This window comes from Cololabis saira, chromosome 10 (assembly GCF_033807715.1).
Source record: "Cololabis saira isolate AMF1-May2022 chromosome 10, fColSai1.1, whole genome shotgun sequence".
In the NCBI taxonomy this organism is placed as follows: domain Eukaryota; kingdom Metazoa; phylum Chordata; class Actinopteri; order Beloniformes; family Belonidae; genus Cololabis; species Cololabis saira.
In genome coordinates, this window is record NC_084596.1 from 32370574 (window position 1) to 32513442 (window position 142869).

The 142869-nt window shown below is 42.4% G+C and overlaps 9 protein-coding genes and 1 pseudogene across 9 annotated transcripts in view; 5 read left to right on the forward strand and 5 right to left on the reverse strand.

Moving 5' to 3' along the window:
• Positions 1–6814: 6814 nt before the first annotated feature.
• On the reverse strand, positions 6815–13919 carry and2 (actinodin2). Its single transcript, XM_061731191.1, has 6 exons — positions 13789–13919; positions 13210–13301; positions 11110–11154; positions 9263–9426; positions 7825–8718; positions 6815–7634 (listed from the first exon to the last, which is right to left on the reverse strand). The coding sequence occupies exons 2-6, from the start codon at positions 13280–13282 to the stop codon at positions 7236–7238; spliced, it is 1575 nt and encodes a 524-aa protein (XP_061587175.1). The 5' UTR covers positions 13283–13301; positions 13789–13919; the 3' UTR covers positions 6815–7235.
• Positions 13920–25849: 11930 nt separating this feature from the next.
• Positions 25850–28036, reverse strand: apoda.1 (apolipoprotein Da, duplicate 1). The gene is made up of 5 exons (XM_061731193.1): positions 27940–28036; positions 27689–27824; positions 26675–26796; positions 26489–26574; positions 25850–26355 (listed from the first exon to the last, which is right to left on the reverse strand). The coding sequence occupies exons 2-5, from the start codon at positions 27803–27805 to the stop codon at positions 26120–26122; spliced, it is 561 nt and encodes a 186-aa protein (XP_061587177.1). The 5' UTR covers positions 27806–27824; positions 27940–28036; the 3' UTR covers positions 25850–26119.
• A 6093-nt stretch (positions 28037–34129) lies between these two features.
• On the forward strand, positions 34130–35670 carry apoda.2 (apolipoprotein Da, duplicate 2). Its single transcript, XM_061731192.1, has 5 exons — positions 34130–34222; positions 34317–34450; positions 34557–34678; positions 35111–35196; positions 35297–35670. The coding sequence occupies exons 1-5, from the start codon at positions 34156–34158 to the stop codon at positions 35536–35538; spliced, it is 651 nt and encodes a 216-aa protein (XP_061587176.1). The 5' UTR covers positions 34130–34155; the 3' UTR covers positions 35539–35670.
• Positions 35671–36574: 904 nt separating this feature from the next.
• On the reverse strand, positions 36575–52369 carry LOC133452229 (apolipoprotein D-like). Its single transcript, XM_061731447.1, has 5 exons — positions 52251–52369; positions 37512–37644; positions 37221–37342; positions 36996–37081; positions 36575–36887 (listed from the first exon to the last, which is right to left on the reverse strand). Exons 2-5 carry the CDS (start codon positions 37629–37631, stop codon positions 36643–36645), a joined length of 573 nt encoding a protein of 190 aa, XP_061587431.1. The 5' UTR covers positions 37632–37644; positions 52251–52369; the 3' UTR covers positions 36575–36642.
• samd7 (sterile alpha motif domain containing 7) lies at positions 45409–55465 on the forward strand. The gene is made up of 9 exons (XM_061731194.1): positions 45409–45693; positions 49503–49630; positions 49841–49964; positions 50154–50278; positions 52015–52096; positions 52202–52878; positions 52965–53080; positions 53168–53278; positions 54829–55465. The coding sequence occupies exons 2-9, from the start codon at positions 49528–49530 to the stop codon at positions 55063–55065; spliced, it is 1575 nt and encodes a 524-aa protein (XP_061587178.1). The 5' UTR covers positions 45409–45693; positions 49503–49527; the 3' UTR covers positions 55066–55465.
• Positions 55466–58404: 2939 nt separating this feature from the next.
• On the forward strand, positions 58405–58653 carry LOC133452230 (anaphase-promoting complex subunit CDC26-like). Its single transcript, XM_061731449.1, has one exon. The coding sequence runs from the start codon at positions 58405–58407 to the stop codon at positions 58651–58653; it is 249 nt and encodes an 82-aa protein (XP_061587433.1).
• A 5357-nt stretch (positions 58654–64010) lies between these two features.
• LOC133452009 (V-type proton ATPase subunit d 1-like) lies at positions 64011–71587 on the forward strand (annotated as a pseudogene).
• A 1149-nt stretch (positions 71588–72736) lies between these two features.
• LOC133452231 (uncharacterized) lies at positions 72737–97851 on the reverse strand. The gene is made up of 28 exons (XM_061731450.1): positions 97673–97851; positions 96638–96754; positions 96393–96566; positions 96103–96307; positions 93267–93421; positions 93060–93172; positions 92866–92947; positions 92601–92738; positions 92252–92414; positions 91796–91911; positions 91131–91277; positions 90092–90205; positions 89874–89990; positions 89623–89781; positions 89326–89487; positions 87419–87581; positions 86760–86941; positions 82137–82229; positions 81809–82013; positions 80820–81010; positions 80439–80536; positions 78364–78548; positions 75908–76107; positions 74353–74521; positions 74152–74261; positions 73909–74034; positions 72993–73119; positions 72737–72853 (listed from the first exon to the last, which is right to left on the reverse strand). Exons 1-28 carry the CDS (start codon positions 97745–97747, stop codon positions 72843–72845), a joined length of 3897 nt encoding a protein of 1298 aa, XP_061587434.1. The 5' UTR covers positions 97748–97851; the 3' UTR covers positions 72737–72842.
• A 7478-nt stretch (positions 97852–105329) lies between these two features.
• Positions 105330–113074, reverse strand: LOC133452232 (uncharacterized). The gene is made up of 13 exons (XM_061731451.1): positions 112802–113074; positions 111026–111214; positions 110767–110909; positions 110520–110679; positions 110331–110414; positions 109741–109878; positions 109500–109616; positions 109330–109422; positions 109042–109259; positions 107120–107313; positions 105841–106080; positions 105494–105723; positions 105330–105401 (listed from the first exon to the last, which is right to left on the reverse strand). The coding sequence occupies exons 1-13, from the start codon at positions 113072–113074 to the stop codon at positions 105330–105332; spliced, it is 2151 nt and encodes a 716-aa protein (XP_061587435.1).
• Positions 113075–138340: 25266 nt separating this feature from the next.
• zgc:153115 (uncharacterized protein LOC768186 homolog) overlaps positions 138341–142869 on the forward strand; it is a 7647-nt gene continuing 3118 nt past the window's right edge. The window contains exons 1-2 of the mRNA XM_061732578.1: positions 138341–139094; positions 141174–142869. The exon at positions 141174–142869 is cut by the window's right edge and continues 3118 nt beyond it. Coding sequence (XP_061588562.1) covers positions 138626–139094; positions 141174–141403 — 699 coding nt within the window. The 5' untranslated portion in view covers positions 138341–138625 and the 3' untranslated portion in view covers positions 141404–142869. The remainder of the gene's footprint in view (positions 139095–141173) is intronic.

Consider the following 142869-nt stretch of genomic DNA (forward strand, 5'->3'; position numbering starts at 1 on the left):
CCTAGCATACAACATGCTTTAAAGTTAGTAATGAACCTCAGTGCTCCATGATAGATAGGAGCCAGCAATTGTAAGCTTTTTGAAGATGCATTCATGTACAAAACATCCCCATAATCCAATACAGACATATATGTGCTGAAAGAAAGTCTATTTTTGGCTTTGAAAGCCAGACAAGACTTGATTGTGAAGTAAAAACCCAATTTTAACGTCAGTTTATTTTTATTTTTTTGAGTTGTTGAATGCCAGTCATAAAAGAGAAGCATCAATAATAAAGATATTTGTATTGTGATACAAACTCAATCTCATGACCCTGAAAAGTTATAATGGATGGAAGGTTGAAAGACTTTGAAAACAACATAAATTATTTTTGTCAGCATTCAGAATATGTTTAATTTCTAAATAAGTTGTACAGTGTTCGCTTGTTGAAGCTGACAGTGTCAGGTTTGGTGCAGACACTGAGCAGCTTATCACTATGACATCACTGTAAACGTGAACATTTGTTCTGATCATTCTGATCAAGACTATACAGTAAGTAAATCGAAGCACTGTGCACAGGAGAAGCAGAGTTAGAGCTACCCAGCAAACATGCTCTCATGGGCCCAGATAGTTCCATTGTGGGAAAACCTGCTGTGGGCCCTTATACGCTCATGAAACTTGGGGCACACGTGGGCCCTGTAGTGTGGGGCCAACACAGGGCAGCTGTGGGACAGCCCTCGGTGTGGGTTAAAGGTGGGCAGCCCACAATAATCAGAATGAGGGCCAAGGTGGGGCCCCGGCCCCCGATGAGCCCAGAGCATCCTCACTGGGCTAGATATGAGTAGCCCACTTGGGCCCCACATTTCACACCAGGAGGTGAACCCACATGGGCTGCCCATAAATGCCCCCAGTGAGCCCCTGCATTGGGCCCATATGGATGATTTAAAATCCTGAACCCCAAACTGGTATAGGATTTATAGATACGCCCACGTTAAACGCTTTTGCAATAGATTTTCCTACTTTTCTTGGTGCTTGGTGATATGAATGGTAATTGATACTTGTTTATTAAAGGAGCATGAGGCAGGATTTATGAAAAAAATTTGTATACGTTTTAAGTTTTCTAGTAATAATGTCAGATGAAGCGTTCCAAATCAAAAAAAATGAGCCCTCTAGTGTATCTCTCCGTTGCCTTGAACAGGCTGTGTGCTGCAAAATGTGCTGCAATTCCAGGCCGGAAATTCCCGCGCTGTCCTGCGGATGTCACGTCAAATGACGCTGCATGCGCGTTCTCGGCGGCGCATGAGTAAACGTTGGATACGCGTTTGAGTCATGGAGGCAGCTTCAACTTGAATTGGGACTGAAAACAGATGCTGACATGGCTCATTTCCTACTGACCAGGTAAGATAACATTGTAAGTCATATTTAGAGCTTGATTTGAAAATCACATGAGATTACACACACGCTCCCGTGCCGGCTTCGCTGTTGGCTGCAGGAACCCCGACGGTCGTCTTGGCGCTAATGAGTCTCATTTCTTATTCTTGCCTCATGCTCCTTTAAATTACCCATTACAATATTTGCATTCAGTTTTGTTTCTTTTCTATGGTTTAATTTAGTTCTACTACATTTTCATTTTGTGTGGGCTCTTAAGGTCAGGAGTGTGGTAACCCAGTTTGGGCCATTGCTAATGCTTTTGGGTCAAGCCCCTCAGTGCCCACAGAAAACTTCCATGGGGGCCTTGAAGAGCAAAGCTGCAGTTGGCCCCACCTAGCCAACCCATATAGGGCTTTGGTGGGTGTTTTGGGCATGGCCCACTGTGGGATGGATGTGGGTTTGTCCTGCCCACATTAACCAACATTAAATCCACACTCACCCTTGGTGGGGCATGTTTGCTGGGTAGCAGCCATGCTAAGCTAGCAGATTTTAGAAATACCAAAACAGAAGTTCTGTACGTGTCAAAACACCCAAAGGAACTAAGAAATCGGGTGTTAGAGCAGAATAAAATGGGATACAGAATATTTAAATGTAAAAATATGCAAATGTCAGCAGAGTAGGCCTCATTGCATCATATACATTCCTGTTATCATCAAAGTTGCTGTGTTTAGCTATTGGCTGCAATGAGGATGGTGCCTATTTTGTTTTTGTTTGTTTGTTTTCCCCTTTTTCCTAGAAGGAAGGAGAATTAAAGGTAATACTATACAGGAAGGACACATACTGCACGTCTGCAAGTCTGTACCCGTCATCAAATCCAGCAAGTCAGGCCATGTTCCAGGAGGCAGACAGCTGAGGCCTGGTAGAAAACTAGATATTACTTTGACGATGGATTCTTCCACACTGCAGAAACTGCTGCTGCGCTCTTCTGGTAGGATTTCATAAACCCAACCAGAAAAATGTCTAGCTAAAGCAAATGCCAACACCTACGGTAACTGTAAACATATGCTCAGTTCCAGGTCATCAAATACTGCTGTTTTGCAAAAGCCAGATGTGTTACACCAGTCAAAGCAACTTTGAACACAAAGAAATGCTCTGGTGCTGGTTCAGCTAGAGTAAATGTGAAATAACCTTCAAACAAGAATATATCTTTTCATGTTGCTGGACCTAAATTGTGTTTTGTTTTTGTTTGCTTGTTTGTTTGTTTTTTTAATTTCACTACCCAGCATGACTTTAATGCTCGTCTACTGCCTATTTTCTTTGTTTTGCAACATGATTGTGACTCAGCAGCCAGTCAGCTAGATTTTTTTTTCAACTGTTATTGTGCTGAAGCAAGACATGATGTTCTCATGACCCCAACAATGTGACTTTAAATTGGGACATATTATTAAAAGTTGTCTACTTGTACAGATATATTTGAATTTCTGAAGTGACTAACAAATAACAATTCATTAAAAATCCAACATAAAACATCTCTTTCTTTTTTTCTAAGGCCACCTTGGTTTTAAGACATATCAGTCAGAGTGCAGTTCATATTTAAATAATATTGGGATATCAAAGATCTAGATTAGAGAAAATTGTCCAGGTTCCCCATCTTTAGCGCCTCTACACGTCATCCTGCATTTGCAAAACTGGGTAGTGTGAAACTGCAACTGCATCCTGGGATACTCTGCTGTCTGAAGTCTAATGGTGCTTTTCCACTAGTACTTACGGTACTCAGCCCGACTCGGCTCGTCACGCCTCTACCCGTTTTGTCCCCGTTTTTTTTTCCACAGCCAGGGGAGAAGTGGGCAGGTTGGGGTGAAGTTGCTGTGACGTACTCGATTGCGCAACCGCTTTGTTCATGTTGGCGCTGATCAGAAATCAGCTGGAGCCGTGAGCGGCTGAGAGTAAAACAGCCCGTCTACATCCCTTTTTTAATTCTCTCCTCAGCCACCAGGTTTATGAACATCTGCACCTCAAAGTTGGATCACCAAACAGACGTTTTGCGCTTTATAATACAATCGCTGCGAGCCGCGAGTCCCCTCGCGCTGACTCCCGCTTCCTGATTCAAACGTCTGACGGCCCCGCCCCCCGACCAATTAGTGGTGCGGAGGGTGGTGACGTCGGAAATAGTCCCGGCTCAGCCCGGATAGAACCTCGCTAGAATGGTTACAGAAATAGTATCGGCTTGGAGCGGCTCTACCCGTCTCAGCCCTAGTGCAAAAGCGCAAAACGGGGCCGTGGCGGGTAGAACCGAGGTGAAGCGGGACTAGTGCAAAAGGGCCATAAACAGGTCTTCGCTAGAGTCATCGAAAAAATGAGTGTTGTAAGATCACATCCTGGGACCTGGACCGTACTCTGGAACAGTTCTTCTACAACTGATGATGTTTCACGAGTGCAGACAAGGATGCCTGATGAGAAACAGCCCGAGCTTGGATTCTGTGTGAAACCCCTGTACAGATGGTCACCTGGTTACCTGACAGTCATACACTTGACAGTTATGTTCTCATCTGTTGCTTCAGAAATAGTTACAGTTCAAACAGTCTTGTCAATACAGCTTTTTAAAATATCTGTCCATCTGTTAATAGTGCAGATAGATTGATTTTGTTAACTTTGCACAGAGTCAAGCTAATTCTTCCCTCTCCACTAGCTAAGTTAACCAGCCGCCGGCTAAAGCTCTGGGCTATATGAAATACACAGATGTGAGAGGTTATATCTCAGTTACATCATCTATCTCTCAGAGAGAAAGCTGATATGTGCATTTCCTAAAATGTCAAACTATTCCTGGCAGTCCTGTTATTTATGGAGCTCTTGGATGTGGCTCCACAGTGGGAAGGCTAACGTACGAAACTCAATTCACAAAGCCAGCAGATCTTTCACAGAGCTTACCCTAAATCTGATCAGACTGCAGTCAGCATTTATGCACCAAAGCTATGGAGACAGGCAACCTTTAGAAATATTTATTTAGTTTAAAGGTATTTTATGAGATATATAGCTCAGTCATCAGTCTATCCATCCATCCATCTATCTTATGATGTAAAATCACATACAGAGCAGTGGTGAAAATGTGTTACAGGACTGAAAAGTTCATAATTTGTTGCATAATTAACAGAAAACAGGCAGCTGTGATAAACCAGAAGACTAAATGCCTTCTGCTGCAACAGCCTGAAAGGAACTTATCTTATCATAATGCTTAAAACCCACGGTAATCATTCTTCACAGAGGCGTGAAATTGATTCCAAACATTTTCTTTTTCTCTGCCTCCCACTGTTTGATCTTTGCTCTCCCGAGACGACCTTTAATTACATTCAGTTTTGAACAATGACAGCTTCTACACACCTCACCTGAAGATCACAGTTTCATCTTTGGTCAATTTTTTACAAGCAGCACACTTTACAAATAGTTTCTGCTTGTACAAGTGATGAGGAATTTGGCTGATGTAAACAACACTGAGTAAATGTATCAATCAAGACGGAGACCTGTTCTCGGCTGAGAATTCTCAATTAAACCAGATGTGACAATCAGTGTGTGATGGAGGAAGATTTATTCATAGAGCAGGTACACCTGAAAGGACACGATCTGAAAGATCGGCTCCACCTACTGGAAGCTGCCTGCAAGCTTTATGAGTCCTGCTCCAAAATGAAATGCTACAAATGTTTGTCAAACTACTGCAAGAAACCTATGCCATTTCCAAAGTTTTGTTGGTATTTTTTTCGTTTAAAAAATGCAAATGAACTCTTTGGACTGAGGTCTGTTTTCTGTATAGACCCATGCAGAAATCTCAGAAAATGTCTGCAGTCAAAAATATATGTAAAAATATAAACTATTTTTGACTCATGAAGTGAATTATTTTTTTTTTTTTACTGGGCCAAACTTGTTAACTAAGGTTACTGTAGCCAGAATGTTTACACTAAAAAGCACACACACTTTTGGTTGCCAACTCATCATAGTTTACTGACCTCCATGAGATTCAGACTCACGAGCTTCGAGCGTTGGACCAGCATCAGTTTTATTCTTTCTGTCAGTCCAGCGGTGTACCGGGCCTTGTTTATAAAACAGTCCTTTGTTGGTATGTGGAAATGTTGGTAAAGTCCATTTATTGGCTCTATGGTTGGCCCAGAAAACCAAACTGCATCTATAGCATCATCAACCAACTTACCTTCACAACTTAAACAAAAAAAAGTCTTTGGAGACATCTTGGAAACAAATCATTAAGAAGTACCAGCAGATGCATCAGAATGAAAAATGTACTTGATCCTTGCTGTGTAGTATTCTTATATTTCATGAATGACCAGTAAGACCCTTCCTCTTGTGGATTCATGGTTGGAGATTATGACCATGCAAGGTAAGTCTGTTTCCTCTGATGCCATAGAGAGCCATAGGGAGTGTTGCTCAGCACCCTGAACACTGAGTATTTAATAAAATATATTTTTTTAAACATCAATTAAGGCGTAAAAAATATATAAAAGACCATACATAAAAACAATATATTTATGTGGAGTGCATGAATGGCTCAATAACAAAAATGTGTATTAGTTTTTCATAGAGTGTGGGATTTGTCTTTGAAAAAACCTTAAAACTGCACCACAAGAGGCCTTTCCTCTGTTAACAGGGGCTGCTGAATGTTTTTTCACTGAAAAGGAAAAAAGATCCACAGCCGAAGCTTTGGTGAGGAAAATAGAACAATTTGACTTAAATGTGTATTTAAGATCAGACTTATTCCTCAACCAAATTTAATTTGTGGTTTCTTTTTTTCTTAGTTACGTTAGTGTCCCTATATGCAGTAATACATTTTGCCAACCTCCACCAGTTGCATATGTAGCCTACTTGACCTGCTACTGCTGCACCTGAGTGGTTTTACCCCATGTTTCCACCCTCATGTGCTTCCTGCTGCTGCTCACTGTGGCTGTGCTCTGACTCCGTCGTTTAAACAACTCCAGGAAGCTCTTCAACTGGAGAGATTTATGAATATTTAATAATGTACTTTCGGGTCAGGTTTTTGTCACCCCCGTCAACAACCTCTTTACTTGATGGCGAGCTACACACTGTGGTAGGAGATGTGTCTGTGTCTATATCTGGTCGCTAACGAAGTAGTTCTGGCAGTCACTTCCGCTCAAGCCCTAATGCCTTACACATATCATGAAGAAATTGTGCCTGCAACTAAAACAGGGATCACTATCTGCTGTTTTTGGATGAACTATAAAGGACATAGTGTAAAACATGCTTCAATGGTCATTCAGTGTAATTTGTATCAAAAGTTTTGTTTGCAAGGTATCTCAAAACTGTAGGGTGGATTTTAAATAAAATCCTACTTGAAAGAAGGATGGATTTGCAGTTATTTCCATCTTTAGCTTTAAAGCAAAGATTTCTGTGTCGATCTTAGTGTGAATATGATAAGGAATACAACTCAATAGATCTTTTTTTAAGTTGTTTTTTTATTACGAACTTCATAAAAACTAAACAGATAAAGCATTGAGAAGGTTAGAGTCACAAAAGGTTTGGGAAATCAACATTAAATACAGTTTGGATGAACAGAATGTACAACAGAGAAAACATCTTGCCTGCTAACAGTTTCAAACTAACACTATACTATCAAACATCTATACATGAGTCTTCTCTACAAACATTAAGTATTTAATGCATGTTTTACATAATCTGACCATATATGTTGCTGTTTAGACCAAAACCAAAAAAACCTTCAGATGGCTTTACTGTTCAGAAGCTGCTTTGTTCATGTTTAATTTGATATATTTTTTAGGCCTTAATGGTACTGTGTGAGTTTTGCTTTATGAAGTCCAAAAGCATTAAAATGACCTCTATTTTACCACTTTGGTTTCTCTGAAAGTTATTTATTTGTGCTGGTTTACAACTCCTCTGAGGAAATCTTCAAAGCGCGGGACACCGGACTGTGAGACCGGAGCCACCTTGGCAGGTTCATCTGCAGCCTCTCCTTCGTCAGCCAGGGGCTCATCAGCGGAGGCGGCCGGCTCCGCACGGCGCAGGCGGCAGTTGTAGTCGTATTCGGGGTCGCAGTCGGCATCGGGAAGGATTATACCGTTGTCACTGGCCTTTGGAGCCTCAAGGCTGGAAGGTGAAGCAAACTTGTAGCAGTTGGGATCGTACGGATGGCAGAAGGGTGTCCCCGGAGCCTCGGAGCCAGACTTGACGGGGGTGCAGTCTTTGTCATAGTGCACATAACAGTCGTGTCCCTCCTTGGTCTTGCCGCGCACACCGAGCTTGTAGCGGACCTGGTTGATTGATTCATTTGTTTTTTTTTTTGGTTCAAAACAGATCGAAGATCAAATAAAAAAACATTATTCAACACCCATTTCATTTTACCACATTTAATAAATGACATGTTAGGAATAAAAACTAGATTACACTGGATTAGTCAAAAAGAAATGATTCAAATCTACTAACAGGACTTCGGATTCAGACCTGATGCTCAGGGAGCTGCGGAGGGGGGTGACGCAGAGCAGCGGCAGCGGCCAGTATGCAGTACGGGTTCTGGCGAGGATCGCAGGTCAGATGAGCAGCGAGATGTGCAGGCTCCCCCTTTGGGGGATACTCCAGGACGGGCTTGCTAAGGCTTGACAACCTGGTGGCGATGAGGGGGTTGCAGCCGGCATCGTAGAGAGGGTTGCAGTGCTGCTCTTTAGGGGCATCGCCAGCAGCCAGGGGGGCAGGCGGCGCAACGCCGCTCACACAGAAAGGATCCACGGCTGGGTCACAGCTGGGGTAGAGCAGGTGGTAAAAGCCAGTGGGGGACTTCTGGACAAGGTGGGGCTTGCAGTACGGGTCTTTGGGGTCACATTTAAGGGCAGCATAGGATGGAGCTGGACCGTGGACCGGGCGGTAGCCGTATGCTGCTCTCAGATGGTACTGCAGACACTCCACATCGTCAGGGTGACAGATCCTCAGCAGCTCAGTCCTCTGCTCAGCGCTCAGGAAGGGCTCCAGGACGGGAGCGTAGTAGTAATAACCCGCGGCGCCCTTCTGGGCCATGGGGAGAACTGGGGCTAGGATGGGGGCCGGGACCTTGGCTGCTAGCTCATGCTCTGGAGCAGCAGCTTTAGGGTGAAGGGGGTACATGCAGAAAGGGTCAACATATGGGTTGCACATCCTGACGGCAGCAGACTTGTAGGGGGCAGGCATCACCACCTTGGCCTTCGGCTTGCTGGTTGACTCAGCAATGCACTCTGGGTCATCAGAATCTGCACAGGCTTTGTATATTTCACTAAGGTGCTGGAGGTAGTGGTTATAGGTGGGGCCCTCCTCGGTCCTGTGCTTGTTCTGCAGGTAGGCCAGGTACAGACGGTCCAGATCCTCCACCTGAACAATAGGATGGGAAGAAGACTGAAATTAAGAAAACTGCAGTGATCCAAAAGATTTATATATATATATATATATATATATATATATATATATATATATATATATATATATATATATATATATATATATATATATATATATATATATATATATATATACATACAATAAGTGTGTGTGTGTGTGTGCTTTTTTTCTCCTTTTTTTCTGCCTTTGAAGCATTGAAGTCTGACTTACACAGCAGGGAACAGTATCGTTCAAAAAAACCTAACACTATATTTATTTATATGAGTATAACTGGACCAATAAATCATTCATTGTTGCTTTGTGCAAAACTGAAATAAGGAACCTGCAAAACCAAAGAAAGAAAGTTTATAAATTGATACATATTTGATTAAAAAAAGACATATCAAAAGAAAAGTCTTCCCAAACACAAACCAGTGGTGCAAACTTGCAGACTCAATTTTGCGAGGCATAACAAGCATCATTTTATATTCTGAACTGACAGAAATTGAATAATTAATGTGAAAGAAGCTCCACTCACTCCCTCCTGGTTGTGGCTGTCCATGAAGTACTTGTACCATCCCCAGAAGTCCGGCACACGTTTGAACTTGGGCAGAGCCAAGACGGGGACGTTTCTTCTGTTGCGAACAAGCTTTTTCAAGTTGGCCATGGCCTCAGCTTTCACATCTTCAGACACTGCAGCCACTGAAGGGAGAGAAAGTTGACTGAATTCAGTTTGCCGGCGCCAGCATTTAAACGTTTTCTTGAAGCGAACCCTCAGACTCCGCAAAATCTGTTTAAGGCACAGTGCCCACAAATTATGACATTTGAGAGAAATGCCAAATAATTATCAAAAGAGAACTTGAATTTATAACTTAGATGTATCTCTCTTTCCCAGACTTTAATAATTAAATGAACCTCACTCCCGTCTGTCATTTTGAGTTACAGAGCTAAAGCTAGCAAGATTTTAAATTAGCGCAGGACTACAAGCAAAGAAGACTGGCCTAAATAGGTCCATATTTGTCAAAATTATTCAGCCAACACCTCTAAACTTTATCTGTACATTGTCTTCAATCGATAAAAAAGTAAGCTAAAAAAACACAGCACATATATTGCTGGTTTCATACATGATTTTTTGTCGTTTCAAGTCCTTTTTTCCTTCAGTTCCAGAAATGTCAAGCTATATTGAGATCAAATTCAAACTGTATCAGCTGAGCTTGTTTATGTTCAGTAGAGATGCCAAGTTTATCCTTTTCTCTGTGCGTTTATGGAATCTGTCTTGTTTATGTCTAAGATGTACAAAAGGCCTGCAACAGCCTTTCATATTTCTTTTAGAAAGAAAGATCTGATTTTGTCAAAACAACAAGAAGTTGTTTTATTTTTTTCTAACTGAAAAGTTTTGATATAAACTTTGTATTGCACCAAGTTTAAATCTCTTTGTTGAAAGTTTTACCAGAAATACTGTTAAATTCAGTCAATATCTACTTCATGATAATGAGACCAAAATGATTGACCTTAAGAACAGTACACATGTTGGCCTCTTTATTTACTGTGCTATGCTCTGCAGCCATATTCAACTTAGTCAAAGTACTGTCGAAAATAGTTTTATTGCTGAACAATTCAATACTGCAAAAATGTTTTAGAAAGCCTCACCTATGGGAGCCCCAGTCACAGAAAAATACTACTAGTAGCAGAAGTATTTGACATCCTCGTTTTGAAAATTACACCTGACTGACGGCGATACTAACTACTAGCAGTGTAGTTTGTGATTTTTAAAATGGTCTATGCTTAAAATATGACCAATCCATGAAGGCTTCAGGTTTGAATACTGGCTAGGCCTGTCTGTTTGGAGTTTGCATGTTTTTCTCTGTGCTTGTGTGTGTTTTCTCTGAGTACCCTTGTGCATTTTTACAAATATCCAAGGGTAGCTGGTTATTCTATATTGATCATATGAATGCATGTGTGGTTTTTTCTGTATATGCATCCCTGTGATAGACTGGTGACTTGTACACTGACTTTTGCCGGTCAACGCTGGGATAGGCTTCAGCATACACTTGTGAACCTGAATAGGATCTAGTGGTATAGATCATGGATGTTTTCTCTGGAGGAGAATGACTCTTTGGTATGAAATATTTTTGGAAATCATATTGATATACATCAACATAGAGACTAAAGGAAGGGGAGAAACCCAAAAAGCTTAACCTCTCTCAACAAGTTGAAACAACTTTGAGAATGCCTTTTTTTTAGACTGAACTCTTGTTTTTTAAGGTGAACCAAGATTAATTTGTACGTATTGCTTGCTGTCCAAGAATAATTCATGTATCTTCTTTTGAATGCAAGTATTTGACATGTATGAAGCTTTTGAGTTGCCACGTTGCACATCTTTACCTTCCTCTTGCCTGTGCTGTTCCACTGGAACGGCACCCAGAAAGTCTGTAAAAAAAAAACAAAAAAAAACCAAGAAGCAGCCAAATTAGCAACAACATTCGCTGACTTGAAACAGATGTTGAGCTTTCCCTCAACATTAGAGAAAACGCTGACCCACTAATGAGCCTCTGGGTAAAACACGGCAGGTGCTGGAGCTCTGGCGCCCCGACCCAGGCAACATCCTGCAGATAAAACGCCCCTTTACCCCCCCCTCTCCTCCTCCTCCTCTTCCTCCTCCTCCAAGCCTCCGCCCCAGCTTCAAGTATGTTGTACAGTTTAGCTTTGAACTTGACCTGTGGAGTTTATGTCACTACTGGGGCCCTCCTCAAAGTAAACCTGTAAAACTACAAAGCGTAGGGCCCCACGCAAACTAATTACCAAGACACTGTAACAGCGGCCGCTGGGAGAGAGAGGACGTGTCTGAGTGTCTTCAGCTCTGCTGGGGGTTTTTTAAGCGGAGGTTTATGACTGTTAAATAAGCAGCCAAGTCAGCTGATTATTACAGAAACCTCTGGTCCTTCTCGTTGTGGAAAACCCATCAAAGCAGCAATTAATCTCTCTTAATGACTCCAGCGCGGTTTTGTGGCCCTCAAGAGCATCATCGTTATATGCTATTTTACTGGTTAAACAGACAAAAGTAATGCTCTCTTTATAGCTCTGACATCGTTATAATACCTCTGTCCAGGCCTGGACCGTTATCAGGTCGACTAGCCAACTACAAACCATTTAATTAAGTTACAATACTGGGAGGGAGCTTTAATGCTTTAAAGAATTATCAGCAAAATGAATTGAACTTTTCTTTTTGATAGTTTTTGTGTCAGCCAGAGATGTCTTCTGGCTGAATGTTGACCAGTGTTATCACTCCCAACGCTTCAGAGTTCAGGTTCCCAGCTCAAACAACCCCGGCTCGCCAAGATTCCCACCAACAGACAAATTTAAAAAGTTTTCATTAAGTAGATGACCTGCGTGCTCCTACTTAATTCTTCAGATGTTCAGTGTGTAGAGTATCACTTTCATCAACTTTGGCAATGAACATTGTACTTATCAGAAATGTAATTTTGTATTAATGCAGTGCAGTGTTCCCTGTAACTACTATAACTCAATCAATGATAAACCTAAAGCAGTTTTTGGCACAGCTCTATCAGCCCAAATAGTTGCTGAGTATGCTGGAACTGCATAAATACATCAAATAAAAAGAATACTTTGTGGGACTTTTTTCTTTATTACTGTGCCAAATTGCATTATTTCATGGGCTTTTTTTATACATCTATATAGTACTTTTTCTGTATCAAAGCATTTAATTTCAATACAAATCTGTACATAGCACCTGCTGACCAACCATAACATTATGCCTGATATTGCAAGGGCCCACCTTTTTGCTGCAAAAACAGCTCTCTCTAGCCAGGATTTAGACAAAGAACATCTGAGGATATCAAAGAGGATGTGTCTCGCACCGAAACACCAGCAATAGATCCTTTAGATCCCGTGGATTCTGGGTAAGGTCTTTTGTAGACTGGACTTTGGGCTCGCCGTCAAAGCCTGCTACTGTTGGGAATGACTCTTGGGAAGTGTCAGCGATCAACAGCATGATTGATATCGGTGGTAAGTGTCAATAATGACTTCCATATGAAGATGCAGGTTTCCCAACAGGATATCTCATTGCAACATGATAAGCAGCTTTGTCGTTTTGAATAACACAATAACCACAATTCAATAAAATCTATATATTTCTTTCATGTGTTTAAGTTTTGAAAAGTGATCTTTGGCAAGATCTTTGATTTGTTTTGAGACATCCCCAAACAAAGGATTATTGGTATTGATCCAAATGTTGTTGCAAAGTCATCTCAGCACTGTCACAGATATTAAAGTTTATAAGAGAAATGTTATTATTAGAAAAAAGATTATGAAAAATAGATTTGAATAAAGGCACTATTGCTGTGTAGATGAATAAAATGAGCTTTTCCCCAGCTCTCTACCAAATCTTCTCCCATATTAAGTTTAGTCCACAGGACGTTAAATGAGACGGTGTCTAAAATCCCAAATGAATGTAAAAGCTGTTACCTGGTAATAAAACAACTGCTAACAAGAAGGCTGTTTGGATCAGGGAAAGGGATGGTCGTCCGGCCCGGGCCATTTTCTGTTTTATGTGCTTTCTGGAGGAACAAAGAGGAAACAATATTCAGTGTGTTTGCAGGACAAACATTAGGAAATACATCACGACATCACAGCAGACTTATTATTTTGTGTATTTGTGTATCTTCATTGCTGAAAGAGTTTTAGCCATTTGTAATATATGGAAATCTTTGTAACAGGAATGCTTCTGGATCAAAGAGACAGCTTTTATCTAACTTTTATTTAAACAGCTGATGCCGAGACAACAGAGAGGATTGAGGACATGCTGTAATCGAGCTTTTCCGGGATTACTGAAGGAACCAAGGCTTTGAATATGAATACCAGAAAGTCAAATACTACAAATGAACTCAATATTCATACAGCCAAAAGCCTGATCTTTTCCTTTATGCTGCGGCATGGGTAGCTGGTAAATGACAGTTTCACACTGGCTTTGAAAGTTAAGCAATTAAAATGTCATGCAGTCGTTTTTAAAATTCATGAACTTCAGGTGGTGTCCTCTGTCCTTACCTGCAAAGATGCTGAGGTTGTGGCCTCCTGAGATCACCTGTGGATCCAGCAGCTCTCCTGGGATGGAGGGAGGGGGGGGTTGCTGCACAATCGTTGTCTGAGCTACCTAAACCCTTTAGCTCCTGGCTCCCCTGTATGGCACAGACACGCAGGGAAACATTTTTAAGGAGCCCCCTTGATCATTAAAAGCAAAAAAGGCATGTCATGTAGCGCTGGCATGCTGTTAGGCGCTCGGGGATTGGCTCCTGCTCTGCTGAACGTCCAACCAATCCTGGTCCTGTAATTAGGAAAGGTGAGTTTGAGATTTGGAATAAACAGGATTTTTTTGTGGGTGTGAACGTAAAATGTGTAAATTGTCACATTCGCACAGCTTTAGTGTCTGTGGCAACAAACAGTCGCGTCGCTGGTAAAACTGAAGAGAACAGGGAACATGAGGTATTTCTGGTATTCACGGCACGTTCCTAAAGATACACCAGTAGCAGTGAAACATAATAACATTTCCAGCTACTGTTGTGGACTGCTCACTGCTGTTTGTGTCTTTTGCTTTCTGTCCCTACACCCAGTCTCAGAATGAAAACTATTACTAATAAATAAATACATTTAAGAAATAACTTCTTCTTCTAAAAAAAAAAAAAAAAAAAAAACACTGGGTTTGTATGTGTATATTTATGTATGTGTATGCATATGTATGCGTATATAGTATATGTATATATAGCCTATTAAATATAGTAATACTGCACATATATATGCCTTTGGTTTTTACCTGCATGGTATCAATCATTAATATGTGTGCAGACAAGGTAAAAAAAAAAAAAAAAAGAAAGAACTTCTACTTGTTGATACATGTATGAGAAATATTTTCCGCGATGTCAAGGACATTATCTTTTACCACATTCCCGTCTCTATTGAACCTACATTTTTGACAATTTATGAAAACTTGTGTCAAGAGTCTGCAGCCAGTCTCTGCATCGCTCTGCTCTCGCAGTGGAGATGAAAGGTAGCGCTGGAGTCTGTTCTTCGAAATCTGTAGAAAACACTAACAGAAGAACAGCTATATTATGATTTTACTGTCATTTGTTGGAGTTATTTGGGAATTTAGTCTGTTTTCTGTTTTGTTTGTTGTAGTTTTTGTTTAGTTTTTTCTAAATCCACCTTGTGGGCTTTTTATATATGAGAGCAAGGTTTCTTACACAGAGCCACTAATGAAGCAATCTGCTGCTGCAGTAGAAAAGACAGGGCCATCAGGACCGGCATGCTAACAACTCGTGCCACGTAGCCTGAAGCCTGTGTCAGTGGAACATGCAGAAGGCTGTGGGAGCTTCGGAAACTGCAAAACACGAGCTGGAAAAGATCAAACAGCAAAGGCAGCCTTTGAGGGGCACAACAGCCTTTAAAGACATTCCAACACAAGCACACATTTTTGGAGGGTGGTCCCAACAATTTTCACCACCGTTTAGCGACCTACTTCAGCGATTCATTCATAAAACAAAAGGTTGACGACGACTATGCAACTGTTATCTAAGCCAATCGTGTCTATTCAACTCCAGCATCTTGGTGAATTTCCAGCACATCAGAAGTGGGAAGTCAAAAGCCCTTTTGCTCTTTTCCGTCCTAACAGTAAATTCTCCTCAGCAGTTATAGAATTGACTAATAATGACCTACAAGGAATCTTATTTCTTGTTGGTCTTTTTCCAAATCAAAAATTGTATTTTTTTGCATAATGATTGATGATCAACACCAACAATGTTAAAACCTTAAAGCAGTAGCTACTGGGAAATTTCTTCACCTCAAATTTGGTATTTCATCGACCGTTATTGGGGTGAATTGGACCCCTGTGACTGAGACGGTACGTCTGCTTGCCAGAGGATGTAACTTTGTGGTCACTCTGACAAGAACGTGTATCATGTTAGAGTGAGGAGTCACACACACCATCAACACTTTTCAGCTGGCCAGAAGGTACAGTAGCCTCCGTTCTTTCCCCAATATGTTCATCATGGCAAATGTGCCAAAAAATGTGAAATAATGGACTGGTTTATACTTGTTTCTATCAACTACAGAAAGAAACTAGCTGCAAGGTGGACACCTTGCTCACCATCTTCACCATCTGGAAAATATCTTATCTGTAGCTACTTTGCTGAGACTTGTCGCTGTGGTTTTTGAGGTTCCAATAAAGTTATCTCCTCTGTAATTTTGTCTTTACCAGTTTTTTTTCTACCCTTACACATTTAGCTGCATTGAGCCGAGACTAATGTCTGCACTGATGCCTGACCGCAATGTGTTCTACTGAAATTAACATTTTCTGTGTTGCATGGATTAAAGTTCTCTGTGAATACAGATTTCCATCGGTTGATTCCCAGAAAGGCTGTGCTTGAAACAGATACGGATCAAATGTGTGTAAAAAGTGTTGTTTATAGCATATTGACTATGGAAGTAGTATACATTTTTTTGATGCAACAGAAGACACAGGACATACAGTATAAATGCAAACATCAAGAATGCATTTGACCATCACTCACTGTCATAGAAATAATTTGAGCTATTTTAGCAGACCGTCATTTATCATATGCCATCTGCAGAGTGTCTCCGCGTGACAGTATATGGAGCCTCTGCACAGTATATGTATGGTATAATTATACTCCTAACAGGTGCTCTCCAGGACACTGGAACCTGCAATCCAGTGCAGCACGATACAAGCTCATAATTTTAACATCTCTCACATCACCGTATCTCTGGGGTTTTAAGAATTTCACAACATCTGGAGAGGAAAATGTTTTAGTGTGATAAAAATAAATAAATATATGGAGAGAAAAAAAACCTGAAGCCTGGACAACTGTGGAGGAAATTATATGTCTTTAAACAGTTGATGGCTGGTTTGCTGCACACAAAAAATATAGAGGAGCAAAATACGGTGCACATCATCCATCACTGTCATGTGAATGGGTTTCTGTCATGGGATGCAACTGTCATGAAGCATAGCCTAAAAAAAATATGGAAAATTCAATATCAATACATTCAATCTAAAAAAAATGCATAAATGAATAAAACAATGTCAATCATTTCTGCCACCTTTTATTTTTTCCACAAAACAGTCATGCCGGTGGGTCAAAGTGGTGCAGTGTGATTAAAAACTGGACATGCAAGTGGAATTGAGAAGGTTGCAGAGCAGGCTTCCTGTGGGCATGACGGGTTCTAAGGTCAAAGTTTAGCAACAGGAGTGTATGAACATGCACAAGAATATGTGCAACATCCTCTGTTTCTGCAGGTAGTCGCCATCTAACACTCGTTAAAATCCAGCTCCGAGGTAAATAAGCTGTCATCTTTGAGTTAATGGCATTTTGTTCACTGGGTGTTGCAACTCCTGTGCAGAGGATCGTTTCCTGCACAACACTACAAGTGCTGCAAGTTTGACACTTTATTCATTTATTTGGCAGTTGAATGTTTATAAAAACTGCAGTATATTGAACTTGTCCTAATGTTTATTCCACTCCATAAACATGAACTATAAGTAAATATAAGTAAAGATAAAGAATCAAACCTCCTCACAACATCAGCAAAAAGTCTATTTTGTAAAATTAGATTTGGAATTAAATTGCCTTTTTCTGCATCAGCTATTCTGTATAGATGTATGTGTTGATGATTAGTAGTTATTCATCTTTTCCTGAATTGTATCCTGTTAAAACTAAAAATAATCACAATAATTTAAGTGAATGTGTTTATGTTTTTTGCTTTTCCAATCTGTTATGTTTCATCTATAAAACCCCAGAAAACGCGTAAAAATAATCACAAAGTCCAAAAAGACCTAACAGACCTAAAACATACAAAGATTACATTGTGTTCTTTCAAGGCAAAACTCATGTGTGTTTAAGTTCCTGTATTTGTGCGATCTATGTTTGAACACTGCAGACTACACACCTCTACTATTTGTGCTCAGCGTGTTATTCTCATCATGTTAGTTCACACACTAAACAGAAATCTTGCACGGCGCATGACAGAAAACAGTATTTTGAGCCTAATCATAGCCTCCAAAAAGGAGACTAAACAAGCTGGAGACAGCAGTTACTAACATGCTCAACAATATAAGAAATAAACACGTAGCTGTACTTGTTGCAGTGTCCTGCTTGTAACATGACTGTTTCAGTATCTGCAGTCAGAGCCACGAGTGTTTGGACAATTATACCTTCTTTAGGTAATTTCCTCTGACCGTAAGTAATGAAGATGTCATTGCAGTAACCTACAGAACATCTTTTATCTTATTCTGTCTTGCAGGTCAGAGTTTTGCTGGCCTGAGAGGAAAAATAAAGAAAGCTATTTGTTGGAATGCAACTATACAAGTAACCATAGTGAGAGGATATAAAAGTAATTATGATTTAAAATCGGATCTGCTTTGTTAGATGCAAAGCAGAAAACAATACAATACATGACCCCTGTGTCGCACCACTCCCCAGCCACCAGACCAGTTTCTGCCGCGATGCAAAAGCTACATCGGACCTTTGAAGCTGACTCATATGGGAAAGTTCTCCTCAAGATTTACAGCTGGCCCACTGTAAATTTCTACCCATACCATTTGCTGTCTAATGACCAAGAGGGCAAGACTGTAAATATAAGGATGGCCTGAAATGTCCTGGAAGCTGGCCATTTCCAACCTGGACTGGCCAGTCACCTTGAAATGGAGTCTTAAGACTAAAAGTCTTAAGGCCGTATCAAGCCTGTGACTGATAACACTTGTGCCAAACAAGTTGGGTTGAGGGCGATGGGCTAATATGAGGATTAAATCATACACATTTATTCACCTACTTACTTTCTTACCTACTTGGTTACAGGAACAGGGCTCTAGTGAGGAATCGTCGGTGTGTTGTGTCATCAAAAGTTAAGTATAGTTCAACTTATCAGGTTTAAACGCACACATCAGCTGATAAAACTGCAACCATACAGCCTAGCTGCCAGAAGTTATTGTTCTGCAGAACTCCTGGAGTCTGGATCTTTCTTTACATGAATGAAGACTACGTGTCAAGCTCCAGTGGGTTATATGATAGTTATGATATGCATGTATACATGCATGTATATATACAGTATAAGAGAATGAAACAGCTGCCCTAACCGGGCCTCATACAAACCACATCCACAAATCTCCTGCTGAGGGGTCTGCATGGAATCTGTGACACACATGGCACAAAGTTTTTTTTTTGTGCCTGTTTGATGGAAAAGGGCCCAGAGCCAGAGATCACACTCCAGCATGAAACAGTTTGTAAAAGGGAGGCGGGGGACACACGATGTTGCAAGGCCTGTAAAAAGGTTTCCTGCTGCGGGATGAGGAGCGCTCTGAAGCTCAGGAGCTAATCATCATACGATAATAGATTCAGTCTGTCCTGACTGACAGATTTCTATCTGGAGATGACAGAATCCTCCACAGCACTCTTCCAATTACCCAACTGTAAAAAAAAAAAATGAATAAGTTAGATTTGACTCATATTGAAGATAGTTATTAACATCTGAAAGTGTTGTAAAGTTCAGTCACGGAGTGCAAAGACGGATTAGATTCAGTCCTAGCCCGGCGGCCATCTTAATACCTGTTTAACCGCTTTTACATTGGCGAATACCCCGTGTTTAACGCGTGGATCTCACGTGTCATGTGCCCTTTTAACATTGACAGATATGCTGCCCCACGAATAACTCGCTGTGGGTCAGGTCCAATGTAAACAGAACTAACGTGGGGTGGCGGGTCGTATGAGGCATTTGTTGATCCTGCAACCTCAGTACAGCCCACCAGGGAAGCTTTTTAAAATGTATTTATTTTATTTTACAAAATAAGCCTTGAAAAAGGTCTATGACCGAGGGTTCTTCTTGACTTTGATTTCCTATGGACGCAGAAGAAACTGCCTCCCGATGGAACCAAACAGGCACGAACTAAAGAAACAAGGCATGTGACAGGACTAGCGACAACCAAACTCGTATCCACAAAAGACCTCCAATATGGCTGCATTGGAGTAGGAACGCTGGTAAATGACGTTATCATCAAATCTGCAGCTATCTTTGTTGTTTTGATTCGTGGCTCATTGATAGTTTTGTATGAGTCAGCATATAAAGCTCACCCAAGCCTTGTTGCAATAAGTTTGGTAAGTTCTGTACCAGTGAAAATGTGAATGGGAGGGGCACGCCCGCCGATAGGGGGGGACAAACGGGTCTGTTGTCCCAGGCCCAGGGTAGGAGGGGGGGCCCAGAACTGAAAAAAAAAAAAAAAAAGATTTTTTTTTTTTTAATTATTCTCATTAAATTATGGAATCATTTTTCAAAAATTTTCAAAATATGCCTATTTTTGGAAAAAATATGTAGTATTTGAGTTACATAAAAGCTTGTTATTTGTTTTCTTCCTAATTGTCCTTGTGGTCAAGAACCCCCAACACAAAAATGGTTTGGCCGCTGATCAAAATTTGATGTTATCATTTAATTCAACCATAAGAATGGTCAAAATGTCCGGTCAGCACAAGTCCGGTGCTCAGAAAAGAAGAGAAAAGAGAAGAAGAGAAGAAGAAAATAGAGACCTCAGAGATTCTCTACACAAATATTTTAAAAGGGGTGGTGACAGTGAAGCTGGAATTAATAAAGTCAGCGTAGAGCAAGGTAAGAAACAGCGCAGCCAACGTTTACCAACCTTGTAACTTAACCTAACTGGCTATCTCTAATGTTAACGTCCATTAGCTTGTATAAAAACCTGAAGAGCAGAAGGAAAGGAGAGGAAGAGGGAGAAGGAGAGATCCGGGCACAGGGGGGCCCATCTTAGATTATTTTGTCCGGGGCCCCGGCAGGACTGTCAGCTGGCCTGGGGAGGGGTACCGGGACCATCTGACAATGAAAGTTCATGGTGTTAATCAGTGTCGTTGGCTAGGCTACTGACGTCCAAAGTAAAGCTCATAGTTATCAATTCAAGATCTGGTCTAAATTCTGGGATAGATTTAAGAGACCGTGGTCTTGTTACGTGTGGAGGTTTGTGTATTTGTGTATTGTGGCCTTCCTCAGTTCTTGCCACGTTTCTCTCTCAAACTTCATACAGATGATCTTCTTCCACCTGAGCAGCGTGGAGAGCATGAAGCAGCTACTGGTTGGTACGGACTCTGCTCTTACGGCAGCAGTAACTGGAGCCACGCTTTTTATTTACCAGCTGAGAAGTGCTGACACACAGCACTGACGCTGCCTAGTGTTTCACTAGATTTAGAACAACTGTGTTTCATTCTGGTTGCTGTTTGGCTTCAGGAAATATTAACTTTTGATTTACTGCCCCCATAAAAGCATCATACACTCCCACCGTCACCCATGACATCGATTAAGACTGATTATCTTCAGCAGGGAATTAGACCGAGACTTCTGTTCATTAGTTTGTGTTTCCTTTTATGTCTTTAACTAGTATGGAAAAATAATTTTAGTTTTTTCGGTTTTTCATTATTCCCGTTTCCTCTCTGGAACTGCCCTGTACTCGAAGGCACTTTGTTAGTACAATTAAAACAGATAACGATTTCTCTTTACTATGAATGATTCACAAAGCATGTTGACATTTGATATGTTAGTTGATTTGATCAACTGTAGACTTACAACACAGTGTTTTTATTTCTTTATGTCTTTATTTATTTGTGTTTTTGCACTTAAACATTATGTGAAGGAACATCAGGTGTTTCAAATATTGATATTGATCAGTATGTATTGCTGGGAGTTGAAGGCTTTAAAATAGCTTACTTATAATAGTCATGATGACACATAAATAGAATAAAGGAGCTCAAAGTATTTCAAAAATATTTATACAATGAAACTGATTGTAATACATCAGGTTTTTGAGTAGTTTTACTTTGAAAGCGAATGCAGCAGTATTCTATCTGTGTAGCAGCCTTAACTGATGGAGAGCTGTGAATGAGGTGTCTGTGGTGGCGGTCTGGTTCATCAGCAGTCCTGTGCTTCCCCCAGCCTGCCAGACAGCAAACATGCAGCTCACAGACACAAACCTGACCACAGAAAGCCAGTCAGCAGCTTACTGGCAGCTTACTGGCAGCTCAGCCACAAAAACTGACAGATTTTAAGCTACAAAACACTTGTAGAAAAAAAAAATGTCTCGAGCTCCTGGTTCATATCAGTCCACCTTTCCACGGATGAAAAAAAGAAAAATGTGAATATTATCAAAAAATACCAGGATTTCTGCATTCAAAGAGATCAAGACACATTTTTGTTTTAATTTTTTACTGGTGACAGAATGGTAACAGTACAAACCGCAAAGTAATGAGTAGATAAAACCTTAGAAATTAATTCAGACTCAGTTTATGGAATATTTTCACAAATCAGTCAAATATCCATGAATTTGCAACAAGAGTTAAGTACATACTTTCCTGCTAAGGGGCGACACTATGAAACAATACAAATGCAGAAGTGCAGTTCGTTCAATGACCACTGGGGGGTGGCTGAAAAAAGTGAGTCAGTATCCACTGATGGCCTTTTAAAAATGTCCAGCTTCACAGCAGGGGGTGGGGACATACTTATAGCCTTGTACTAGCAAAGGGTAATAAGAATATAAAGAATAAGATCTTGATTTGCCATTTGTACACAAACACTCAAGGTCACGTAGGAACTCTTGTGCGTTACTCAGGAGTCAGAACAGGAGTCACTATAAAATGGATACACACTATCAAATTAAATAAACAAACAGTACAGTCAATAGACAAATAAAATAGATTAACAATACACTCTATTGACCTTATGCACTCAAGTTACATATTGCACTTGGAGAGACACTTATTATTACACAGAGCCTCAGTGAGGTAGTTGGTGTGAAGAGTCCCCGTTGTTTCTAAAAATGTGCCGTCAGGCTGACGGTGGCAGGAAGAAGCTGCTTCTAGGGTGAGTTATGATGCTGTCTGCTCTGCAGCGTCTCAGAGTCTATGGTGTGTTTGTGTTTGAAGGTGGAGTGTGTTGGATGGCTTGTGTCCTTGTACATGTTCGGAGCCGTCTTTCTGCAGCATGTTTTGTAAATAGCATCCATGGATGGAAGTTCAACTCTGATTATATTCTCTGCCATTTTGACTGATCTTTGGAGACCTTTCTTCTCTGCCTGGATGATGTTTCCGAACCAGACAGTGATGCTGCCGTTGGAGAGGGTCTCCACGAGCCCTCTGCAGGCTTGTGAGAGGGGCCGCTGCCTCCCCCCAGCTTTCCTGAGCAGTCGGCTGAAGTAGATTCTTTTCTTTTCTGAGCCTTTTTCACTGTCATGATGAATTCACTGAACTCGACCTCCAAGCTGTACAATGATACCGAACAGAGTACGGCTTGTTGTGCTGGTAATTGTACTAACAGACCATCATGACTGGTTCTGGGTTGACCTGGAATGGTTTGTGGATAAACCAGAACAGATTTTTCCATGAGCTTAGCTTAGTTAAAGGAGCTTGAGGCAGGATTTATGTATATGTTTTAAGTTTTCTAGTAATAATGTCAGATGAAGCGTTCCAAACCAAAAAGAATGAGCCCTCTAGTGTATCTCTCCGTTGCCTTGAACAGGCTGTGTGCTGCAAAATGCGCTGCAATTCCGGGCCCGAATTTCCCGCGCTGTCCTGCGGATGTGACGTCAAATGATGCTGCATGCGCGTTCTCCCCGTTCTCCCGTGCCGGCTCCACTGTTGGCTACAGTACCCCCGACGGTCGTTGTGGTGCTAATGAATCTCATTTCTTATTCTTGCCTCAAGCTCCTTTAATGTTAACCTGCTAACAGGGCTGTTAAAAAGCTCCGCTGAATGACAGGTGAACAAGCCAGTTAGATTGCTGCACTGCCAGCAGCTCAGGTTTGTTGCCTAGAGTTCACATCTCCAGCGCTGGAGACATGAGATGCAGCTACTGGTTGATCTGTGGTATCAGGGCCGCCACAAGGGGTGTGCGAACCGTGCGACCCCAAGGGGCCTCGCGCTATGGGCCGTTTTTGAAAAAAAAAAAAAATTTAATTTTTTTTTTTTTTTTCGTTTTTTTTTTCAGTTTTTCCCTTATAAATATAAACAGTCACGTCCCATTACAGACCTAAATGTGTACTAGTCTGTGCATATCAATAAATATATGTGCAATGATGCGCGTGTCTGTTGTTCAATACAACTGCGTCAGACCAAGCGCAGACACAAGCTGCTCTGATCCAGACGGGTGGAATGTATCACAAACTGTCACACAATGTCGAGAGAACGAGAAAGATTCAGGAAATTTCCATCAGGGGATGAAAAAAGAAAAAAAACTAAAGAAAATTGAAGAGTTTAATGCCTCTCTGAAAGGCTCGTTTGAGAAATTTGTTAGAAAAATCACCAATCCGACCGGGTCTCAAGCAGCCATGGAGCCCCGCGTCAAGGCAAGTCAAATGATGATGTGGCAGGGGAAGGTATCCAGTATTTTGCTAATTGGAGAGTTAAAATTGCGCATATAGACACCTGATCCGACCCGAAAAACCCAAAAATGTCCCGCCCGAAAAACCCAAAAATGTCCCGCCCCCTGGCCATTTCGCACAGGGCCTCGCAAATCTCCCAGACGGCTCTGTGTGGTATTATAAAGTCTTTGGCATTATATGTGCATTTGTTTGGCCTAGGGGTAAGTCTATTGTTAGGTATATTCAAACAAATAATCAAATTTCCACTTCGCATAGTAATTTGCTTTTGTATAAATTAAAGACGTTTTCTAAAAGCCACATTATTAGTGTTGCCACTGTTGCTAAACTGTAATACATGAGGCTCATAAGGCCCTCCGGTGGGCAAAATGTCAATCTAAAAGTCTCAATCATGTGGCCCTGCGCTTCTCAACCTTTCCCCGACCCTGCACCTAACCTGGGGCTTGCTGATCGGGCTGGAGCTTCGGGAGCTCCGTGCTGGCCTGCGGTCCCCACCCCTGGTCATCCCGTTGCTGCTTCCACCTGCCTGCTGTGCTGTTGACGTCCCCGACCCCCAGTCTGGCCCTCGGCAGGAGGGTCCCCCCTTACGAGCCTGGTCCTGCTCCAGGTTTCCTCCCTCCTAAAGGGGAGTTTTTCCTGCCACTGTTTGGCTTAAGGCTTTTCTCCCACTAGGGGAGTTTTTACCTGCCATTGTTTATGTAATAACTGCTCGGGGGGTCATGTTCTGGGTCTCTGGAAAGTGTCTAGAGACAACTTTTGTTGTATTAGACGCTATATAAATAAAATTGAATTGAATTGAATTGAATTGAATTGAATTGAATTGAATTGAATTGAATTGAATTGAATTGAATTGAATTGGTTGGAACTAGTTATTCTATAAACTGCACGGTGTAATAAGTTGATATGGTTTAGTGATAATGTTGTTTAGAAAAGATAATATATTCTTATTGCTATAAACTTTTAAATTCTGTATTTGTATTACAGAAACCACACAATTAAGTTATTTGTATCCTGACCGTAGCGCTTCAACCCAAACTGTTAGGAATTGATACGGATTAAGCTGGCATAGTTCTTATATAAGCTTAGGATACAGTTGTGTTGGTGCAGTTGTAGAGATGGTGAGACTAGTTGAGGTCCAGGAGGACTCATGCATTCCTTTCTTGTTGTAAATGTAACACAAGCTGCTAGAGGATGCTGTAAACTCAGGTTTTTGGTGAACCACATCTGCATATAAAATAGAAATGACAGACTCAAGGATGACACCAAAGGGGAAAAACTGCAAACATCTGAGATACTTTAAGGTACTAATTAGTAACCTCCAGTTTCATTAAATTCACTGGGGCAGTTCATTAAATTAAAGTTTATTAAATCAGTTTCTGGCTATAAATTTGTGCTTTAAGGGTTTCTGTAGTGCTGAGTGCTGTTTTCATTTAAAAATGCTTCTGGACCAACACAAATCACATGTTTTCACTGAATTTTATTAAGATTAATGAGATCCTCTATGTTTCCAGTTTGTGGAATAAATATTAAGATTCTTCATTTCCATGTGATGAGAATTTTACTTTAGTTTTTTTTCTTTTAATTAAAACATTTCTAATTACAGCAAAAATAGCAGTTAAAAGGAAGTATTCTGATTGTACATTTAGTGTTTTGCTATATAGGGGCGATGTGAACTTTGATTTAGAAATGATTTATGCTCATGTGCATAAAATATCATCACATCACATTATTTATGTTAATGTGCAGGCAAACAGTTACTATGCTATAAACAGATATTTAGTTCTTCTCGTGCATAAACAAACAGAGAAACTCATCTGGGTTTGACCTTCAGGTCACCACAACTATAACATTTCAAATGTAAGATCTTTTTGGAACAAAATCAGCAAGCATTCCTCCTCTCTCTGTCAAACACGGCGCCATCTTTCGTCGTATTTCCACTGCTGCTCAGAGAGTCTTGACACAGCCCTGCTGCCTGCTGGGAATCATCCTGGTCACGTCGATGTTGTTGGTGGCAAACGTGTCCCTGGCTTTCTCGATGGTGGCGTCAGGCAGGCTCCGGTTTCGGCCCAGAATCCAGGCAAAGTCTACGTGGAAGAGCCTGAGGACGTCCGTGCAGGAATACACCAGGGCAAAGTTCACATAGTCAGTGGACACGATCCAGTAAGGAGAGTAGGGAAGGACTGTGTCCAACAGAGAGACGGAGAGAGAGGATGTAAAAACAATCCCAGAGCAGGCATCACAAACTAAATCAGGTCTCTAATATTTAATGTCTACACAGGACTGACAAATCTTCCAACATATTGTCCCGCTTACCGTAGGAATAAGTTATTCCAAGTTTGGCTGGATTCTTCATATCTTCTATGACTCCGGTCCCTTCGATTTTCCTCACCTCTCCTTTTCTGTTTCATTCCACACACACATACATTTCTTGTTGAAACTGTGCACATATTACCCCTCAACCTCTACATTCGCGCAGATGAAATGCACATCGGGACTCACAGTATTTCAGAGCTGGCCACTCGAATGGAGTTGTCTGTCCTCAGGGTGAAATTGGTTTCGATGCAGCGGCCTTTCTCAAACTGGGCTGGGAGTTTGGCAATTTCAAACCACCTCCCCATGAACTGTGAGGGCACGAACAAAGAGACTATTAGGAATGTGAAACGAGAGTGTGAATAACTCCACATACAGTAGTGGTGGCAATTAAAAACTTAGGTGGCCTTCACAGACATTTCTTTAAGCTCCAAATTCTTATACATGCAGTTTTAACCTTCTTATCTTTTTCCTATCCTTTGGTGTCTTATTTACTGAACTATTTTCTATATTGTTTTGTTTTTCTTCTTTATTCTGTGGAAAACAGAGAAGTCAGTTATATATTGCCCCACTTTCAACTCGAATGTAAGATCGTGACATACTGTAGCTTTTATTTCTGAGAAGAAGAAATAACGTCTAATGTCTTGTTATTTATGATTTCATAGTTATACATTCTTACTTTTTTCTCTTTAAATGATTATTTTTTTCTGTTAACACGTCTCCACAGGCAGATTCCCCCTCAAGGGACAAACAGATAATAGTCATTATGAACTATATATCTTTCATCAACTGCACAGAAATACAGACTGTACATGGTCAAGAAAAGTATTTCTTTATAGGTTTGGATCCTTTGACATTCTTTATAGACCATTAGTACCTTTCTTTTTTAATATTGTCAAAAATAATACAGAGACAGACAAGATCATTCTGCAGTGACATTTCCATGACAACATGTTATGTATGTGTGTTGTTAACATTTTCTGACTGCAAAATAAGAATCAAATACATTTACATACCTGTATATTAAGGCCTGAAAATGGCTGATTGAATAAAAGCCAGATGAAATTTGAGTTTACATGACACAGACGAATAATGTAGGGAAGAGTTATCCCTAAAAGCGGCTTTGTTATCTTTTCTTCTCTTTTTAATTGGTTAGGAGGAAGTTTGCAGCCAGTTTAATCACTATATTGGGCTGTTAGTTACCTGTTTGAGGCTGAAGGCGGGCTGGACTCCGGGTTCTGGACACGGGCCCCAGTGGGGAACCTGAGCTCGGATGAGCGGGAGGACGAGTCCAAAGACCAGAACAAAATATAACTTCATTGTTGAGACGCCCTGTTACCTGCAGAAAGATACACAGTCAGAGTCAACGATCTCACCTCATCATTGAAGAATCACACCTTTAAATAGGAAAATGACTTCTTCACACAAAAACGTTCTGATAGTAATCCTTTTACCTGCTTGTCCTGCAGGGTGGATATCTGCTTCCTCGCTAGATCCTGGTGTTTGACTGGAAGATGTGGTTCTCTGCAAGGTTTTGCCGTTCTGCAGCTCCGTGTCATCAATGGGAGTCTTTGTGTTGAGCCATCTTTATTTCAGACATGAAGTAAACTATTAGCAAATTGGAGTCAGGGGGGACATACCAGTGGAAATGCTATAAAACAATCAGGAAGTTCTTCTGCATGAGGTCGGCAGGAGTTAAATTATTTTGTCTGGCTTTGTTTACGTTGTCGTTGTCACTTCTTTTTCATTACTGCATTTGTTTGCCTGCATGATGTTTTTGTGCCGTAGACAAACCGTATCCTAAAAATGCGTAAAAGCATTTCAAAGTAGAGGAAAACAATTATGATTGCATTTGAAAGGGCTTGATTTGGGCATCGTCACAGAAAGCACTGTCCATCTGGAAATCCTTGTTACAGAAAATAAATTTTTATTAAAAACGGATGCCATTTCCCCCCAAGGACCAGGTTCTTATGCCATATCAGCCCTCTTTGAATTTATTTTATGTTGTTTTGTTGCTTGAGTTCATTTGTATTTTGTTTGTACTTCAGCGCCTTCATGATTGCAGCAGTAAAACAAAAGACTTTAATTACTTATGAACAAATGCCAAAACAAAGGCAATGCTGATGAAGTGAATCCAAAAACCGAAATCCAAGCAAACAAGAAAGGCAAACAAAGAGTCTAACTGTGACAAGGATCTTGACATGAAAATAAAAGTACATAAAAAAAGAGCACAAATACTCAGGGGGATAGCTACAAATGCTGATACAACTGACATCTGGTGTGGAATGAGAACAGAAAGCAAAACTTTCCATATAAAGATAATTAAATTACAAGACAAAAATAAAACCAATTTCAAACTGTGGTGAAGAAGAAAACACAACCAAACCCTAGGTCGTCCATGGTGACGGGAGCTGCCAGGACAAAGATGTCATGAACTGGTGGCAATGTAACTTATTTTTTTGTACTGTAAGCTTTTAAACTGATTTGTTTATTGACAACTAAAGTAAATAACTTAGGGCTGGACATCTGATGCATGTACTGAACAAAAATAAAGTATAAGCCAGTAGTTGCTGATACCCAGAGATCACACAATAATTGACCAATTACAGTCAATTCAATTAAATTAAATTCATTTTTATTTATACAGCGTCTATTATAATACAAATTGTCTCTTGGCGCTTTCCTGAGACCTAGAACATGACCCCCTAGCAATTATTACATAGACAATGGCAAGGAAAAACTCTCCTTTAGGAGCAGGACCTGGCTCATAAGGGGGGACCCTCCTGCCGAAGGACAACCGGGAAAAGGGAGATCAGAAAGAGAGGATGAAGAACAGAGAAAAGAGACGCACGGATATATTGTCAATGATACAAAAGACAAGATATATTAGTATAAAATATGTGTTAACTGGAGAACTAAGAGCTCTATGTACATATTACTGATACATGGTGAGATGGTGTACTACAGGGAGCAGGCACTGAGGTGGTCAGAGGACCGGACTGCAGGTCAGCATGCAGCCCTGGAAGTGCAAACATGTACAGAAGAGGAAAAGATGGGGCAGTCCAGCACAACAAACTACCAGAACAATGGAGAACAATTATGGTTATGAGATACTTCGATTAATAACTGTGGATGATTGAGCTGAAGAAAGGAAAGAGAAGAGGAAGAGAAGAAGAAAAAGGGGAGGGCTGCCGGATGGGGATGGGCTTCTAAGCAAGTTGCTTCAGCCAAATCCTTTTTTGATTGAAAGCGAAACAATTAAATTATGTATTATTTCTGAATAAACAAAATAAACTTAATTCATTCATTCATCATGTCGTGGTCCCCCCCCCCCCTCCCTGGGGTAGATCTATAGCAGCATATCTGCAACGATATGCTGCATCCCCCGTGTAGAGTCCAGCATCACAGGGGTCCCTGATTAGTCCCCTTGTAAATAATTAGTCTAGTTTGTTTGTTTTATTACATTTTTAACACTTTTCTGTCCATCTACAGCTGGAGAGAGAGGACTCAGTCCAAGATCGATTGCATTATTGTTGATGCACAAATCAAGACAGACAGGCATTTGTCCAGCAAATGCTGATAACTTTACTCTCAAGGTTATTATTACCTCCTTGTTCAAAATATCAGTTTTAATTTCAGCCGATGGCAAACTTGATTACTTTAAGGAAGTGTTGTCCTGCTCTCAAGGTTCTTGTTACATTTATTGATTAAAACCAGCAAAGTAACACCGAGATTCAGTCTCAGCCGTCTCTAGTGCCAAATGTGAATGGCTTTACAGAAGTATGTCACACATTAACAAGAATGAAACTAGGACTTGCAGTGGCATCAAAAAAGTATATTCATAGTTCAAATGTGCCAAATTGGAGAACAAAACCAAAGTTGTAAAAGTTGCTTGTCAGTTAATATTCACTTCATAGAATAGTGACACCTAATTATCTACAATGTCCTGTTACAGAAACGCTCAAACCAAACACTGTCAATTACATGCTGTACTGTGACGTGCTGTCTGATTCCAGACAAAGCCCTTTGGCTTCACACAAGTTTGAATTACAGAAGAAAAAGATCAAAAGGCACAATTTTCAGCTAATACACATCAGAGAGCTATGACTTGTTAGCTGCAGCCAAACACATCAAAGCCCGGTTAAAGCTGACGCCCAGTTTCTCCCTGGATGGAGGCGATGCGCTCAAATGGTCAGAAGATCAAGGAAGGTTTTGAGCACACAGCTGAGCGAACTTGCTCATTAGATAAAGGGAAAATATCAAAGGAGGGAATAACATTAAAGATGCACAATGTAAAGACTGTGGAGATGGATTTTTGAGGACACTTTGGGCTCGGATGCTTGTAAGCCATGATTGTAATATGACTCTTTTACTGTAATGATACTGTAAGGATTCTTTAATTAATACTCTTGTCTTCTGTTTTTTTTTTTTTCAGTTTTGACAGATTCAATCATATATGTCGATGTCTTATCCAGTTTATGGTCATTTGCCTTTGATATTTATGTTATGAATTTGCTTTTGAAAGGTCACGTGTGGCCCTCAGGTTTGTAACTGTCATTCAGTATTTAAATGATCCATTCGCTCACTCTGCACTTTCTCCCTCGCCAGCTCTCTTCCTCTTTCTGCTGCATCTATGTTATTATTTCTGCAGAAAGATGAGCTCAAATTGACAATATGATTGCAATAGAAGCTTTCATTATTGTGAAGAAAAGTAGGAGGCTCTCTGTAATTGATGTTGCCGTGGTGAATTGCAATAATGGAGCATAAGTGATGTCTCTGTCTCTCTATTGTTGTAGGCTATCTGGTGTCGCTGCATGTGGAGCATGCTCTTAACTCAGAGTCAACAAACTCATAGTTGACAGAACCAACTTTAAAGTCCCAAATATTAAACTCTGACTTTCTCCTCTCATGGTTTGTTGACTTTGAGTTAATACTTAAATTGAGTGTTTGTTGAACTGCCTACAGTATCTGAAATAAATCCAACTTTTTTATTTTTGTGTTCACATTTGTGAATGACGAGAGATTTATGACTGTGACGAAGAGTAATCTGGGTTAGAAATCTCGTAGAATCCCCTATCCTGCCTTCAACAGCCAACCAGTCCACTATGTTCCCCAGTAATAATCATCAGTGTTGTGCAATGAATCTTGGGATATGCTGAGCTGTGAACGATCCATCCACTGTAGCTGTCTTAGCCTGGAAAAAATGACACATTTCTGGATTTTATTTGGAGCTAAACCAAAGGAATTATGATGGAAGTAGTACAAGAAACGGAGGGGAGAAACTCAACCAACAGAAAAACAATGGTCCAGCAGGTGAGGGAAGAAAGACAGTACAATATTCAATTGAAAGAAAATATTTAAAGACAAAAGAATCGGTGAGACATCTAGGTAGCTAGAAAATAAATTATATAAAGGCCACCTGCAATGCACTTGTTCTCATATAAAAAGAAATAACATTTCTAAACTGAATAGTCAACCCTCAGATTAATGATTAGAAAAGAAAGAATGAGGTGGCTTGTGAGGGAAACCGTCAGCTTCTCTCTAACAGATGTTTCAGTGACAAACTTATCTGATGGTGTTACGTGACAGCAACGGTAAAGACTCACATGTCACTGCACATGCTGCTACACCTGCACGCTTACAACTGTGATACACACACACACACACTGCAGGTTAAACTTGTGTAAGAGTAAATGGTTAAAAGTGTGCTGTAATACATGCACACAGAGCTCGAGAGCTGTATTTTTTTTTTATTTTTTTTTTGCTGCGGTGATGCTGGTGTGCATGATTTTTTTTCTTTTTTTAATCAAGAAAAATTCATGAAAAATCAGAGACGCCACCGTCTCCAGCAGAATGTGGTTTAGAGCTGGGACGAGTTCATGACATCTGCCCATTGGGACACGGCAGATGTAAACGTGGTACAATTCATACGGCAACTTATAGCCACTTATAGCAGGAGCAACAAAAGTCCCCTGCTTGATGGCTGTGGAAACACCCATCTGCACAAAGCACATGAAAAATAAGAAAAACTGAAGAAAAAAACAGTGTCAAATATTGTTCAAACTGAAAAGCGATTGTTGTTATCAGTTCAGTGTCATTTGAGAATGGGGAGTGTTTGGTTAAACTGATAGAGCGTGAGGCGCTCCATCAACAGTGAAGCTTTTATGGTCATGGAAGCTGAATGAAGAACTAAAGGAAAGCTACTGTGAGGGCAAAGTATACTTTTACCAAACAGAAAAATACATAATTTTTCAACCATTTGGGGCTGTGTGGCAGTAGAAATGAACAATTTATGCACTACTTTGTAGTTGAAATGAAAACAACTTTCATCCAATATCCCCAAAAGATGAGACAAAATTTCATTCATTCATTTCGTGGGCAATATACACACATTTTCATATAATGACATTGTTGCTTTACATTACCAAACCAAAAAAGTAATAAAAAAGTAGCTAAGAGTCGACAAATAAAAAGATAAGAAACTGAGTTTCCAGCTTCAAGCTGTGCGCCACATAAAAAGACATCATGCCAGATAAATGTGTTACGATACCTTTCATCATTAGAATCAGAGCTCTTATTCCAATATAAAGAGAATTTAAGTAAATCTACAGCTGCAGTGGTGAAAAAAAGGGAGTAGTTTTGGGAGAAATTGCAGAGCAAGTGTATAATTTAAATAATGACTATGCTACTGTATATAATGTAATGCCATATTTTTGGCTTGTGGAGGATTGTAGGTGTATTATACCTGAGACTGACTTTTCGTGGTGGTGAACAAAATAAAACAAAACATGCAAGCAGGTGAAGGTGGTGTGTAAAAGTGTACGTAATATTAATTTATATATATATATATATATATATATATATGTATATATATATATATATTCCACTTTAGTTATCCATCTTACTTAAAACAATATCTGATTCCATATACATCCTCATATTCTCTTAGAAACACTCAGCAGCCCTTCTTTTTCGTTCCTTTAACCTTTAAAGAAATATTTCATATTTCTATTCACGAAAGAGTTTATGCAAGTATATTGAAGCAAAAAGAAAAAATATCCCTTCACATCATAGTTAAGTAAAACCACACCCCCAAAAACAACACATGATACATTTTGGCAATATATATATATATATATATATATATATATATATATATATATATATATATATATATATATATATATATATATATATATATATATATATATATATATATATATATATATATATATATAATATGAAATATTCACAAGATGGAATTAGGAAGTTTCTCATTTTGAATTAAAAAAGGAAGCACAAAACACAAGGGGAAATGTGATCTTTCAAGTCTGCTCTGATCCTAAGGCCTTCTGACAGTCTGGGAAATCAAGATGTTTCGATGTTCTTTTATGTAACTTTAGATCCTTCTCGCTGACATGAAGTGGATATTTTAATGTCATGTTTGGTCAAAATCACTTAGATGAATGAATGAAATGGACACATGTTACATCACTAGCTTATCTTTTGCAGGTGAGTTAGTTACTGATGTTACACCTTTGTGTAAGCGTGTTAATAAATGCACTGTTTAAATAGTGCATTTATTTGAACAGGTGCCCACTCTCACACTCACTCCCCTTCCTCATCACACACAGAGGGGAGGACTCAGGAATGTAATCAATAACAAAGCAATGGGTGATAGGGTATTTAAAAGGCCCTTTGGAACTGAATGTTGTGCACGTAGCTGCTTACATACAGGTAACGCAGCTGCCTTTCCGTTTGTGTCTCGTACTCTTTCTCTTATAAGCCGACACTCAAAGATGAACTCTGGTTCCTGTTTTACTCTCTGCAGGTCTAAGTAAGAAGATGAAGGTCATGCAGGGGATCTCCTTGACTCTGCTGCTTGTTATTGCAGCCAGCGCTCAGGTCTTGAAGTCTGGCAGATGTCCCAAGCCAGCAGTTCAGGCCAACTTTGATGCTTCCAGGGTGAATACAGTTCTTATTTTTCCTTTGTCTGCTTGAGAACAAAAAGTAAATCGTAAGTATACATGGTGTTTTATATTCAGTTTATATAAAAATGCTTCCTCCGCAGTATCTTGGTAAGTGGTATGAGATCCAGAAGCTGCCAACAGCCTTCCAGAAAGGTCAGTGCACCACCGCTAACTACAGCCCGATGGGTCCTGGACAAATCAAGGTCCTTAACAGTGAGCTGCTGTGAGTAAACACCAGAACACCAAAAAAAAAATTAAAAAAAACTGTATTTTAAAATGCTTGAACTTATTCTTAAGATATATACAAGTTCCTTTTTCTTTCTTTTTTAATTACAATCAGGCATTGCTTATTCTTGCTTGCTCTTCAAATGATTTTGTGGAAAAAAATAAGTCTATATCATCTTAAATGTTATTCATGTTAGGTATAGATTATATATCTTACAGATAATGTAAATTGAATATCTTTAGCTTTAAAATCTTTTGCCTCATGGGCTCTGTATCAACGACTGCTTTTTTATTCTTCATCAAAATTATGAATGTAAATATGAAGTTGTCGACTAAAATCATAAAACTAATATTATGACAGGAAACATGAGTGAATTAATTTGGCTTGCATGTTTTGTTTAGTTTTTTCTCCTTTTTTTTCTTTTTAAAGTGATGATGGAACCGTTAACTCTCTCACTGGTTCTGCCAAAGTGAAGGACCCCAGTGAGCCTGCCAAGCTGGTGGTCTCCTTTAACAGTAAAACATTTCAACTCATTGCATTTATATTTTAACATTCGAATACAGGTGTGTCAAAAAATTCCAGCAGCTTTAACTCTACAACTCGTCTCTCCTGCAGACTCTCCCCCTGGTCCTTACTGGGTTTTGTCCACCGACTACGACGGTCACTCTCTGGTCTACGGATGCACCGACTTCGGCCTGTTCCACATGGAGCTGTCCTGGATCCTGAGCCGGGAGCCCACCCTGCCGGAGGCCACCGTCGAGCAGCTGAGCAGCATCCTGTCCTCCATCGGAGTCAGCGTGGATCAGATGGTTCCCACCAACCAGGACGAGAGCTACTGCAGCGCCATGAATAACTAAACACATTTTTCTCTTTCAGTTCTGAGGACTTTGAGATGAAAAGGATGTTTTGAATTGAAAACATAATTTGATGAAATGTGTGGAGCTTTTAGCTCCAGCAGTAATCAATGCATTAAACATTTCATGAAGAAATGCATTTTGGGTTTTTACATCAGTATTCTGTTCTGTTAGACTTAGATTTCTCTTGAACTTTCTAATTTAGATTTACAGGTCGGAATTTTCATATTGCAACCATTAAACACACACACACACACACACACACACACACACACACACACACACACACACACACACACACACACACATTTGCATTCATAGTTCCTGGTCAATTATAAGTCTTTTAAAACAAGCTGTCGGACATACTGAGTTTTGATGCATCTAAAGTGATGGTTTAGAAATATTACTGATACTCTAACTCCGATTTCTTCAATGTTTCAAAGCAAAAACAGAATTTAAACTGACTACAAGCAAGAACATAAGAGAGCACCAAGATCTGGGGAGTTTAGAGGTCGTAATGAGTTTTGAAATTTTGTATAAAGCCAAATCAAACATTATACCAAAAAAACACTAAAAACTAAAAACATGTCAAGTTAGTCAGAGGTCGGGAGGGAGGATATTTACTGAATATCAGGAAAGAAAACAAAAAAACTATCCTTGCTGAGGTGCAAAATACATACGAAACAAAACAAAAAAAATATGATTGCAAACCGAGCTTGTTAAAAAAGTTCAACTTTAGGTTTACGTTAAAATGTTAGGTCATGTGGTTCCACTGGATTACTGGACTTCACTGAGTCTAAGTGAATCCAGGAGGGACCTTAGATAGAGATAAATGGGTATAAATAAAGGATGGATGGATGGATGGATGGATGGATGGATGGATGGATGGATGGATGGATGGATGGATGGATGGATGTACGGACGGACGGACGGAGCCCTTTTAGCAGCATATTTCAGCAGTTAATCAGTCATGTATTACATCAGATTACCACAACAAATACCACCAACACCAGTGTCTTTCTTTTAATCTTTCTGTTTTATTAAATAGTTATTTCATGGAAAACACTTAGTGAGGTTTACAAATAAAAAATTGCAGATCTAATTGCGCTATTTGCTTTTGTCAAAGCCGCAGTAAGCTGCATCCTGGTTGGTGGTGATCAGCTTGTCCACATTGACTCCGATGGAGACTAGGATGCTGTGCAGATAGTCTAAGATGTGTTGAGGGAGACTAGCATGCCTGCTCAGGATCCAGGCTAAGTCCAGGTGGAACGCACCGTAGTTAGAGCAACTGTAGACCAGGGCATAGTTGTCGTAGTCGGTGCTCAGAACCCAGTACGGATGAGAACGAGTGTCTGGAAATGACGGAGTCGGAGGACAATGAAAGAAAGTTATATTAATATATAATATTTGTCTTCTACTTATGTAGTATTTTTAGAGACACAGGGAATGAGGGTCCTTACTCTCATAGAATTTGACCTGTAGTTTGGCAGGCTCAACGCGACTGGACACGGCACTGCCATAGATTTCTTTAGTGGCACCACTGGGACTAAAAACAGACCGATAATAAAAGTGACAAAAAAATCCACATATATTAAACTATTATAGGCTCTATAGACATTTTCCATTTCATTTCTACTTAAGTAATAGAGTTTTTAAAAGCAATACGGGTAATGAATGTGACTCACAGCAGCTCTCTGTTGAAGACACCAACCACTCCAGGGCTGATCAGGCTGTAGGTGGCAGTACCGCACTGGCCTAGCTCGAAGAAATTTGGCAATTTCTGGATTTCATACCATTTGCCAAGATACTGCAAAAAGAAATGCACACAAGGTCAAGTTTAGTTTTGATACAGTAGCATGCCACAAAATCACGTGGTGTTCAGATGTGTTTAATGGGACAAATGGTCACCATGAAAGTTATATTTTATTTCAAGGTCCAAAAGTCTGAACAGGCTTGGTTTCTCAGAGTAGACAGACCTTGGTGATGTCAAACTCTGGATGAACAGCAACATTCGGACATCTTCCCGGAGCAATGACCGTAGCGTGGGCTGCCAGGGCAGACAGCAGCGTGAGGGAAAACACCCCGATCGTATTCATTTTTCTCCACAACCTGAAAGAAAGCAAACAAAAAGACTTTTCAGTTATTATATTTCCCGAAACAAATTTTTCTTTTACATTTTCCCAACAGAGATCCAGTATATCAATACAAATAAGAGTAAATAATGGCTGTTTTGAGTGTGTCTTACCAGGTGGCAGTGAGGTTTAGTGTTTTGATCTCATATTTATAGCGGAGGCGTGTGGTAGCTCTTCTTCCCTATCTGCGTATCAGTATTTCAGAAAGCTGTGTGAGATATTTGGCGTCTGCTCACATTCATATTTACTTTAAACACAAAAAACAGGGCCTCTCAAAGAAAGAGATTAACAGGATAGTGTGGTCCTCTGGCCTTGGCTGATGAGTAAATATTTTCATCAGTTATAGTAATATAACCTCAGATAGCTGGCAGGATGTTACACATAACAACAAACTGTGGCTCAGAGCACAGCAGAGTTTGTGTTGTGTCATTGACAATTTGACTGCTTCTCTTGTTTTATCCATTGTTGTGACATTGAAAAGGTCAATAGGCTTATATACATTTAATGGAATGCATTCCGCAGTTCTGTACTAACAGATTGGAAATTATGTTATATAAAGGTATGATAAAGTATTATCTGCTTTCTGCCCGTTTTTAAATTGGCCATGTTTCTGTTTTGGTAGGTAGTTTTTGTTTGTACCCAAGAACATCTATACTTCAGCTGGACATCTGAGTCTGTCTCGACTGCACCTCCAGTTTCTTATCTTCAAAGAGCAGCGATGACTTCCTGATTACGAAACAGGCGGTCATGTACACAACTCATCGAAACTCAGCTCAGCTCATGGTCATGAAAACCAGGACATCAGAACAATGATAGTAGTATCTTGTGTTCAAGCCATCTTGACGGCCAACTTCTCCGTGGGATCGCTGGTATCTCAGACTGCGAGTCAGTAGGAGGATGATACCTCCTACAGCTGCTGCTGCTGCTGCTGATGATGATCATGATGATGATGATGATGATGATGATGATCATTTAAAGGAGCATGAGGCAAGAATAAGAAATGAAACTCATTAGCGCCACGACAACCGTCGGGGGTACTGCAGCCAACAGCGAAGCCGGCACGGGAGAACGGGGAGAACGTGCATGCAGCGTCATGTGACGTCACATCCGCAGGACAGCGCGGGAAATTCAGACTCCGAATTGCAGCACATTTTGCAGCACACAGCCTGTTCAAGGCAACGGAGAGATACACTAGAGGGCTCATTCGTTTTGGTTTGGAACGCTTCATCTGACATTACTAGAAAACTTAAAACGTATACGAATCTTTTTCATAAATCCTGCCTCAATCCTGCCTCAAGCTCCTTTAATCTGACATTATTTTTTTATTTTTTTTTTAATATATTTTTATCCCGGTTTTTTCCCATTTTTACCACCCCGTGCTCCTACCTAAGTGACAGTCCAGGGGCCTCATCTATAAAGCTTGCTTGCGCAGAAAAAGCGCCTGAAAGTTGCGGAAGCCGCCTTCTACGCAAAGTCTCGGATCTAAAAAGAAAAAACTAACCGAAAAATCTGCGTATCTTTACGGCAACTCGGACCCTCCCGTAAGAATTTACTTAAGACACGGGGAACTGGCGACGCAGGCTGTGAGGTGGTGAAATGAAGCCAGATTCATGTCATACTCTTAGTAATGTCATCACATATCACAACATATATATGACTTATAATAAAATAGTGCTGATAACGGAGCAGGCGGCGAGGGGGGGGGGGGGGGAGGGGGGGGCTGCCGCTCCGAGCCCACTACTCCACGCCGAAGAGGAAAAAAGAAAGTGTTCTGATTAAAATAAGGAAAGTTGGACTATATAACAATTGCGTTCATAAGGATAAAGTTTAAAAAAAAATAAAAATTAAAGAAATAGTCTCTTCTCCCCGTGTGTGTCTGCCTGTCATGCACGGGTACATGCGCTCATGTTGTTACAGCCGGAATTATGGTTCTGCGTCACACCAACGCAGAGCCCACGCCGTAGGGTCCGGCGTACGGTGCGCGTCGCCGCGTACCCTACGCCGTAGGCTCTGCGTTGGTGTGACGCGGAACCATAAATCAGCCTAGAGCAGCTCTGAGGGGAGACGGGAGGGAGGAGGGGGAGCGGGGGCTGCCGGGACGCCGTCCCGAGTGTCTGGATGATTTGCTGATCCTACCGTTAGTTTTTAAACTGTAAAAAGTGGGGGGGACAAATACATAATTTTGAAAAGACGGGGGGGACATGTCCCCCCTGTTGCGCCGGGGAACTCACGGCGTTTAGCGCAGCAACGGCGTGCTGCCACTCACTCGCTTTATTTTATTGTATAGCCTACTATTTATATACTTATTCTAACTTTTACTGTGACCACCAAATAATGTGGTTTTCCTGTCCTCCACATCATATCTAGGTCTCCGTGAAAGTCAGTGTCACGGTGGCTGCTACTTCTCATTCATTCTGACGCCAAACTATGGATCTGCGCCAAACAGGCTGCAGAAAGCCACTGCGCATGCTCAGCAGGCTCATCCATATGCATTTCTGGGCGTGATAGGAGGCGGATTCAGCTACGCAACCTTCCAGCTGGACTGCGTGGAAGTCTGCGTGCACATGGTTTTATTGATCCGGATTTTTTTTTGCGCACGGCATTTTCGGCTTTTGAGAGTACGTGCACTTTTAGTATGAATCCTACGCACTCCATTTTAAATGAGGCCCCTGGGCATTGCCATCCTCTACCAACCCCGGGAGGGCCCTGCACTGAGCTCAGGTCTCCTCCTTAACCTGAGGAGTGAGCAGGCCAAAATGATCTGACATTATTACTAGAAAACTTAAAACGTATAGGCATTTTTTTCATAAATCCTGCCTCATGCTCCTTTAAGGACCATTTAAGTTACTTGCAAAACGCAGCAGCTCCCATGACTCAACTGTTGCCATGTTGCAAACTAATAACTGTAACAGTTATGATTTTTACACATTTTCATGAAACTTCAAACTTAATTTTTCTCCAAACTGGAAGTACTGTATGTTTAAAATCCTGCTGGTAAACACGATTTTGTCAAATGTGTAACTTGATGAGATGAGAATATTACACGCTTTAATTTGACAGCATGTGAATACTGTCCTTGAAATTACCATTGTCATGTAAAAAAATAAAGTATAATTTATTTCAAATCACATTTTTTTTGTTTTGTTTGTTTTGTTTTCCCATATCAGGACACCACAAAACGTTTAGTTTAAAATTAAAGTGCATTACAAATTAAATGTAATGTTAATAAGTAAATTATTATTATCATTTATAAGTACGACCTCAAAGCTTCTTTAAGAATTAAAAAGAAAACAAATGAGCAGGTCCTTTCAATCATATAATTGAGTAGGCTATCAGCATGTGTAACGACCTCTGTAAAGAAAAGCATCCGTTTGTGTTACTACAATACCAAAAAGGAAAGACATCAGTGAAGATCTTAGAGAAAACCCTTTTTACCTCTCAGTTCTCCAGCTAATGAATAATGACTACTAATAATCTTATCTTTTGTACCTTTGACGTTGATGGGAGTCTCTCCTCTCTCTGTTCTTCATCCTCTCTTTCTGATCTCCTTTCTCCTGCTCTACCCGGATGGCATTCGGCCGGAGGGCCCCCATTTATGATCCAGGTCCTGCTCAAGGTTTCTTCTTCCTTGCCATGTTTGGCTTTAAGGTTTTTCCCCCACTAGGGGAGTTTTTACCTGCCATTGTTTATGTAATAATTGCTCGGGGGTCATGTTCTGGGTCTCCTAGAGGCGCCTAGAGACAACTTGTATTGTGATAGATGCTATATAAATAACATTTAATTGAATTGGGGTAGGTGGAGAGATAAGTATCTCGGAGTCTTGTTTACGAGTCAGGGAAAGATGAAGCGAGAGATTGACAGACGGATCGGTGCAGCATCCGCAGTTATGCGGTCTGTGTACCGGAGCGTTGTGGTGAAGAAGGAGCTGAGTCAAACGGCGAAGCTCTCGATTTACCGGTCAATCTGCGCTCGCACCCTCACTTATGAACTCTGTGTAATGACCATAGATCGCGGATACCAGCGGCCGAAATGAGTTTCCTCGGCCAAGTGCCTGGGCGGTCCTTAGAGGTCAGTCACTTGGGAGGAGCTCGGAGTGGAGCCACATTTACACATAATTCAAATATTCCTCTATTCTAAATATCACTCACACCGGAAAAGCTGTTGTCAATCTTCCCAGGAATGATGTTTCAAAATATTCCCCAAAAGAAGCAATCTATGTACTGCTCTGAAAGCTCTAGAAAGACTCTAGATATCTCAGTTAGCATGCTAGGTGTTCACATTTATGACAAACAATAATAAAAAGACTACTAAGTATGGCCTGTTTGGGTTGCCAGCAGAGAGCTTCCTTTTTTCTTAAAAGGACACTTAGGTCAACAAAGTTGCACCTGAACAAACACGAGACTTCTGTAGAAATGTGTTTTGGATAAGTGGAACCAAAGTTGAGGTTGTTTGGTTGTAATAAACATCGCTGAGTATGGTGAAAATCAACACAAACCAGGCATCTTGTTATTCATCTGAGGATTTATTTAACCAGTCTGAAAATCTGGAAAGCACTAGGTTATATTTTTATTATGTTCTCATAGGTAATATCATGGGAATAAAAGAGCAAGTTTTCTGCACAAATTGTTACTCTAGGGATTCTTGGGGATGATGGATCCATCTATCCAGGATATCACCGTTAATCAAGGTCTAAACAAGATTTAGTTCGGGCAGGAAAGACGTAATGCCTCTTTCTCAGAGGGATTACAGCTTAAGTTACATTCGTCAATTGACAGCAAAGGTACAGGAAACACAGCGATCCGGACAGCAGGTTGTTACTGTAATTAGAAGATGGATGGTGTCCGTGTCTCCATTGACCTGGTGAATTTATAGCCAGGCCTGTTTGTTAAGGTTAAACCTGCTCTGATCTCTTCGCCTCAAAGTGACTCCATAATGCTGGATGCAAACAACACGAACCAAAATCCCACGTAAAAAGCTTACACCTAGGAGATTCTTAAATTAGCGGTTTAGATTTCGTAAACCCTGTTCTCTTAAATCCTAAGTCATTCAATAAAAATTAGTTTGTTCCCTCATTTACAAACAAACAAGAGCACATAAGAAGCATGATACCCTGTGACTGGTAAATTAATATTTATATGAAACTTCAACTTTGGGTTACAAAGATTACAAAAATTGTATAATTAATAAAAAAATATATATGCTTTGTGCTCTAAATGAAGCGTGCACGTTTGACTTGACGTAAAGTTATTTGATTTGTTTAATCTGTGTCGCAGTCATGCTGGTGTTTCTGACCAAAAATGTTAAAGATATTATTTGAGCAGGTCTAACAGCATTTTGTTGCTGTTATATTCTGAATCATTTTTATTTGGTCTGAAATCTAATTTAGTCCGCATTTTGAATTCACCATGAGAATTTCAATATTTTCATGCTGATTTGGATGGATGCAACATGGATAATAGATTTAACAGTTTTTGATTCAATTTTGGACAAAAATTCTTGATTTAGATTTTGTTTTTCACAATAAAATGTTCAATATGCTACAATGTGTAAATATTCTGATCATTGTTGTGTTTATGATGTTATAACCTCCCACTTCAGTGCTACAGACAGCGCTACTTACGACTGCCACTTGAACAAGCCTCAGAGTACAATGATTTTCTTTTTAAGCATTTGAAGTTTTAGTCTCTCACACTTACAATCAACCTGATGGCACAAATGCAATCTAATATTCATAATTATTCTTCATTTTTGTGGAATGACCTAAAAATAAGAATCATGTTTTCAATTCTTTAGCATGAGCATTTTAGACTGTAAGTTGTCATATGTGGTTTTTTGCATGTTCAGAGGATCACACACACAGGGTTAAACTTGTCTCTTGACCTTCGAACAGCAGCCCTGCACATGAGCGTTGTAATCAGAATCATATCTTATTCTGGATAAAGTGGAAATATTTAATCAGTCTCAGGAGTCATTTTTGAGATAGTTTAGGCATCTGGCTAAGATGGGGGGAGAAGCATGTCCGACCAAGAGGAGACCCCAGGGCAGAGCCAGGCAGGCTATGCTGCAGAAATGACATCTATTTGCTGGCTGGGAAACACAATATTCTCCTATAAGGACTAGATGAGATGACTGAGGTCCCTTCAGATGGATGGATGGATGGATGGATGGATGGATGGATGGATGGATGGATGGATGGATGGATGGATGGATGGATGGATGGATGGATGGAGCAGCATTTGTGCCACGAGACACCTCATTTCCCAACTTACTTTGAAGTTTCATTGTTGATGTGTCGGTGTGTGTGATACAGAACACTTTTGTGTTGATGCTTCAAATCATTCATGCAGATTTTTGTACAGAGGATTCATTTTACTCCCAGTCATCGCACAGAAAAGTGCTTGACAAAGGAAATGTTGTTACTGTTCATCCTGATCCACATCCCAGTTAAGTAAGACATTATGATACTGATGAGTATAATGGAATATGAAGGCTTGAAAGGTGGATGAAGTAGTGGTGGGGAGTTGGTTTTGAAACAAAATATGGACTGATGCTCCTCTAATGCAGTGGTGGGCAACGTTTTTCTCATAGGACCATATTCTCACAGTTAAAGTTGGCAAAGGGCAAGACATCCCATGATTTGATTAAAAAATGGACTCAAGAGTCACTTTTGAGTTACTTTTGAGTCTGTTCTCTCCTCACCCCCTTTCCTCTCAGCATACAATCCTCTCTTTACCAATAAAGTCCATTAAGGCCACATAATAAAAAAAATGCTGCCAGTTAGCATCTTGTACTTGTTAAAAACATAGACTTAAAAAAAGAGAAGAAGAAAAAGCTCAAAGCAGGTTATAATCAAGCTTTCCTGTGCACCTGATTTACACTGATGAAGGTTCAGAGGAGCTGGGCATCTCAACAACTCGGCAGGCTAAGTTTATTTGCAATGCACACTTCATGGATTGAAGAGAGTTTAAAAACTAACCTGTGATGGAAAGGAATAATCCAGTCAAGTTTATATTCTAGTGGACAGATAAATACATTAAAACATTTATATACTAGGTTGCATTCAGTGGGCTTAAATGTCTGTAGAATGCAGTCTGTGTTGATTTAGTGGCCATCTAACAACATAAAACTGTACTGAATCCAGGTTTGTTCAGCTCCCCACCGACTCTTTGCTTTCCTGCACAGCTGAACAGGGATTCAGATGCATTCTTCACCTCTGTTGTTTGGTTACATCTCTTAGCATTCGTCTGAGCACACCTACCAGCACACCAGGCATAAAAAAAAACATTCAAAGAAGTGCAGGCCCACGCTGTAAGCTTGGTGAGCACAAACTGTCAGATTAAGAGGTCTGAGAGGATGATCCAGCCAACATTCAGTCGGATTTCTGGCAAATTACCACCAAGCACGTTTAGGTCAACCGTTTAGCACCCTGTGGAGTGCAATATTTCTGACACTCAAACTAGGCATCTGGAGAAGAAGAAAAAAATACTGATCTGTGGGATTGTTGAAGTCTATGACCAGCAGCTTGCCGCTTCTCTGCATGGTGCCCCAGAGCAACGAAGGAGGGGTTGACCATTTTGCCACTGGAAAAAGAAGCTAAGCATTTAGGTGTCTTAACTGTGGCCTAAAGTGCTAACAAGGGATTAGTGAGGTAAACGTTGAAAGAGGTTTAGCACTCCATGCTTAAGACCAGTGCTGCTTCAGTAATTACACATCAGTTGCAAGGTGCAGCAAGCGGTTGGATGGGAGATCATAGTGATGTCAGGGCAGGGAGGGCTTACCACAGGAGATAAGGCCAGCTAATGGAGATGAAATGAATCGGTATTTAAAAGGTCTTTTTTAGTTAAGGCACTTGTCTGGCAGCAGACCAGTTGGCAGGTCAGCGGGATGCTGTTTAGCTGGAAGTGAAGGAGGAACAGTCTTCACAGGTTCTGCTGGATTTCACAAAGCGTTGTATACTTCTCTTGTTCTTATCTGAACTGAGGAAAGAAGACAACTCCATCTTCTTCTCACCGGCGCAAACTCGAAGGTAAGTCAATTAAAATCTCCACTTTTGGTTTTTGGTGTTTATTTGTTTTGTTTACTGCTCTTTTTTTCGTCTCCTACTTTTTTTTTCATTGTAATCCTATGTTATTTGTGCCTGGTTTCGCTATGCTTTTGCTTGCTGCAAAAACTCACAAAATGATAACCTTTTATTTAAATGGGTGCATTTTATGTTTTTGCTTTAGATTTTTAATGCAACAACAAAAAAAATTGCTTTTTATTCATGTTTTAAAGTAAACAATGAAAAAACATATACTAATAAAAGTTACTGATGCATCCGGAAGTGATTAATCTGAAGGCTGGTGTGATTATAAGAGAAGATAAAAATCCTCATAATTAACTTAATAATTAGACCAGATTCTGCAAATAGTATGGCTAGTATATGTAGTATAATAACAATGATGGTGAAGAAAGGGCACATTTTCATACAACATTTGTCATGTGAGCTTGTGTGTACACGTGTTAAACTAATATTACCTTCTGCTTGCCACTAATTGCACAAGTCTCAAGAAATGTAATCTTCATGCAACTGGCCGAATTTGAATGGCTTTAGCTAGTGTGTGTTGTGTTAGGGATTAGGAAGGGCTAGACACTGCTTCTGTCTTGTCTGATATGACCTCCTAAGGGCTCCATCTAAGTTGTCAGCAATTTTTCCCTTTAATTCATTCTCATAATGAGATTAACCAGGCAACTGCAAATCCAAAGAGCCCAATCCCTGGATTTGGCAGCTGCGGTGTGGCCTCTGCTCGCTGACCAAATACAACAGGGGTTGGCTGTCGGCTAACCTTTGGTAACAGTTTCACTCACAATATGCCAGAGCTACTGAAAACACACATCTGATTCATAACTAGCAGGGAGAGGAGATGTTTGAACTGTGTTTTAGCAAAAAAAAACAAAAAAAGACGTCATCTACATTCAAAAGACTTAAAATTGTGAGCAGGCTGAAACAGGACTGAAACAAACTGCAAAAAGTTATCTTTTCAAAGATAAGGTGGAAGTTTGTGTCACTCAAGTTAGTTTATTGTCACTCAAATTGGCTAAAAAACTTTTGTATTTGTCGGGTACTGCAATGACATTTTTTATGCCTGAAATTATTTCTTAAATTGTGGTATAGCAGTCCTGACACAAATTGTATTGAAATTCAAAATTGAAAAACATCAGCAAATATTACACATGTTGACTCTGGAAATGTTTATATTTATGCATCTTTGTGTAAATTATGTTGCACAGAATTGAAGGGGATCATTTTTATACGGGCATAATTGTGACTTGCAATATTAGCATGCATTACAAAAAAAAGCGATTTCACATGGATGTTGCCAAAAAACAAAAGCAGAAGTCAAAAATACTATTTCATTTTCAACAGTTTGAAAATCTTTTTTCACATTTCATCTGAGAATATTTTACATGGAGATATGAAAAGACTTGCAATGATGGATGGATGGATGGATGGATGGATGGATGGATGGATGGATGGATGGATGGATGGATGGATGGATGGATGGATGGATGGATGGATGCAAAATGAGTCACTTACTTAGTTAGTTAGTTAGTTAGTTAGTTAGTTAGTTAGTTAGTTAGTTAGTTAGTTAGTTAGTTAGTTAGTTAGTTAGTTAGTTAGTTAGTTAGTTAGTTTATTTGTCCACAAGTGGAGATTTGTCTTTTGTCTCATAATACAAAAACAACAGTAACATGACACAGCAACAAACACTTAACATTTACACGCAAAACATCTTAGTGGCAAAAAAGGAGGAACAACAAAGGCATGTACATAAAAGACAGGTCTACCGAGACGTGCCCTCATTCAGTGCCTTAATGGCGTTGGGAATAAATGAGTTTATCTCTCTTGCCTTAAATAAAAGCTTTGAGAGCTTTTGTTTTTCTAATACCTGATGAGAACGACACTTCTGCTAACAAAAGCCATTGTTTACTCTTTAATTATTTGTCCGAACACATGCTGAGCACTCCTTTACTAAAGCACAGTTTGTAGATTTGGATCAAGATTATGTTACTCAGCTGACGTGTTGACTAATTTACTATAATGTGATGGAACTGTTAAATCTGTCAGCTGCTCAGCAACGGAAATTTTAAACCTATAAGACCTAATCATGTTGTGATTGTTCAAACTCCCACCTACACATGTATGTAAAGGGGATAAAGTTACAAGACCCAAGGGTCAAAGCTTAGTGACCTTTTGAGCATTAAAGTGATGAAAAACTTTGAAAAACATTCCTTGTCCTTCGCTGATGTTAGCTGTTGGGAGCCGAAGGGTGCATGTGTTTGCGGCACATAGCTCCACATAAACCGATTGCATCCCCAGATTTATTCCCAAGGTGTTTTTAGGACATCCTGGGAGCTAATGGAGACTAATAGGCTTAGCACTTAGAGGTGTATTGTCCGCGATGCTTACTGGCAAGGTTTGCTGAGGGTAAAACTCTAAACGTGCGGATTACTTCCAACACATCCCTTTAAAGTGCTGTATAGCCAGGACTTAGCTAATAGGATCCTGGGGGTAGTGGGGGCCTGAGAAGGTGGGGATGGTCGGGAAGGTCAGCAGATGTATGCAGCAGACTGTTGCAGGACTAACAGGAGGATTACACCCTTCAGATTACATGGGTCTCAGAAGGAACCTCAGGGGCAAGGCCTCGGGGCAAATCTCATGCCAGCATTTGTCTGGGAAAGGAGCGGCAGAAATTTTACAAAGTTTATCCCTGAACCCTACACTGTCAAACGTGCATCAATCAGATTCTGTTTCAATCTGCAAATACGATGATCCATACAAAGAGGAGGCTGGTGAAATTCTGTGTGGTTTGCATTCATATTTTTGCAGCCAGATGCATTTTGCAGGCTGGACTTGGATTAGCAGAATTGGATTATTGTTTCGTTTACAGTATCATATTTTGTAATGGGATTTCCGCAGAGTAGAAGGCTAATTGGAGCGGCCTAAGTCGGTTGTATTTCTGCACACAAGCTGTTGGCTCAGCAAAGAACAATGCAGCCATTTGAGTATTTTGTGCATGTATGTGTGTGTGCATGTACACAAGTGTGTTTTTATTGTACTTTTTTGCCCTTGCTTGTAAAGATTGAAAAATATGTGAGGGGAAAAAAAATAATCTGCAAGATTACTATTCAGCTGGTCTTTAGATGAGGGCAGGATTTGGATTTAAAGGTTTAGGTTTGTTTTTGATGACTGTCGAGGTTGCAGTAAAGGCAGGTTTAACATTGATAATGCTGCAGAGCTGAAAAAGATGAGAATGTCGGAGGCTGTATTTAGCTATCTATGTGCAAGAATTATCCACGGGGAGGTCCTTCCATAGTTTCAAAAGGCTATACTCTTCATCAATTAAAAACACCATCATTATCAAAAATCTGTATTGTTCTGCATACAGCTACAAAAATGACTATGTTGCTTTGTGAAAATACTTCCGTGTGTTTTTCTCCTGTATATTATCTATTATTATCTAGATAGTATACACATGCATGACGCAGATTAATCACCCCTCTCATGTCCTGTAACTTGCAGTTAAGGCCATCAGTTATGTTAAGTGCGATGGGTAACTGCTGCACCCTGGTGGTGAGAAGAAGAAATTACAAAAATCCCTACAGATTGCATTCCCTAGTCTTGATTTTCCCAACAACTCATGCTACACAGCATCTGCCATTTCTTATAGACTGTTATTTAATTGAAATTCACAGGAGCAACTTTCAAGAACTATTTGAACAATTGGCTGTCAAATGTTCCAGTTTGGGAGAATTCCCTTTATTGATCTGCCTTTCTGTACCATTCACATGAAGGTGAAAGGCAGTCTGTCTGTCTGTAATGACCCCACGGGAGCAGATGAGGAAGATGACGGCACTGGGAGAGCAGGGGACTCTGGATGAGAAACACTGGTATCGGCTGGTCAACGGCATGTCTGCTGGAGGTGAGGACGTTTAAAAATATAATTAGTTCAATGAATAGCTTTTGAAATAGATTTCTATGTAGTGTTGATGGCTGGATTAAGTTCAGCTCTGAAGCTCTGAACATTTTAAATAGACTGAAGGATTTCTTTGTAGAAGCTACATATTTCAGCTTTCATAGTCAGTCCGTGCTCCAGGATTCATATCTAAGCTGATCTGTTGTCCTCTTTCAGAGTTGAGGCAGAGACAGGAGCTGATGATGAGGAACCAAATGGCCATGGCTCCACAGATCCTCGCCCAGGGTCAGCAGAGGTTACAAGGGGTCCCGACACAGTTCGAACATCGATTCATGGAAAGGTCTGTACCTGAATTCTCTTTCAGATCTCAAGCAGAAACTGGAGGGGAAATATGGCGACAATCCTTTGCCCAATTAAAGTGTTTAAAGGCTTGGATTCGCCTAAGCAGTCAGCACCTCTGCACAGATTGAGGACACAAAGAGCTGCTTCACTGTCTCTGCTTTATTGACCTCTTGTTGTTTGTCACCAGGGAGCTGGTTCCTCCCAATGAGATGGTTGCTTCTGAGGCCAGACAGATTCACATGGGATCTCATCTTGGTCCACCGTTGACCCCTCATGCTAACGTCCTGCCTGGGAGAGCATTCCCTGGACCTGGTAAGTGCAAGAATCACATTTCAGAGAATTTCCTAGACCAGGGGTCGGCAACCCAAAATGTTGAAAGAGCCATATTGGACCAAAAACACAAAAATCTAATATGTCTGGAGCCGCAAAAAATGAAAAGTCTTAGAATGAAGGCAAATGGCAAAAGGGGAAATGTCGAGAAAGAAGTCGAAATGTCGAGAAAAAAGTCGAAATTTCGAGAAAAAAGTTGAAATGTCGAGATTAATGTTGAAGTACAATCTCAAGAAAAGTCGAAATGTCGAGAAAAAAGTCGAAATGTTGAGATTAGAAAGGAAAGGAAAAAGGAAGAAAAAAAGGCAAAAAATAAGAAAAAAGACAAAAAAAAACAAGAAAAGAAAAGAAAAAAGAGGAAAAAAAGAGAAAAAAAAGAAAATAAAGAGAAAAAAAGAAGAAAAAAGGAAAAAAAAAAGGTCAAACTTTTTTGAAAAAGCTCCAGGAGCCACTAGGGTGGTGCTAAAGAGCTGCATGCGGCTCTAGAGCCGCGGGTTGCCCACCCCTGTCCTAGACAGACTGTACCGTTTGCAGGTGTTAGGTTTAGCCTCAACCAGGCGCGTCATTTCCACCGGGGACGGTGGGGACGCGTCCCCACCACTTTGTCTGACGAGCAGATTTGTCCCCACCACTTAAAAAAAAATAAAAAATAAAAAAATTAAGTAAGACGCGATTTGTCCCGTATTTTCATTAACGCCCCATACACACGTCTGTCACACACACATCAACACTAAATGTATCAATAATGAACACAATAAAACACAGGAAACATTAAGGCCAGCAAAATCTTAGTGGCGGGACAACAGGACCTGCTGCGTCTGTGCCCAGATCTTTATATGTGTGTGACAGACATCGCTGCGGGGAGGACTGAGCTTCACCTCCAGGTAGGAGTTGGGAATTGGGAATTAAAAGTTGCGTTCTGCAGGCCCGGTTCTACGAGGGTGCATAAGCATGCATTGCACCCTCATTTTACGTGTCTTCATGCTCAGTTGAAAAGACGAAAAGTCTGAAAAAACTGACAAATGCACCTGATTCATGGTTCCGCGTTAAATCGACGGCGTAGCCTACGGCGTAGGTTACGCAGCGTCGCGTACCCTACGTTCGCATCCCTGCGTATCCTACGCCGTACGCTTTGCGTTGGTGCAACGCGGAACCATAAATCAGCCAGTGTCCGTCACTGATCTGCAAGACGCTGCTCTCTGCTGCTCCGTTAACACAAAGTAACCATGGATATTCCCAAGTGGTTCAGCACAACGACATAAACAAGTTTACAGGGTGTCTCAGAAAATTAGAATATTGTGATAAAGTCCTTTATTTTTCTGGAGTCCAAAAATGTCATACATTCTGGATTCATTACAAATCAACTGAAATATTGCAAACCTTATATTATTTTAATATTGCTGATTATGTCTTACAGTTTAAGATTAAGATTCCCAGAATATTCTAATTTTTTGAGATAGGATATTTGAGTTTTCTTTAACTGTAAGCCATGATCAGCAATATTAAAATAATAAAAGGCTTGCAATATGTATATGATGTTTCCGACGACCTAAATTAGACCGCGCAGATGGTAGTAGAAGTAATGGGCCTAGCTCATACCCAGCACTTTTCAAACCTTACTCAGGTTTATGGTAAATGTCCCCACCACTTCTGAAATCAAACTGACGCCCATGGCCTCAACAGCTTTTGATGCTGATTATTCCCTCTATTTTTTTCAGCTGGCTATGGCTTCTTGCCCTCAGAACCCATGGAAACAGTTGCCCGGCGACAGGAGCTCATACACAAGCAAAATATAGCCAGGTAGTGCAAGCAGACTGTAATAATCATCTCTGAAAATGATTATACATACACACAAATAAAAGTGAGATTTGGTTCAAATGTGTCTTTGTGTGTGCTCCTCTTCAGAATGGAGATGAATGCCATCCTGCATCAGAAAGAGCTGGAGAATGCTCACCAGAAAGGCCTGATGGGAATTGAGAATCCTATGTCCTACCCTTCCAACCCCTTGCTGTTCAGAGGGCGTCAGCGCATGCCGGACAGTCACGATGTCTTCGTCCACCGTCCTTCCCTTGATGAACTGCACTCCAATAGTATACTCATGTCTGCCAGTCCTTATCCACCAATCAGCACCCTGCACAGGGAGAGGGGCCGGAGGGCCGGGAGGAGGCCCACCATTCACAAGAGCACAGAGAGCCATGTGTCCAATATGAAAGGCCAAACCGAAGATAAAAATGTAGAGCAAAGCCCAGAGACCACTTCAGGGGAGGAGAAGGACATTGAGCCTAAGGGAGACATGGGAGAAGAGTGCACCACCAGTAAGACACACCATCAAACCAAAATAGACTCTGAACTCCCCACGGGAAGCAGAAAGAACTACAAAGAGGGGGAGGCAGGCCTACGCAAGGCCTGTACGACCACCCAGGATAGCTGCTCAGATGTGGCCAACGGCGGCGCAAATGACAAAGACATGTCCAGCCAATGTTCTGCTTTCCAGGAGAAATTCGTGTTTCCGTCCACTGGTGGAGCTCTGGCAGGGATGCCTTATATGTACCCCGTCCCTGGAAATGGTTTCCTGCCTCCTGGTCAGTTAGTGAAAATAAATGTAGGGTTGATCTCAAGGCTTACATTTGTGAAATGTTTCAACTTACATACTTTCATTGTTTTCAAGGTCCATCAAATATCTTTCTAAACGGCGAAGAGGCACCTGAAGATATAAGGAAGTGGACAGTGAATGACGTTTACAACTTTATCAACAGTATACCCACGTGTTCAGAATACGCTCAGGTTGGTGGCTGTGATGTTTAGTACCTGTCTTTTTCGGTATTCCCTCTGCTGTGGGATTGTTTCGCTCATGTGATATGTTTTCACCAGACGTTCAAGGACCATATGATTGATGGGGAGACGCTGCCGCTCTTGTCAGAGGAACACCTACTGGACACACTGGGGCTCAAACTGGGACCAGCTCTGAAGATCCGCTCACAGGTACACAAATACTACAACTACATAGCCTTTGGAAGGAGAAAAAATGCAAGGATGGTGTGAAGGGTGGAATATGTCAGTTCTCCATGAGTTTATAAACTGAATACCTGACTTTGTAAACGTCTCATAGTTGAGAGAAACCCCTTTCATATCAGAGTATATCTGAGGCATAAACCCTGATGAACTTGTTTGAAGTTGGATGTAGAAACAAGAAAATACATTTTATTGTCCAACAAAATCAGAAGACGATTATCAGCATCTGGGGTTTAAAGCAACACCCCCTGCTCTAGGTATTATTCATGTACAGGTACATGAGAAGATTTGGTATTGTGGTGGAATGCTGTGGTGATACACTGTTTTTTCAGATTTTCCAAAAAAAGGCATCATTTTATGAAAAATGCAGGTGTATCTAAAAATCTTAACAATAGATCTGTTGTGTTCACGCCACTCTATATCCCTGACTACAGCGGAGCATATAGATGTGCAGTGTTGGCAAAAGAATCACAGACAACACTGTGATGATGAGTAAAGATGGTCCAGCACATCATTTAAAGTCTGTGCACTCAGTACTCGAGTTGTAAAAAAAAGTCAGGGGGGATGGTGGATTTTATCATATGGGGACAGATAATTTGTGCTGATTACAAATAATATAATATATTACAAATAATAGCACTGACCAAAACACCTGGAGAAATACTGCAGGAATGACATAGCAGCAGTTAAATGCAGCCTTCTGTAAGCTTTAAATATCCACTGGGCTTACATCAAATACATCAAAACACAAAAATAAAAAACTGTTTTCTGAACTTATCAATATGATTCTGTCCTTCACAGGATAAGTAAAATGGATCACTGCAAAAACTCAAAATCTTAATCAAAATATTTGTCTTATTTCTAGTTAAAATGTCTCATTTTAGTAAAAGAAATATCATTAGACTTAAAACAAGACTTATCACTGGAAAAAACAACAATTTTCACTTGTTTCAAGTAGATTTTCACTTAAAATAAATAGAAAAATCTGCCAGTGGAACAAGATTTTTTTGCTTGTAATAAGAAGATAAATCTTGTCCCAATGGCAGATTTTTCTACTTATTTCAAGTGAAAATTTACTTGAAACAGGTGAAAATTGTCAAATAAGTAATTTTTCTGCTGTTATTTTTCTGGTGATGACTCTGAATGTTGAAAAAGCAGTAAAACCACATTCATTGATTAAATGATGGGATGGAAAGGAGGGATGGCAGTTTTACAGGGGGGATGATTTTGACCGTTTCTATTTCAGGAGGGATGCCATCCCCCCTCATCCCCCCTCAACTCCAGTACCGTGTGCACTCTGTTGTGTCTTATGAGCAGATGTATGAACGTTGTTGTGGTGAGCTGCCCCCATGTGGTCGGAAGTGGTATTGCTTAACTCATATGAATCACTCATCCGACCCTCACACAGTGACCTCTATAAAAAGAGGCCTGTGGAGGAAACTCACGTGGATTATGTTGCACTGCTGCATTATACATAATTGTGGCTGTAATATTTTTCTGTGCTCCCCACGCCTCCACAGGTGTCCAAGCGCCTGGGCAGCATGATGTACATGATGAACCTGCCGCTCTCCAACGCCACTCTGCAGGCCACTCCTGAGAAGCCTGGAGATCGCTCCCCAGAGATCGGCTCCCCAGTTAACTGCAACAGTGAGGACATGGCAGCGAGTCCAAGAGACCCTGATGTCCTCAAATCCATTGAGCACCTCCATGAGACAGAAAATAATTCACCCCCATCGGCCAGCAGTGAGACGGCCTGATGACTTAACAACATGGACAAAGAAAACTGAACTTCAAAAATGAACTCTTGCTGCTTTGGCAGTGAATATATTTATATTGTGATTCACTGGATTTAAGATGATTTTTTTTTTTTTATTACATAAATCCAACACAATGCCCAGATGTGGGCGAAATATTTGTATTAAGTACATATTTTTTAAGAACAGCTTTGGATTCAAACTAGTGTGAATTTTGACATATGACACATACAGTAGAAGGGCCTGTATCACTTTTCTTCATTTTCATCTTCTCTGATTGTAGCTTTCTTAGTTTTGAAACCATGAAGCATCATTTTTTTGACATGGACTGACATAAAGGCAATAGAAATCCTACTGAAAGCATTTAACAATCAAACAATGACATATTTATTTGTTCTCGGTTTGATATTTCGTATTTTTTGCTTTTCATGGATTATTAATAAAGTTTTTTCTACATAGAAACCTGCATCTTCTTCCCATGATATAGAATATATATGTCAAGATCAAGTTTAATATTTAAGTAAATGTATTGCTGAATCCCATGATTCTCTCTTTTGAGGTTTTGTTATGCAAATAATGTCCACAATGTGACCAGAAAAAAATAACCTGACATGTTTCAATTTTGATGACACGTGAAACGTAACTGCGTCACAGCAAAAACGTTCCTGCTTCAACTTCTACAGACCAAAAACGTGTCTGTCAGGTTAACGGGTGATTGTAAATTGTCTAAAGGAGTGAACGTGATTATATGTGGTCCTGTGATGTACTGGTGACCCTTGTAGGGCGTACCCCTACCCTTTGTCCAAAGAACAGCTAGAATAGACTCCAACAGACCCCAAAAACTCACAGAATAAGCAGGTTTAGTTAATGGTTGGGTGACATATGAATGACATAGTTTACAAATATTACAAATATTTTCTAGGACCAGTATCAGAAATGTGCATGACTTTTCTGCCTTATCACTAACTGGAAATTAATTTTTGGTTTTTCAACTGCTCTAAGGACAATACAGCTGTTCTTGTTGGGATCTGAAATGTATCTGCTTCCCATAATTTATATTACACCATCTATCCATCCATTTTCTATACCCGCTTTATCCTTTGCAGGGTTGCGGGGGTCTGCTGGAGCCTATCCCAGCTCATTACAGGCGAGAGGCAGAGGTTCACCCTGGACAGGTCTCCAATCCATCGCAGGGCCACATATATACAAACAACCAGACACACTCACACTCACACCTACGGGTAATTTAGAACCATCAATTAACCCACCATGCATGTTTTTGGACTGTGGGAGGAAGCCGGAGTACCTAGAGGGAACCCACGCAAGCATGAGGGGGCATGTAAACTCCACACAGAAAGACCGAAATAAATATTAACTAAATAATTAACTAACCCCCTCTGGGCCAGGGAGTCGAAACCGGGAACCTTCTTGCTGTGAAGCAACAGTGCTAATCACCAAGCCACCGTGCTTCCCTATATCACACCTTTATGGACCAATCAATTAATGTGCTTTTCTTCTTAGACAACAGCTTTTTAGTCAGTGATGAATATTCATTTCCTGCAGAGGCAGGTCTTTGTTTTAAAAGTAATATTAATCTCCGAAGGGAAATTCATTTAAAAAAAATTATAGGAAAAGTCCCTATTTTGTTTGTTTACATCAGTGTTTCCCAACCCTGGTCCTCGAGCCCCTCCCCTGTCCTGCATGTTTGAGATGCTACCCTGCCTCAGCTCACCGTGATACAAGTACCTGTGTCATTAACAGAGTTGTGCAGACCTTGGTTACAAGCAAATGAGGACCAAAAATTAGAATCAGGTGTGTTGGTGCAGGGTGTTATGTCCTGTCTAGGGCTGTCCAAGACACAACATGAAAGAGCCCATCTTCCTCAAGTCCCAAGCAGCCACCAATATTTTGAATATGAAGATGGATTTATTTACAGGAATTGAATTAAATGAGATAGAGCCTGCCTCTCACCTGAAAATAGCTGGGATAGGCTCCAGCAGACCCCCGTGACCCTGCAAAAGGATAAAGCGGGTATAGATAATGGATGGCTGGATGGGTGGATGGATGGATGGATGGATGGATGGATGGATGGAGATAGAGCTTGATCTGGCTTCAGGGTGGACCATGGCCAACATAAACAAAACAGATTTAACTGGGGAGTAATCAATCTAACCTAACCAAACAACAAACCTCCCTGACTAGACCATGGATGTATTATATAACTAGACATGGACTAGACATGAGAAAACAAGGTTAACCAAAATGGCAGTCCACCCCTAATTAGGTATGACAAAAGATAATGTGATTTCTATTAAGACCGGGATCTGAAGTGTGGCCAATTGAGAGAGGTGGGAGAATGCCTCTTCTGCCTGGGGCTCATCCAGGCCCTTTATGAAGCAGCAGGTAAGATGGCCAAGCTGGGAGCCAATCCCCCAATCACCTGCTGCTCCACACACACACACCTATTTACATATCATCACAAGTGGATAGACACACCTGACACAGATGTCCGCTCTGAAAAACACAAACATATTACATAGCTGTCAAGTTTTGGAATACGGGAAATTTTCCCGCCGCTGTACCACCAGCCCAACTGAGGTCCAGGGTCTTACATTTTAAGATAGATTTACGTGAAATCCAAAATATCTACTTGTCAAAAACAAAAACTTTTTTCACTTCAATCAAAAAAAAAATCACTTCAAATCGAAAAAAATATTTTCAATCCAAAAAAAAGTGTTCAAATGCAATTTTTTCGGTCTCAAATATTTTTTTGCATTCAAACACTTTTTCTTTGATTGAAAAAGTTTTTTTTTTATTGAAGTGATTTTTTTATTGAAAATATTTTTTTCTTTTTGAAGCAACGTCGTTTTTGATTAAATGATAAAGACACAAATGTCCTACCCATAATATGGCCAAAACACTACTTCAATCAAAAAAGTTGCTTCAAACTAAAAACTTCACTTCTATCAAAGAAAACATTTCCAATCAAAGAAAAACAGTGTTCAAATGTATTTTTTTGAGTCTCAAATCAATTGTTTTGCATTCAAACACTTTTTTTCTTTGATTGACTTTTTTTTTTGATTGAAGTGATTTTTTTTTTAATTGAAAATATATATTTTGATTGAAGCAATCTTTTTTGATTGAATAATTAAGACACAAATCTACCTCCATATTTTTCTGATTCTGAGTAGAACTCGAGTTACCGTCAGTGAGAAAAGGCGCGAGGCCGCGCAGCTCGTGCACAGTCAGGTGAGCTTCACCTGAACTACACCTGAGTGTCGGCTGTTGCGGAGCTGCGGCGACCCTGAACCAGGTGTACATCTGGAAATCATTGATCAAAACATGTTGAGGAGGAAACCAACGCGCTTGGAGCTGAAGATCGATGACATAGAGGAGTTTGAGAGTATGAAGAAGGAGCTGGAGGCCAGGAAGCGCCAGCGAGAGGAGTGTGAGTCCGGAGCGGGCAGCTCCATCCTCAGCCCTGGAGAATCAGTGCAGTCCTCCACCCCGCTGAGCAGGGCGGCCATCATCAATGAGCGTGTTGGGTACAAGCCCCACCCCGCACTGCCAACCCTCTTTGGAAATTGGTAATTTCAATACATTTTAAACAAAAAACAAATCGTGGGGTCTGCGTCGTGTTAAATCGACGCAGAGCCCACGCCGTAGGGTACGGCGGCGTCGCGCGACGTACGGTTCCCGTCGCCGCGTACCGTACGCCGTAGGTTCTGCGTCGATTTAATGCGGAACCATAAATCAGCATTAACTGCGTTGGAGTTGGAGGATCATGGCGCAGCGCAGGAGGCACAAGAAGCGGATCCAGGTAACACCACCTCCAGTGGCGTCAATTCAGTCGAAACTAAGGTATGGCAAGGTTACGAGTCACAGAACTTAACTAGAGTAGCCTATCAATCAACACGTCCAGCAAATACTCATCACACAAGTCTCCTATGTAGTTTATCTGTGTGGTCAAGAAAACTGGAACTTTTTCAAATGCAGTCTCGCTCACACTGCAAAAAACTCAAAATCTTACCAGGAATATTTGTCTTATTTCTAGTTAAAATGTCTCATTTTTAGTCATTTTTAGTCTCATTACACTTAAAACAAGAGTCATCGCCAGAAAAATAACTTGTTTGACCATTTTCACCTGTTTCAAGTAAATTTTCAATTGAAATAAGTAGAAAAATCTGCCAGTGGGACAAGATTTATCTTCTTATTACAAGCAAAAAAATGTTCTACTTATTTTAAGTGAAAATCTACTTGAAACAGGTGAAAATTGTTGTTTTTTGAGTCTTGTCTTAAATGTAGTGAGATTTTTTTGACTAAAAATTAGACATTTTAACTAGAAATAAGACAAATATTCTTGTTAAGGTTTTGAGTTTTTGCAGTGTAATAACTTGTGAACATTTGTAGTTATTTTATATGTATTAAATAATAGAATAATCAATACAAAAACATTTACATTTTCCCTTGAAGCCAAGGTGTGGCGGCTGCCATACCTTGCCATACCCAATTGACGTCCCTGACCACCTCCCCTATCAGGGCGCATTTCTGTCCGATTTAAAAATAGCAAACAGTAAATAAACAAATATGGCACTTATTGACATATATACAATTAAAGAACTGAAGGTGCAGCAGTATGAGGTAGAAAAATGACGGCTCTAAATAAAATAACATATATACACAGGGGTGCACACAAGCCGGGACTCGAGGGCCAGTCTACTGCACGTTTTAGATGTTTCCCTGCCTCAACACAACCCTGATAGACAAGGCTGTGTCACCAACAGAGTTGTGTAAACCTTGATGACATGTTGATGACGACCAGTGATTAGAATCAGGTGTGTTGAAGACAGGGAAACATCTAAAACATGCAGTAGACTAGCCCTCGAGTCCCGGCTTGTGTGCACCCCTGTATACACCATTTTTTTTAAAGTGAGAGGTGCAGCAGAATGAGGCAGACATGATTATTGCCGGAAGGTGCATTGTTACAGCATGTGATAGTTATTATAATTACTGCTATTATTGTTATTGCACGGTGATTGGTTTCTCTGAGACTATCAATTATGAGAGTTCATCAGAGCAACAGCTTGGAGGAAGAAACTGTCCTTGTGTCTGGAGGTTTTGGCTACAGAGCTCTGTAGCGCCGTCCAGAGGGGAGGAGTTCAAACAGACTGGCCTGGGTGTGAGGGGTCTGCAGAGATGCTACCTGCCTGTTTCCTAGTCCTGGACCGGTACAGGTCCTGGATAGATGGGAGGCTAATCCCAATTATCCTCTCTGCAGACTTGATTGTCCGTAGTATAGCATGTCTGATGAAGGGGATGTTACCCACTCCAACTAATCAAAAATGGTCCATGTCTAGAAACATGAAAGTTGAGGAAGCAAAGCAATTAATTGTAATCTTGAGAGAAATATCCAGTTTTTAACCCAAGTTTACATTATACATGAGTCCAAAAGAAAGAGAGACTCACTGAACCGGCTTCTCTGGCTGCTGATGAGTCCAAGATAGCCAGGCCAGGCGTTTGTGCACGGTTCTCCTCTCTGCCACTGTCTCCAGAGACTAAGGCCCTGTCCCAATACTACCACTACCCCTAGTTTTCAGCCCTACCCCTAAATTTTGCGCGTTCCCGTGAGGGTAATGGTGTCCCAATTTCTCTTTTCACCTAGGGGTAGTGAAGAAAACTAGTGTAGTGGCTATGAATCTGGCCCTACGGAGCGAGGGATTTCCAATGCTGACTAGCTGATCTAGGGCCAGAAAAATTTGCCAGAATGCTTTTCGTCGTCATTTGCGGACTGAATAAAAAATAAAAAAACATGGTGGACATTTCTTATTTTTTAGTGAATAAAATCTATATTTTGAGTTAGTTTCTGTATAAAAATGCGTTTTGAATACATTTCTAGCGAGAAATATATATTTTACTTTCATAATATTCACTCAGTGAATGTACATAATCACTCGTTTGCCCGTTGTTGCGAAGATCACGCCAAAATAAAGGCTGATATATGGTTCCGCGTTACACCAACGCAGATTCTACGGCGTAGGTTACGTACCCTACGCCGAAGCCTCTGCGTCGATTTAACGCGGACCCATAAATCAGCTCCGGAGCCGACAGGCAGAAATCTCGAACTTTTCGGAGCAAATTTTTTAACAGGCGTAGCTACAACTGTTAGATTTCATCTATTAAACCAACATTTATCTTCCTAAATGATTTATTTCAGCCAGCGGTAATTCTCAACAGAGCTACAGGTTTTCTTCCCCGGGACGACGACGCAGGGCGATCATGTCTGTACTCCGGCTGCTGCTCTGAGCCGGCAGCTCTTCTCATCTCCGAAAACACCGGGTCAAATTTCTTAACAGGCGTTATTTGGATAAACTGAGCCTAGGTTGAGGATCTTAACGGTTACTTTTACGCCTGGAAAAAATATTAAAACTTAATAAAGTGGCATATTAACAGTGCTACAGCTGAAATTAAAACAGCTTTTGGCTCTCAGCTTCCTGATTTTAGTGGTGGTGCTGAAAGTAGGGGGAGTGGGTGTATTGGGACAGGCCCCTGGGAAGATTTCAAGTGCCCTAAAATCTGTCCCTTCTTTTTTAAGGGTAGTGATAGTGAGGGAGGGCTAGTGGAAGAAAGTAGGGCTAGTGAAAGAAAGTAGGGGGTGTATTGGGATTAATTTTTGTTTGTTTTTGGTTGTTTTAACCCAAACTTCCAACTTAATTTCCCCCCGAAGATCTTCACACTGACCCTTTTTAGATTTACTTCCATAGCTGCGTTTAGCGGCTTTTAGCTCATTGTTCTGGAAGACGATGACAGTTTCAGTCTCTTTTTTGAGCCGGTTTACGAGAACATACAGTACCACAGATGTCTTTTCTTCACTCGCTCAAGCGTGCAGGGATTCGAGCAGAATTTCCACTTTGTGTGTCTCGTTTTTCATGAGTCCTTCCTCCGCTGACTGTTTCAGAAGCACAAATCAAACATGATGAGCCCCGCGTGGCGCTGTGGCCGCCTGATGGAGAGCTGCTCCTCGCACGTCCCGTGCTGCGACCCCTGCGCCTCCTGCCGCTGCCGGCTCTTCAACACCATCTGTCACTGCTGGAGGATCAACCCGCTGTGCTTGAGAAGGACCTAGAGGGAGCGCGGGGGAACATGTGGTCACAACAAACCCACGCCTGGACACAATGCAGTACACATGGAAACACAGAGGTAACCACAAACAACAGAGCTCCCAGGAATTTCTGTATTTCTGCACAAGAACGATCTGAAACGTCCCCAAGTTTTCACACAAGTTGTGAAAGTTTTCAGAAAAAGGGTACTTTTCATCATATAAGATTAAAGTTATTATCCCTGAACATCATTTACTGAGGAGGTTCATCTAATACTTGTGACTCATAAGAGCCAGATGTTTTGAAGACACTCCAACTCTCAGATTTACACCCGATTAAATGTGCAAAATTATCCTTTTTGTATTTAATTGTTACATATTATTGTAGTTAATAGTTAATTCTTATGTGGATTTATTATTGCATTTTTTTCCGACTGAAATGTCCTAAAACATTTCACATTTCAACATGACGAGATATGCTTTTTTTCATTATTGAATCTTCTTGGATCGAATAAGTGAAAAGATGTTATTTAAAATCTGTGCATGTGCAGTTTATACTGTAGGCAGTCGTGCATGTATCCCTGAGAGACCTTCATGACCATAATGCAAGTTTGTATAAATTTAAAAAATAAAGAAATATAACATTATTTCATTTCTACCCAAGGACTCTGCGCTGCCTTATGGTCAGCATCTGTTCAGAGTTGAGAAGGAAAAGGATCCGCGTGTGTCTTTCATTTTGCAGAGATAATCCCGTCTTCTAACTCGCTTGAGAGCAGAGCAGAGGTTTGAGGACAAGTAGGAGTGAGGGGTTATGAAAACCAGTCCAGTAACATGTGTCTTTGCTTTACTTTGCAAGGCAGTGCACTGATGTGATGTGATGGAGCATAAAACACGCAGTTGCTACATGCAACATATCTGCAGGGAGCAGTATGACAATCATACCTCTTTCCTCTATAAAGCTCCTGATTTCTCGTTTCACTGCCAATTGATTCTCTCCCAAGCAATCGATAATATTCTGCATAATGAGATTAATAGAAGAGAAATACAGCCATTATTGCTGCTGGAAAAGCTGCTGTTTTCACCTAAAAGCCTGTGAAGCTGCATTCCTATATTTATTAAATTTTTTTTTGCATTATTCAACACAGACCAAGCGCCTTTGGGAACCTCAATTTATATAATGCTACCAGCTTTCATGTCACAGAGTAGTGTGGACCAGAACATGTTAGGAATAAACCTCTTAGGATTGTATGAAATTGGTGAAAGGGTTTTTTTATAAGATTCTACACTGGTTGTTGCTGTCGGGACAGGATCACCTCCTGGTTAGACTGTTTGGCTGATCTCTGACTCTTTAGGACGATGAAGAAAAAACACATTTTAAAGTTTTACTTTTCTTAGATCGTTCCTGATTTGACACCTCAAGTAGGAAGCAGTCAACAGAGATGTAAGGCTGAAGGTGTGACAGATACGGTTCACCTATAATGTACAAAACACCTCCCTTTTCAGGATAAATACGCCCAGATCGATGACAACCGTGTGCATTTCTGTCCTAGCTCTGTGTTTGAGAGAAGTACCTCCGGCCGGAAAATATTGTGCATGATATAATAAAAGCTTGTATTAACATTTGATTCTGTTCACTGGTTTTCTTCTGGTGCACCAGACAAACGAACAAGCGGATCTTTCAAACCTTTGGGTTGAGAGCAGGATCCGAGAAGCCCCGGGCCGTTTATGGACCACAACAGTTAAAGAGGAAGGAAAAATCACTGTGTGAATGTTAGTCAGAGAGGCAAAACCCGGAAGTAAGGGAAGAAAACCGAGACTTGAAAAGCTGAATGTACACCAGTCGTTTGGCATGATGGCAGCGTTTCAGGAGCTGAGTTTTAACGTTGACCATGGCTATCTGGAGGGTCTGCTTCGAGGGATGAAGGCCGCCATCTTGACCCAAACCGACTACAACAACCTGGCCCAGTGTGACACGCTTGAGGGTGAGAGTTTTGTTTCATTTCTTAGATCCCTGATGTATTTTACAGGCCTCTTGGAGGCTCTTGATGCGAGTCTGTGCATCAGGGGTCACCAACCCTGGTCCTCGAGGGCCGGTGTCCTGCATGTTTTAGATGTTTCCCTGCTTTAACACACCTGATTCTAATTAATCATCGTCATCAGCTTTTCATCCAGGGCTGCACAATTCTGTTAATGACACAGTCACTTGTATCATGGTGCAATGAAGCAGGGAAACATCTAAAACCTGCAGGGACACCGGCCCTCGAGGACCAGGATTGGTGACCCCTGCTGTGCATCTTTGAGAAGTTGTTGTGGTCCCAGCAGGCTTCATCCAGTTTTCTACACCAGGAGCTCATTTATCCAGAAGATCATCCCAAAGTAATTTCCCAGAAGTTCCTTCTGTTTGAGAGAAATAAAGTGCAACTTAATAGAGATCAAAAGCAGCTACAAGCTGGAGGTTTCTGAGTTTTGGGCCGCAGCACATTTGCTGCATTTGTCATTATTTCATTATTAAGTGTGCAGGCGTGTTGTGGCTGATATAGTTTAATGCTTCAGCTGCTTCTCAATCCTGACGTGAGGCGCGTGTGTTGGTCAGACAGGTGCTTTCCCTGCTCCTTTCCGGAGACATGAAGCTGCACGGACTACGGCAGGCTGCTGTCCTCGTCTGAGGACGACCTGACCGTGTCTTTGATGGACAGCAGGCTGACGGAGCATCTGGTGACCGACTTCAGCTGCCTGTGACCACTGCTGTCCACCTTCCTCGACTACATGACGTAGGCTGCATCCACATGCACTCAACTGCATGCACACTTCCTTCAGGATAGCTTTCTTTAAAGGGGACCTATTATGGCATCTAATACCTACTTTAAACAGGCCTTGAATGTCTTAAAAACAAGCTTTTGATTGTTTTTGATTGTTAGAAATTCAGCCTCTGAGCCATGTCTTTATCATCCCATTGTCTAACCGCATTCTCTATGCGGAATTCTGAGTGGGCGGGGCTATGATAATGAGGCTCTGTGCTGATTGGCTGCCTGACGCGATGACGCGATACACCGCTACGAAAAAATGGTGGAAGCTCCGGTCGGTGAAGTTGTTGTTGTTGTTGTTCCGGCCAGAGTTAGTTGTGGGCGTGGTTTCACTCATCGGAGGCCAACCTATGTAAATCAGAATCTGAACGGCTCGTAGAAGCCACATCACACTGGACGGCTCATCCAGGCGGCTGTACAGACACTGCAGAATTTGGTTGCTTTCTTCCTTCTCTGAGTTGGCAGGCTGAGGGGAGACACCTTTATATATGTTAAAGCAAGAGAAAACCTGTTTTTCATAATAGGTCCCCTTTAATTCTCCATCACTTCTTTATCATAATGTGCAATGTCCTACTTAAAAAGCCTGCATATATTTGCATCAAATTAAGGGTGCATTTGTGTGAAGGTAAAAATGTAAATGTTTTAAAAAAGCAGACAAAAAGGATCAGGCTCCATCCAATGTGTTTCCATAGCTACGGCTACATGATCGACAATGTGGTCCTGCTGATCAGCGGAGCCCTGAGAGGCAGAGAGATGGCAGAGCTGCTCCCATGGTGCCACCCACTCGGAGCCTTTGACCAAATGGCTGCCGTGGGCATCGCGCGCACGCCCTCCGAGCTGTACACGGCCGTCCTGGTGGACTCACCGCTCGGCAACCAGTCCCTCGTATCACAGTCTTCGTCAGGGAGAAAGAAGTTGTGTCTTTAAATAACAAGGAACGTCCCTGAAATGTCCCACACGCGAGGATGACTCGTGCCACTTCAGGTCCACTCTGCTCTTCAGCTCAGTGTCAAACACAGCAGTCAGTGTAGTGTAATGTTGATTATCTGCAGGGAACTGGAAATTATACATTAGTAACATGAACATTTGCTAGATTTGCACATCTTGAGGGTAAAATGGTGTTTTTAGAGGTGACAAACTATTAAAGAAATTATTTTTTGGGCTTAGAAGCATATTTTTTATCAATTGAGGTGACATCCCCCCTGTATTATTGATCATCAAGCTAAAGCCCAGTATGTTTGAGTGTCTTTTCTCTGCACCGTAGGTGTGTTTTTCCAGGACTCCGTATCTGAGGCCGAGCTGGATGAGATGGAAGCTGAGATCCTGAGAAACAAACTGCACAAGGTGACTGTGCTGTGACATATCAGCTCAAGGGTTACAACCACATCTAAATAATAACTATATAAACATAACAAATAGGCACCACAGACCAAAGTCGTCAAAGACTGCCACATAAAGGTCTAACAGTACCTCATTTCAGACCTTTGAAGGCATAAACTGCCCCAGGAACCAAGAAGTAAACATCCGTGTTCACTCTTTTAATAATCTTTTAAGGGAGAGAGGGACGCGTGGATGGACGGGTGGATGGATGAATGTCATTCTGTTTTTTTATTATACCAAAAAAGAAAAGAAAAAGTGGGCAATACCAAGTACCCCCTTGCTCCTTTCGTTGAATTTAAGAAGGTAAGTTGCAGACGGCTGCTGCTGATCAGCAGATCCTGACTAAGTGATCATCGAGGTGTGAAGACCTCTATAAAAGCAGATGTTTTGGTACTTTGGTGGTCAGGAACATCAAGGCGTTTTAAACTATGCCTAGAGGGAACAAATTAGGGCAAAGGCCTTCAGGAGGCACATTTTGATTCAGATACATTTAGGAGTTATAAAACTCTTTGGAGTTTATAGTTCTGTAGTGGGGGATGAGGTGGAGGGGGGTTATCCCAGCAATTTCATGTGGACACGTGGAGCTGATCGGGGTCAGTCCACCAACCCCCCAGCTGGGGGCCAGCCCCTCTACACACTCGTCCGTGATGGCCCCATAAAAAGCCTGTAAGTGTCCACTACCGAGACCCTCTAGGATCAGATGAGATTTACTTTGAAAGTTAAATATCTTCTGACCCCCCCATAAATAAATAAATACACACAAACATAAAAGCACATGATTAAAAAGAGGGGGTTGCAACTGTTGCACAATGTTTATCTCTTACTATCGTGCCAAATATGCCTGAAGTGACCACAGTGTTTCTGAAAGGTTACATTAACTTCCAGAGATTGTTGTTTTTGTTTCATCAAATCCTCTTCATCTGATTTCTGTTTTGTTAAAGGCATATTTAGTCTTTCCACAGTTTCTGCAGGGACCTGGGTGGCGCCACAAAGGATATTATTTGCCCCATCCTGGAGGTATGTGGGCAGTTTTGCCAAAGTATTTACAATCTGTTAATGATTTATTTTCCTGTAAATGCCACGTGCTCGTCTGTGCACGGTAGTTGGAGGCGGACCGGCGCGCCTTCATCATCATCATGGTGAACTCCTTTGGGACAGATCTCAGCGCTGAGGAGAGGAGCATGCTCTATCCAACCTGTGGCAGGCTGTTCCCAGAGGGACTGCAGCTGCTGGCGAGGCCCGAGGACCACGAGCAGGTCAAAGCTGTGGCCGACTGCTACCCGGTGATGCCTGATCTCACGCAGAATTCATGCCACCAATCATGTGGTTCTGGGCACGCAGTCTGAGTCAGCTGCATTAAGCTGCCCCCGCGTGAGTCGGTAATGGGCCTCCTTTCCTTCTGCCGTTCCAGTGAAACATTGGGGCGTTGTTTTATATTCTCAGGAGCAGTTTCCACGATATTTAAAACATGTATTGTGATTTGTATTTTAGCACTGAATAAAATCATAGTATCTTAAAATACTTGTTTAGGTCTAAACTTGTGTCAGCGCAGGTGATTGGCGAAGCAGAGGCATCCTTCCTAATAATTTAACCCAGCTTAAGTTAAATTTGGTGTTTTAGCCCAGGTATGGTTGTTTTCCTTATTTTCAGCAAGGCCAGTTGTGCAGGGGATGTAAATAACAAAATGCTTTAAAGTCATTTTGAGAAAACGTCTGCTCAGTGCCATGAGATATTTTAACAAACACTGTCATTGCATCGTCTGGGTCCATTTAAAATCACTGCTTGGCCTCTGGCTTTGGTTGTGTGGTAACCAGCAACTCTGCAGGTAAATCTAAAGCAGCGTAACACAGCAGCCTCTTGTAAGAAGATGTAACATTGGTGTAGCGGATAGAGTTGAGGTGCCTGCACCCCGGTGGTGATGTGCCCTGATTGGGTCACGTGGTGTTTGTGATGGTGATGATGGTGATTAGTAAGTAGCACCTGTTCACTCACAGGAATGATAGTTTGGTAGTTGGTGGGTGATGGGGGAAGCCTACTTTTTGCTGACTGCTTAACGCCTTTTTTGAAAGTTCATTGATGCATTATTCCGTGGTTGTGGATTTCACACTGTTTAATGATTGTGGATATTTATGAAATGATTCACGGATCTCTTTATGCTTGGATATAAGGATCATGAAATAAAGCAAAGCGATCTCCACAGCTTGGATTCTGTTATGGACAAGAAGCCCATTGAGCATTTCCCCTATTCAGCCGCTCGGCGGCTCTGGTTGACAAAATAGTCGCCAATAATTAGTAAGTAAGTCTATAAAAGTCGTAATAGCATGATTAGTGAATATAAGTGATCCCACTCAGTGAGTCCTGCCGTTTTCGACTTGCTGCAGTCATACAGTCATGAAATCAATGAAGAAACAAAACAAATGTTTATTAGGCTCATATTTGCATGTTGTAGTAAACTCAGAAAGGCTTTTTTAAGCTATAAATGGCATAACTGTGATATACCGCATCAACTCAGGTGTTAATCCACATTTACTACCTCCACTTGAACCACTTGAGTGTTTTGATACACAAGTTGAAGACCCGAGAGCAGGCCGCTGAGAGGCCGGACGAACAAATAAGTCCCATCATGAATAAAAAGGAGAAAACAAGCGCTGCTCGGGCAGGAAATCCAGAACAGAAACAAAAACCAGCAACTCACGGGGGAAAGTTGTTAGAGAGCGACGCAGAGCACAAGGACCTGCACGGTGTGTCCTCGTGTCCATGTAATGAACACAGAGGGATTGGCAGGGAGGAGGACAGACGGGAGGGTTTACTTCATGGAGGCTGACGAAAACACAGGTGTGATCAATCAAGAGAGACGGGAGTCAAACCAGAACGTCAAGAAAGGTTTTAAAACACTGTATTTGGTTTGTATTATTATTATTAGAGTTGTGTATTTTATTGAAGGATAGTTAGTATATGATGAAGTCTTTAATTGTTAATTAAATGCAATACAGGAGCAAAAATTAAGTTAATACTCCTGTCTGCACGGGGGCAGTTTAGAGTTGGTCGAGTTGGTGTCGAGTCAACGCCAAACGTACCCTACTGCAAATCAAAACCCAAAATCTGCAAATCAAAACCCCAAAATCTGCAAATCAAAACTCAATCAAACCACAGAATCTGTAACTCAAAGATCCATATCTCTAACTGAGAGCGCAGCCATTTTCCTCAGGTGCGCTTTTCTGTTTACGGTTTCAAATCTGAAACGAATCAAATCAGTGGCTTGCCAATTTCACGCAGGCAGGCACAACATAGTCCAGATCAACACACTTGGCATTGAATTAACGCCATGGTAACGTGACTTACTCAACCATCAACAATGTTTAGCGAAAACAAAAATCATCAGCGTTTTATTTAACAATTTAAAAGAAATGCAAGTTCCACGTCAGACTTTATTTCTTTGCTGTCCATGAGCTGGGTGGGGGGGTTAGGGTTAGGGTTAGGGTGCACTGCACTGCCGACATCTGGTTGTAGTCCTGTTGTTATCTGCTCTTTTTTCTCTTCTTCCCGAGCTCCAGCCATCCTTGCTGTTTCGGTTTATCTATCCTGAAACGCTCACTTGGGGGCAGGACCTACCCAACTGACAAGTCCAAATCATATATATGTGAAACAGTGGACAAAGCATTAGCGTCATGTGACCAATTGGTTTGGAAGGTTTTGGTTTTCTCTGCGCGGGTCCTAGCCATGTTGCTTCGGAAGCTGACGGAAACACGCCAACTGTGTCAATCAAAGTTAGCTTCGCCGCAGAGCTTTCGTCAGACTTTTTGCTTTAAACCGTTTAATATGTTGACTTGACGGCGAAATCAAAAATGACTGTCGCGTTTAGCCAATGCTGGGTTCATACAAACGGCCGGCTGCTTCGCTAACTAAGGAAGCATGAGGATAACGGATGAGGAGGCGATAACAGCCAGAGATTGGCTGACTGTCAATCAATCATATTAGAATGATTTTTTTTATGGTTGTCGTGGGTTTGAAATCAAATGAGTGAGCCCATAATAAGTTTCTGAACCAGGCTGTAAATATGTTTAGTTAAGCTCTAAAGTTGGACATTTGAACCTGGAGGTCAAAAGAGACTGACTCTCTTTCCAGGCCAGCCTCTAGTGGCCAGCCGAGGAACTGCAGCAAATCTTAGTTCTGCATGAGACTCAACCTGGAGGTTAGACAGCCGGCGCTGGGTTCAAGTACGCCCGCAAACCATGCATCTTCTTCCCGGCATCGTGCTATACTGAATGTTGCTCGCTGCCGCCACACATGCAGAAACTGGTATTATGAGTCTGGAGGACAGAAGCTGCAGTCATATAACTGCAGATATCTGAGCAAACACAGTCAACTGCTCTCATTTGTACTCATTCTCTTGCTGTTTCTAGGTTATTTTGGAATATTTTTACCTACAATCTTACACATTGTTCCATGCCAACCCTTGCCTATTTTGTCATAAATATCGAACTATCGATCGAGTTATATGGAAGCAGAGGCCGTGAACTCTCCCACTTCAACATCTATCGACAGTCGTCTGGGCGACTTTTGATAGTCGATCTCACTTGTACCTGCACCCCACTTTGTCTGCAAGGACCATGTCCACGCCGTCACTTAAGCAGATTATTTATTTTATTATTTACTATTTTGCTTCAAGTGCGTATTCTGTTCTCACCCAAAACTGCTTCAGGTCGCTTTACGAAAGCTTACACAGCTTACACCATCTCATAATAAAGACAGGGTTTCACTCCTGGCTGCTCTTTTAATGAAATGCATTATGCATGTGAAACGCTCTGCAGGACTATAAATTAATTTTTGAGGACCCCGAGCCGGGATCAGATGTAAAGACTCTTGAGGACAGATTCTTTGAAAAGGAGGTAAGATAACTTTAATATCTAATGTCTGCAAGAATGTCTCCTGAACTGAGCCTTTTGATGAGTCCAACTTTCAGAAATGAGAGTTAACTCACTTGTGATTAAATATAAAAAGTCCTAGTGGGCAGATTCCATACAGGCCTTTTGAAACAAACACTTTGGTTTTGAAAGCAGCTCCGTTTCTGCTGTTTTCCTGCAGGTGAAGCTGAACGTACTCGCCTTCCTGCAGCAGTTCCACATCGGGATATTTTACTCAAGTCAAGCTGAAGGAGCAGGAAAGTCGCAATATCGTCTGGATCGCCGAGTGCGTCACGCAGAGACAGAAGTCCAAGATACACAACTACATACCCATCATGTAGGGAAACAACTACCCAAGCAATTAACAGGACCGCACATGAAAGGATGCGCAGAAAACCCTGATGCCTCAAACTCAATAAAAATATTTGATTATCTGTGTGTTTTGCTTTGAGAATTGGTAGCAGCATTAATCTAAGTCTTGCTGCACAGAGCCAGCCTCGCCGTTGCTCGGAGGATACAGGAGCTCAGTGGACAGGATGTAATTTTGAAGGTAATAACGTTCGTGCAGCGGTTAGCAAAAACCTGCGCCAGCCACTTTTCACTGGACTATTTTACCCGCCGGTTCAGCACATGAACCGCAGAAACGTGTTGCGCTGCAGAGGAATCTGCTCTCAGCTGAACTTTTTTAATTTTTTGGCTCATAATGTTGCTGGAAATAGATGTCATTTCATCCACCCACTCTGGAACAACTCTGGACTCTGACCCATTAGGGTTATGAAAGTGAATTAAATATTTATGCATATTATTCATATTTATCATCAACTAGTGTTTTTATTGAGGCTACACAACTGTTGACTCCCAGCACCGCTGAGACCTCTGTACTCTGGGTTTGTGGAAACGCTCTCAGCTCCACTACTAGACGCTGCTGTGAGCTTCACTGGTCAGTTTCTTTGATTAAAAGCATTTCATGGATTCCTGATCCCGATTATTCAGGACTTTTTTCTTCTTCCTAAGAGATCATGGTTTACCACAAACCTCCCAGACTTTAATGGTGTCTAACCACAGTTTCAGGATCATCCTTGGTTGTTTTGTTTGCCAGATGCAGACTAATGATTTGACCTCTCAGAAAAACAAAAATAAAAATCTTTTCCAGGAAACCGATGGACCCTCTGATGTGGCTGATTATGGAATGAGGAGCTCCTCTCTGCACCAATTACAGGTGCATAACTTTGCAGCTGAAACACACAAATCCCTGCACTGGTTGTTCTGACCTATTTGTTTAGTTAAATGCAGGTGGTAGGTTTTATGTTTTTGGCCCAGCAGCCTACGCACTCGAGCGTGGGCGTTCGACTAGGCACCAACCTCAGTCACTGATGTACTCTCCGATCAGTGTAAAGCATTTTACAAACATTTGATTAAGACTTGTAATAAAGGGGCATAAAGTGTCTCCTTTAATTGCACATTGAAGGAGATGCAACAATACAAGATCCAAGTATGTGAAGAACGCAGCACAACCAGTGGTATACAAGTGTAAATGTGTTCATTGTAGCAGCTAACCGAGGAATCGTCCACGTTTACTCGTCATTAGCTTGTCCTTCATGCTGTCACTGAAAGAAAAGAGAAACGCGTGGTTAAATAAATGTATACTCATATATGTTTTGATGCCTAAGTTGGAGATTCTTGCATCATAAAAGCATAGAAAAAGGGTGTAGGACGAATAAAACATGCGTTGTGTATTGGTCTTACTGCACTGGACTGGGACCTCCAGCGGTATGTAGTTCTGCTTGCAGAGATGAACAAAAGCAGCTGCTAATCTGCAGGGGGCTCTGGAGGAGCTCAGCTGACATACAGACAGGAACTGTCCAGGATCCACCTAAACATCGTAATCATGGTCGTGCATCCAATTTAAGAAAAGAAACAAACCCGTGTGAGTTTAGAACACTTTATCTCATCTAAAAATACTTTAATTTGTTTTTCTTTCTGGGAGATTTCAGGCTGATTATTGAAATGTATTTATTTACTCTCCCAAAGAGATATGGAGCTAGAACAGTCTCATAATTCACAAATGCACACACCGTTTCACAAATGCACACACCGATCCGCAAATGCACACACTGTTTCAGAAATGCACAGAACAATTCACACGTGCGTAGGACAAGATATACAAATGTATTTTTGATGCACACACAAATATAACCTGATTTACAAACAACAAAAAAACATTTGTAAATGAGGTTATATTTGTGTGTGCATCAAAAATACTTTTGTATATCTTGTCCTACGCACGTGTGAATTGTTCTGTGCATTTGCGAATCGGTGTGTGCATTTGCGAATTATGAGACTGTTCTAGCTCCATAAAGAGAGGTCTTTTCTGCGTGAGCACAAATTACATAATATGCACAGCTATGTCTCTGTCTGCACGTTGTTTTCTACATGAGGTCTCTCTCTCTTTCCTTAATCCTGGACAAAGACTCTTTTTTACTTAGGAGAGGTCAAGGCCGCTGGCATGTGTCGTGCCAGACATGTGTTTTCACACTCTCCACATACTTCAGCAGTTCTCCCTCAGATTTTTCTCAACAGGGAGCATTGACAGTCACGAACTTCTTTACGCTCCTTAATCTATGAAATTGCTGATTCATGACAGCTGTGCTTTGGCACTTACCACCCTGAAACAGGCACCCAGTGGCGAATCAGGAAAGGAGAACAGAGCGCTGCAGCTCACGAGGCTCGGTGCCGCCGTCGACGTTGGATCTGCTGTATCCGGAGGTGCGATGCACTTTGGTCTCAGCTGTGACGTGGATAACCCACAAATCAACAAAGCTCCAACGAGCACAAACATTAAAGGATACTTGGTTGTATTATTTTATTTAGTATCTACCTCCAATCTTTAAATCTTACCACCTACCTGCCAACTGTGGAAAAAATCCTCCAATGCTGCAGCTTGAGATCCGTCATGCAGAGGAAAGTCATTGAATGCATCATTGTCATTGGTCCCCAACAGACCGGTGGATGCACCTGTGCAGACGACAGCAGACGCAGACAGCAGAGTAATAAGGGCGTGGAGTAGGAGTGCACCCATGCACGTGTTTGTAAGAAGCCATCCTACCATGTGACCATCCATCCAGAGTGAAGCTGCACAGCTCGAACGACGGATCACACGAGAGTGACGGTCCATGCTGACTGGACACTTGCACCATGTTTGACCCTCTGCTCACGGTAAGCCCGTCATCGCTGGAAAACGTGTGTGAGACGGCGTTGCTGCAGTCCACCTTCACCTACGACACAAACACTTTATCCGTCTTCTGCGTTCGCACAGACCTGCTATACAGTCACTTTCTGATAAAGCTGTGTAACATGTGAATATAAGAAGAATTTGATGACCTGGAAAAGCTCATAAAACATAAAAAAAAAAAAAAAAAACAACACAATGTTGGGATATCTGCAAAAAACAAAAGCCTGAAAGTCAGTGACACTAAAAACAGAAGCACATGGAGGAACATCTGTTAACATCTCAGCATATAATTGCAGAGATCTTGAATGCCTCATCATCTACTACAGTGTATACTTTCATCAAAAGAGTGAAAGTGACCCATGTTCTGAGGCTACAGTCCTCCTGCAGCGGTCGCAGGTTCGAGTCCGGGCCTGTGGCCCCTTTGCTGCATGTCGTCCCCGATCTCTCTCTCTACTCCCTTCCTGTCTACACTTTGAATACAGGCCACTAGAGTCACAAAATAAAAAATATAATAAAAAACTCTCTTTCAAGAGTGAGAGTGTGGAGGAGGTATTATCAAGTACTATTGTGTAATGGATGTCGCTGCATGGGCTCAGAAACACCTCAGAAATCATTTCCTGAGCACAACGTTCACCAACTGTTCACAATGTAGGCTCTGCCACACAAAAACATCTGTGAACATGAAAATGCTGCCTTCGTCCTTGAACCAGAGATTATTCAAAATGGACTCAGGCAAAGTAGAAAAAACTGTCCTGCCATCATATCAACTGAAATCTGAAATTCAATTGAAAAATTAGGAAATTGTGGACGCTGCAGGCCCTGCGATAGACTGGTGACCTGTCCAGGGTGGACCCCTGACTCTCGCCTGTAACAAGCTGGGATAGATCCAGCAGACCCCGGTAACCCTGCAGAGGATGGATGGATGGATGGATGGATGGATGGATGGATGGATGGATGGATGGATGCTCTGGCTGAATTTCAGATGTCAGTTCAAAGCCTGCATCTGCATCTGCATCTGCGTATTGGTGCCGCTGGAATGAGATTCCCAGCTGCTCCAGTGCGGGCTCTAGGGTTTTGGTCGGCCTAAGCAAGATTTTGTTTGTGCCCTCCAAAACACTCCAAGCGCAAACGCCATATCAAATGCACTGCTTAATAATAAATGAACAAATAGATGGGCAAATAAATGATCAATAAATCTCTTACTTGTTTGAAAATGTATTAACTTTCAGTAGGGAAAAGAGTTTGTGCAATATATTTATGTGTTAATAAACATTTTCTCACTTTTATTCAATTTGATACGTTTTTCTATGCTCCATTTTGAATAAAACATTGGTTTATGAAATCATTGGATACCGTTTTGATCTAAAATTTACCCCGGGGTTGTACTAGTGGCGTTATATTGCAGCCAGTACTAACAATGCTCCCATACCCCTCCAGTGTGCTGCATGCTGATGGTGTGGTTGTTCAGGTGCACCAGCAGGAAGGTGTCCGAGTCGCTGTTGAGCACCAGCGTGAACGACCGCTTGCTGCCGACGTCCTGGGCCAGGAGCAGTGGACACGGGGAGGGCAGCTCGTACAGACGGCCGTCAAACGTCACCACGAACCGGCCAGCCACCAGAAGAGCTTGGTCTGTTTGCACGGAGACAAGAACAGATATGGGAAAGCAGTTTTATAGAAAAAGCATGTAAAGTTGTCGTTTCAACTTGACAGCTTCGCCACAATCAGTTTCCTTTTTCCATCGAGGCCGGTGAGCTGCCCCGGCCCGGCAGACACCACATCATCATTCCTGCTCAAATTAAAGATAAAGTCTTACATCTTTGAGATTGCTTTGTGCTGTAATGCTTTCCCGCTTTGCAAAAGGCAACAATCTCTGCAGAGGTTAGTTTTATTTGAGGTGCATGGTTCACATCAGCATTCATTCATATATTTTTATTCTGAACAGCAACAGCAACATAACCCTGTTTTGTTTTGTTGTAACTTTAATGACAAACTTCTCGTCTTTCTTTCACTCCAAACGCAATGTTTGTGTCACGTACTTGAAGAACGAAATCTAAATTCCAGTCACTCGAACACAACCACAAAAAAGCACAACTCAATTACTGGTATTAAACGTGGTGAGGATGCACATGATGCTGGCCCTCTTTTTCCTCTGGTCTTGTGCGGATCGGGTTTGCGAGATCTTCAACGGGAATAACACAACTGGATGTAATTTACAGACGGTTGCCAGCCCACTTCAATCAAGCCATAAAGAAACCATGTGAAGAAGAATGAGGACAGGTACATGGTCTGAAGAGCAGCCCGTCAGGTCAAAACCAGAGAGAGAACATGTTGAATCAGTCTTGTGAGGCATTGAAAAGCGGTCCTACTCAGAGGTGGGTAGTAACAAGTTACATTTACTCCGTTACATTTACTTGAGTAAGTTTTGGGAAATTCTGTACTTTTAGGAGTAGTTTTTAATCACTATACTTTTTACTTTTACTTGAGTAGATTTGTGAAGGAGAAACTGTTACTCTTACTCTTACTTGCTACATTAGGCTACGTTGATCTGTTACTTTTCTTTTATCCCTTTTATCCGCGTAAATCTCATGACATCACTGGGTGATTCTTTGGGAAAAATGTTTGTTTTTGCATGTTTTGTCACATTTACACGGACTCAAAGACACACACAGAGTTTTTATGAGTTCATGGGCTTGTTCTAGTTCTGCCTGGTTAAAAAAGAAAAGTACAAAGGCTTGACATTTTGTACTACTTGTGCTTAATTTATTTTTTTATTCTGTTATTATTTTACTTATTTTATTATTTATTAAATTACTTGAATTTATTTTAAGCTTATTTTAATTTAAGCTATATTTTATTTTTTATTAATTTTAATTTATCTTATTATTTTATTGATTTAATTTGCCTGAAGATGATTATTTTGTACTTTTGTCTGTTTGAATGGACGTGTTAAAAATAATAAATCAGACGTTACTCAACAGTTACTCAGTACTTGAGTTGTTTCACCAAGTACTTTTTTACTTTTACTCAAGTAATTATTTGGATGACTACTTTTTACTTCTACTTGAGTCATATTATTCTGAAGTAACAGTACTTTTACTTGAGTACAATTTTTGGCTGCTCTACCCACCTCTGGTCCTACTTCTGGACTCCGGTGAGATATTATGGCACTTTTCCACTAGTACCTACTCAGCCCGACTCGCCTCCACTCGGTTTGGAGCCTTTTCCACTAGGGGTCTAAAGTGCCGAGTAGATACTTTTCTGTAACTACTCTGCCGAGGTTCTAAACGGCTGAGTCGGGCTGTATTTTAAGTTATCACACTACATGCCACCGATTGGTCAGACGGTTGGCCAATCAGATGTCTGAGTCAGGATGTGACATCATTTCAAGAGCGACTCGCGGCTTATTGTTCATTTTTTTTGAAGAACGGCAGCACAGAAATCTGTTCCGAGGTCAAATTCCGAGGTGAAGACCTTCTTAATCCTGGTGGCTGAGGAAAATATCCAGAGAGAGCTAGATGGGGCCATGAGGAATGAAAAAATATACCAGGAGCTCAGTCTGCTCAAGGCTACAAACGGACTTTTCAGCAGTGCCGAGACAAACTGAAAAAGTTAAAAAACGATTATCGTGGGGTGAAGGACCACAATAGCCAGAGTGGGTCTTCTTCGTTGGTGTTGCACAACCGAGTACGTCACAGCAGTTTTGCTCCAACCCGCTTACTTCTGATCTGGGTATCGAAAAGAAACGAGGCGTGGCAAGTCGAGTCGGGCTGAGTAGGTACTAGTGTAAAAGCGGCACTACTGACCAGAGGAGAAGACTCGGCTGCTTTCCCAAACTTGACCGACAGAACCTTTATTATGTGCACCAGCATTAAAACCCGGCCTTACGTATGAAGGGGCTGTCCATCATCTTCCTCTTCAGGCGGTAAAACTCTGCGCTGGGCCTGACAGCAGCGAGGGCCTGCAGGGGCCTCAGGAGCCACTCCTCCAGGAGGATCTCCGTCAGCTCCGCCTCAGCCGCCCTCAGCGAGGACACATGCGGCAGCGGCACTGAGACGCTCACCGCACATTCTCTGGAAGAGAAAAAGAAAAACTGAGACGGGATTTTGGCCAAAATATCTTGATAGAACCAGTTTGTCTGTTTTGATCTAAACTATGTTTCAAGCTTTCACTCTCACACAATCTGAGATGGGAAAATAATAACATAAATGAACTGAAATAGAAACATTTTACTAAAATATCAAATATTAAAATATGAGATGAGTAACTGGTGGAGAGTCTCTCATCTTTGGCACATAGATGTCAATGTCGGCTCTTTCCAGAACAACCTTCATCAAAAACTCATTGCCCTAAATAACTCAGAGGTGTTTCTGCGCAGACTTGACTTGACTTCTTGTTTGTGTTAAACTAGTTCAGGTTCATTTCAGGATACGGTCGTGGTTTTAACCCTGACAGGTCAAATGTGTCTAACAGTTGCTGGAGTATAGGGTGTAACAATATATTGTGCCACGAAATTTCGCGATACAAAAACGTCACAATACGTGTCGTGGAGGTGACAAGGTGTATCGCGATATTGGGTTATTAATATTAATCTATTGTGTTGACTAGAAACGCGCATCCGACCGCGGCCGCGACCGCACCTCGACCCGGGAACCAAAATCTTACTCCGCTCAGAAGAAACTAGTCCCGTCTTGTGGTCCCGTTTTGAGCTCTGAACTTTTACTTTTGTAAAGCTGGTGTAGAGTTAAGCCTTACCTTATTAAATTAAACCTTTTTCAGGTTGTGAGTAGGATAAACATGCGGGCAACTTCTGCTGAATTCCAGTGTACTTCAATGTCCGCTCAACAGCGTAGGATTTTAGAACATCAACACAGCACCTAGTGCCGCACTGTCACTCCGCCCAATCTAAAACAGACTAATCACTACAGATAAACTGACTAGTGTAATTATAGTCCCTGATTTACACCAGAATATAAAGAATATATTTATAAAATAATGAATTACCAAAATAACCTTCTTAACAAAAATAAATCTCCTCTTACACTTATAAGGTGAGCATGAATCAATCTTTTTTATGATGTAAAATTGTATGTATTTATTTACTTTTATTTATTTATTTAATTTTAGTTGTTAAATTAGAAAGAAAAAAGCCAAATCATACATGAGAGAAACTATTCAGTTTGTGGCAAAATATGTTTACTGAAGATGCATAATGCAAACCTGACATTTACTTTTAGTTCAGTTTGTGGAAAATGGTTGGCCTGGCTTTCTCTTTAAAACTTAAACATTTATAAAGCATTACAAACTGTAACAATAGGGCAAATGCACAGCATTGTTTTGTATTGTGTGTCTTTCAAATAAAAGACAATTTTTTCCAGTCATATGTTCCTCATTCAAGATTGTTAAAAAATACTGCTATAATATCGTATCGTATCGTTATCGTGACCTCAGTATCGTGTATCGTACCGTATCGTGAGATTAGTGTATCGTTACACCCCTATGCTGGAACTGATTAACTTTTTGTTGATGCTTGTGACATTAATTGTGGCATTACAAAATAAAAGTGTCATGAAATAAATAAATATACCAATAAGAAATCATTTGTCATGAAATAAAAAAGGTTGGCATTTAAAAAATAAAGATTTTATTTATTCATTTTGTATTTATTTCATTGTCATATTCATTTATTTAACTGAATATTTAATCATTTAAGTATTTATTACATTTTGAATGAAACAGCGTTCCATACAAATGTAACAAATTAACTAGATAATTTAAAAGCTTAACTTTTTTTGGACTCTAAAAATTAGGTTTGGTCACGTAGCTGGCTGTAGATGGTTAAAAAACAAAAATAAGAAATAACAACATGAAGACTTTGCTCCCTCTCTGACATCGTTACGCAACTTTCATAAAATAAAGGTCTTAAAAAGCTCCTCCAGCTCTACCGTGACGAAAGGCCCCACCTTGAGGAGAACTTGTACAAAGACGCCAGTTGTTTCCTGACTCCAGACAGCGCTGAGGCTAATCTGGTTTCAGTCCAGGAGTAGGTTTGTTGGCCGGCCTGATTGACAGAGAAGTACAACAATTTACTCATATCACTGAAAAACTTGTAGATACAGTTTAAGGTTCATAACAATGTTATTTTTTTAGTTTTATCCTCAATTCTTGATGAAGATATGACCTGAAACACAAGTCAGTCCCTGATTCTACATAAGTTCATCCAAGTACTCGAGTCAAACACGAGCTATCATTGACATGCTGATCAAGTCCATGATCGTAAGTTTGGACCCAGTGGCGCTGATCAGGAGGCAGGATGCCCAGCTGGAGGTCTCAATCTTCCTCACCAGGTCCAGGGCGGTGGTCAGTGCCGCGGCTGCAGCCTGTGAAAGCGTCTTCAGGTGGGGGTTCTTCTCCAGCAGAGCAGCCAGGACGTCCACCAGCGTGTCCGTCCACGCCAGAACCGTTTCCCTCCACACCTCCTCCAGCCTCTGGCCCGTCACGTCCTGGTACACGCCTGCCAGAGTGGCCAGGGGCCCTGAGGACGGAGCACAAACATGCGTCTTTTAAAACTGGACAGCATGCGTTGGTGCGGGCCTCCTGGGCAGAGGTGTCAAGTAACAAAGTACAAATACTTCGTTACCTTACTTAAGTAGAAATTTTGGTTATCTATACTTCACTGGAGTAATTATTTTTCAGACGACTTTTTACTTTTACTCCTTACATTTTCACGCAATTATCTGTACTTTTTACTCCTTACATTTTAAAAACAGCCTCGTTACTCTATTTAATTCCGGCCTTTAAAAAAAACTATCCAGTTAAATTGCTCCATCCGGATAGAGTGAATTTGGTTGTGGTTGTTTCAGATGTTCTTGTCCAGTTTTGTTCTTACATCCGTTGCCCTCAGATTCCTGCAACTAAACTTGGATGTACATTCCAATAAAGGTTAGGATAAATGATAACATGCCTCTGAAGTTTGACTTTTTTCACCATTACAATACTTATAGGCAACTAGTCATCATATCTCCTGCTCTCTGAAACCCATGTTAATGCTCAATAGTACACATATATGGTTCTTTAATATATTTGCATTACACTATGATGCATTCATTTTTAATGGCTTTTGTCCTAAATTGCTTTTTTCCCCCTTCATTACTTTTACTTTTATACTTTAAATAGTTTTGAAACCAGTACTTTTATACTTTTACTTGAGTAAAAAACTTGAGTTGATACTTCAACTTCTACGGGAGTATTTTTAAACTCTAGTATCTATACTTCTACCTGAGTAATGAATGTGAATACTTTTGACACCTCTGCCCCCCGACCCGATACTCACTCCTCAGCTCCTGCTGCCCCAGCAGCGCCGCGTGCTGCAGCAGACCCAGGAAGCGAGGCAGGCTGCTGGTCAGGGCGTGGCGCAGGGGGCTTCGGTGCCACAGACCCAGCGGGCCCCGGGCCCCCCGCTCCAGCAAGGCCTCAACCTGCTCTGAAACGTGAAGAGGGACTGCACTCAACTCCTGCAGCAGCCGGCTGTCTCTGGACTGGAGAAGAGAGAACGCCAGATTTAAAGCTGCTCTGCACTGATCTCCTCAGAGTCGGACTTCATCACCTAAGCACCAGGTAAGCACCGTTCCTCCTAAATTCCTGGCTTGTATTATTGTTACCTGTTTTCTGAATTCAGCAATGAACTGCTGTAACCTCCTTATTCTCTCCACGAGTTTATTCTGTATCCGAGAGCTTAAATAGTGGATTCGTTCCTGTGAAATAAAAATAAGAATACCTACTTAGGAAGCGTGGAGAATAAAGCTGTTGATGCTTTGTAGTCAGGGCCGAAAATTGAAAAAGCCCCTTAGAAAACAACATGGTAGGCATTTTTGAGGAAAAGCACTTTCTCTATTGTTTCTGTATGATTTTTTTGTGCTGAATCCATTTCTGCCGTATGCTAAGCTGTCAAAGTTATCGTTTAGCCATAATTATTGATTAATTAGCACAACTATTGATTTGTCGTCTAAAGTTAGAAATGGTGATCAGTTTCCTATTTGTCAATAGTAGATATATTATTGCTTGGTATCAATGTAAAGGGGACCTTCTCAGCTTTTATCTGAGCCCATGGTTGTGTTTTTCTGACAAACATAGAGGTCACACGGCCTCCTTAAACCATAAATTACACACATTTCCATACAATTTTTCACCTAAAATATCTAGTTAATTTTATCTTCTGGGATCAAGAGATATCAACGACCCAAAAGACAACAACCACAATACCCAATGGACTTTGACGAGTCAGGAAATGTATGATATAACCATACTTTTTCTTTGTGAGAAGTTATTATAAAGCTTGAAATAGCTGTAACAAGCTCAGTCCCATTCACCACCATTCATTCTTTGGACCAGCATTTTGTAAAGACTATTATTAGTAAGCAATATTCAAAGGCCTGAGTGATTTTCATCAATTTAATTCATCAAAAGTTTCACTGAACAATCACATTTTTCACCTCCTTGAACCGCCACCTTACTGTGGTGGAGGGGTTTGTGTGCCCGAGTGATCCTAGGAGCTATGTTGTCGGGGGCATTACGCCCCTGGTAGGGTCTCCCATGGCAAACGGGTCCTAGGTGACGGGCCAGACTAAGAACGGTTCACGCCAATCATGGAGGAGAAAGAACAAAGGACCGTAACGTCGCCCGGATCGGCGTCACCGGGGCCCCTCCCTGGAGCCAGGCCTGGGGTTGGGGCTCGTAGGCGAGCGCCTGGTGGCCGGGTCAGCAGTGGGACCCGGCCGGGCTCAGCCCGAAACGGCGACGTGGGCCCGCTTTCCTGTAGGCCCACCACCCGCAGGAAGGACCGTGATGAGCTGGTGCCATGTGGACTGGGTAGCAGTCGTTGAGAGATACCGGCTAGAGATAGTCGGGCTCACCTCCACACATAGCTTGGGCTCTGGAACCCAGCTCCTTGAAAGGGGCTGGACCCTCCACTACTCTGGAGTTGCCCAGGGTGAGAGGCGGCGGGCTGGTGTGGACTTGGTTATAGCCCCTCAGCTATGCATGTGTTGGAGTTCACCCCGGTGAACGAGAGGGTCACTTCCCTGCGCCTTCGGGTCGGGAAAAGGTCTCTCACTGTTGTTTGTGCCTACGGGCCGAACAGCAGTGCGGAGTACCCGGCCTTCTTGGGGTCCCTGGGAGGAGTACTGGATAGTGCTCCAACTGGGGACTCCATTGTTCTACTGGGGGACTTCAACGCTCACGTGGGCAATGACAGTGATACCTGGAGGTACGGCCTCCCCGATCTGAACCCGAGCAGTGTTTTGTTGTTGGACTTCTGTGCTAGTCACAGTTTGTCCATAATGAAAACCATGTTCAAACATAAGGGTGTCCATCAGTGCACGTGGCACCAGGACACCCTAGGCCGGAGGTCAATGATTGACTTTGTTGTCGTTTCATCTGACCTTCGGCCGCATGTCTTGGACTCTCGGGTGAAGAGAGGAGCTGAGCTGTTACCTGATCACCACCTGGTGGTGAGTTGGATGCGCTGGCGGAGGAGGAGGTTGGACAGACCGGGCAGACCCAAACGGATTGTGAGGGTCTGTTGGGAACGTCTGGCTGAGCCCTCTGTCAGGGACATCTTCAACTCTCACCTCCGAGAGAACTTCTCTCGGATCCCGGGGGAGGCGGGGGACATCGTTCTCTGCCTCCATTGTCGATGCCTCCATTGTCGAAGTTGTGGACGCAAGGTCTCCGGTGCCTGTCGTGGCGGCAATCCTAGAATCCGGTGGTGGACACCGGAAGTACAGGATGCCGTCAGACTGAAGAAGGAGTCCTACCGGGCTATGTTGACCTGTGGGACTCCTGACGCGGTAGATACGTACCGGCAGGCCAAGCGAGCCGTGGCTCGGGCGGTCCGGGAGGCAAAGACTCCGGTCGTGGAGGAGTTCGGGGAGGCCATGGAGGAAGACTTTCGGTCGGCCTCGAGGAAATTCTGGCGGACCGTTCGGCGCCTCAGAAGGGGGAAGCAGTACTCTGCCGGCACCGTTTACGGTGTGGGTGGGGAGCTGTTGACTTCAACTGGGGACATTGTCGGAGGATGGAAGGAATACTTCGAGGATCTCCTCAACCCGACTGACATGCCTTCCACTGAGGAAGCAGAGAGTGGGGACTCTGGGGCGTGCTCATCCATCACCCAAGCCGAGGTCACTGAGGTGGTTCATAAGCTCCTCAGTGGCAGGGCACCGGGGGTGGATGAGATTCGCCCTGAGACCTCAAGTCTCTGGATGTCGTAGGTTGACACGCCTCTGCGACATCGCATGGAGGAAGGGGACAGTACCGTTGGAGTGGCAAACCAGGGTGGTGGTCCCTCTCTTTAAAAAGGGGGACCGGAGAATGTGATCCAACTATAGGGGAATCACACTTCTCAGCCTCCCAGGGAAAGTCTACGCCAGGGTACTGGAGAGGAGAATACGGACGATAGTTGAACCTATGATTCAGGAGGAACAATGCAGTTTTCGTCCTGGTCTTGGAACACTGGACCAGCTCTATACCCTCCGCAGGGTGCTCGAGGGTTCGTGGGAATTTGCCCAACCAGTCTACATGTGTTTTGTGGATCTGGAGAAGGCATTTGACCGTGTCCCTCATGCCATTCTGTGGGGGGTGCTCAGTGAGTATGGAGTCCGGGGCCCTCTGTTAAGGGCTGTCCGGTCTCTATATGATTGGAGCAGAAGTTTGGTTCTCATTGCCGGCAGTAGATCAGACTTGTTCCCGGTGCATGTTGGACTCTGGCAGGGCTGCCCTTTGTCACCGGTCCTGTTCATAATTTTTATGGACAGGATTTCTAGGCGCAGCCAGGGGCCGGAGGGGATCTGGTTTGGGAACCTCAGGATTTCATCTCTGCTTTTTGCAGATGATGTTGTCCTGTTGGCTTCATCAGACCAGGACCTTCAGCATGTGCTGGGGCGGTTTGAGGCCGAGTGCGACGCGGCAGGGATGGGAATCAGCACCTCCAAAACCGAGGCCATGGTTCTCCATCGGGAAAGGGTGGCGTGCCTTCTCCGGGTGGGTTGAGATGTCCTGCCTCAGGTGGAAGAGTTCAAGTATCTCAGGGTCTTGTTCATGAGTGAGGGAACGATGGAGCGGGAGATTGACAGACGGATCGGTGCTGCATCCGCAGTTATGCGGTCGATGTACTGGACCGTCGTGGTGAAGAAGGAGCTGAGTCGAAAGGCGAAGCTCTCGATTTACCGGTCAATCTACTCACCTACCCTCACCTATGGTCATGAACTTTGGGTAGTGACCGAAGGGACAAGATCGCCGATACAAGCGGCCGAGATGAGTTTCCTCCGCAGGGTGGCTGGACGCTCCCTTAGAGATAGGGTGAGGAGTTCGGTCACCCACTGGGAGGAGACCCGGGGAAGACCCAGGACACGCTGGAGAGACTATGTCTCTCGGCTGGCCTGGGAACGCCTCGGACTCCCCCCGGAAGAGCTGGAGGTGTGTCTGGGGTGAAGGAAGTCTGGTCATCCCTGCTGAGGCTGCTGCCCCCGCGACCCGGGAACGGATAAGCGGCGGACGATGAGTGAGTGAGTGAGTGTTACTGTTACTCACCCTTAATAGAGGAGATGAACACCACCACATATATTTGCACTGGCAACATCCATGTTAGCTAGTTGTCTCGCTAACTCGTTGTTGTGGCAACTCGCCACCTGCTGCTTGACTGCGGTATTTCAGCATCCTAACTGCCCACGAATTCCAGCACACAATCACCCACAAGATAGAAATAATATGGTGATATTATACATTTTCTGAAACTGTATGTGAAAGTGAGTATTGCTGTACTTGTTTTTCTATGTCTCTGGTATTCCTAGGTGTCACAGAGTTAATACAAATAAAAATAACATAGGCGAAAATGGTGAAAAATTAACATTCTCTGGGGTTTCTGGGGCTCTATTGACCTCCAAGTATGTCAGAAAAGTTCAACTTTAGGTTTGAAAGAGAGCTATAAATGTCTCCTTTAAAATAATACCAAACACAGTATTATTGTAACTTAGGAATTGCTTGATCTATGAGTCTAAACCAGGATAGGCAACAGCGTTTACAGTCCAATTTACCATATGGGGTGGCCATCTTGAATGTGGGAATATAGAAAACCAGGGGTCTAATTTTTTTGGCATACGGTGGATTCTGGTTTGGGACACATTGATCTTTCAAAAAATGCTGTATGCCATCTTTTCCTCAAAAATGCCTACAGGGTTACATGATTCTGAAGTTACAGCCCAGTCTATTGGCGCTACTAGTGATACCTCTGCAGCGGTTAAACTCTCCAAACAGCCGCTCACTCGGAGCGTAAACCTCCGCCCGGACGCTCCAAGAGACAGGCGTCCTAGACTGCTGCTTCCATTGCTGCCATCCCGTCTCTGCACGTTCATCGTTAACGTGTGGTCGACTCCCACACACACGGCAGCGCTGAGCTGCTCCCTGAGGCCTGCAGGAGGAACAACCAGGACGCTCAGTACAAAGGCAAAAGTTGATCTCTAGGGAGCAAAGATGGGAGGATCTCCACTTTGCAATTTGAAAATAAAATAAATAAATGTCACGTCTGGTGTATGGTGTGGACCCAAATGCAGGAGAGCAGGAGGCAGGAGTAGCAAAAACCAAGGATTTATTTCAGAAAAGGCAAAAACAAAGCGCTGCTTGGCAGGATCAAAAAAGACTGGAGCAAAACAGGCAGGAGACATGGAGGATAACACAGTACAGACCGACAGGGAACAAGGGAATGACAAGACCAGATATACACAGGGGAAAATGAGACACCGGTGCAGACAATCAGGGCAGATGGGACACAGGCGGGGCAAAACAGAAACTGAAAGGCTAGGGGGAATGTCAAACCCTGACATCCCAACATGTTTGGATTTACCGCTGTAATATTGTATTAATGGCTGAGAGACTCTTCCAGACTCACCATCTGTGAATCCTGCAGTGGTCTGAAGGCACCGCCCCCCTAACGTCCCGTTTAGCCAGATCTTCTCCTGGTGGTCCAACCCGGCCTGCACCCGGAGACTGGATCCACCAGACCAGGACAGGGCAGCGCCCCCCATCTCCACACTCCAGTTCCCCACCCTGGTCTGGAAGGTGGAAACACAGTCCTTTCAGATTGAAAACGTATGTTTTTACACTTCATTGTTGCAGTAATTTGGAGACGGGAAACATCTGGATGAGTTCACGTTCGAGGTATTACTAGCTGCTGATCCCCTGCAGAAACTCTCCTCCCTGTTTTAAAATAAGACTGTTATTTACTTCCCTGTTACAGCAGCCGCAGCAAAGACGAGTTATACGATAAAATATGCAAAATAGACATAAAATATAGACATTTCTGGACAAAAGTATATGAGGAATATATATATAAAGTTGTGCGTCACTTTACCCAAAAACAGAGTGCTTCCCATCTTCTAATGCCTTCCAAGCTAATATAAATTATATAAGTTCGTATTTGAATATTTAGCGTGTTTTGTGTCACCCCACACCCAGAGGTGTGTATTAAACAGAGGACATATTTCTCCCTCTAAGATTACATAGTTCTCATTTCTCAACGCAATATACTATAGATACACATTAAAAAAGAGCTTTTTCATGTGTAAAGTTTATATATGTTTCCCGATTCACACAATTTATATGTTTTCGCATGCTGTTCCTTATTTCCCTACTTTATGTTAATGCTGCTGTATCAATGTGAATGTCCGTGCTGTGGATGAATAAAGGCTTATTTTATCTACACTGTTCACACCTTTCAATCACCAGCCCTTCAGAATAAAATACCGTAGCATGACTACAAACATGAGAATAAAACCGATTTATGAAATGTAGAAAAAAAAAGGATACGATAAAAGACTAATTAAAGGATTGTTGAAACAGAAAAAACATTCTCTGATGCTTTTTAAAAGCAGGGTGGGGGTTCCCTCTCTCCGGGCCATACACACACACACACACACACACACACACACACACACACACACACACACACACACACACACACATAACCACACATAACCACACAGACATATACATACACACACACACACACACACACACACACACACACACACACACACACACACACACACACACACACACACACACACACACACACACACACACACGCGCGCACACACACATAGACATACACACACACACACACACGCGCACACACACATAGACATACACATTGGCTTGTTCACCTGCATGCTTGCTCTGTAGTTTTTGGGGTTAGTTAGTCGGGGTAGCCTAGCTCAGACTGTGATTGGATCTCGAGATTTGGGACGATTACTGCTCGTGTTTTGGCCGGTTCCGTGTCGGTTTCGTGTTTCGTTTGTGGTTTTTGTTGCAGATTTCCAGTGCTCAACGTGTACCTCCATGTGTTCTTGCTTCCTGGTTTAGCAGCGGATGTCACCGCATGCATTGTCGGATGTATGTGTATGATGTGTATGCGTATGTACATATATATATATATATATATATATATATATATATATATGTATATTAAATAAAAAAATATAAAAAACAGTACTGCTGAATATCGTCTATAAAAATTATATGAAGTTGAAAAATAAAATAAAAAAACACAGAAACATATTCACTCATCATGATATGATTAGAAAACTTTGAGTAGAGGCTTTTCAATAAAGAGGAACTTTTACTTTGATTTTTAACATAAATGTTGTATTCATCCGGAAAGAAAACGAGCTGTGCACTTTCCCCTCATTCCGGTCTTGAAAATGAAAGATGGTTTAAACATGGACATATACATCTTTTGATGAGGAGGGGTCTAAAATTGGATTTCTTCAGAACTGGTTCAAGTATTGAGTTCGTTACCTCTGAGAAGAGAGACATGTTGAGCCCCTGAGGGGTGGAGGAGTTGGTGACGGCGAGGGTGAAGCTGCACTCGTGAGGGCGGCCTGTGACGGACAGGCGAGACTCGGTGTACAGCAGCTCCTCTCCCGACTTCAGTCTGTGAGATCCTGACCACGACAGAGCCTGACATGGAGGAGTGGAGAGAGGATTATTACAGCAAAGAGAGGAATGTAAGAATACATCATGTAGTTATAACCAGTCCTGTAGAGGAGTGAATCATAGACCAGCCGTAAAGACTGGAGGGACCTGTGGACTCACAGGCTGTGCAGGACAAATGCTCAACAGCACTGTGTGCTCCAAGCGGTCCCTGAGGTTGGTTTGAACTTTGGCGAGGAGTGTGTGTGATGGACAGGGTTCAGGGGACACTCTGTCCAGACCGGCGAGGAGCTGAAGACTGTGCATGCCTCGCAGATTCTTCTGGGAAGAAAACATTAAGAAACATACAGAGTTGTGCTCCAGAACACCAGCCGTTGATCAAATACCTTTCCATAGTATATAAACCTGTCTACCTGGTACTTCACGCCCTGCTTGACAGTACTGTTGCCCCATCTTAACTCTGCATTTTGTGAATATGAGTCCCCCTCCTGGGCCACTGACACGCAGCCTTTGACAGAAGACGCTGCTGGCTGAAGAAACAGACAATAATGTACAGATGGAGAGCTTGCAGGCTCCTCAGACACTCAGCTTCATGCATGCAGGATGCTGGAGATGCGGAGGAGCTGCCAACCTGCAGTGCTGACAGCAGCGCGCAGAGCTGCCCCCTGCTGGAGTTGCTCTGCCACTGCTGGTGCAGGCTGACCGAGACGTTGGCAGGGACCGCACTTTCCCACGACAGATGGGCCTGAAAACACATGATTAAAGTTGATAAGCCTCTTCTACCGGACGCTGGACTGTGAAGCTGCAGGGGACAGAATCCAGCTGATGGATCTGCACCACAGCTGATAGGTGAATTAGCAGCGTTGGCGTTAGGGTTGCCACCTTTCAGAAATAGAAATAAGGGGCGCCCTGATTTCAGCAGCGCAGGAGCCAAAAAAAAGCCCCAAAACTTCTAAACTGCATAAAAATGTGTTTATTTTATGTGAAAAAACAAAATGCTTTGATTTAAAATGCTTTAATAGCATGATTGAACTTTCATGACTGTACAGACAGCCAACCATACTAGCAACTGAAATAGCCTCCTATGCTACTGTATGTCCACATCAGCCCAGATGTATAATATAGCCTACAGGTGAAGAATATGGTGTAAAAGTTAATTTATTTCAATAATTCAACTAGAATATGGTGTAAAAGTTAATTTATTTCAATAATTCAACTAGAATATGGTGTAAAAGTTAACCTATTTCAATAATTCAACTAAAATATGGTGTAAAAGTTAATTTATTTCAATAATTCAACTAGAATATGGTGCAGAAGTTAATTTATTTCAATAATTCAACTAGAATATGGTGTAAAAGTTAATTTATTTCAATAATTCAACTAGAATATGGTGTAAAAGTTAACCTATTTCAATAATTCAACTAAAATATGGTGTAAAAGTTAATTTATTTCAATAATTCAACTAGAATATGGTGCAAAAGTTAATTTATTTCAATAATTCAACTAGAATATGGTGTAAAAGTTAATTTATTTCAATAATTCAACTAGAATATGGTGTAAAAGTTCATTTATTTCAATAATTCAACTTAAAAGGACATTTTTTTCTCAAATAAAGGACAATTCCGTATTTTACGGGACGGGTGGCAACCCTAGTTGGCGTCCTCGTGTACCTGGTGGCTGCTGCGCTGGTCCCTCTGTGAACTGTGGGACACCGTCTGCAAGGACAGCTTGCTCAGGGAGGAGGAAAAAGGCTGCTGCAGATCCAGCTTGGTCTCATTCCTCTCCTCAGAGACACTCCATTCACTGACAACTTTAGCCTGCAGGAGACCAGAATAATAACAACAATAGAATAAAGTACAGAAACCCAAACAGATGCTCACACTCAGCATTTAACATTCGTGAAACTCTGGGATGTATTATAAATACACAGGAATTTCCACTAAACTTCACTTATTATCAAAGGCAGAGCCTGCATCGAGGCCCTCAGTGGAGGGTGGATATTAAATCTAGAAATACATTTGAAATTAATCATTATAACCATCACTAGCAATCAACTCAGCTCCATAACTTTCTGCAAGTGTAACATCTGCATTATATGAATTAAATTAAATTTAGTACATGTCTAAGTTCTGCTGAATAATTCTAAAGCCCTCTGTAATATAAAATCTGTTAACTGCTTTTTGGACGTCGGTCAAGTGAAGTCCTACTTATGAGCAGTTTTAACGACATTCATTTAAAGCAACAAAAAAAAGGACCCAGAATCATTTACAACAGAATAAGCTTATAGCATGAGGTCCTGCTTGAATGGGGTCCAGGACACGTGGCCCGGCCTGACCTGCTCCAGACGTCCGTGTCTTGTCCAGCCCAGTGAGACGCTGTGGAGCCTGGCATGTGAGGAGCGCTCCAGCATCACCTCCAAACAGGTCCGGCGGGGCACGGCTCTCAACTGAACTAATGTCAAAAGTACAAGAGAGAGACTTTGAAACTCTGTAGTTGGTTAGGTTATATGACAGCAGGGAAAAATCAGTTTTAGGAATAATGCACAGGATCTCAAGCTGGGAGGAGGATTTACATTTCAACACAAAAACAACCCGAGGGCGAGGCCAAGAAAGTACAGGAGAACTCTTTTGTCTAAATCATATGAGCCAGAATCTGGACCTGAACTTCCCCCGAGAGACCCAAAAATGTTTGTGCACTGACGCTCCGCATCCGACCGTGCTGGGCTTAGACTGTTCTGTGAACGGAAGGAACCTCAAAAAAAGAGAGGTTCATTCATAATGAAATAGTTTACCCCTCAGTGTCTGGTTCCCCAAGTCCAGCGCTGGCGGAGCGGAGTACAGAGCAGACAAGCTGAACTCGTGGTTGCCCCACACTGCAGCTTGCTGAACATGGTAGCTCCACTTCCTGGTCTCGTACGCCGTCCTAACAGCGACAGCTCTGGGCAGAGACTTCAGCTGCGTGAAGGAGACGATTACTGACACATTTTAGAGGATTTTTGCATTTTAGCAGCTTTTTCTGTGAATAAAAAACATTGTGCATCCGATATGATCATCCTAGTCACAGGGACAAACTTTTCACATATAGATCCTGTATTAAACACATTCTATTGACAGTGAAGCGATTAATGAGCTCAATAATACCTGTGGACACGAGTGTTTCACCTCGACCGTCTGAGTGAATCCCCCCTCGATGGCGGCCAGCTCCCCCAGAGCCCACAGCCGCCTCCGGCCAGATACCAGCTCCAGCAGACCCGCCACGCTGGACTCAGACTGGTTCAGCTGTCAGGAGAAACTTCTTGTGACGTCTCTAGTGAAATCTGAGCGTGGATGCGGCTGGCTAACTTCAAAGATGCACCGTTTTTGCAGGGAACATGTATCTGAAGTAGAAATGACGATGAGAACCCACCTGAGACCGAATGTTGAGCTGAGAGGGAACGTAGAGAAGCAGCCTGGGGGTGTTGTGGGCCACCTTCACCATCAGGTCCTTACTAGACAGCAGAATAATGATCATTTACATGTAAGTGCATGTGGTTTTAATGTCAGGCTTTTACCCGAGAGCTGGGACAGGTGAAGAGCAGAGAACAGACTTATAAACTGTACCTGTGAGGCACGCGGCGTCCCTGGACGATGAGAGCGAGCGAGGAGCTCAGCTCAGGGTTTACAGCCATGGAACACCTCAGCTGTGAGTCGGTCAGCCTCCCCCAAGCCTCCACCTTCAATCAACACCCGGAGAGGTGGTCAGGACAGAGGTAAGGGAGTGTTTGTTTGTTTGTTTGTTTTTGTGCATGTTTCATCTTATAAGAGCACCTGTACGACAGGGATGCGTCTTCCTTGTACGGTGTGTTTCAGCGTGACTTTAGCCTCCTTGGTTCCTCCATGTGTTCCCCATCCTCCTACATCCCCCACCACTCGAACCCGCCGGCCCAGACTGGAAACATCTAGTGAAACACCTCGAAGAGGGCCTGCAGAGGAGATCAGAGCAACAGCAAACACATGGAGCATTTTTTGTATTATTTAAACAAATACCCAAACAACATCATTGCAAACACGCTTGTTTTGGTCATTAAAGTTTTCCCATATCAAAGTATGGTTTCAATTTCATCTAAAAGAATATTTCCTTTATTTTAGTCAACACGAAGCTCTCACGGTTTCATTTTCTTACCGTCACCAAAAACCAGCCAAAGTAGCTTTGGTAGCCGTGACTAAGAGACTCAAGAAAGTAATGACAGTAGAGACAATTAGAGAGAGATTGCACAAGCGACTACAGGTGGAAATCTTAAAGCGACTTCTTCACATATAGAAGCACATGTTAAGTTAAAAGTGAACATTTCCTTTGTGCTGCATCACTGGAATGTCTGACAGTCTACACAGGTAATTAGAAAAGCCCTTCTTCAACCACACCTTTACACTTCAATTCATAGCAGCCAGTTAAAGTGTGTAAAGAGTCAGACACTCAACTTACTTTTATCTCTATTTTCATGCAACTTCTGCCTCTTTTGAGATCTGACATGCAAATACTGGAGTGATAGATGACATTTCAAAGGAGGTCTATATCACACGTCATTAGAGGTGGGTAGTAACGAGTTACATTTACTCTGTTACATTTACTTGAGTAAGTTTTGGGAAATTTTGTACTTTTAGCATTAGTTTTGAATCACTATACTTTTTACTTTTACTTGAGTAGATTTGTGAAGAAGAAACGGTTACTCTTACTCCGCTACATTAGGCTACGTTGAGCTGTTACTTTTCTTTTATCCTTTTTATCCACGTACGCGTCGATCTCATGACATCACTGGGTGATTCTTTGGGAAAAATATTAGTTTTTGCATGTTTTGTCACATTTACACAGACTAAAACACACACAGAGTTTCTATGAGTTCATGGGCTTGTTCTAGTTCAGCCTGGTTAAAAAAGAAAAGTACAAAGGCTTTACATTTTGTGCTACTTGTGCTTAATTTATTTTTTTATTCTGTTATTATTTTATTAATTTTATTATGTATTAAAGTACTTGAATTTACTTTAAGATTATTTTAATTTAAGCTAGTTTTTATTCTTTATTCATTTTAATTTATTTTATTATTTTATTTGTATTTATTTATTGCCTGAAGATGATTATTTTGTACTTTTGTCTGTTTGAATGGTTGTGTTAAAAAAATAAATCAGACGTTACTCAACAGTTACTCAGTACTTGAGTAGTTTTTTCACCAAGTACTTATTTGGATGACTACTTTTTACTTCTACTTGAGTCATAATATTCTGAAGTAACAGTACTTTTACTTGAGTACAATTTTTGGCTACTCTACCCACCTCTGCACGTCATGCAGAAACGTGGACAAACAGTCTTGTGAAGTAGTTGTGAATAGAAGTAGAGTAGTGACATCTGCTGGTCAGATCTGGTTATTGCACCGCATCGGCAGGACATGGTGTGTAGAGGTTAACTATGGAGCAGCACATTGTAGTACATATAGTAGTATAGTAAACATACTACAGAAAGTAAAGCCAACACACGTCACAAAACCTAGGACAAATTTGCCCACATTCCACTTATTTATCCAGCTAAGATCACCTTGGTAACATGTTTATGGGTTTCAGCATCAGACTGTCTCTTCAGAGGTGTCCACCTCTGGCCCTCGAGGGCCGCTGTCCTGCAGGTTTTAGACGTTTCCAGCTTCAGCACATCCTCAGACAAATTACTGTGTCATTAACAGACATTTGTACCTGTCATTGTTTATGTAATAACTGCTATGGGGGTCATGTTGTGGGTCTCTGGAAAGTGCTTAGGGTCTAGAGACGACTTGTGTTGTAATCGACGCTACATAAATAAAACTGAATTGAACTGAATTGATGATGGTCCATTAATTAGAATCAGGCGTGCCCTCGAGGACCAGATTTGGACAAGCCTGGTTGAGGTGTACAAGGTCAGTCCTGCAACAAATAAAAAAGCCAGAGATGTTTTATAGATGACAGCTCGGCCAGATTAGTTAGGATCCAGTCATCTCACACATTTCATAGTATCAATCAGGGAAACCATCCCCAACTGTACAGAGCATTAATAAAAGGTCAAATACATCACTTATATTGGGGTACTTGTTACAATCTAATACATAATCTCAAACACATCCGGCGACATTCATAATTTGGTCTGTTTGGAGTCATAGTGTGAGTGAAACACCTCTATTTGAGCCATTTCCTTGAAAAGGTTGTTGCCTCATCCAGTTATGATCTGTCAGCCATGCAAACGCTTAATATGAAGGATGAAATATGATTTTCCTCAACAAATGTTCCCTACACAGGCTGCTGCTTTGTGTTTCTGTGTCTGTCGTGTCAAGGATTGAAATACTAAACTAAACCACAGGACATGACAGAATGTAAATCATACAGAACTGTAATTTAAAAAGTCCTTGATGGTGATTTTCGTCCATGCACAAGAAAGACTGCATTCCTGAGACTGAAGAAGACAGCTCTGCGTGTCGTGTTGTGTTATATTATTTCTTCTATTTCGATAAAATAATGAAGACATCAGCACGTTTCATTCCTTTTTCCAGAGTGGAAACAACAGTATAACATTTATTGTGTGAATCTCAAACCTTAAGAGACAGCATTAAAGCATGAAGCACACAACCCAGCTGTGAGCGCTACTGACCTTTAAACTGAGCGGTCAGGACCGCGTCCAGCTCGTGTCGTGTGCCCGTCTGATTGAAGCCTGCAGGACAGTAGGAGAGGAGTGCAGCCAGATGTCCGTCAGCAGCGCTGACGTTCACGCCAGATGTGAGCAGCTGGTGTCCGGCCACAGTGAGCTGCGTGTTGAACTGAAGCCGAGAGGAGGCTCCCTGAACGGAGCATCGACCCTTTGACAGGAGACATTCATAAAAATAACACATGATTGCTCCCAGAGACGTGTTTATGAACGATGGGGTTTGCACGTGGAAGCACCTCGGTGTTAAACGGCAGTCCTGCGTCGCGTAGCCACGGCCAGCTGTGCCACACCAGTCCCCTGATTTCTCTGCTCAGAGGGAAACTCTTCACGTCGAGCGTCAGTCCCGCCTCCTGATGTCCACACCAGGACTGTACGGCCAGCGTCCTCCCCTCAGCAGAAGCAACCTCCACCTGCACAGTCAACCAATGTTGCCAACGTGCGCCTGATTAAGTTAATCCGTTATTATTTTGAGAGATCCTACCAGGATGTGGCCGTTTGCAGGGACTCCCAGTTTCTTCAGATGATCCACCGTGTGTCTAAAATCACCCCTCACTCTCACCGTCTCTGAGGTCTTTGCCACGGCGATCTCTTGAATTAACTGAAGAGAAAATGAGTCAACACTGGTTATTGTTAAAGGCCCCTGAAAATGACCTTTGCAGTCGTTTTACCAGCTGGACCTGGAAACAGTCCACAACATGGATGTCCTCTTGATGATTCTTATAGTTATTCCCAGTACTCGAGTTGTAAAAAAAAAAAATCAGGGGGGATGGTGGATTTTATCAAATGGGGACAGATTATTTGTGCTGATTACAAAAAATATATTACAAATAATAATACAGTGACCAAAACACCTGCAGAAATACTGCAGGAATGACATAGCAGCAGTTAAATGCAGCCTTCTGTAAGCTTTAAATATCCACTGGGCTTACATCAAATACATCAAAACACAACAATAAAAAACAGTTTTCTGAACTTATCAATATGACTCTGTCCTTCACAGGATAAGTAAAATGGATCACTGCAAAAACTCAAAATCTTAACAAGAATATTTGTCTTATTTCTAGTTAAAATGTCTCATTTTAGTAAAATAAATCTCATTACACTTAAAACAAGACTCATCACTGGAAAAAACAACAATTTTCACCTGTTTCAAGTAGATTTTCACTTAAAATAATTTTTTTGCTTGGAATAAGAAGATAAATCTTGTCCCACTGGCAGATTTTTCTACTTATTTCAAGTGAAAATTTACTTGAAACAGGTGAAAATTGTCAAAAAGGTTATTTTTCTGGTGATGACTCTAAATGTTGAAATAGCAGTAAAACCACATTCATTGATGAAATGACATAAGGGATGGAAAGGGGGAATGGTAGTTTTACAGGGGGGATGATTTTGACCGTTTTTATTTCAGGGGGAGATGCAATCCCCCCTCAACTCGAGTACTGGTTATTCCTCACTAATTAGAGATCATAAACAGTATTATTATGTAATATTTCAAAAGCCCCTATGTTGCCCCCACCTTTTGGTTCCCCGCGTTGCTGCTGAGAGTGAAAGCATATGAGCCGTTGCCGTGGCGCTCAGAGCTCATCGTCATAGCAGCAATCTCACGCAGACCCAGCTCCCTCAGGCGGGCCACAGAGTGGACCAGATGAAGCGACGCTTCGCTTTGATCCTGCAAGGAGAAGGAAATAGAAACCTGGTGACATGACCCTCCATCAAATACACTGCAAATTTATTTGTAATACAGTTATAACTAGTTCAGAAAAAGACACAAACTTTTTTCTCCTGGTGGTAAAGTTAAGGAAACATTTTCTGTTTCAGGATTCCCCTTTTTAAATGTATTCATTTTGCAAAATGCTGTCATGAAGGCTTTGTAGTGGCCTTAATACCATTACCTTGTGGTCCTTGAACCCCTTTGCAACTACTTTAGAGGTATGCACTGTCCACTTTGAAGACCCATCCATGCCCCCTTTTTCCTCCAGAAATAATAGTGGTAATAATTGTTCAAGTTTAGTCTCAGATGACAGGAGTCATCTCTACAAAGATAATTGTCCCCATGTGCTTCAAACTGTAATCTGGCATTTGCGTGGTGGTTTCAGAGCTGTGTGTTTTACTGTGGAAACTTCTGGCTTCAGCCAGCATCTTTACGAGGTCTTTTGTTGTTGTTTGGGGGTTTAATTGCACATTTTGCACCAGAGCTCGTCCATCTTTGGGACGCAAATGCTGCAATTTTCCTGAGCGACATGGCGGCTGTGGGCTGCCATTGAGACCTTCGTATTCCTGTCTGAGACGAACGCAGGATGTTCAGGCGTCTGGGAACTGCGACCACGAGTGAACGAGGATGTGAAGGTCCCTGATTAGTTTCCTGGAGTCTTGATTCATCATGGACAAATTCAAAGGTTTTGTGTTTGAAAGTGTTACTTTAAAGCAGCTCTGGAGGTAGATCTAATTAACTGATGACACACAGGAGCTTCTAATGCCAAAATACCATCAAAGTGGTTTCAGATGTAAGCTACATTTTTTAGAATTACAACATTTTTGACGTCATACTTCAGTTTTTCTGAGAGCCAAAAGAGACTGCAGCGTCGTGTCGTCTACTGTCGCGTTGATCTGGAAATCAACTGAGTCCGCGGAGCCGAGCAGGGAGCCGGAGGCCTGCATCCTGCCTGGACAACCTCGCTCCTACCAACACAAGCAGGACATGATGACCGACTCATTAATGGTGGGATTAAACAACATTTCATGTGTAGAGAGGTTGGCGGGATCTTCACCTGGATCGCCGTGCAGTTGTGGAGAAAGTCCAGCGACCACTGCAGGCCGGGCTCCCAAAGCACCTCTCCGTTGGCACCGACAGCACACCCGCCCACCTGGAGCTGCACTTCTCCCCCGTGCCGGGCTCTTCCAGACCTGGTGCTTAACCTCAGCCTGCTGCTCTTGGGCAGGGCCGTGAGCGCCGCGACGTCGTGGTCCAGCTCGCCCTCAACACTCAGCTCCGGCCCGGACTTTGCGTTCAGCCTGATGAAAGCTCTCCCACCCCCCAGAGTGGTGTCTAATGCAACCGTCCACACGCCCTGAAGATGCTGCACCACTGAGCCATTCAGATGTACCTTCAATCCACAGAGGTGTCAAAAGTATTCACATTCATTACTCAGGTAGAAGTATAGATACTAGAGTTTAAAAATACTCCTGTAGAAGTTGAAGTATCAACTCAAGTTTTTTACTCAAGTAAAAGTATAAAAGTACTGGTTTCAAAACTACTTAAAGTATAAAAGTAAAAGTAATGTAAGGGGGGAAAAAGGCATTAAGGAAAATAACCATTGAAAATGAATGCATCTTAGTATAATGCAAATATATTAAAGAACCATATATGTGTACTATTGAGCATTAACATGTGTTTCAGAGAGCAGGAGATATGATGACTAGTTGCCTATAAGTATTGTAATGGTGCAAAAAGTCAAACTTCAGAGGCATGTTATCATTTATCCTAACCTTTATTGGAATGTACATCCAAGTTTAGTTGCAGGAATCTGAGGGAACGGATGTAAGAACAAAACTGGACAAGAACATCTGAAACAACCACAACCAAATTCACTCTATCCGGATGGAGCAATTTAACCGGATAGTTTCTTTTTAAAGGCTAAAATGAAATAGAGTGATGAGGCTGTTTTTAAAATGTAAGGAGTAAAAAGTACAGATAATTGCGTGAAAATGTAAGGAGTAAAAGTAAAAAGTTGTCTGAAAAATAATTACTCCAGTGAAGTATAGATAACCAAAATTTCTACTTAAGTAAGGTAACAAAGTATTTGTACTTTGTTACTTGACACCTCTGTCAATCCATGAAAAGTGTGTCGTTACTGGGACTGAAAGTGGGGAAGTGTTGTGTGACAAAGACAGAAAAAAGGCTCTACCTGTAACGCCGGGCACTTGGACTCCACCGCCCAAAGCCACGGCCCAGTTCCTCCGGTGTGCGTGACTCTGCTGGCTCTGATGTCACATGCCCCAACTCTGATGAGCAACCCTCCCGCCTGCCCGGGACCCCGGGGGGCAGCCGCCTCTACGGTGATGCTCTGCGGCAGACCCAGACTCCCTAACTCACGGACGGAGTGGCTGAAGGTCCCGTGGAGACGTGGAGTCCTGCAGGACTGAACTAAGTCCAGAGAGAGGGTCTGGTTGTCTGCCCTCAGAGAGGAGGACACCGTCAACTGGCACTGGGTAACGGACAGGACGCCACGAAGAGCCACAGACACGGGGAGCGTCGGTGCCTAATCCACAAAGACAGATGGAGAGTTTTCAGGAGGTAAGCAGCTGAAATCTTCATGAACCTGAGCAGATTTGCACACATTTAACCTCCCAAATAAAGTATAACTGCATTTGATCATAAGAATGTATTTTTTATGATCTAGAAACTGAATTACTTGTCTCCACTCACTTACTTTCTCGATCATTTCTCTGTTGTTTTGATGGACTGCCAGGTTTCATGTGTTTTATACGTACATAATTTTATGTGCGTGTATATCCAAACCCTTATAATATCGTAGCTTGGTCTCCCTACAACTGAATTAAGTCGCTGTTACAAGCCCATACATCCTGTTTTGATTCATCATTGTTCCCTTTTTTTTTTTTTTGTGTGTATGTTGGTCTTTGGTTAGTTCTGTTTGTTCGTTTTACCTTAAAAAATATAAATATACGTAGGTTTTGTTTCTTTCAACATTACACAACTATAGGGCAACAGCTATGTTTTGACATGCTGATGTTTTTCTTTCTCCCTGACAATAATTGTAAACCAATTGTACATCAGCTGTGTAATGTAAGATGTGAGAATAATAATAATAAAGAAAATTAAAAAAAATAAAAAAGAATGTATTTTTATGAATGGGAATGGATTGCAAGTTGCTCATTTTTTAGGTGAAGCAAAAAGAGTTTGATATTAAGGTGGATGCAAACGTTTCTCTACCTCAGTAAAACGCTGCTGCAGACAACTGAACCGTCTCTGTGACTGGAGAGATTTCTGGTATTTTCTCATAGCTATAGCTATAATTCAGCAAGTTTCCCAACTTTTGTAGCACTGGACTTGTACGGTTTTGTGATTAAAGAAACAGCAACACATTTAAGGTCCCAGTTTAAACAACAAGTTGAGTTGAAAACTGTTGTTTCTTTTATGAGGTTTCCTCAGAAGCAGTAAGAAAGTGTCACAAAGCTAAATTCTCACCTGCAGCAGAGGACAGTAGCTGGTCACATCAGCGGTGTAAGAAGACGCTCCAGCGTCCGTCCTGACACTGGCAGTTTTCCTGAAATCCCCCCTGAGGGAACACGGGCCCAGCTCCAGCCCGAACGCCACGCCAGGCAGGTGTGTGCTGGACACGTTTAGCAGGAGCTCTGCTCTGCTGGGAAACTGCAGCACGTTCCTGGCCTCTGCAGAGAGCTGGACGGACGCCCTCAGGCTCAGGGGAGGGCGGTGGACCAGGGACAGGCAGAGAGCGGCGTGCTGCGTCCCCCCCGTCTGCAGAGTCGTGCTCAGGTCCGTGATGCCACCAGAACGCGTGATGGAGACGTTGACTGAAGCCTGAGGAGGCAGGAGGCTCTGAAAGGAAAGAAAAAAAACAGATACAGTAAAAAAAAAAGTAAAAGCGAAAAAGTATTTAGTAAGACACCAGTTGTGCAAGTTCTCCCACTTAAAAAGATGATATACCTGTAATTTTCATCACAGGTATATCTCAAATATGAGAGACAAAATGAAAAAATAAAATCCAGAAAATCAGATTTTTTGTCTGATTTTTAAAGAATGTATTTGCAAATTATAGTGGAAAATAAGCATTTGGTCAATAACAAAAGTTAATCTCAATACTTTGTTATATATCCTTTGTTGGCAATGACAGGGGTGAGATCTTGCATGGAGCCCCAGATTGAGGGAGATTATCAGTGGTCTTGTACGTCTTCCATTTTCTATTAATTGCTCCCACAGTTGATTTCTTCACACCAAGCTGCTACCTATTGCAGATTCAGTCTTCCCAGCCTGGTGCAGGTCTATAATTTTGTTTCTCACATCCTTTGACAGCTGTTTGGTCTTGGCCATAGTGGAGTTTGGAGTGTGACTGTTTAAGGTTGTGGACAGGTGTCTTTTATAGGGATAACCAGTTAAAACAGGTGCCATTAATACAGAGAATGAGTGGAGGACAGTGGAGCCTCTTAAAGAAGAAGTTACAGGTCTGTGAAAGCCAGAAATGTTGCTTGTTTGTAGGTGACCAAATTTTGCCCAGGAATTTACCAATTAATTCAGTAATACTCCTACAATGTGATTTCCTGGATTCTTTCCCCCCATTCTGTCTCTCATAGTTGAAGTGTAGCTATGATGAAAATTACAGGCCTTTCTCATCTTTTTAAGTGGGAGAACTTGCACAATTGGTGGCTGACTAAATACTTTTTTGCTCCACTGTATACAGGTACTATAAGTTAACATGTGTACGTAGAGAACACATTAAGGGAACACCTGTCAGATCAGGTAAACTTCCAGGATGTCAATCAGATTTGATTTCTTTGGTTTCCACTAACCAGCAATATGGGATTTTGTTTTTAACACATTATCAAATGTAAGAATTTCAGCACTAAAGTATCAGTTTTACTAAAGCAGAAAGGCAAGAGTCATCTCCAAGGGGAAGATGTTTCTTTTGCTTTCCGTCTGATGGGAAACAGGCGCAGGTGCTGGCTCCTCTCCTTGTTTCCTCTCTGACCTCCACAAGGACGCATCGCTGATGGACGAATAAGGTCCAGGTGGTCCCGCGGCCCGCTCCTCCTCCTCCTCGTCCGGCTGCCAGAAGACGCACGGAGCACACGTCACTCTCCATCCCAAAGTGGGCTTGACTTGCTGTGGTTGCCATGGGAACGGCGAGCACCCCAGTATCACCCAGCACACCTGAGGTTGGGAGGGTTGGGGCAGCAGGACGCCGGCGGTGCCGGAGGCTCCAGCTCACCTCGGCCTGATGCTGCTTCAGCGTCGCAGACACGAGGCCCCGCAGGGAGTCGTGCTGGTTTTCAAACCTCAGGGATCCCTTGACTCCATCTCTTCTTGCTCGTCCTTCTACCGTTAAGGATGTTTTCTGTGACGCAGCACTCTCAGTACTCCCAACCTGCACCCACGCCAGCCTCAGAACCCCTGAGCACCTACCAGACACCCGGACGGTGGAGCTGAAGGAGTCCCACGCTACACCGGCATCTGCCCACACGTCACACCAGCTCTGCAACCTCAGTCCACCCGTGACAGCAGCTTTGTGTGTAGAAGTATCGGCCCCATACTCAAGCAGGCCGTGCCAGCCGTATAGTCCGGGGGTCTCCGACTTCAGCCCCACGCTCAGGTTTGTCCTCCAAGGGCCGACCACCATCCCCACCCCCAGGGCCGACCTCTGGAGCCCTGCTCGCAGGAGGACTCTAACGCTAAAGTCTTTGGGCACGCCCACATGTGTCACCAGCGGCACGGAGGAATGAGAGAGGCGGACTCTGAGCTCCCTCCGACCGCGGGATCTGAAACAAGCTTTGGCCCGAGCGCTGAGGCTGGCGTGCGTGAGCACCAGGCCGAAGCACGGCCTGCTGTGTGGTCCCCAGGAGCGAGAGGCCCGTACCTCCACAGAGCCGTTTTCCACATGTCCGGAGCAGCGGGCTGAGACTCGGTCCGCGGCGGCTTCCCCCGCGCAGTTCATCTGTGAAAACAAAACCTCCCGTTGGCAAAGCTTGTTTTCTCTGAGGGAGGAGCTGGAAGAGTCTCTGAATGTTTACTGAACTTTAGGCCCGATACTGCAGGACCATGACCTGTTGACCTGTTAGTGGTTGAGACGACATGTATGTGTCAATTAATCAAAATATTGAAAGGGTTCCAGAATATAAATATCTTGGTATTTGGCTGGATCAAAAACTCACTTTCAAGCATCATATCACCATACTTGTTACAAAGCTGCGTCAGAAAATTGGTTATTTTTATAAATACAGAGAAAGTTTTCCTATGTCCTGCAGAAAGCGGGTTATTGAGGCAGATCTTCCTGTCAGTTCTGGATTATGGTAATGTTATTTATCAACACGCATCTGCTTCCACCCTAAAATCACTTGATGCTGTTTATCACTCAGCTCTAAGATTCATCAGTGGTGACAGTTATTCTACTCATCACTGCATCTTATACGAAAAACTTGGGTGGACTCCCCTTTCTGTCAGACGTGATAGGCATTGGTTTCTCTTTGTTTATAAAGCCCTAATTGGAAGGCTTCCTCATTACCTTAGATCCTTACTGAGGTGGCATAATGGCAGATACTCAACCCGCTCCTCTGATTTTCTCATGCTGGAAGTTTCATGTCCACGGACTGAATTTGGAAAAACTGCATTTAGCTACCGCGCGGCTCACAGTTGGAACATTTTGCAACATGCATTGAAGTTGGAAACGTTTGTGCAGCTTGGTCAATTCAAATCCTTAATTGCTGACCATTTTACCCATGTTTGTAATTGTTTTTAATTTTTCTCTTTTATTTTTATTGTATTATTCTTTTTATATGGTTGTTGTACATTCGGCATCATTGTAAATGAGGGCTTGCTCTCAATGATTTCTCCGAATTCAAATAAAGGTTGATGATGATGATAATGCTCCACTTCATGCAAAACTGGATATTTTCCCCTTTTTTCTGCGAGATAGCTGAACTGTTGTTATATGACTCAAAAAATGTGTCAAAAAATGAGAATAAAGCCAAAGTCAGGTTACCCGATCATTGAATAGAGGCCCTTAAGCAAGGCTGTTCCCAACAAATACAAGTCATTTTATTTTGATGTACGGTACCAAGAAAAAAGCAAACATGAAAAAAAGTACGTTGTAACATTCTTCAGGAATCGCAATTTGGCATCTTTAACTGAACGTATGTCATGCTTTATTTTGTTTTATTTTAAATTAGATATATTGTTTGTTTTTTTCTTTTGCTGTTTTAGAAAATGATTATAATCTCCCCTGAGACACAACGTCAGTGTTCATTTTCAGTGATGGGCTGATATGTCCCAATCCGTGTGTGTCCGTAGTGTAAACTATACCTGTAAAGAGGTAGGCATGAGTCTTTGGAGCAGCTTTATCCGTTGCCATAGCGACACTACCAAGATAGTAGTTTTGTTATTTGATCCGACGTTCAGAAGCACATCGGCCACTTTCTCATCTTCACTGTGAAGGACCAAGCCCGTATCCAGGCCTGCTGCTTCCAGCTGAGACGATAAACAAGATAATAAAAAACTACAAACAAGAACACGTTTTCAGCCTGGGAAAGATGCTATTTTAATATCTGTGAGTTCATTCAAAATATAAATAGAGGTGATAATCTGCACCTGGTAATGAGCTTTGGCCTTAAGAGAGCTCAACAGGCCTCTTTTCAGCAGGGCTTGGACTTGGTGCTGCAGCCTGGAGGAGTACTGCCATCGGGGGGTCAGGGGGTCTGTCCTGCCTCCCAGAAACTCTGCTTCCAGATACTCAGGTCCAGCCTGCAGCTCTGCCAAGACTGACAGTTGCTCACCGTCACGGCTCCACTTCACCTGAGCGCTGCTGTCGACTGGTACACCTGAGACGAGAATACGACGATGCGAAGAGGAGCATTTACTTGATAAGTGTGTGTGGACTGAGCAGAATAAACACACATTGTTGATACTATATATCAAACTGATGTTGTACAGATCACCTGTCACATTGAGCAGGTGGGAGGAGTGACAGAGTTGCAGAAAAACCTCTCCCCGTCCCTGATTCGCCAGCTGGCGGCTGACATTGACGCACAGGTGCTCCATCCCAGACCGAACACACAGCAAGTCCCGAGCTCCGTCAGTCTCTTCTCCCGTCATGCCTTCTTCATCACCTGCAGCCTTCGTCTGATGTCTCAGCTCTACGCTGTGCACAGTGTCCATCACCTCGACCCTCAGCTGCCCTGCAACAGCAAACAGAAGCACAGGCCCGGTTCTATGAGGGTGCATAAGCATGCATTGCACCCTCAGTTTAATGTGTTTGCATGCTCAGTTGAAAAGACGGAAAAAAAAACTGACAAGTGCGCGCGCGTTAAGCCTGAATTATGGTTCTGCGTTAAGTCGACGCAGAGTCGACGCAGAGTCGACGCAGAGTCTACGCCGTAGGGCACGGCGTAGCCTACGCCGTAGGCTCTGCGTTGGTGTAACGCGGAACCATAAATCAGCCTTCAGTGTACGTCACTCATCTGCGTTCCTGCACCAGCAAGACGCTGCTCTCTGCTGCACCGTTAACACAAAGTAACGATGGATATTCGGAAGTGGTTCAAGCACAACCACGCCAGCAAGTTAGACAACGGTGGTCATGAGACAGAGACTCGATCTCAACTTGACTGGACCACACAGGTTATATTTATTTTTGTTATTTATTTTTCTATGTTTTATTTTCCGTTGCTAGATTGTCTGATGGGTGAGGTAGCCCAGACTAAATGTAGCATTTTCTTTGTTCTGCAGTGATATTACTGCAAAATGCACTTGAAAGACACTTTAAATATTATTGTTTGACTGGTATCATTCCACTTGAAATCACTGTCATGTTTAGTGATGGTTTTGAGCTGTATAGATACAATTAGTTTGAATTTCTATGTTTTATTTTCAGGGTAAGAAACATCTGTTGCTAGATTGTCCGATGGGTGAGGTAGCCCAGACTAAATGTAGCATTTTCTTTGTTCTGCAGCAATATTGCTGCAATAAAGCATTTGAAATACACTTTAAATATTCTTGTTTTGTTACTATCATTCAGCTTGAAATTATGGGAAAATGCATAATTTAGTGTTGAATAATGTGCCAGCCATGTGCACCCCCTCTGATCTGAGATGCAGCCCTAGTCATCATTTTCTAGAACCGGCCCTGCAGATGCAGTCAGACAAGACGTGTGAAAGTCTAATAAAATGGAAGAACTATAAGAGCTATAAATATAATAAATGTTTGCTTGAGAAGCTTTACCTTTGATTGAACCGTCAGACCGCCCCAATGCCCCGCCCAGGCCGAGGACTGGAGGCAGGACACTGAGGCCGGTCAGGGAGTGTCTCAAGTCCCCTGACAGAGCCAGACGGAGACCTGGGGAGTCTGTCCGAGACCCCCTGACCTGGGCCAGCAGAGCCTCCTCTCCCCGGGTGAAGGAGCCACGCAGTACCACGCTGGAGGAAACAGAGGAGGGCAAAGATGCATGGGACCATAAAAAGCTGGGCTGCATCATTTATACTGTACTTTCTGTGTTGCTGAGGACAAAACCAGAGACCTCAGAGCTTTCCTCAACTGTATCCAGACAATTCTTCAGAGAAAATAACTTTAATACAATTAAAATAGCAAATGTAAACATGGAAGCAGTGAATTGAAGTGCATCTTACTGGTCTTAAAGCAGCACTATGTAACTTTTCCACCTTAATACAATATTACCAGAGTCATTGTGATGGTACATCAACTTCCAACAGGTTTAATGACACCTCTGTCATGGTCTGAGGGGTCTGTATCGCCTTCACTGGCACTATGTAACTTTGAGGTGCATGGTAGGAACCCTGCCACACTACTGGTAAAGCACTACCGCTTTTGTCCAAAGGAGCCGCCAAACTCAACAAAAGCTGAAAGTTACATTGTGCTGCTTTAAGAGCATATGAGGTTTTAAATTAACAAATAAGGCTACTTGTCATTCAGTATGAATGGTCATTTAGAGCAGCGTTGCAAACATGCAACTGAAAGTGCATTGAAACAAAATACTGTAATTTAACTCCAACAGATTTAAATATTTAACACTACAAACATGAATAAAACGTGAGCATGCTTGCTCATCTCGATTACAGCATCATACTGCAGGAAATGCTGCGGTAGGTGGTAAATAGTCCACATTTGTATCACCTTTTAACTTTGTTTACACTATAAAGAGCCTTTCGTTGTGCTGTCGTTCATTCACAACATTATGTACACAGGCCTTCTTATTCTACACATGTATCATCGATCAGGGCTGATCTTTGCTCAGTGGCCCTTCTCATTACAGCGGTAATGCTTTTAATCTACGATGTACCCGGTACTCGAGTTGTAAAAGAAAATCAGGGGGGATGGTGGATTTTATCATATGGGGACAGATAATTTGTGCTGATTACAAATAATATAATATATTACAAATAATGGCACTGACTAAAACACCTGCAGAAATACTGCAGGAATGACATAGCAGCAGTTAAATGCAGCCTTCTGTAAGCTTTAAATATCCACTGTGCTTACATCAAATACATCAAAACACAAAAATAAAAAAACAGTTTTCTGAACTTATCAATATGACTCTGTCCTTTACAGGATAAGTAAAATGGATCACTGCAAAAACTCAAAATCTTAAGAATATTTGTCTTAAAATGTCTCATTTTAGTAAAAAAAATCTCATGACACTTAAAACAAGACTCATCACTGGAAAAAACAACAATTTTCCCCTGTTTCAAGTAGATTTTCACTTGAAATAAATAGAAAAATCTGCCAGTGGAACAAGATTTTTTTGCTTGTAGATAAATCTTGTCCCACTGGCGGATTTTCCTACTTATTTCAAGTGAAAATTTACTTGAAACAGGTGAAAATTGTCAAATAAGTTATTTTTCTCATGTTATTGTTCTGGTGATGACTCTAAATGTTGAAATAGCAGTAAAACCACATTCATTGATGAAATTACATAAGGGATGGAAAGGGGGGATGGCAGTTTTACAGGGGGGATGATTTTGACCGTTTTTATTTCAGGGGGGATGCCATCCCCCCTCATCCCCCCTCATCCCCCCTCAACTCCAGTACTGGATGTACCAAATATTCAGTAGACTGAGGAGCTGGCGCTCTGTTCAGCTGTGCACGCCGCAGCTTGCTAGGAGGGATAAATAACGGTGGATAACCTGTCTGAGGTCGTGTTGGCGGCCAGGTTCAGGTGCAGGTCTGCGGCTGCAGGTAGCAGACTCTGCGAGAGGTTCAGCCTCAGTCCCACGGCTCTGTCGCTTCTCACCAGGATGTGGGACACCTGGGCGTTCAGCATCACCCTGTCCTTCCCGTCGGCACTCACGTGCACGGTGCTGCTGCCTCGGCCGGGCACCGACACATCTGCAGCGGCCCTCACCTTGGCAGGGACAACAGTTAGAGTGCTGTGAAGATCATGTGTACTGTTTTTAAACGTAAATGCAGCCCACCTCCAATGTTTTGGGAATCTTTGATTTGAAGGGATGACTGAGAGAAGACTGCAGGCCGACGATGCCCGACGTCCCGTTCAGCTGCACGGCTAGCTGAGGACCAGAGAAGTGGGACAGCTTTTATAAACGTCAAACAGGCAGCGACTCAAATCCACGTTTGCTCCGCTCACCTGGCACTCCTGCCGCCCGACTCTCAGCCTCCCTCTGGCCTGATAGTCAAAGTCCCTGTCGGGTTCTGCGGTCCAACGTACCAGTCCCTCCATCACAGCTGAGGACGGCAGCTGCAACTGGAGCAGATGAAGTGTTCACATGTTGGCCTCTGTGGCCTCGAGTGTGACATGCAAGTCAGCTTCTTATGCAGGTTCAGCATGACACGTTTAACTCCACTTGAATGCTTGATGCAGGGCTGACCTGCAGCTGATGGGAGAAGGTGGCTTTAACTTGCAGCGCTTGATAACGTGCACGCCAAGGATTCGTCTGAGCCAGCCCGAGGAAGGTCAGTCTCTCCGAGCCCCCGACTCGTAACCGGCCCCGGACGTCTTTATGGGTCTGAAGGAGAGCATTTAAAATCATCTTTTACAGTTAATACTTACAAAGAAAAAAAGAAAATTTAGATCATTTTATGCAGGAAAAAAATAGACTTGACTTTATGTTGAATTTGAGCATAACGGAGACAACTATGAGACAGCTCCCTTGCAGCTATATTGTTTGATAAACTGCTCCGAACTTTAAAGACATTTGGTTCCAGCGTTTCACATCAGACAAAGTGGGTCACACTGTCACAAGATCTAGAAAAAGTTAACCGTGCACGTGAAAACGGTCCCTCCGCCCCACAGCTGAGCCACCGAGAAGGCGGCGTCATTAAGACTGACAGAAAGAGGAATGGTATGAGTGTGATCCATGAATGCAGTGATGAGTGAATGTATGAATACATTTGCTTTGATCGCTGCTCGTGGTTTTATGAATATGTGGGTTCAAACTGAAAGTGCTGTCCGGTTTACCTGGTTGCTGGTTACAGTCACACAGATTTCTGAGTCTGACGGGACAGTTTCAGAGGAGAACGGATGAATCAGAGCAGAACAAACCTATATTTCACAAAAACAAACAAGTAAAACATAAAATACACAAAAAAAGTGTTGCCACCAAAAACACTGAATACTGAGTTAAAGATCTACGGTAAGCTGACTTACAAATGGTTTTGAAGGTTTATAGCCCAAAGTCAGAGTGTGGATGACTTCTCTGTTGCTATGGATACCGGCTCTAGTCTCCAGAATGTAGAGGCCTTGGAGCAGATCCACGGTGAAGGTCTCCCGCAGGAGGAGAGCCTGAGGGAGGATCTGCAGGGGCTGTCTGTGTGACACGGTTGCTATTTAAAACCAGAGTTATCAGCGATGCCAGGACACACACGCCGGACTGGTTCAGACCGGAGCCACAGACCTGAGGTGCAGCACGGCCGTCTTCTGGTACATCTTCTTGTCCCTCCTCAGCTCTTCCACCACCACCTCCAGCTCCACCTCTGCTGCCGGGCTCGCTGGCTTTGTGAAACTCATCTTCAGGGTCGCCTGCCTCTTTTTCAAACTCTTTAACAAGTGCATGAACAGAGTTGGGGCCTCAGATGATTATAGACACAACAGGCAGCAGAATATCACCAGCGTAATGGTTTAGTTCAGTCCGGGGATGCAGGGCGTCCTCCTACCTTATCGGCGGAGGTTAGTGCGGCAGCTACGCTCAGATTTTGCCCGCCGTATGTGGCGTTCATCTGAAGGGCGTGGCTGGTTTGAGACGTCTCCAGGGAGACGTTTCCTCTCAGAGGATGAGTCCACAGCGAGCAGAGGGACCCCGAGGCCTCAAGCGCCCGCTTCCCAACAGCTCCCCACAGCTCCGCCTGCCGAGGGACAGAGCACCACCCTTGAGAGGACAGATACGTGCGTTTACAAGCCCAGCTGGGGACTTGTAGTCTCCTTACATCACCGTTGGGACTAACGAGTTATTTAGTAACTCGTTAAGAACTCGTCAAGAACTTCACGTGAGACGTTGTGTGGCTAAGGCCCACAACATTATCCGGGACATCCATCACCCCAGCCATAGCCTGTTCCAGCCACTGCCGCACCCACGGCCGGGCAAACGGTACCGGTGCATAAAAAGCAGCACCACCAGATTCCTGAACAGTTTTTATCTGTCAGCAAACAGATTACTGAACAAGACCTAGTTCTTGTGAAAGACTGAACTGAAGATTGTATATATATCATACATAGAAGCCCAAGACTATTTATTTGTTTTTCTATCGTCTTATTCCACATACTGTTTTTATGCTTTTATTCATGCACTATGCACTTTGTTTGTACGGTATGTATATCTTTTTACTGCAAATGATGATGAGCCTGCACAAACAAGTTTTTTACCCATGTTACTGAGTAATATGATGTGACAATAAAGTTTGATTGATTGTTACAGTAACGCCGTTAGTTTTGCGGTAACTAATACTCTAATGCATTACTTTTTAAATTCAGTAACGCAATTACCGCTACCAAACGGTGCGTTACTCCGTTATTTCTGGCTACAGTGAAGCTTTTTTTCCCCACACGTGACGCGGAGACCGGAGGAAACATAGTGGCCGTGTGTGTGTGTATGTGTGTGTGTGTGTGTGTGCATTCAAAAACATGACGGTCATGGCGAGCCAAGAGAAGGCAGGTTTCGCAACGTGGAGATATTGTCATTACAGTAATCCCTGGTGTTTCGCACGGGTTACGTTCCAAAAAGAACCCTTGATAAGTGAAATTCTTTTTACAATTATTATACAAGCTTTCAAATTGCAGAGATCAGCACCGCCTCGCACGTACTTCTCTGCTCTTCTGAGCAGCTGCATCCCGACTCTGTAGCGTCTTTTTCTCCATAAGCCCGCGGTGCAGGTGTGTTTTTTCCAGAGAAGAACATAGTTATGGGTTATGGGTATGGCTTTTTTTTCTTCTGGGCAAAAAGATTCTTATAAACCGACATGCTACCATTGGTTATATTTGAGGACTGTAATAAACGATTCATCAAAGGTCCCGTTCTTGAGCTGCTGCTGAAGCTCATTGGCCGTTCTCAGCTTGTTGCTAAGCAACCAACGTTATTGACACAGGAAGTGAAGAAGCGGGGAGACTGTTTAGAATGCAATGCAAATCCATACAGTACCATGCTGAAATTAAAGCTAGAGGGGCATTAAATGGGAGCATTTTAAAATAATGTTTTTATTTAAAGTAACTAAAAAGTTACTTTTCATAGTAACGCTTTACTTTTTGGTCTAAGTAACTGAGTTACTTTTTAATGAAGTAACTAATAACGGTAACTAGTTACAATTTTTCAGTAACTAGCACAACACTGCCTTACATTAATATATCCCAGGATTTGTTCCCCCTAATCATTATGAACCTAAGAATGGGATTCATATCATACACTTCTCTTCAGCATGAGGGGCCTGTTTGCTCCTTACTTGGAGGTAGGTGGCAACCGGTGAGTAGAGGGCCAGGCGGGCCTCCTTCTCCCCGCCTCTGTCCCTGCACCAGGCCTCCAGGACCAGGTTATGGACCGTCAGCCACTTGGTGGCCGTCAGCTCCGAGGTGAGCTGCAGGGTGTGGCCACGCAGCCGGCTCAGCTTGTGGGCGGTGCGAACATACAGCCACGGTGTGTCCAAAACGACTGTACCTGGATGTTGATGAGAAACGGCTGCTCTGACACACACGTACGACCACTGCAACTTCAACATTCACATTAGGGCTGGGCGATAATTAGAGATTTTAATATATATCGATATATTTTCAAACGCGATATGGTACGAGACAATATCGTTTATATCGATTTAAATTTTTTTTTTTTTTTTTTATGATTTTGATATAGCTTATTTTGTGACAAATTGACTTGAATGTTTTATTTGAGATTTGCACAAATGTTTTGTTATTTGCACAACTGTCAACCTCAGTGGAAAAGTCTGCCTGTTACTGTCTACATTGTATTAATTGTACAGTGTATTTTAATTTAATTGTTATGCACGAAAGGGATATTTGTTTTATTTTATTCAAGAAGCATTTTTATTCTATATATGCAGGCAGTTTATTTTTATTTCATTTGTTTTATACATTTTGATATTGTGCAGACCTCTGTAAATAAAGGAACCTGTGTGACATTTGGCACGAGGCTTAGTATTAAAACTGACTGTTTTTTTAAGGGTTTGCCTCCGAAAAAAATGAAGCTAACAGAGATGCTATGCTACAATGCTTTGGGGGAAACCCCAATTATGTCACAGAAAAAATATCGATATATAGCGAGTATCGCCATTTAGCTAGAAAATATCGAGATATGACTTTTGGTCCATATCGCCCAGCCCTAATTCACATGACGTAAACAGAAACAACAGGTCACAGAAGGAAGGAAGGCGTGCCTTCCACTGTCCTCTGCTGGGAGTCTGCAGCCGAGCTCCTCCAGTGTAATCCAGCCACCAGTGGCGGCAGGTCGTTGTAGTTAACTGTCAGGTGAGTGCTGCTCTCCAAACCGGGCTGTGTCTGGTGAGCGTGCACCAGCTGGGTCCTGTAGTCCAAACCCCTCTCCGGCACCCGCAGGCTGAACTGGAATAACATCAGGGAGGAGGTTTAAAGCACGGATGTACCTGGAAACGGTGAGAGGTGGGCGTCCAGGTGGGTTTACCTCCAGGGCGTAGCTGGTGTCATTCAGGGTGGACTGGTTTCTGAAGGACTGGCTCAGGAGAAGTGTGTGTTTGTTGTTTATCTCGTCCCAGTGTTCGCCGTAGCTCACGTCCAGGACCGATTTAATGTGACGGGAGCTTTCCTCATGTCTCAGGCGGATCTGAGAGGGACATATGCAAATCACATCATATCACTATAATACATTAAACTGCATATATAATGTCATTACATACAGCGTTTATCATATCACATGCAATTCTGCAAAATAAAAACCTTATATGGTTTGTAATGGCTGAAATAATGACATCATCACTCATACGTGTTCAGCGTTAGGCGACGGGGCCGTGTCTGTGGTACCTTATGGTTGATGGGAGCGGTATTAGTGCAGTAAAACTCATGATCCGCCCTCATGACGGATGTGAAGTTAGAGTCCCTCCCACTCCTCAGCCGCTGGGAGGTGTAGCACTCCTGACGCAGGTGCCTGGCATCATCTACGAGGAGGATGAACGTCAAAATCAATCATAGATAACTCCATTTCTTGTTTTTATTGCCTGCAGTGTATTTCTAAGTGATACTACCGGTAGCTGATCGTTTCTATTTCATCCCAAAACCTCAGTACAGTGTGGCAGGGAGACAGCAGGGAGAGGTCATGTTTGGGTCGCTGTTACTGTTGCAAATGTGACATTATTCAAAGTCGTTTGAATCAAAATGACACCAGAAGACTGAAAAGATGCATTACTCATTAGTTTAACATTCTGACTATAAAGCTAAACCTATATAACAATGCAATAAAGCATCTTTTAAAAGGTGGAAAAGGAGTTCCAATGTGAGAAAATATGGAATTTGAACCTTAGTTGAACTACTCGACCAAGTAAATATGCTTAAAAATCAAATAATGACTCCCGCAGGCAATTCCCTTAAAATCAGGTCATTTACTGAAGAGAAATATATCATATATAAAAAAATGTATTTAATAACTATTATTAGTCTGAGTAAAAGAAGTAAGTTGAAGCCCAACGTTTTATTTGAAAATATATCTCTTATGAAGAGAATAGATTAATTATTTGACATTTTCTGACTCATTAACTTTGGAATTCAACACCATAATGTTGTTATATGTCAGAAAAGTCATCGCCCTCATTTTGTTTGTTTGTTTTATTTGATCTCATTAATTAAATACTCATGAATTACTATTTAATTAATTTAATTAATACTCATTCATTAAATAAAAAAAATTGGGAACTTATAACAAGTTTAACATGACACATCAGAGTGGCAGGGTCCATTTACATATACATACCGGTACATATATACACACATACAGTACATATATGTATATACATACATACATATATAAACATATATACACATACATATATATAAACATACATACATACATACATATATACATACATACATACAGTACATATATATATATATATATATATGTATATATATATGTATAACAGCATGTACTTGCCTCCCAAGCCGTATTTGAGCCGGATCATGGAGTTCCACATGGACGGCCTCTGCTCCATCAGTCCCAGCATCCTGCTGCCGACCACGCCGGGTAGGAGGAGCTCGCCCTCCAGCGAGTACCGCCTGCTGCTACTGTCCTTCCTGCGCTCCAGGACCACTGAACACAGATAACTGCACATCTACTGTGGCACGGAACAATTCATGGGAAACGAGGATGAACAAGTGCGATAAAGTCACCTGATAGTGAAGCAGTTTCTCTGAGCACGTTCTTCGCAGTAGCAGAGAGGCTGCTTTTCCAGCCCAGTCCACGGGTGACATTAGCAGAGAGGATCATGGGATTTTCATCAGGAGACAACTTAACTTCGAGGTGGTAGCGTCTCCTCCACTCAGACAGGAGGGTGTGGGTGTCAACCAAACCCTGTAGCACATGAGATCCAGGCTATGCTACAAAATGAGATGAATCAACCGTGTAATAAACTCATACTTACCATGACGTAATAACGAGAGCCATCAATCACCAGCTCCAGCTTTCCTGACTTGATATTCCTCTCCTGTTCAAGTTGTCCTGAGAAGACAGCCCTGTTTAAGCTTTAGATTGTAGTAAAATCAAGACCGTAGCTGGTTCCTCCGGGGCCGACCTTGGACGTGGATTTGTTTCATGGGGTGGACGATCCTCAGCAGCAGCCTGTGGGGGCTGAAGGCCAGGTCCAGAGACACGTCCCTGGGCACGGAGGACTGGGGGGTGGCCAGCAGCAGGTGGACGGAGCCGTCTCTGGGGAGCCAGGTGCCGCGCTGAAGCACAAGAGTTGGGAACAAACACGGCGTTGGATCTCAAACATGGGAACAGAGTCGTACACACCTTCAGATGAAGTCCCCGTGTTCTTGCACCTGATGATGGAGCGAGTACGCGGCTTCCAGCACGTAGAGACGGAGGCCCCGGTCCAGCTTCAGCAGGTTGAGAGAGAGGTGGAGCGGTCCAGGGGGGGGGAGAGTGAGACCGGTGAGCGGTGACGGGAGAGATGTGTTGGAGCACAGCTGCCACCCCATCATCTTGGACCCTGACAGGAAGTATGTTCCATCAATGATCTCATTATTAGTAACGTGGTGATCACAGAACGTAGGGCTGGGCGATATATCGAGATTTTAATATATATCGATATACTTTCAAACGCGATATGGTACGAGACAATATCGTTTATATCGATTTAAAAAAAAACAACAAATAATAATTTTTTTTTTATGATTTTGATATAGCTTATTTTGTGACAAATTGACTTGAATGTTTTATTTGAGATTTGCACAAATGTTTTGTTATTTGCACAGCTGTCAACCTCAGTGGAAAAGTCTGCCTGTTACTGTCTACATTGTATTAATTGCACAGTGTATTTTAATTTAATTGTTATACAGGAAAGGGATATTTGTTTTATTTTATTCAAGAAGCATTTTTATTCTATAAATGCAGGCAGTTTATTTTTATTTCATTTGTTTTATACATTTTGATATTGTGCAGACCTCTGTTAATAAAGGTACCTGTGTGACATTTGGCACGAGGCTTTGTATTAAATCTGACTGTTTTTTTAAGGGTTAGCCTCAGAAAAAAATGAAGCTAACAGAGATGCTATGCTATAATGCTTTGGGGGAAACCCAAACCCTGGCACGGAAAAAATATCAATATATATCGAGTATCGCCATTCAGCTAGAAAATATCGAGATATGACTTTTGGTCCATATCGCCCAGCCCTAACAGAACGTCAAGAGATGAACTGAGCCGTTGTAGATGATTTTAAACATTCAAGATGAAAATGATCACACTTTTTGACCTCACTACTGAAACCAGATCAATAAAGTCCAACATGGATAAGCTCGTCCACACAGCATCAAGAATGCAACTGCACACTTTATACTATAATAGTATAAAACACTATTTATTATACTGTACTTACTATGTTTATAGTACATTTATTCAGTTTACAGTACACTTGTTCAGTTTCAGTTTCTTTTTTACTGTATGTTTTTATTTTTTTATTTTTTATACTTATTATTAGGGCCCGAGCACTTGCAGTGCGAAGGCCCTATTGTATCTGTAGGAATTTTTCTTTCTTTCTTTCTTTCTTTTTCTTCTGACGAAAGGAGGGCCCAAAAAGTCACCAAATTTTGCATGCAAGTCAGGCCTGGCGAAAAATTTGATATTTAATGGTTTGCATTAATGGGCGTGGCAAAATGGCTCAACAGCGCCCCCTTGAAAACTTTGTGCCTCAAGCCCCACAATATGGTTTGTCGTACATGCACGAAAATCGGTACACACCTGTATCATGGCACAACTTAAACAAAAGTCTCTTGGGGTCATGCCCGAAACCGAACAGGATGTCGGCCATTTTGAATTAAACGTGTCATTTTGGCGAAATGTATGCCATTCCTTTGGCAGTTAATTCAGCCCGAACCGTAACGTGCACCCAGGTGTGTTATACATAAAAATGTGCGTCTCCATCGTGCGACACCACGCATTACTTTTCTCTTTCAAAAGCGTTACCGTGGAGACGCTAGACGCAAAAAAGCGCGGCCACCCTTCATCTGATTGGTTCAGACAGAAAAAACTTTGAGCCTCAAGCCCCATAATACGGTTTGACGTACATGAACAAAAATCGGTACACACCTGTATCATGTCGCAACTAAAAGAAAAGTCTCTTGGCGCCATGGCCGAAACCGAACAGGAAGTCGGCCATTTTGAACATTCTGAATTAATCGCGTAATTTTGGAGCAATATATTCCATTCCTTCGAGAGTTAATTCAGCTTGAACCGTATCGTGAACCCAGATGTGTTATACATCAAAATGTGCGTCTCCATCCTGCGACTACACGCATTACTTTTCTCTTTCAAAAGTGTTACCGTGGCGACGCTAGACGCCAACAAGCGCACCCCCCCTTCATCTGATTGGTCCATATTTGATAGTTCCCCAAAAGGCACCAAATTTGGCATGCAAGCCAGGCCTGGCGATAAATTTGATATTTCATGGTTTGCATTAATGGGCGTGGCAAAATGGCTCAACAGCGCCCCCCGGAAAACTTTGTGCCTCAAGCCCCACAATACGGTTTGACGTACATGCACGAAAATCACTACACACCTGTATCATGTCGCAACTTAAAGAAAAGTCTCTTGGAGCCATGGCCGAAACCGAACAGGATGTCGGCCATTTTGAATAAATTGTGTCATTTTGGCGAAATTTATGCCATTCATTCGGCAGTTAATTCAGCCTGAACCACAACGTGCACCCAGGTGTGTTATACATCAAAATGTGCGTGTACATCCTGCGACACCACGCATTACTTTTCTCTTTCAAAAGTGTTACCGTGGCGACGCTAGACGCCAAAAGGCGCGCCCCCCCTTCATGTGATTGGTCCATATTTGATAGTTCTCCAAAAGTCACCAAATTTTGCATGCAAGCCAGACTTGGCGATAAATTTGATATTTCATGGTTTGCATTAATGGGCGTGGTCTAACGGCTCAACAGCGCCCTCTAGATGACTTTTATCTCCCATAACTTTTGAATAGTTTGACATAGGAAGTTGTGGGTGGTGTCATGGGACTCTGTAATGAGTCCTTAAGCTTCGTTGGCCTGAATTAGCCCCGCCCCTTCTTCTGATTGGTTGTCCCTTTTTTCTGCTATAACTTTTTAATTGTTTGACATAGGAAGTTGTGGGTGGTGTCATGGGACTCTGTAATGAGTCCTTAAGCTTCGTTGGCCTTAATTAGCCCCGCCCCTTTTTCTGATTGGTTGTCCCTTTTTTCTGCTATAACTTTTGAATGGTTTGACATAGAAAGTCGTGGGTGGTGTCATCAGATTCTGTATGGAGTCCTTGACCTTCATTGGCCTGAATTAGCCCCGCCCCTTCTTCTGATTGGTTGTCCCTTTTTTCTGCTATAACTTTTGAATGGTTTGACATAGGAAGTCGTGGGTGGTGTCATTTCTGATATTCTTATGGGGGGAGGTGGCCGTGAGTGCGAGGGCCCGTTCATCGCTGCTTGCAGCTTTAATTTATCTTTATTGTTTATTTAGTCTGAGTTCATGTTGTCCGACTTTGAGCTGCTGTAGCGCCCGAGTTTCCCCTCTGGGGATCAATAAAGGACTATCTTATCTTGTTTTCAGTTTTTGGTGTGATAAACAGCGTGGGTCCCGGTGTTCTGCCAATTTCTGTTACCTGCCGAGAAATGCTACTTTGTGGTTCTGCGCATGCGCACAGTGGATTTTCAAAGTTTGATTGGCACATCCATCATTTCTTGCACGATGTAAAATGGATAATATGCATTACACTTTGTGGACATTATACGATAAAGAGAAAAGAAAAAAAACAATTCTATCGCTTTATTTGATATTCATTGAGTCATTGGCCTTTATTTAACCAGGCAGGTCATTAAGAACACATTCTTATTTACAATGACGGCCTGGCAAGCGACAAGGACCACTTGGGGGGAAAAGGAAGTGGTTTAGGTGGTAAAACACAGTAAAATTGTAGCTCTACAAAGGTAGAAAACCATTAGGTAGCATTTTTTGGCAAAGCAGCAGAAATTGGCAGAACACCGGCGCGGAGGACTCACAGGTTTTCGGCGTACAGCTGGTCTTCTGGACGCGACTCTTCGGCCCCTTAATCTCCTCTCGGTGGTCTCCGCTGAGCTGAAACACTCGGGAGCTGTTGAACACAGACATCACAAGCAATATTCACCTCTCAAACCGCAGCAACATACAGACTAATGAAGGCATACGTTTTAACATCGTAGTTATCAGACCCTAATCCGGAGAAGCCTAGCGGCGTCGCCGCCACGCTCTCGGTTCACATCTCCTCCTGGCTCAAACAGCAGCTGCTTCCATGGACGAGTCTGCACTACAGTTGTTTCTGTCAGCCTGTTTCTATCTTAGTTTTAGTCGAGTCTTTGGGTCGAGCTATCATTTTAGTTTAGTTTTAGTCACGTTCATACTCCCTTTAGTCGTGTCAAGTTTCAGTCGACTAAAAGTCTGAGCATTTTAGTCTTATTTTAGTCAGAATTGTACAGGACCATTTTAGTCAAACTTTAAACTTTATTTTTTTATATAGCACTTTTCATGCAGGTAAAATGCAACACAAAGTGCTTTACATTAAAAAGAGAAAAGAAACAATCCCCCTTGAACCCCCCACTCCCCGTACCCTCATTCATACAACACACACACACATACACACAGCATACTATACAGATGCATACACACCCCAGGAAACCCCCCACCCTGGTGATAAAAATGGAGTATGGCTGAGCACTGATAGAGCAGGTGAGGAAACACCATCCTATGGGAGCCATCCACACCGAGAGCCGTCTACTACTACGACTACTGTCATTTATCAGACGCTTTTATCCAAAGCAACTTACATCAGAGACACACACACACCATGGAGCAATTGGGGTAATGCCTTGCTCAGGGGCCCAAGGTGGTTCATCTTGGTTGCCATTCTGGGGTTTGAACCTGGTCCTCCCAAGCCCACCCCTGTTGCCACTAGACTACCACCCCCCGTTTAGTCTGGTTTTAGCCAAAGATTGCATTTAGCCAAACCCATTTTACAATTCAAACAAGGTTTGATTGATTATTATTATATTATTGTTACCTCATAGACTCAAGAATACATTTATTCCAGATACAGAAGACTCTAATTTGAGTTTACAAAATATTTATTTTTCTGCATTTCTTCCCATCTTTTTCTCTTTCAACGACACAATCAGTTTTCTTTTCCACGTCTAGGTAGGAAAGTGTATCCAAAGATGGTTCTTCTTCTTCTTCTCCCAGCCCCAGAGAAGATCCCCGCGTTTCTGTATTTAACTTTGTTTTTAATTGACGTTATCCTAGAGCTCTGCGTTAACGGCATCAGCCTCTAACCTTTAGCTGCATCTTCTGGATCTGATTCCCCGCTGCAGCGACTGGGATTGAGGACTAACGTCACCCAGCAGCAGAACTAAACCAGAGGAAACTACTGAAAACATGGACGTTAAGGATCTTTGTTAGAACATTTCGTCTCGTTTTGGTCAACGAAAATGAAGACACATTTTAGCACAGTTTTTATTTTGTAATCTACATTTTAGTCTTGTTTTTATTCGTCTACGATATTGCATTATATATTTAATTATCGTTATTGTCACATGACCAGCATTTTCGTTGCGTCTCGTCTTGTTTTCCTCAGCTGATAAAGGTTCGTTGACGACGATATTTGGTCATAATTTTCGTTGACGAAAGCAACTTAAGCCTGCACTGACCTGAGAGAGATGACGTCCATCAAGTCCTCTGGTGTGTTCAGCGTGACCCGGAGGTCGCGACCCTCCTGCAGCTGGATGCTGCCGTCCAGACTGGTGGAGCTCCTCAGCTCGGCAGCCCACTCCACCGCAGCCCGGCCCAAGACGCTGTGCACCCCCATCCTGGCTGACAGGCCCACGTAGGCGCTGGGAACAGAGGCACCGGTTACCGCCTGCTGACGCGCCTGCAGGGCTGGAAACGCTGAGACAGTGACTGCGTTTACATGCAGTCAATAACCCTTTTAAATCCTGAATATTGGCAATAACCTGAATTTGCACGGCCATGTAAACACCAATAACCCCTTTGAATAACCCGGATTTGCTCATATTCCGGTTTTTAAAAACCCGAATATGACCCCTGGGTTACTCCTTTTAAAACCCGAATATTCGGTCATGTAAACACCAAACGGAATATCCCCATCAAACGGAACATGAATTTGTTTTCTGTGCATGCTCTGTTCACAAGGAATCCTGGTCTTTTGAGTCCAGGACATTCTTATAAACACGGCCAAACGCAAGACCACACCACACTTTTGGAGTGAGGAGGAGACTAATCACTTCATAAATGTAATGAAGGATATGAACATTTCTGCATTTGTAGACGCTAGAAAGTACCGGGATAGAAGATTTACAAGAAGGTGCGCGAAAACTTGCGCGAAGCAGCATTTGTTTTGAATTTGGATACAGGAAGAAGTGGAAATGACGCTAATTGCGTCATGATGTTCTCCACGCGTCGCTGGTTTGATCGGGATATCCCTAATGATTAATCACCATGTAAACAGGGATAACCCTGTTTGCTCACGCATGTAAACGGAATATTCCGAATGTTTCAGTAACCGGAATATTAGCAATAACCCAAATTTTGACTGCATGTAAACGTAGTCAAAGAGTGAAGCTGAAGCCACTGTTACGTCAGGAAACTGAAAGTACTTGGGTTTGATGTATCCGTCCAGGAGGAAGTGAGACACGTCCCTGTAGTCGACACCGCCCTTCAGGCGCAGGGACAGGATGGAGGTCATGTTGACGCTGAGCGTGAGGGGTAAACCCGACAGAGAGGGTAGAACCAGCCGCTCCATCAGCGGCACGGCCCGGTGGCTCAGCTGCACCTCGTGACCCTGCAGGACGGAGAGGGAGGGAGACTGAGGGGGGTGATGGAGGAGAACAGCAGCGCGGAGCAACAACCCTCCTACCTTGAGCAGCTTCACAGCCAGCCCAGCCGCGCTGAGGGAGATCTGGCCCACTTGGTTGTAAATGTCGTCGCAGGTGAACACGCTGAGCTCGTTGCCAAACACCTTCACGCCGACCCAACACTTGGGCCTGTTCTCCGCCTGGTTCCGTCTCCCCAACAACTGGAACAGAGAAGCACAGACGCCAGGTGTTTAACCTGTACAGTGTATATGGGGTAAGAGCTCCTCTACGCCGATTGTCTGGACGACTTGATGCTGCAAACGTGGACGATGCTCAGACCTGTTACTGTAACCATCAACAGGACAAACAAGAGGCCAGTCGAAGCCAAATCCACAAGTTACCATCAAGTAGGACAGTTATTTTGTTTAAGGGCTACACTGCTGGGGGACCTCCCATGATGCACCATCTTGCTTATCATGTATGTGTTATTTCCTGGTTATTAACTCTCTGTTTCTTTCTCTCTTTTGGCTCATAGCCATTCGTTTTCCTGCCCTCGGCTGACTTTCAGCTGAGTTGTGCTGAAGGCGTCTTCCTGCTCACGTCAGGATGGAGGAGCTGGACTGCAGTGAAGATTCAAGCCAGCCGGCATCTGCAGCATTCCTCAGTGAAGCTGCTTCTATCTGATTTAGCATCACATGACTATGGAGAGGATCGGACTATAAATGATATCAACACATTGGTTTTTAGTAGTACTATGATTGGATTATGATTGGGTTGCACGGTACTGAAATCCGCTTGGGATGAATTTTGCATCATGCGCCACGGCCATCAAGGCGCATGTCAAGCGTGAGGCAGTGCCCCAGCAGGTTAGACAGCAACAATACCGGACTGTCGTGCATTTCAGTGGTGTCAAAAGAGGTAAGAAGATTGCAAATGAAAGGGCTGAAATTACCAGAAATAAATAAACCAGATGTTCAGAACAAATAACTTTGTGTCCAACAAGCAAAAGGCTCGTAAAAGCCACAACCAGATGCCCCGCAAGGTAAGACAGACTCAGAAGAGCCAGTCGGATGGATTCCAGTTAGAGCAATTAATATGTTATGCCTTTCTAGTAATCAGATGCCCTGCTGGTCTGATAATCTGGTCAGAGAAGGAGATGCAATCTGCTGATGTCAACAGAAAATACAAGAATACAAGAAAATAACTCACTAAGCTCTTCGTGGAGGTTCTTCTGTCCAAAGATCAACACAAGAAGGGGGTTGGGGACAAGAGAGCCTCAACCCACTATCCAAGACAAAGCAATGAATATCCAGGAATACTTCAGGAAGATGTGCCCGTGCATGCACGGTCCTAGGAGGAAGTGGACACCTCGTAGATCTGGTGGAAAGGGTCCGCTTAAAGGACCCCCACCTATCCGAAGGGGCGAATGCAATGGGGACTGAAAAACTGTAATTCCTTTAAGATGTTCTGTATTTCCACTCATATTAGGACCGGTTCTAACGTTAGCTTTGATCAAGAAATCTACAGGAACATAAATAAAAGTACTGAGAGGAGGTTGGTGCCACCGACACCATCATCGTTCAGGCTCAGCTTCCTCCAAATGTAAAGATCAATAACACCAGTGCTGCTGAGCCTTTGTCTCCTAAAAGAAAAAACTAGACAAATATATCTAAAGTGAGTTTCCTGTCTGTCTTAGTCTGGTTTCTCTGAGCCCTGCTGCAGCGGGACATGCTGGTTATCTACAGGACTGTCTCAGAAAATTTGAATATTGTGATAAAGTCCTTTATTTTGTGTAATGCAAAAATTTCATACATTCTGGATTCATTACAAATCAACTGAAATATTGCAAGCCTTTTATTATTTTAATATTGCTGATCATGGTTTACAGCTTAAGAAAACTCAAATATCCTATCTCAAAAAATTAGAATATTCTGGGAATCTTAATCTTAAACTGTAAACCATAATCAGCAATATTAAAATAATAAAAGGCTTGCAATATTTCAGTTGATTTGTAATGAATCCAGAATGTATGACATTTTAGTTTTTTTAATTGCATTACAGAAAATAAAGAATTTTATCACAATATTCTAATTTTCTGAGACAGTCCTGTATAAAAAAAACTTTTGATCTGGAAAAACTCACAACTATTCTGACAATTGATCACAATTTGTGTGATCTCCTCTGGCAGGACCGTGTGAGCCTGGTGCTCCCAGCTCAGACCATCACCCGGTGTCCGTGCTGCCTCCACCACAGAGACCTTACCATGGCCCTGGCCCGGTTCAGGTAGCTGCTGGACAAACACCCCTCCTTTTCTGTCCCGCGTCCATCCTCTGCTTTTCTTTTTCCACTCGTTCTCGCCGTGGGTTTTCCATTTTCCTTTTCCGTCAGGTCACCAAAGATGCTCTTCAGAAGGGGTTCAAAGTTGTCGATATGAAGTTCCACCTAAGTTGGGAGGAGAAATGTCAGCTCTGGACACGACTTTTCAACTTGTAAAAGGTTCTGATAATCTAAGTCCAGCTCACATCCAGGAGGTTGTGGGCTCTGCCGTGGAAATACACCGTCACGTTGGCGGAGGCAGATCTGGGCAGAAACGACTTTGGAGAGAAAATTAGCGACGTTTCCACATTTTTTACACCAACGCCTGAAACGGATAAAAGACAAGTGTTGCATTCATGTGAGATTCAGTTCATAATCTGTTCATAAAACAGTCTTGTGTCTTCTCTGAAGGCCAGTCACCTGAGCCGAAGGTGTGTTCTGAATAGGAGGAGTATTTTAAAAAGTCTTTCTCAAAATCCTGGCTGACAATGTCGTCAGGCATGGACTGGATGAAGGCCTGCTTCATGGGGTCCTCGCTCCGCAGGACGCCCGTCAGATGACTCCACACAAATGAGCCCACTGAAAAATCATGAGAAGACAAGTAGGATGATGCACATCCTCTGAGAAATGTCTACAGTTACTTGCTCCTAAATATTCCTCCTCCAGCGCCGTCATTATCAGAGTTAAGTATCCTTGCTGCTCCAGCTGAGCCTCTCCACCGGTGGGACGTGTCATGGCCTAGGAATGGGTGATATTTTACAGTTGACGATATACCGTCAAAAAAATTCCCCACGCTAAGAATTTGTCATCTCGCGGTAAAAACGATAAATTCCCGTTGATGACGTTTTTGTGTGAAGCTGATTTATGGTTCTGTGTTAAATCGACGCACAACGTACGTGAAGGAAGGAAGGAAGGAAGGAAGGAAGGAAGGAAGGAAGGAAGGAAGGAAGGAAGGAAGGAAGGAAGGAAGGAAGGAAGGAAGGAAGGAAGGAAGGAAGGAAGGAAGGAAGGAAGGAAGGAAGGAAGGAAGGAAGGATGGATGGATGGATGGATGGATGGATGGATGGATGGATGGATGGATGGATGGATGGATGGATGGATGGATGGATGGATGGATGGATGGATGGATATGAGCCTGAAAGAAAGAAAGAAAGAAAGAAAGAAAGAAATGAGCCAGAAAGAAAGAAAGAAAGAAAGAAAGAAAGAAAGAAAGAAATGAGCAAGAAAGAAAGAAAGGAAGAAAGAAAGAAAGAAAGAAAGAAAGAAAGAAAGAAAGAAAGAAAGAAAGAAAGAAATGAGCAAGAAAGAAAGAAAGAAAGAAAGAAAGAAAGAAAGAAAGAAAGAAAGAAAGAAAGAAAGAAAGAAAGAAAGAAAGAAAGAAAGAAAGAAAGAAAGAAAGAAAGAAGGATAAATTTGTGTAACAAACATGGCGGATCTGAGTCATTACAGTTTTGCAGTACAGGTGTACTAATTTAATTGTTTTTTATTCATTCAATTTAATTTGTGTAGTTTAGTAGCATTTAGTATCTTTTAGAGCAGTGTTTTGGGGGCTCCAAAGACTGAATGTGGTGATAGATTTATAGTTACAAAGGTGGAGTTGAATTGGTATTTTTTTTATCGTCATTTTTATCATTATCGGGATAAATACCAGAAATTATCGTGATACATTTTTTAGTCCATACCGCCCATCCCTATCATGGCCGTGTCTTTCACACCAAGAAAGGTATACATCTGACCTTGGCTGGATGTCTCGCGAGCGAGCGTTGCTTTCACCACTTCAAACACGGCCGGGCCGGGGCAGAGCATGAGCTGCTGGTATGCAGCGATCCTGACCTCGGGGTCCTCCTGGGAAGAGCCGTACAGCTGCAACAGCACGGAGCGCTGACGGGAGGAAACCGCTGTCAGTAACTGCCTTCAGGTTCCCACTCATCTCCTCACATCCACCTAAACTCATCATGCGTCAATGATCGCCTAATGCAGACGCTCTGTCGTCTAGCAAGATATCCTAAGATCGTTAACCTGAGAGTAGTAAAATCCCTGTGGATCTAACAGAGATTATCCACGGTGGACGTCACGTTTTGCGACTAGCTTGTCTCTGAAGTTTCAGGAGTAACTCACATCAGCGGAGCAGGGGAACCGCCTGAAAGCTTGGATGCCGGCGAGCTTCAGCTCCAGCCGGGTGGCTCGGCCCAGGATGCAGAGATTCAACAGAGGGATGAAGGCGGGGGCCGACAAACCAGCATTTCCCACCGATTTCAGTACATAGAAAAGCTGTTGGACAACATGTAGCATCCAAAGTTAGCAGCATGAAATGTACAGGACTGTCTCAGAAAATTAGAATATTGTGATAAAGTCCTTTATTTTCTGTAATGCAAAAATGTCATACATTCTGGATTCATTACAAATCAACTGAAATATTGCAAGCCTTTTATTATTTTAATATTGCTGATCATGGCTTACAGCTTAAGAAAACTCAAATATCCTATCTCAAAAAATTTGAATATTCTGGGAATCTTAATCTTAAACTTTAAGCCATAATCAGCAATATTAAAATAATAAAAGGCTTGAAATATTTCAGTTGATTTGTAATGAATCCAGAATGTATGACATTTTTGTTTTTTTAATTGCATTACAGAAAATAAAGGACTTTATCACAATATTCTAATTTTCTGAGACAGTCCTGTAGATGATATGAACACTGACTCCGGACCAAAGCTCCAGTACCTCCCCGACTCGACCAGGCTCTCCTCCCTCGCAGCCCTCGCTCAGGGTCTTCTCAAGAGTCTGGAGGAAACCTTGCACTTGAGGTAGCTCAGAGCTGGAGGCTTGAGTCCTGTGGCACAGTTGATAGACCAGGGACGATCCAGCCAGCAGCACCTGGGACCGCAGCCCTGGGACATCCAGCAAGGCCTGATATACACAGCAGATTGCAGTTTCACTAAAACATCTTATCTATGCTTGGATAGGAGAGGCGGGTAGTCGTCCTACAGTAATGGAGCTGATGATCCGCGGTGAGGGATGAGGGATGAGGGCCGCGGCGGTGAGGAAGGAGAGGGCCTGCCCCTCCTCCAGTTCTTTGTCCCTTATGAGGTCAGTCAGGAGAACGATGCAGCTCTCAGATCCACACGCCATTAACCCATCCAGCAACGGCTGCCTGTCAAAACAGTTCAGGGACATCGTGATCGGTTCTCTGCAGTCTGGAACGCTTCGTCATGAGACTGTAAAATGTTGTGGTTTAATTTGGTACACAGCAGCGGATTACAAGAAACTTGTTATGGAGCAGAGTACACAAGAACTTTTTACACAAGAACTTTTTTTTTTAGGAAATCAACTGCATTGCTGTCTTGCAAAGCTGGAGCAGATAAGTCCTATAAGAATAAAAAGAGAGAGAAATGCATCGTCTAGATCGGGGGTCGGCAACCCACGGCTCTAGAGCCTAGTGGCTCCTGGAGCTTTTTCAAAAATGTTTGACCTTTTTTTTCCTTTTTTTCTTTTTTTTTCTCTTTTGTTCTTTCTTTCTTTTTTTTCCTTTTTTTCTATTTTTCTTCTTTTTTCTCCTTTTTTCTTCCTTTTTCCTTTCCTTTTTAATCTCGACATTTTGACTTTTTTGTTGAGATTGTACTTCAACATTAATCTCGACATTTCGACCTTTTTCTCTAAATTTTGACTTTTTTCTAGACATTTCAACTTTTTTCTCGACATTTTGACTTTTTTGTCGAGATTGTACTTCAACATTAATCTTGACATTTCAACCTTTTTCTCTAAATTTTGACTTTTTTCTCGACATTTCAACTTTTTTCTCGAGATTGTACTACAACATTAATCTTGACATTTCAACCTTTTCTCTAAATTTTTACTTTTTTCTCGACATTTCAACTTTTTTCTCAACATTTCGACTTTTTTCTCGACATTTTGCCATTTGCCTTCATTCTAAGGCTTATACAAGACTTTTGATTTTTTGCGGCTCCAGACATATTTGTTTTTTGTGTTTTTGGTCCAATATGGCTCTTTCAACATTTTGGGTTGGGTTTTGGTAGACCCCTGGTCTAGATCTTTCTAAGGCATCAAAAAGTACCAAGCAGGATCTAAACCATGAAACCATAATTAAAAATGATACATTTGGCTTGCTCGGACCATACAACACGTGATAAAAAGAAGAAGAAATTGTGGGTTTTAAAGCAGCTGTGACCAAGTGAATATTGAACTCTTTACAAGATCCACATGTTGTCAAAACGCAGCTTAACTCAGAACAATAATGAGAACTGGAAGCTGTCTGGAAACACACAAAATCAAAAGCAACCGCCGACCAGCAGCTACAGCTGAAGCTACCTCATTAACATGTTGCATGTCTTTTGTTTAGTGCTAAACTTGTAGTTTGTAGTTGAGTTATGGCCCAGATCATTTCCTTGATGGGACATGAACGTTCACCAAGTATCTGCTAAACGGTAACTTTATATAGCTACTCTTTAACCTATATACAGCAGATTTTTAAACGTATTCCCCCATGAGCACGTTGGGGTCAATGCAGGGTTCATTTCGACAAGTGATTAGTTAGGGATCAATCCAACGACCTCCCCGCTGGAGCGCAACCAGCTCCGCCCACTGATCCACAGGCGCTGGTTGACAAACCATCAGATATTTTTGTGATGTCTGCATCATCCATTTAACCTTTCCCATCTCAATGGATGATTCAGTATTTCCATGACTTTTGTGTTTAATAAGAGAATGTGTTCATTTTTGCAGATAAAGGGTGCAAACCTGTCGTCTCCTGTGTGATGGGTTCCTGTGAGTGATGTCTCACTACTGACTTCTGTCCTCTGTTGCTGACATTATCAGGAGTTATATATTTTCATCTTTTTAACTGTACCTTTAGTAATTAATCCTATATGAATCCAGACTTGAAGGACTAACGGGGGAGAGAAGTGATCAGCTTTAGGGCCTTGGGGAAACACTGACCAGTCATTGCGGCACTTGAAAGATGCTTCTTCCCAGAGCGTCTGGAGCTGAGACAGCGTCAGGCCTTTCAGCTGCAGCACCAGCTGAAGCAGCTCTCGTGAAACCTTGGAGCAGACACGACAAAAACACAAACACCTTTAGCAGCTTAAGTTGTCAGCGTCAAACAAATCAGGTCAATATCCCTTTGGTCTCTGGGTCCGACTGGCAGAGGTGTCAAAAGTATTCACATTCATTACTCAGGTAGAAGTATAGATACTAGAGTTTAAAAATACTCCTGTAGAAGTTGAAGTATCAACTCAAGTTTTTTACTCAAGTAAAAGTATAAAAGTACTGGTTTCAAAACTACTTAAAGTATAAAAGTAAATGTAATATAAGGGGGAAAAAAGCCATTAAGGATAAAAGCCATTGAAAATGAATGCATCTTAGTATAATGCAAATATATTAAAGAACCATATATGTGTACTATTGAGCATTAACATGTGTTTCAGAGAGCAGAAGATATGATGACTAGTTGCCTATAAGTATTGTAATGGTGCAAAAAGTCAAACTTCAGAGGCATGTTATCATTTATCCTAATCTTTATTGGAATGTACATCCAAGTTTAGTTGCAGGAATCTGAGGGAACGGATGTAAAAACAAAACTGGACAAGAACATCTGAAACAACCACAACCAAATTCACTCTATCCGGATGGAGCAATTTAACTGGATAGTTTTTTTTTTAAAGGCCGAAATGAAATAGAGTAACGAGGCTGTTTTTAAAATGTAAGGAGTAAAAAGTACAGATAATTGCGTGAAAATGTAAGGAGTAAAAGTAAAAAGTCGTCTGAAAAATAATTACTCCAGTGAAGTATAGATAACCAAAATTTCTACTTAAGTAAGGTAACGAAGTATTTGTACTTTGTTACTTGACACCTCTGCCGACTGGGGCTCTGAGAAACCTCCTGTACATGCAGACTCTGATGAAAGTCGCCAGACTGGGTGAGATTAACTTCCTCGGGAGGATTAGATGAAATTGAGACATGATTCACTAATATAAACATGCCTAAGTGATCTGAGTAAAGGCTGTATGATGCTTTTCATATTCACTGCAACGAGGAACCTTGAACGAAGCTGCAGATGAAGTATACTGTCGGTAAAGTAAACCTTACTTTAAATAAAGTAAATAGCTGATTGGAATCTGCGTCATTAGTTTCCTACCAGCTGTGGGTCTGCGCTGAGGCTGCACAACACTCTGACAGTCTGAGCAACTCTCTGCAGGGTGGATGGTCCGGTGTTTCCCGGCGCTGAAGCTTCTTCGTCCTCAAACTGCAGGCCGGTCAGCACGGCGGTACTGGGAGGCTCTAACGGAGCAGCTAATGGACCTCCCGGCTGGGCTCTGAGCAGGACCAGCGTGGACGTGGTCTGAGTCTTCACCACCCCTGGAGTCCCAGACCAGGTTTCCACGGACACGACTTCAGTACAGTTGACCTCCTCCATCATCGCCCCTCCCTGCCGCTGCACACAGTGCAGCTCCATCTGAAAGGACTGGCCAAGAAAACAGCTGGAATGAATGAATGGTCTCGATATGAATGAATGAATGAATGAATGAATGAATGAATGAATGAATGAATGAATGAATGAATGAATGAATGAATGAATGAATGAATGAATGAATGAATGAATGAATCTTTTATTTCGGCTTGTACACACTTTTTTACAAAACAAGATGAAAAGGTAAAATAAACATTTCTTTTGCCGAAAAGGTGTAGGCTGAAGCCGTAGCTTATAGTGCCTACCCTTTTTTTATCTTATGATCAGCTTAAATAGGAGACAATAGCATTGCTCCGTGGAAACAAACAATACATAAAGAAGACAAAAATAAGTAAGACAAAATATAAAATTGACGTTTCACATTCTAGAATGTTTTTGATAATATACTTTATAATTAATTATAGTGTTTTATATTTATTTACAGTATTTTCTTTAAACATTTCCTTAAACTTGAAGATAGAGCTGCACATTTTTAGGTCGTTATCACAACTATTCCAAATTTCTCTAGCTTTAATTGATGTACATCTCTTTTTAATATTAGTTCTTGCTGTAGTCATCTCAAACATGATATGGATTTCACATGCACTAATTATAGCTGTCACGCCTCAAAGGTTTATGTTTTTATAAGTTTGAGCTGAAGGAAGACAGACAGAGAGTCCTCAAGCTCACCGTGTCGTCAGCTAAAGTTACTGAATGAGGCCAGAAGTTGTCCAGCCTGGACTGCTGGCAGCGTTTGAGATCTCTGGTCTTCATCAGCACAGCTCCTCGCCGCTCATACCGGCTGCTGCAGGTACCGTGGATATCAGTCTGTGGAAGGGACATCAAGGATCAGTCTGGTAAACAAGCCTACAATAACTGGTGGATGTGGTTTATACTGTCAAAAAAAAAACCCAGTTGTGTTATTCTGAAACTTTTCTTTTGTTTTTATGGTTCTAGAGAGAATATTGTCTCCATCAGCCCACCTCCTTTTCTTCCTTGACCTTAGTGACGACGAGGGAGGTCTGGAGCATGCTCAGTAAAGCCCTTTTAATGTTTAAGGCCCACACCTGCTCCCCCTCCTGAAGACAGAGGGCCGTGACCTTTCCCCCCCGGAGAGAGAACTTGAGGCGCTTTCTCTCCAGCGACTCCCTGGGAAACAAAAACACCAGATGAGCCCCTCCCGCCCCGCCACCAGAGAACACATACAAACGGAGCGTCTCAGCTGAGTAACTCATTCAGAGAAATGAGAGTTGACTTGTGATAGAAACGAGTGTAAAAAGAAGGAAAAGATGAGCATGGGGCGTTACCTCAAAGTCTTTAAACTCAGCACTGAATGTTCCCTCTGAGGGGAGAGGCGTTTGATCTGTGCGTTCCTTATCTGTTGGACGGGCGAGCACATGAAACCACAATTATAGCATGTGCAGCAGATAACCAACCTCCAACAGCTCCACACAGCTGACCTGCATCATTAGGTGACACTCGGAGACCCTGTCGATGTCGACCACACAGTCCAGAGCCAGTCCACTCCTGCCCGCCCCGGAGCCCCGCAGGGTGGTGGTGGTGGACGTCCGATACCTGTAGGTGTACCTCACACTCTGGTGATGCGGCAAATCAGGCCCAGGAAACCCTGTGAGCGTGTAATAATGTGCAATTAAAATCTGAGAAGAGGATGAAAAAAAAACATGCCTAACTCGTGCACAAACATGCATCTAATCTGTGGTGCTGAGTGGCAAACCCGAATCTTACCAGCACAGCCTGATTCACAAGGATCCGGTTCCACCTGAAGGCAGTCACCTGCTGAACAGACTGCTCAATATGACAAAAATGATATACAAGATGACAAACCTTTGTAAGGAAAGCTTGTCAAACTTTAGGACTGAGCATCAGCTGCCAAACATGTAATCTCTGATTTCAGTGCACGTTGTAAATTCCCAAATCAAATTGACACAATGAAACAAATCACAAATCTTACCATGGAGCAGGAGAAAAATGAGAATAGCACGTGCACGAGTGAGCAGTATCAGCGACACAGCCATAGCAGCCCGGGGTCCACACAAGTTTTGCTTCATGAGAACCTTCGCATGTAGAAGTGAGATGAAAGCCCGGCTCTGTTCACAGCCACTGAATGAGCGGGCTTGTGTGTGGGCTGCCACAATCTCCCGTGCTGCTCACGGCAACCAATCAGGAAATACCGTCCAGGCTGGAGCTACAAACATATGCTGAGCCAATCGTTTGAGATGGTGTTGGCTCTCCAAAAACATGGAGCATAAGACACGGACTTGGACCGACATGGACCAAACCTGCAGAGAAGGTCTGCTTCAGGGATGTTAAAAAAATGTAATCTGCTCATCTGAGAATTATTAGACAATTATTAGACGGCTGAGTTATATTTTAAGAAGATTGGGAAAACAAGAACACCTGCAAGAACCTAAGGGAACCCCTTGGAAATCACTTGTTTCATTAATTTACTATGAAACGTGACCTGTACTTCATCCACGTCACAAAGTCTGTGTTCCACCAATTCAGTTAGGAGGTGAGATTTACAGACACTTTGTTAAAAGACACAAACATCTTACGTTTACGGATCATGAGGTACAAAGGAGAATATTCAATGAGGTAAAGAACCCATGAGTAACAGCTACAGACCTGCAAACATCCCTGGAGCTGTTCATTAGAGCACCGTACATAAAGTCACTGAACAGGAAGAAGCTGCAGCTTTAAAAATAATCGCTGTCCACATGACGTTTGCCAAAGGTCACCTTGGCGACGCACAGGATCACTCGGAAAATATTTTGTGGGTTGATTAAACAAAAGCTGTATTATTACAACAGGATACATTATTATTATTTTGCACTATTTTTAGTGCAAAAAGGGCCCAACTTAGCACCAGAGCAGCATCCCAAAGGTGAAGGATGGTGGGGGGAGCATCATGATTTGGGCTTGCCTCAGTGCCTCTGGGCCGGAACCACTTACCATCACTGAGGAGAAAATTGATTCCCAAGTTGATCAAAATATATATAGATAATTAATAGATAATTAATGACGTAATTATTATACTGGTATAATGTTAGTAGAAGCTGGGTGGGGCAGCAGAAGCATGACCTCAGCAGAGGTGTCAAGTAACAAAGTACAAATACTTTGTTACCTTACTTAAGAAGAAATTTTGACTTTTTACTTTTACTCCTTACATTTTCACACAATTATCTGTACTTTTTACTCCTTACATTTTAAAAACAGCCTCGTTACTCTATTTCATTTCGGCCTTTCCTGCAACTAAACTTGGATGTACATTCCAATAAAGGTTAGGATAAATGATAACATGCCTCTGAAGTTTGACTTTTTGCACCATTACAATACTTATAGGCAACTAGTCATCATATCTCCTGCTATCTGAAACACATGTTAATGCTCAATAGTACACATATATGGTTCTTTAATATATTTGCATTATACTAAGATGCATTCATTTTCAATGGCTTTTGTCCTTAATGGCTTTTTTACCCCTTACATTACTTTTACTTTTATACTTTAAGTAGTTTTGAAACCAGTACTTTTATACTTTTACTTGAGTAAAAAACTTGAGTTGATACTTCAACTTCTACAGGAGTATTTTTAAACTCTAGTATCTATACTTCTACCTGAGTAATGAATGTGAATACTTTTGACACCTTTGGACCTCAGGTATTACAATTAAATCACTACAGAATGACTTCAAAAATGAAGATCTTGCTGTCAGATTGGCCCAAACTTCAACCTGTAGCGATGCTGTGGAATGACCTCACATGAGCCATCTACACCTAACATCTTACAAATGTGCCTGGACACAAGTGTTATCTCATAAACATGTAGCATTTTGGTTTATTGTTGTTGTATTGTTGTTGTTGTCCCATGCTGTGCTATGTTATTGATGTTTGTTTGCACTGACACTTCTCAGGAAACGTTATTTCATTGCACTGTGTACTGTGTATATGGCTGGAATGACAATAAACCCCTCTTGAATCTTGAATAAAAATCTTCCTGAATGTTTTGCAGGTCTTATCCAGAGATAACGGAGGCTCCACTAGCTGCTAACGAGAGGCTGCACTTGCTTACTATCAATGTTTAAAGGATGCGTCGAATAAAGACAGAGAAATTATAAATGTTTGTGTGCTTTCAGCGTAAGAACATTGTGTCTCTCATTGTGCCGGTCTATTATTGTATTTAGATCAGTTTAGATTGGCCTCTGGCAGGAGGGTCCCCCCTTATGATCCAGGTCCTGGTCCAGGTTTCTTCCATCCTAAAGGGGAGTTCTTTCTTGCCACTGTTTGCCTTAAGGTATTTCTCCCACTAAGGGAATTCTTAGGGGCATTGTTTATGTTATGTTTATGTAATAATTGCTCGGGGGTCATGTTCTGGTCTCTGGAAAGCGCTTAGAGACAACTTATGTTGTAATAGACGCTATATAAATGGCAAAATGTAAATTCAATGCAGAAAACTAGGTAATTCCAGGGGTTCACATACTTTTTATTGCCACTATATGCAAAACAGAATAGCATGATAAGCAAATCACAAGTGTTAATGTTTGCACATCCAAAATGCCTCCAAGTAAAATGGATATACTTGAATATAGGATAAACAAGCTCTTTGTTGAACCTGTCAGAAGAGTTTGTCCTTCTCCCTTCTGGGCGGCGCTATAGGCTTCCCAAGGCCAATAGCAATAGGTATACATTTTCTTTTATACCAACCGCTGTTAAAATGATCAATTCACATACATTTTAATATTTTTAATACATTTTTATCATTCTGCCTGCACTGCTGGAAGCACTTCTGCTTTTACTCATTTATTATGGTTACTATGTCATGTTTTAATGTTTTATTTGTTCTTATTTGTATGTCTGTCTTTGTATGATGACTGTTTCCCATACTGCTAAATGAATTTCCCCTCGAGGGACAATAAAAATGACTCTGACTCTGACTCTTTCTCTTACTCACTTACACACACATCAATATAACCATAATCAACGAGCCATATCACATCTGTGGTTTCAAAAGCTCATCTATAAACTTTTAAAGGAGAAATATAGCAGAGCAAAGCCTGCAGATTGAGGCGAGGCATCAGTTGTCTGTTTCCTGTGGATATAAACATGTGAAAAAGGTTGAGTTTTAACACTTTAGTGACGATTTTTTTCCTTAATGATTTACAATCAGCCACGTCTTCCTGTCTCCGGCTGCACCAAAACATGAAAACAGACTAAATTACCCGACAGGCTTTTCATCCCCATCTCCTTCCCCCATCATTAAACTGCTACACAGTGCCACCTTCTTTCCACGCTGCGCCGCCGCGCGGTCCACGCCCGTGCTTGTTGCTTGGTGCATTTACACACACTGAAGAATTGTAATAAGGTTACTTTATTTAAAAAAAATATAAAAATATATAAAAAATATACGAAATCTAATGTTACGTATACAATTGGAAAATACGACTTGGCTAAATTCACAAATTACGTATAAAATGCCGCGCAGTACGTTGACTTTATATCTTACCTGACTGTAAAAAGAGTAACTGCAACGTCATAAAAGTAATTATAAATAATGATATAGCTACAGGAAGGAGAGGTTGTCGTGCATAGACATATAAACGTAGACGCCCCATCGAGCGCTGAGCCGTACGTCAACGTCGCCGCCATATTGGATGTGGCAAGACTGCGCTGTAAACTAATACAAGTAAAGGGACTTATTTTCATAAAGCGCCTTTCTACAAAGACATTTACGTTTTACGTCTCATTTATTCATTCACACATGCACTAATATACTTAGGGAAACAGTTAGGCACCAAATATAATATATTTAATTTTCTCAGATGACAACAATAAGAACTTTATTGATCCCACATAGGAGTAATTCATGTTATATCAGCTATAGAGAACAAGGTAGTAAAATAAATGAGACGTAAAACGTAAATATCTTTGTAGAAAGGCGCTTTATGAAAATTACTTTACTACTTACTTACCGACAGCCATAAAAGAGAGCAAATCCCTAATCTCCTTCAAGTCTGCCCTAAAAAGCCACCTACAGGAGGCTGCTACTCGTAACTGGGAAAATCAAAGCCTCTACTGCACATCCCGCTGTTCTTTCTGATTATTGCTTCTTGTTTTTGCTTTTGTTTTGTTTTCTGCTTTTGTTTTGTATTACCTAGCTTATTCTATTTGTCTCATCACCTTTTTAGTCTCTCTCGCTGCAAAATAACAGTAATTCCCCCCTTTTCTTTTTTTTTTTACAATCTTCCCTACAAAGTACTGCTTCTTACCTGTATGTCATTCAACGTTATATGAGTTAAAAAAGGTCTCCAATGTAAACAAGTGTAATGCTTTCTTGGAATAATGCCTTTTAGTTGACTTTGTATCAGTGAATCTGTACTGTCATGAAACTGTACCTGATCCTATGCAATTCTTCTAATAAATTCTTCAATCAATCAATCAAAAAACTTTACTACAATTCACTTGTATTAGTTTACAGCGCAGTCTTGCCACATCCAATATGGCGGCGACGTTGACGTATCGCAGCAGCTCCATGGGGCGTCTACGTTTCTACGTCTATGTCGTGCTGCAGGGGCGAGGCTGGTTTTCCCGGGCGGGCCCTGAACGCGCCGCGGGTCCGGACCGGGGGGCGTGGGTTGGACCGGCTTTCGCGGAGCCCCAGACACAATGAGCCGTCACACGAGACGGGAACACGCGCTGGCTTCGTGGCGGTCGCTCCTCTAGCACCACCTTATATTCTTTTCCAGTTCGGTTTTGTGTTAGTTTCCCCACACTTTAGTTCTAACTCCCCGCATGGCGGAGACGGGACTGGTTTCTCGTCGAGTTTGAGGAGCGAGGCGGAGCAGACCCGGCCCGACCCGGCCCGCACATTCCCCCAGTCCAGTCCTTCCTCAGCAGAACCAGCATGTCCATCACCGCCTCCTCGGACTACTTCGCCGCCGAGTGCCTGGTGTCGATCTCCAGCGGGCCGGTGCTGCACCGCCCCGGCCCCGGCCCGGCCCCCGCCCTCCTCCCGCTGCCCGAGGACCGCGAGGACCGGGAGGTGCGGGACACGCTGCGGCTGGAGGGCAGCAACATGATGACGGTGGCCGGCATCCTCACCGACCTGCACGGCCGCTTCCGGCCCATGTCGGCCCACTCGGAGAGCAGCAACTCGTCGTGCGGCGGCGAGAGCGGCTACACCACGCTGTCCGACCCAACCACGCCGACCCGCACCCCGTCCGCCACGCCGGTGCCGGGCCCCGGGGGGGCGGCCCCGCCAGGGGGGCCGGGCCCGCGGGCCCTCGTCAAGCGGCACCAGTGCACGTTCAAGGGCTGCGACCGGGTCTACGGGAAGTCCTCGCACCTGAAGGCGCACGTGCGGACACACACAGGTGAGACAGGCGGCCGGTTCAGTTCAGCTCCGCCCGCCGCCGCCGCCGGCGGCCCCGCCAGGCGGGGATATCGAGCTAGCGGGTCGGTGTTTGCGGGGATTGTTGTAATAACTTCTGCTGGGGGATCGGGGTCATATTTAGATATTTAGCGCGGGTTTGGTAGGGTGATGTGAAAACTACTACCCCCCTCAGGGGACAAAGAAGTGAAGTAACAAAAGAACTGGGCCGGACGGTACAACCTGTGACGGAAGTCTTCCTTCCCTCTGGATTTGCATATGAAATGAACGTAAAGCCTTAATTATGGTTCTGCGTTAAATCGACGCCGTGGGGTACGGCGTAGGGTACGCGGCGACGCGCACCGTACGGAGCGCATCGCCGCGTACCTTACGGCGTAGGCTCTGCGTTGGTGTAACGCGGAACCATAAATCAGCCTAAACGCTGACCCATAAATGTATTCTTCCTGGGGTCGACACATAGACATACAAAGATTACAATAATACAACTCAAAAAGGGTGAAAAACATTCACTAGAATTCCTGAAATAATAAATTGAAACAAAAATAAAAGATTAAGTAACCAACCAAAACTATCCACATCTTAAGTAACAATATTTGCTACTATCACCAGATCTGTTCCACTTTTGAGCAAAATAGTTTGCAACGACTCTATTATAATAATATTAATAATAAGCTTTATTTGTATAGCACCTTTCCAAACACAGTTACAAGGTGCTTTTACAAGGCAGAATTAAAAGGCAGAATCCAATAAAATGACAAAAATATAAAAACATAAGAACATAGAAATACAATAAAACATTAGAAAATAATAACATTGGATATTATAGAGTACATTATTAGATGTTAAGTAAATAATGTATAATATATGCTACCCATACCTCTATTTATAGTAGTATAAATATACTACATATCATAATATACTCATACATTATTATATACTCATAAATCAGTCTTCAGATGAGACCTCGGCAAGTGCAGCCCGTCTACCTGACCACTGATCTACGTGCAAACACCGACCCACCAGCCCGACTTTCCCCGGTGCCGGTCCCGCCTGGTCCCCGCGTGTCCCGCAGCCCCGGGCGGGATGCGGGTCCTGTCTCCCCGGGCGGAGCCGCAGCTCCGGCTTCAACTCGGGGAGATAGTGCGCCTCAAATGAGCCAGAACTCTCGTGTTGTTTTTTTTTCTTCTCCCTTCTCCTTTTCTACAAATAAGGGGGGTTAATGATGTGTGTAGGGCCACTGAGCCACTGAGCAGGCGCACACGGATTAAGGGCAGGAAGCGGCTCAAAGGCACTCGGGTGGGAACGCCCACGGGAGTTCAGCGGCAACAACGTGGCCAGCAGGCTTTGTGATCTTGGAAAGAGGCACCAGCTCCCACTCGCTGATCCGGGGCTCGACTGGTGCTGCCTGCAGCTCATTAGGGAGAGATGTAGCTTAGACACACTAATCCTGAGCATCTGAAGCTTTAATATTTTTGGGGGGTGTATTTATCTGTGAACAAGTGAATATTCACATGTAACAGAAATCCACAGTGGACAGTTGTCTCCTTCTGTCCTGGTGCAAGTTCAGGGTGGAGTTTCAGTTTGTACTTTTATCCATTGCATATGGGAGCTCTGACATCATATTTAGACAAAACATTTTAGGTCCTATATGCATTTAAATACCGGTGTATATATATTAGCGTGACACTTACGATCAAGGGGGATAAAAATGGCGTTTGAAGGATCAACTCATTTGCAAGGCTTTTTTTAATCAGCTATTTTCATAATTGATCAGATGTTCTCATGGATGCGTAGAACAGTATTTTATTATGGTTTTCTTCTTATTTTCACTTGAGTTATTAAACATTTTGGGATTAGACAATTAACAAATGTCACCTGAAGGTACAGGTTTATTTTTTCTTTCTCCTTCATGTTTTAAAGCAAATTACGTTTGTCAGGTGATCTACAAAAGATCATCAAGACCATTGATGATGACGGTCACTGTGCTGCATTTTCATGATTTATTTATTTGAGTTTAATTTTCACTGCTAAAGTGGTTGTGGATGTCTCTACTCTGTCACAGGCGAGAGACCCTTCCCGTGCATCTGGCCCGACTGTGCAAAGAAGTTCGCCCGCTCTGATGAGCTCGCCCGCCACAAACGGACCCACACCGGGGAAAAACGCTTCCTCTGCCCACTGTGCGACAAGCGCTTCATGCGCAGCGACCACCTGATCAAGCACGCCCGCCGCCATCCTGACTTCCAGCCCTCCATGTTGAAGCGCAACAAAGGCTCCCGCTCACCTTCCAACTAACGCGGTTAGAGGCGTTGGGGACGCAGATTTGGTCTCGTAGCTACGGTAGACAGAAGTACAGAAAGTCACACCATTTTCAATTTGCCCAACTAAAATGAAATCCACTATTAAGGTTTCCGCCTCGCAGTGTTGTACTCAAACGTGCACAAACACGGGTCAGCACGCAGAGCTGGATGTTGTGTGTGTGTGTGTGTGTGTGCATGGGGGTCGGGGGGAGGTGTCACCTCTGCATTCACACAGATGAGAAATTTGACCACTTCTCAGTATAGCTACTGTTCAGATTAAAAAGCAGAAGTATAAGTAATATGCCTTTTCATTCCAGTTATTTCCTGAACACAACACTTTGGACTTGCCGCATTTCCATTGGCGTCCCCCGTGGTGCATGTGTCAAAGTGCACGTGTGGTGTTTACACAATGCCATGCTAGAGTAGGGCTGGGCAGTATGTGACTTTGGATTAGGATCTGTATTTGTTTCAGGAGAAATCAGACGATACGTAAATGTCAGCATCCATCTCCCCGTAGCGACGCGCCAGTGTCAGTCACTGCAAGGCCCCGCCCCCAACCCGCCTCCTGTAGTTAGAACCAGGAAAGGCGACTCACGACTCCTCCTCACTTTTGCTAACTTGGAAGCTTTGTCTGCATCTTTTTTTTTTCTCAATAAATCAACTAGTGTAGCGAAATGTAGCAGCACGTTGGACAAAGCGTGGCTAAATTCCTTTGTAAGTGTCCCTAAAACAACTTTAGCTTTCCTGCCTCACCTGCGTGTCTCCGGGCGACCAGCCGCCCGCCTCTGGGCTCGTGTAACCTAACGTCCTCAGTTATTTTACGTCTAACCAGCTGAAATCAAAATGCAGATGATTTCAAAAGGGATTTTCTCAGGCAGCGCTGCATTTGTAAAATCAGTGACTGCTGGTTAATTTGTTGTCTTAACGGGTGCTTCAGTCGGTGTTTCTGACTCATAACTGGTTGATGGCATGAACAGAGAAAAACATGTAAATTACAAATGGCTTTCATGGGAATTCAGATGTGATATAATACCATGTATAAGAAAAGATCATAGGAAATAGATGCTTACCGCTGACGCTGATTGACAGCAAGCTAAATGCATATACTATTATAAACAATAGTAAATATTTGTAGGAGATGCAGATATAAACCCTGCACTGCCGCTCCGTTTGGAGTTTTAGAAGTGTATCTCTCTTTTTGGCCATATTGCCCAGCCCTATGCTTCAGCGAGCCTTTAAGTGTGTTAGGACGCTTCAACAAAGTTAGACAGTTATGATGGAGAAGGAAAAACGACAAAAAAACAAGAATCACTGCATGGAAAAGTAATACATGCAAGGAAAGAAAGTAAATATGAAGATAGACTTGCCACAGATTGGTGTAGGAATGAATTAAAAAATACAGTGTAGTCATTTTGAATCAAGAAACCTTTTTCTTTTTTTAATAATTGAATTAAAAACGCC

What these genes read in the sequence shown, in the direction of transcription:
- LOC133452232 (XM_061731451.1), bottom strand. Translation starts at nt 113,074, where the DNA reads ATGTTGAAGTTGCAGTGGTCGTACGTGTGTGTCAGAGCAGCCGTTTCT. An exon ending in ACGGCCGTGCTGCACCTCAG is followed by an intron (nt 110,680 to 110,766) that starts GTCTGTGGCTCC and finishes CGTGTCACACAG; the next exon opens with ACAGCCCCTGCAGATCCTCC. An exon ending in TGACTGTAACCAGCAACCAG is followed by an intron (nt 109,879 to 110,330) that starts GTAAACCGGACA and finishes GCTCTCCTTCAG; the next exon opens with ACCCATAAAGACGTCCGGGG.
- samd7 (XM_061731194.1), top strand. Translation starts at nt 49,528, where the DNA reads ATGACCCCACGGGAGCAGATGAGGAAGATGACGGCACTGGGAGAGCAG. An exon ending in CGTGTTCAGAATACGCTCAG is followed by an intron (nt 53,081 to 53,167) that starts GTTGGTGGCTGT and finishes TGTTTTCACCAG; the next exon opens with ACGTTCAAGGACCATATGAT. An exon ending in CTCTGAAGATCCGCTCACAG is followed by an intron (nt 53,279 to 54,828) that starts GTACACAAATAC and finishes ACGCCTCCACAG; the next exon opens with GTGTCCAAGCGCCTGGGCAG.
- LOC133452229 (XM_061731447.1), bottom strand. Translation starts at nt 37,631, where the DNA reads ATGAATACGATCGGGGTGTTTTCCCTCACGCTGCTGTCTGCCCTGGCA. An exon ending in CAGAGTTTGACATCACCAAG is followed by an intron (nt 37,343 to 37,511) that starts GTCTGTCTACTC and finishes TTCTTTTTGCAG; the next exon opens with TATCTTGGCAAATGGTATGA. An exon ending in ACAGGTCAAATTCTATGAGA is followed by an intron (nt 36,888 to 36,995) that starts GTAAGGACCCTC and finishes CGTCATTTCCAG; the next exon opens with ACACTCGTTCTCATCCGTAC.
- apoda.2 (XM_061731192.1), top strand. Translation starts at nt 34,156, where the DNA reads ATGGGTGATAGGGTATTTAAAAGGCCCTTTGGAACTGAATGTTGTGCA. An exon ending in CCAACTTTGATGCTTCCAGG is followed by an intron (nt 34,451 to 34,556) that starts GTGAATACAGTT and finishes CTTCCTCCGCAG; the next exon opens with TATCTTGGTAAGTGGTATGA. An exon ending in GCTGGTGGTCTCCTTTAACA is followed by an intron (nt 35,197 to 35,296) that starts GTAAAACATTTC and finishes TCTCTCCTGCAG; the next exon opens with ACTCTCCCCCTGGTCCTTAC.
- apoda.1 (XM_061731193.1), bottom strand. Translation starts at nt 27,805, where the DNA reads ATGAAGTTATATTTTGTTCTGGTCTTTGGACTCGTCCTCCCGCTCATC. An exon ending in GTGGCCAGCTCTGAAATACT is followed by an intron (nt 26,575 to 26,674) that starts GTGAGTCCCGAT and finishes GGAATGAAACAG; the next exon opens with AAAAGGAGAGGTGAGGAAAA. An exon ending in TGGAATAACTTATTCCTACG is followed by an intron (nt 26,356 to 26,488) that starts GTAAGCGGGACA and finishes TGTTGGACACAG; the next exon opens with TCCTTCCCTACTCTCCTTAC.
- LOC133452231 (XM_061731450.1), bottom strand. Translation starts at nt 97,747, where the DNA reads ATGACGATGAGCTCTGAGCGCCACGGCAACGGCTCATATGCTTTCACT. An exon ending in GACTGCCGTTTAACACCGAG is followed by an intron (nt 96,308 to 96,392) that starts GTGCTTCCACGT and finishes CTCCTGTCAAAG; the next exon opens with GGTCGATGCTCCGTTCAGGG. An exon ending in AGAGTTTAACCGCTGCAGAG is followed by an intron (nt 82,230 to 86,759) that starts GTATCACTAGTA and finishes TTTATTTCACAG; the next exon opens with GAACGAATCCACTATTTAAG.
- and2 (XM_061731191.1), bottom strand. Translation starts at nt 13,282, where the DNA reads ATGGCCCGGGCCGGACGACCATCCCTTTCCCTGATCCAAACAGCCTTC. An exon ending in ACAGCACAGGCAAGAGGAAG is followed by an intron (nt 9,427 to 11,109) that starts GTAAAGATGTGC and finishes CTCTCCCTTCAG; the next exon opens with TGGCTGCAGTGTCTGAAGAT. An exon ending in CGCAGCTCCCTGAGCATCAG is followed by an intron (nt 7,635 to 7,824) that starts GTCTGAATCCGA and finishes TCAATCAACCAG; the next exon opens with GTCCGCTACAAGCTCGGTGT.
- LOC133452230 (XM_061731449.1), top strand. Translation starts at nt 58,405, where the DNA reads ATGTTGAGGAGGAAACCAACGCGCTTGGAGCTGAAGATCGATGACATA.